At 41.6% G+C, this 142,921-nt stretch overlaps 7 protein-coding genes, 1 long non-coding RNA gene and 1 pseudogene across 18 annotated transcripts; 5 read left to right on the top strand and 4 right to left on the bottom strand.

Annotated features, from left to right (window-relative positions):
- Nucleotides 1–4,282: 4,282 nt before the first annotated feature.
- Nucleotides 4,283–9,947, top strand: LOC131834836 (uncharacterized). The gene is made up of 2 exons (XR_009354967.1): nucleotides 4,283–4,492; nucleotides 9,876–9,947. It is a non-coding gene; the product is annotated as an uncharacterized LOC131834836 (long non-coding RNA).
- A 3,469-nt stretch (nucleotides 9,948–13,416) lies between these two features.
- Nucleotides 13,417–27,129, top strand: SLC17A3 (solute carrier family 17 member 3). Its single transcript, XM_059179369.1, has 11 exons — nucleotides 13,417–13,421; nucleotides 16,684–16,888; nucleotides 17,092–17,325; nucleotides 17,411–17,498; nucleotides 22,497–22,583; nucleotides 24,448–24,836; nucleotides 25,134–25,263; nucleotides 25,354–25,501; nucleotides 25,791–25,881; nucleotides 26,711–26,847; nucleotides 26,936–27,129. Exons 1-10 carry the CDS (start codon nucleotides 13,417–13,419, stop codon nucleotides 26,843–26,845), a joined length of 1,512 nt encoding a protein of 503 aa, XP_059035352.1. The 3' UTR covers nucleotides 26,846–26,847; nucleotides 26,936–27,129.
- Nucleotides 27,130–32,007: 4,878 nt separating this feature from the next.
- SLC17A1 (solute carrier family 17 member 1) lies at nucleotides 32,008–109,271 on the top strand. 8 transcript variants are annotated; one of them, XM_059179515.1, is made up of 13 exons: nucleotides 32,008–32,281; nucleotides 33,445–33,525; nucleotides 38,944–39,116; nucleotides 42,615–42,848; nucleotides 42,932–43,019; nucleotides 43,355–43,441; nucleotides 48,655–48,773; nucleotides 48,898–49,059; nucleotides 50,024–50,156; nucleotides 50,247–50,394; nucleotides 59,528–59,618; nucleotides 65,058–65,106; nucleotides 71,482–71,642. In XM_059179515.1, exons 2-13 carry the CDS (start codon nucleotides 33,492–33,494, stop codon nucleotides 71,511–71,513), a joined length of 1,350 nt encoding a protein of 449 aa, XP_059035498.1. In that variant the 5' UTR covers nucleotides 32,008–32,281; nucleotides 33,445–33,491; the 3' UTR covers nucleotides 71,514–71,642. The 8 variants fall into 8 exon arrangements, with proteins under 8 accessions (XP_059035498.1, XP_059035499.1, XP_059035501.1 ...); XM_059179516.1 differs by lacking the exon at nucleotides 71,482–71,642 and adding an exon at nucleotides 65,660–65,891; XM_059179514.1 differs by lacking the exon at nucleotides 71,482–71,642 and adding an exon at nucleotides 109,223–109,271 and having other exon boundaries at nucleotides 32,019–32,281; nucleotides 64,967–65,106.
- On the bottom strand, nucleotides 74,654–98,599 carry SLC17A4 (solute carrier family 17 member 4). 4 transcript variants are annotated; one of them, XM_059179506.1, is made up of 12 exons: nucleotides 98,510–98,599; nucleotides 90,907–91,030; nucleotides 83,747–83,952; nucleotides 82,870–83,103; nucleotides 82,694–82,781; nucleotides 82,436–82,522; nucleotides 80,493–80,611; nucleotides 80,209–80,370; nucleotides 77,952–78,084; nucleotides 77,721–77,868; nucleotides 76,790–76,880; nucleotides 74,654–75,653 (listed from the first exon to the last, which is right to left on the bottom strand). In XM_059179506.1, the coding sequence occupies exons 2-12, from the start codon at nucleotides 90,992–90,994 to the stop codon at nucleotides 75,519–75,521; spliced, it is 1,491 nt and encodes a 496-aa protein (XP_059035489.1). In that variant the 5' UTR covers nucleotides 90,995–91,030; nucleotides 98,510–98,599; the 3' UTR covers nucleotides 74,654–75,518. The 4 variants fall into 4 exon arrangements, with proteins under 4 accessions (XP_059035489.1, XP_059035491.1, XP_059035490.1 ...); XM_059179508.1 differs by having other exon boundaries at nucleotides 83,747–83,808; XM_059179507.1 differs by having other exon boundaries at nucleotides 90,907–91,027; nucleotides 98,510–98,578.
- An 8,863-nt stretch (nucleotides 109,272–118,134) lies between the features above and the next one.
- On the bottom strand, nucleotides 118,135–118,545 carry LOC131834832 (histone H2A type 1-H-like). Its single transcript, XM_059179505.1, has one exon. It carries the CDS (start codon nucleotides 118,543–118,545, stop codon nucleotides 118,150–118,152), a length of 396 nt encoding a protein of 131 aa, XP_059035488.1. The 3' UTR covers nucleotides 118,135–118,149.
- A 231-nt stretch (nucleotides 118,546–118,776) lies between these two features.
- Nucleotides 118,777–119,217, top strand: LOC131833295 (histone H2B type 1-A-like). The gene has a single exon (XM_059176414.1). The coding sequence runs from the start codon at nucleotides 118,796–118,798 to the stop codon at nucleotides 119,177–119,179; it is 384 nt and encodes a 127-aa protein (XP_059032397.1). The 5' UTR covers nucleotides 118,777–118,795; the 3' UTR covers nucleotides 119,180–119,217.
- A 3,827-nt stretch (nucleotides 119,218–123,044) lies between these two features.
- LOC131834738 (small ribosomal subunit protein uS17-like) lies at nucleotides 123,045–124,068 on the bottom strand (annotated as a pseudogene).
- Nucleotides 124,069–129,869: 5,801 nt separating this feature from the next.
- On the bottom strand, nucleotides 129,870–130,321 carry LOC131833294 (histone H2B type 1-A). Its single transcript, XM_059176413.1, has one exon. It carries the CDS (start codon nucleotides 130,297–130,299, stop codon nucleotides 129,916–129,918), a length of 384 nt encoding a protein of 127 aa, XP_059032396.1. The 5' UTR covers nucleotides 130,300–130,321; the 3' UTR covers nucleotides 129,870–129,915.
- A 295-nt stretch (nucleotides 130,322–130,616) lies between these two features.
- Nucleotides 130,617–131,012, top strand: LOC131833293 (histone H2A type 1-A). Its single transcript, XM_059176411.1, has one exon. The coding sequence runs from the start codon at nucleotides 130,617–130,619 to the stop codon at nucleotides 131,010–131,012; it is 396 nt and encodes a 131-aa protein (XP_059032394.1).
- The last annotated feature ends 11,909 nt before the right edge of the window (nucleotides 131,013–142,921 follow it).

Here is a 142,921-nt window from a genome sequence, read left to right as displayed (position 1 = left end):
ATGTAAAGTGTTCAGAAGTGTGCCCAGTACATATTTAGTGTTAAATAAGTGACCCCATCTGAAGGAATCGCTAAAAAGGCAGGTAGAGTGGCAGGCAGAGAGAGAGGGAGAAGCAGGCTCCATGCCGAGAAAGGAGCCTGATGTGGGACTCGATCCCAGGATGCTAGGATCATGACCTGAGCCAAAGGCAGCTGCTTAACCAACTGAGCCACCCAGGAGTCCCCAGCTAGCAAGTTCTATGGAAAATCATGTTGGAATACTGATTGGAATTGTGTTGAATCTATGGGTTCTCTGGGGAGACCAGAGAGTTTTCTGAATGTTGCTGTCCATGAAAATATTATGTGTCTATACTTAGCATTTAGTTCTAGTTTAATACCTTGCAGTAAAGTTTTGCCATTTTCTACATAAAGATGTGCCATATTTTTGTTAGATTTATTCCTGGGTCTTATTTCCTTTTTTTTTTTTTTTTTTTTTTTTGCTACTATGTACTTTTACTGTTGTTCTGAATTACAGCACTTTTTATAAGATAGTTTTTTGTTTCAGGCTGGTACCTAAAAATGCAATCTAACTTTAAAAGTCACTTTTATGTCTGTCAAACTTGCTGAAGCCTTATGACTTATAACTTATGAATAGAATTTTAGTTTTCCCATGTACACAATCATATCACTTATCAATAATTATAGGTTTACTTCTTTTCCAATCATTTCACATTTCTTTCTTGTGTTATTGTATTGGTTGCAACTTCTAACACGCTGGTGAAGAGATGTGGTAACCAGTACCCCTTTTATGTATGTAATTTTTACAGAGGGTTCACCTTTGAGTGGAATGTTTGTCCTAGGTTTTATAGATACTCTTTAACTTGAAATTAATTTGAATTTAATTTTAGTCTAAGTTTCCCAGGAATGCTTTTTCTTTTTATTTTGTTGAATTGCACACAGCAATCTTGTCAAGCTATTTCCTTGACATAGATTACTACCTCTAACTTTTTAATGTAATTATATATTTTTTGGGGGGTAAGTTAGATTTTTAATAACTTTCTGTTATGACTATCATTACATGACAGTTTAGAGGTATTAATAATAATAATGACAGCAATTGACTTCATTTATTGGTTTTTCTATTATAGGCAAAGTATGCTTCTTGGTTTTGTTTAGTTTCCTGCTTCTTTCGATGATCTCCAAATAAGTGAGCATCAACAAGTAAAATATGTTTGTTCCAAGTCCCTGGATAAAACCTCAGTGTGAAATATTTTTATTACTCATGCTGGTCAGAAAATGTGCCACTGTCTTACTTACTTGATAGCTACGATACAATACAAACAGCTTTTTTCCTTTGTTTACTATACTATCTGGAAGCACATAACATGTCCTTCCATTAGCGTTCCTAATTTCCTTCCATATCTACTCTTAAAAATTTTATTTGTCACCATTGTGTTGTTTTTCCTATGGATGCTATCCTAAATAGGATACGATTTTGTACTTTTAGCCCTGAACTCCTGGTACTGGGGTTGCTAAAATAGGAGACATTGAATCTGGAAAGCAGACTGGCAGGTCTAAGGAAAAGGCAAGGAGTATTTGCACTATAGCAGCCCAGCATGTAACTGGCTGTGTTGTGTAGCTGACAGAGACACACCTTGCTGCTTTGCGGATAGAAGCCGAACTCAGAGATGAGGTCCCATTGTGAGCTTCATGACCCCATTCACTATAGGGACAGTGAGGCTAGACAGGAGTTTGACTGACAGAAAAAAAGGATTTGCCAGAACCATGATGAAAATGTAAGGTTCTAAGCAGACGTAACAATGCAGCATTCATGGTTTCAAGTATGCTTGAGGGGCACTTGGATGGTTCAGTCGGTGAAGCAGCTGCCTTCGGCTCAGGTCATGATCTCAGGGTCCTGGGATCGAGTCCCACATTGGGCTCCCCACTAAGCAGGGAGTCTGCTTCTTTCCCTCCCTCTGCCCCCACCCCTTGCTCGTGTGCTTTCTCTCTCTCTCGAATAACTAAATAAAACCTTTTTTTTTTTTTAATTATGTTTGCAAAAGCAGCCAAGTTCCAGAGAATAACCATAACTATTTAGGAAAGTCTTTTGTTTCAGGATTTAAACTCATCTGATGTGTTTGCTTGACAGCTGCTTTTGCATTTCCTGAGTCACTGAGTGTGCACGGGAGGTGTCTGTCCTCTGCAGAGGCCCCTCCCGGCCTCCTAGACTGGATACAACAGGCTTCCTACACTCATGATAGGATGGTGCACTGGAATCCTCTGTCATAGTACTCAGAATCACAGCCCGCATCATGTGGCATTGTCATCCCACTGATTATTAACAACAGTTGTTTACAGTCTCAGGAAAACAACTCAGGATAATTTGGACCCTATCAAAGGAGAAACTTGCCCTTCATCTTCTCTAATAATGCACATGACAAAAACAAAGTAATTTAAAAACAACATTTTTCAAAAGGAGAACATACATTTTTAAAAGGTGGCTATTACCATCTAAATCAAGGAAATATTTCAACTGATATTCAAGTTTAAAAAAATTAATTATGGGCCGCCTGGGTAGCTCAGTGGGTTAAGCCTCTGCCTTTGGCTTAGGTCATGATCTCAGGATCCTGGGATCGAGCCCCGCATCAGGCTCTCTGCTCAGCAGGGAGCCTGCTTCCTCCTCTCTCTCTCTCTCTGCCTGCCTCTCTGCCTACTTGTGATCCCTGTCTGTCAAATAAATTAATAAAATCTTTAAAAAAAAATTGCATCCATAAACTAAATGTAAAAAAAAAATTAATTATAGATGTTAGCCAAGTTGGATTTTTCCCACACAACAGCAACATGATTCTGTTTCTATCAAGTCTAATTCATAGAATGGAAGAACAAACAACCCAAGGGCATTTTAAAATGAAGTTAAAAATTAAATAAAAAAACCAAAACCACGTTTTCTGACTTGGGTACAGTTTCGGGGTTAGCGATATTTCACGTGATATTTGAATTCAGGCGTTGTTACTCATTATCTCAGGGTCCAGAGTCCCTCCAACATGACTCAGGGAAAAATCTTTTACATAGGAAAGTGAAGTTGACATCCCCTCCCCCTGCGTAATGAACCGAGACTGTCGTGCTTAAAGTCCCAAAATGCACATAGACAAATCCGTTTTTCTTTTCTCTTACAAAGACTAAAAAAATTTAACCTGAAAAAAAAAGTGTGATAATGACCTATAATGAATGCTTGGAAAATAGTATCTCTGAATCCCTAAGACCCGGGCTCCTCCTTCTGAATTCTTGAGCTCAGGGATGGACTGCCAGGCTCCCACTCCTCTACCAGGGAGCTGTGAGGCGGTTTACTCCCCCCACAACACAATTCAAAATAGGTATAAAGAGTCCGACTGAAAATCACAAGGAGGCTTCCTCTGGGGCCATGAACTAAGAAGGAACTTAAAGTCAAGGTGACAAGCAGGCCTTGAAGCAAGGAGGGCTCCCAGGAGTCAGAGCCAGGTTTAATTTTCCAAGACTGGAGATCGACCTGAATGTTCTCCACAGAGAAAGGTGTGCACGCGCTAAGTACAGAAGAGCGGGGTGGAGGTGGGGAGCCGGGAAGGAACCCTCCACATAAAGCTGGCGATCTAAAGCGCTGCCTCATCTCTGAGATAAGGATGAGCAGAACTACAAACACGCCTGGAGAGCAGTGAGGATGCTTTCAACCACATGGGGGGAGAGAGGAAAACAAGTCAAGCAAAAGAAATTGAAAGGGCTTGGCCTCCATGGTGTCCACGTGAGTGTTTCCAATTCATGCTGTCTATTGTCCAAAGTGAGTTACAGAAAAGTCCATAGTGCATGATAGCAGGGGTACAAATTTGGAAATAAAGAAAGCGTTATTTTATATAGTTTAGGAGTGAATCTATAGATAGTATTAAATCAAAGAATATGGAGCAACCTAATTTATGTGAAATGTTTTTGTTCTTGGGGTGTGTGTGTGTGTGTGTGTATGCACACCAGAGGACCAGGGAAAGCAGGTACGAAATCCAAGTTTACATGTAATGTTATATCTCATAGATTTCTAAGAAAAAAATTAACAAAATTTCAAGAAGAAGAAAAAACATATTCAACTTTGATATTTAATTATAATCCTTTTGTTTCTTTTGCCTTTCCAGAACAGAACTGAAGTCATTAAAGATACCACAAAGCAAAGCGAAGGCCTCATGAGGATGTCTGAGCTAGAGGACACACCTCGGGTTCGGAGGAGACAGACTCAAGACGCTCACATCAGTAAGGAAGAAGGCAGAGCCGGGGAGGCTCTTAGATTCCAGGTTCTAAAAGCACACCTCTGAGGAAGAGGCTGCCAGACCAGAAGCACCGTTCCTTCAATTTCTAGTTTGACGAATCTCGTTAATGATTAGCAGTTCCAGCCCTGGGGGAGCGAAGAATCCTCCCCCGTCTGCCAGGAGGTGCAGAGCCAGAGCGTGAAGGAGGAGCAGGTTCTCAGTGGAAGTCCCCCCTCAGATGCTACGTTGGTAAGTCACTTACCCTGGTGTTGATATGCAGACTCTCTACGGGTTCTTTCTGTGTAACAACTGACAGTTTTGATATCCCGCCCGAGTCCCAGGTTTTCTCATATTAATTTTTGGAAAGGTGAGTGAAAATGTGAAAAACCCCTATTTTCCTAACCAGGCAGGGGGGAGAGAAGTATAAGCAGGAAGCTGAAGTTTTATGCCTGATCATCCATAAACATGTGGAAAATGTCTGTGCAAGACATTTCCAAGAAATAGGCACTCTCGTGAGGTACTTAAAAGCTGAATTTAAGGGATTAAATTCGGGGGCTCATCAACAAATATCAGCTCTTTTATTTACCGACGGGCTGGCCTGGACAGAGAGGGTCAACATATCCCTCTAGGGTTGACGGCTAGAAGTTAGGATAGAGCAGCTAGCAGAGCTCCTTATACCAACAGCTGGCAGAACACAGAGGAAGAGTTGTAGGTTGGTTGCAAATAAAGATTTCAGATAAGAAAAAAATCCCTTAAGCCAAGATTCACTGCCGTCCAGAAGTCTGTACTGGGCTTTTCTCCTGGACAGGCTCACTGCAGCAACAGGCAATTCCTGGGGGGCTGAAGGACTCCAGCCTTTTGCGATCAAGTTCACCCTCTTCATTTCCCTCCCACGTCAAGTAGGGTCCAGGACTTTGACACAGACTCTGGTCCAAGATGGCATCTAGAGGAACGCTGAGTCATGAAGTGAGGAGATGAGGGAGAGTTAAGCAAACCGAGACGGCAGGGATAGAAGGGAAATGTAGCGATGGGGTAGTGAGGGTCACTAGGGTCAGAAGATGGAGGGCAGGCTGACGGCAGTTGAGAGGAGTTAATCCAGGAGAGCCTGCAAGGCAGGAATGTGGGAGCTACAGGTTTGTGGTGGTACTTGTGACCTCACAGATGGTATAAATGAGATCTGTTAGCAGGACACCCACAGCATTTAACCCTAATGGTGGGCAGGAAGCTGACCTTCACTGGGATTCCCTGTGAACACTGTTTTGAAGCAGAAACATCTCAAGGTGCCATATATAGTCCCTGACCCAAGGAACCAGCAGTTTTCTGGGCAGTAGTGGAAAATCAAGGTTGCTATTGAAAAAGATTACATATGGGGACACCTGAATGGCTCAGTCGGTCAGGCAACTGCCTTTGGTTCAGGTCATGATCCTAGGGTCCTAGGATTGAGCCCCACATTGGGCTCCCTTCTCAGCAGAGTCCCCCCGTGTGTATGAGTGTGTATGAGTCCTCTCTCTCTCTCAATAAATAAAATCTTTAAAATGTTTTCATATATACATATATATGTATATATACATGTACATATATACACACAAAACATATATGCCCCACAAAACACATATATGACATATTGATATACAATATATGTGTGACAACATTAAATTGTTTCTTTTGCACAGCCCTAGGACTTGAAGGCTAGCCAGGGTGCAACTGTGTTACTGCTGCAACCCCACTGCTGGGGCATCCTTCCACAACACCTTTTTGAGGTCACCAAGCTTTATTGGAGTGATGCTTGCTTACATGCTTCCTTGGCAGTCAAATGCTCTCGGAACTTTCCCTTACATGGATTCCCATTTACTACCCATGCCCAGCCACCTGCTTAGCTGTGTGAGTAAACGCTGACAAAATCTCCTGGGAGAATGACCATAGATATGGTCCCATCTGCTAGCATTGAGCATTCAGCTTTCCAGGACAAGGCACGTCCTAGTTTTCTAGTATAGAGACAGTAGAAGGCTACAAGTACTTCAGATTACTTTACTCAAGTTATTCTTTAAGTTTCTGCATTATGAAAGCTGATATTCTGAGCACACTATGGGTAAATACTGAGATTCTATTCCATGGGTATAAGTCTTGAAAGTAACTGGAAAATGGACAAATGTCCTCCATGGACTAGAGAGGGTTCACTGGGGCTGCCACCTGGATGAACAGACTCAAAACTGGAGAGTTCAAGAACCCACTCCCACCATGATAGAAAGGTCCCAGAGGCACACCTCCAAGAACAGGCAAAGTTGTGGTAAACCAGGAATAGACATCCCATAATATTTTCATCCCATGGAATTTAGCATCAAACCCCAGGACAGGAAATCGCTCTCCATCTTAAGAGGTCAGCTGCTAGGTGGTCCAGGCATCAAAGCAGAGAATAAAGTAACCTCAATCTCTAGATCACACTGGAATTGCTCTGTGTTTTTGCTTGTTGATGAAATAGTCATGTTCAAAGTTTGGCTGGGTAGAACATCACTGGCACACTTCAGTTCATGAGACATAAGCACACAATTCTTACGGTGTCCCAGAAAACTGTGCTGAGTACAGTTGAAAGAAGCCACCTAAAGGAGATAGCAGGACATGGAAATCCAAGTCATCTGAGAGCCCTGTCCAGGCAGGCAATAACCTGATTGCTCACAAACCAAAAAGATGGACAGTATGTTACACAGATCCGATCACAACAGCCCTGGAAATGCCAACGAGCTACTGGTGCATATAAGGGTCCTTGTTTCCTAGAACCAGTCCAGGAGCCATGGGTCAGTGGAATTGAGTAACACTTGGAATTTAATTATGGTGCTTGTGTAGGATGGAATCCCTCCTTATACTTTTCAGTGAGAACTACCACCTCTGTGGAAAGTTGGAGGGCCTAATGAATGTCCCAATATACTCATTTTTGTAAAGGAGTTTGGACCAAGTATCTTGTGCTAGAAAACAACAACAACAACAAACAAAACAGGAATGAGCACGGATCACAGGCACCAGATTTCATATCTATTCCTTCCGTACGGAAACTGGCCCTTTGCTTCCTGCAGGGGGCCACTTCCCTATAAATTGCCTCTTGGGAATTCCTGAAATAGGAGTGTCAAGTGATAGAAAACCCTCTAGGAAAATGCCTAAATGCTGGTGGCCAAGTAAAAAAAGGTAGGTTCATCAATAAATGATTGCACCAAGTAGAGAGGCGCAAGGGGGAGATGTGTTTCCTTACCTTACCCTGGTGGTATGTTGATGAATATTTCACAACTGGCTTTCCACAGGAGGAAAAATGCATGCACAAACACAGATGGGTATATTATAAATCTTACTGATAGAATCTGGGGCACACAGTTTGTGAATAATAATAAAATATACAATACTGTTATATAGAACTGTTAAGTTCTATATAGTTAATTGATTCTCTTAGAATAATGTGCTTTTTTCAGGTTTATTGAGGTATAATTAACAAACAGACATTTTACGTATTTAAGGTGTAAAACTTTCATGTGCTTTTGCTAAACACTGTACCTGTAGGCAACCTAAGGTTGAAACACAGACACAATCTGACAAATGAAATTGAATCTCAATCTGCCAATTCTTCTCAATATATTTGTCGTCAGTAAATATCATAGATGATCTACTGTTGAATGTTTTCTCTCTCATACAAATTATATTCATCAAACTGGAACCATCCTCAGCTTTAGCATTCTGAATTACAATAATCCAAAGTTTTTAGTTGTTTTTTAGTCTTTTAATTTAAATTTGATTAGCCAACATATAGTACATGTAGTGTTGGTAATTCATCAGTTGCATATAATACCCACTGCTCATCACATCCCATGCCCTCCTTAATGTCCATCACCCAGTTACGCCATCCCCCCAACCCACCTCCCCTCCACAACCCTCAGTTTGTTTCTTATAGTTAAAAGTCTCTCATGGTTTTTCTCCCTCTCATGACCTCCCACTTTGTTTTCTCTTCCTTCCCCTATGACCTTCTGTGCTCTTTCTTATATTCCACATATGAGTGAAGCCATATGATAACTGTCTTTCTCTGATTGACTTATTTCACTCAGCATAACACCCTCCAGTTCCATCTACGTCAATGTAAATCGTAAGATTTCCTCCTTTCTGATGGCTAATATTCCACTGTGTGTGTATATATATATATATATATATATATATATATATATATGCATGCCACATTTTCTTTACCCACTCAACTACTGAAGGTCATCTTAGCTCCCTCCATAGTTTGGCTGTTATGGACATTGCTGCTATAAACATTGGGGTATAGGTACCCTTTGGACCATTTCATTTGTATCTTTAGGGTAAATACCCAATAGTGCAACTGCTAGGTTGTAGGGTAGCTCTATTTTTAACGTCTTGCTGGACCTCCACACTGTTTTCCAGAGTGGCTGCCCCAGCTTGCATTCCCACCAACAGTGCAGGAGGGTTCCCCTTTCTCCACTGTTTAGCTTTTTTTGTGTTTGAAGGGATTGCTTTTACATTACTATCTGCAAAATGCATGAATTGCCCAATTTAAGTTCATGTTAATCAAAATCATAATACCACTTGAGGGTAACATAAAATTTGTCACTAATATCTTTATATCATTTTTAAAATAACAGGTTTTAAGTTAAAATACTTACCCTATTTTCCAGTTACATCTATAACTTCGGTGTAATTTTCTATTTCTTACAGAATTCACTCTGAATTTTTACAATTCTTTCCCCAGCCATAGTGCTACAAAATCAGGCCACAAGTACATTTTTGATTAATAATTAGTTAAGCAAAAACATCACTCACCGGAAACCTCAGTGGCTCAGTCGGTTAGATACCTGCCTTCAGGTCATGATCCCAGGGTCCTAGGATTGAGTATTGCATCAGGCTCCTTGCTCAGCGAGGAGTCTGCTTCTCCCTCTGCCTGCCACTCCTGCTGCTTGTGCGCTCTCGCTCTCTCTCTCTCTGACAAATAAATAAAATATTTTAATAAATCACTCACTAGACTCATCAATAATGAGTCTAGCTCTAATATAATATTATTCAATAAATTTCTTAAGTACAAGAAATCAACAAATAAAGTCCAAATGTGTAGCATTTGTGGGTTTGTTTTTTTTTTTTTTGGTGTGAAATCTCCAATTATGGCCAACTTTGACCTACTAACATGACATCACTGAATTCAGACTTAGGAAGAAATAAGCAGCATTATGGCTTTATATCATTCTCCTACCATATAGATGCAGGAAACATGAATGATCCCAAGAGTGTACCTGATAGTAAACTGCAGTGAAATAATTACAAAGTCATGAGCTATAAACATTTCTTCCCTTTTAAAAGTATAATTTATTTAATTCTGAATTTATATAATTTAATTGCTGGTAATGGCTGTTTTCAACAACCAGCTTACAAAATTCCTAAAAATGTAACTGTCTGCTTTTGCCGGCCTATGCGAGCTGACTCCAGTATCCCACTCCTTATGCTGTATCACCTCTTGGGTTCTCTTGGTTTCCTGTCTCAATTCAAGCTCTGCCATGCCTTTGTCTATTTATATAATTTTTCCCTATATAAATTAGCATTTCTGAGGATGCCTGTTTGGTTGTCTCACTATTTTTTTTTTTTTTAGGACATCCACATCAGGTGCTTCTACAAAAAAAGCTGACCACCCTCCATCCAGAAATTATTGAATTCTTGGTGAGACAACTGTGAGATGTCACACGGCCCTCATCAAAGAGTTTAAGGAAGGGAAACCTAAGAACATGATCCAACATTAAAAGCTTAGAGGACTCAGAGTCTTAAGCCTCCATTCATGGTGGCTACAATGGGGTATATTCAAACATGGTGGTATTTTTTATCTCAGACCCAACTGCTAAAGAATGACATTTTCATCATCCAGTTTTATCTCCATTTTCCCCTGCTGGGTAGTATATATGGTTTCAGTTTTTCTTGCTATGGGCCAGTTAAAACCAACTTCATAATCCCAACTACTTGTTAATTAAATAAGAGGATATTTATAACCTTAAACCAAACAGATCCTGTTTACGACAGAACTTTGTTCATTTGAGGCAGTCATGGTCCAAATTGTAGGGACCCCAAACAATACTAGTGTCAAAATCTCCATGTTAGTTATTTCAGAACTTTGTAGACACTTCATCATCTGTGGCCAGAAATAATATGGGATTAAAATGATATTATCATATCATATCACACCATATTTATGGTCCCCAAGTATTGGCAACATACATACAGCAACAATCTCAGTGTGTCAACTGGAGAAGAAGTAGGGGAATCATCAGGGACACTAGAAGCCAGGTTCTCAGTGTGGTAGAGCATTCCAGAAAAGTACAGCTCTGAGATGACCCACATGTGTGGTGGTTCAACAACGATGACAATAAACCATGTGCCAACCACTTGCTGCCAGACACGAGCAGTCTACGGAACTCTTCTCATCCTTGATGCCAGTGCAGCGGTGGTTGTGGGGCTGGTTATTATTAATAATAATAGTCAAGAATCTCAATATATACAAATTTGCTCCTGGTGGCATTTGGCACATTGCGTAAATCATGAGCCTGGATTTGAACTTGGCAATGCCTAGCTCCAAAGCCAGCACTCTTAAACTGGCACCCAGCAAGCACTCTAGATCCTTGTAATGGACAGTTCCACACCTTAAGTGCGGTGCATCTGTTGTCGTGAGCCAAGAAGGAATAGTGACCCTCCCTATATCTGAACCTGATGGAATGGCCTAGCTTTGGTTTGCTTGTTGCCCACTGCTTAAATGTTTCAAAAGAGTCTCTTTCTCTTGGCTGACACCTGCATATTACCCTGACAGGTGAAAAACATCAGGGGAAAAGAACACAATGGCAGAGTGGAGTGCCACAGTGGGGAAGAGGAAGTGCTCCCAAGATAGGCGAGTGGATGAGAAGCCCATTTGCAAGAAAGGTAAATGCAGCTGTGACCGCTTGGTTTTAGGATTCTGTGGTGGGTTCTTTATGGGCAGTGTCATAATACAAATTATACCACCTTGTAAGTCATTTAATTCTTGTTTAAAATCAGACAATATTAATGCATATTTTTCAAATATATGAAGGAAATAAATACCACTGTACTCAAAAAACAAGCCTTTTGGGCAACCCCCTCAGGTCCTCTCCCTCCTCGGGAGCTTTGTACTATCACTTTGCTATTGCTCACTAAACCTTGCTTTTGTTGCCCACCAAAAATATAAAATAGATAAATAAATACAATAAAAAACAAGTCTTTTATTTTTGATAATTATCTTCTAATCTTGGTCCATATGCATTTACCTTTTTTTGACAATTGCTACCAAATTTGTATACACCTAGCATTATATATTCTGCTTGTCATTGCATAATAATATTGTAAATATAATTGCATTGCTTAATTAGGTAAAGTCAGAACATTTTAGTTTGACCATACACACCTTTCCATATTGCTTTATAATACTCAATCATTCTTCTTAAAGGATGCATATTATTATTTTAATATATCCAATAGATAAAGCATTATTTACCTAAAAAATCTTGTGGTTGGATATTTAAGTTACAGAGTTTTGTTTTGCTACTTAGCTATTTTACATATATGTTTTATACATATATAAAATGTCTGTATTTTATATATATATATATATATGCATCCTTTAACATAACCCATGTCTACAGTTAGAATTATTATTTCCTCAGTGTTTATTCCTAAGAAATATAAAATTTTGAGGCAAAGGGCATAAATATTTCATTTCCATTGGCCACTACAGAGACCTTAGTTTTTCATCTGAATAAAAGTGAAGCCACATTGAAGATTTTGAGTGGAAGAGGGGGTGATCTAATTTATGGTATGACTAGAACACTCCAATTGCTGTATTGAAGATTAATTGGGGGCAGGAAATCAAGCTAAAGGCTATTTCAGAAATCTAAGCAAGAGATCTTGGTAGCTAGAACCCACTGGAAGCAGCTCCAAACCAAAAGATAACAATGGCCCTGGTGAGAAGGGGTTTGAGTCTATACACATTTTCAGTGTAAAGACAACAGTATGTTCCAGATAAATAGGATCTAACATGTGAAACGAAGAAATCAAGGATAATTGCAAAGTATCTGCAAGGTTGGGATTTCTGTCCACTGAGCTGAGAAACAGCCTGGGTGAAATGAGCTGGGGAGGGGAACTCAGACATTCAGTTTAGAATCTGTTACATTTGATTTCTTTGATTCGTTGATCAATTGATTTTTAGTGGAACAAAAGATGACACATCTCAAAATCAATGGCATCTCTAATTTGACAAAATGCACTGCGACTGTATTATATCTAGACTTTATTTTGATTTACAATACAAGATATTGTTCCAACTCCATTTCTCCATATAGTTCACCAGTTATCTCAGAATCACTTATTATATAAATTAGATCTCCTCCATCAATTGCCACAATGTCCTTTACTCACTGTATGATTTCTTTGCATGTTTTTCTATTGTTCCTTAGATTTTTCTGCTTATTTATGTCTGATTTTACTTCATGAAAATTTCATTGCAGCCTAATGCAAATGTCTCTCAATGCTTGCCATCCCGTCTAAAAAAAAAAAAAAAGCCTCTTGTATAGTCTATTAATATATATAACTCACCTTTATTATTTTTTGCCTACTGTATTCATTTTCTATTCCTGTATACATATTACCACAAACTTACTGGTCTAAAATGATGCACATTTATTATGTTATATAATCTGTGGGTCAGAGTTTAAGACATGTCGTGGTTTAGTTGGCTGTTCTCTGCATCTCACAAGGCTGCAATCAAGGAGTTGGCCAGGGTGCCTTCTCAACTGGAGGCTAGACTGGGGAAGGTCCCACTTCCAAGCTCATTCAGGTTGTTAGGAGAATTCATCTCCTTACAGCTATACAGCTGAAGGCCCTGGTTTGGGCCGGGTTTTGGCTAGAGGTTGCTCTCTTGTCCTAGGGAAAGTCCATAGTTCCTTACCATATGGGCTTCACCATCTTTCTGTTTACTTTATCAAGCCCATGAGGAAAGGATCTAGCTTCAGTCTGCTAAGATGGAGTCTTATATAATGTAATCACGAGAGGGCATCCCCTCACTTACGCTGGCTGGAAGCAACTCATAGGTCTTGCCGCCGTTCAGGTGGAGGGGATTACACAAATCCGTGAACACCATGAGGTGAGCAATACTGGAGTCACCTTAGGATCTGTCTGTCACATTAAGTTAAAAAACAAGTCTTCTCGACTGTGATTATAGTACTGAATTCTTTGACATAAGATTCCAGTTTCAAAAGTCCATGACTTCCAGTGGTTAAGTACCATAACTCCAAGATGTGTATTAATTTGCACACACTCTCTCTCTCACACACAGACACACAAACTCATACATTCTCAGGTAATCCTTAAAAGGGCAATCCTTTAAAATATTTCACAGTCAGCATGACACTGGCACCAACCTATTAGGTGGACATGGCCAGAACTATTTATTCAGAATGGACACAGAACAGAAACCATCCTTAAGGACACATATAATAGCAAGGAATACTTACTACCCAGCAAGCATGTATTTAGTCTTTCAGTAATCTAATACGGCAGATGTTTAATGCCCTCATTCATGAGCCATTAGCCTATTGGTTCACTGGTACTACTTTTCAGTAGTCTTTGTCTTTAGGACTCCTGGGCAACTTGGAGAAATCAGAGACCCCCAAGAACTCATGAATTAGTAGTTGATTTGATTGACATAGAGATCACTACTTGGCCCTGAATCAGGAAAGAAAACCCTTATAAAAGTATTATATTTGGGCGCCTGGGTGGCTCAGTGGGTTAAGCCACTGCCTTCGGCTCAGGTCATGATCTCAGGGTCCTGGGATCGAGTCCCGCATCGGGCTCTCTGCTCAGCAGGGAGCCTGCTTCTCTCTCTCTCTCTCTCTCTCTCTCTCTCTCTCTCTCTGTCTACTTGTGATCTCTGTTTGTCAAATAAGTAAATAAATAAAATATTTAAAAAAAAGTATTATATTTGAGCTTCTCACTTATCAAAATTCTGCCCCCACCTTCACTACAAAGGCTTCTGCTACATTTAAAGAGAAAACAGCATGGCTTTTTGAGGAAGGCTCTTTTGTTATCTCAAGGTGACTCCTTCCTTGAAGTTATGAGGACTTTTTGAAGACACAGGGTGTCGACCTTCTATTCTACACCATATAGCCATATGATTCACCCACAGATGGGTGCACTTGGTTTATAGCAAATGTATTCTCATGGTGTCATCTAGAACAAAAGAAAAGCCATCATATACTTGTGATACAATGTTTAAGAGCATAGACACCTGACCTACACCATTAGCTGGTCTCTCTATACCTATGTGAAGCATAGGTACATCTGTAAAATGGGGATAGTAGCAGTAGCTTCCTCAAAGGATTGTGTAAGGATTAAGTGAATTGATCCTCAGTCATTACGTTACATGAGCTATCCGGACCATCTGACACACTTGCTGACTTCCTTCTCCCAGAAACCCTTTCCCCTTGGCTTCCAGGACACCACACTCTCCTGGTTTTCTTCCAAACCCTCTGATCATTCCCTTTCACTGGTTGTACCCACGTATTTGGCCTCTGTAAATATCAGACGTGCCCAGAGTTAGTCATTGGTTCTCCTCCCTCTGTGTTTTCTTTTCCCGAATACCATGGCTTCAAGTATTATGTGCAGGTTATGAGTGTCCAGTCTTATACCTCAGCCCCTATATCTCTTCTAAACTCTAAAGTTGTGTATCCAACAACATTCTAGACACCTTCCCTTAGGTCCCTAAGAGGGATCTCTGTGGGTCTAACAATAAGCTCTTGATCATCCCCACTCCCCACAAACCTGCTCTTGCCACAGAACTTCCTTCCTCAGTGAACCAGGCTTCTAGTTCTTAGAACAAGAACCTCTCCAGTGCCCTTCCCCCACCAGTCTATAAAACTGAAACCTTGATTTAGTGTGACTCATGCTGGGGATTGATCTGGGATCTGATTACCTTTTTGCTCTTCTACTGCTATGACCCCCGTCCAACGTTCTTCACTTGTCTTCTGCATTATTGCAATAGCTTCTTCCCAGCAGTAGCTGTCTTTCCTAGAAATGCAAAACCAGATTTGAATGTTGTGCTCATTTCTTTTTCTACCTTTTTTTTTTTTTTTTGCTATATTTTTTCCATAGTTTGTGGTTGTGAATTTGCCTGAGAAGACATTTTTAGGGGTTTAATTTCAAACTTCATTTTATTTTTTTAGAGAGAGTGAGAGCACAGGAATGGGGTGGGAGAGGAAGAGGAAAAAGAGAATCTTTTTTACTTATTTACTTATTTGAGAGAAAGCGGGGGGAAGAGAGTGAGCAGAGGGAGAGGGAGAGAGAGAATCTCAAGCAGGTTCCCCACTGAGTGTGGAGCCTGACCTCACAACCCCAAGATCATGACCTGAGCCAAAATCAAGAGTGGGACACTTAACTGACTGAGCCACACAGGCACCTCTTAATTTTAAACTTTAACTGAAAGCTTGTCCTCAACGCCTGAAGACATAAAGAATAATAAGAATCATCATCTACACCAAGGAACAACTCCTTCAGAGTTTAAAAAATTGTGTTTTATATATACCTAATTTATAATGTAGTACACAAAATATATATAACATAGTTTATTTAAATTACAGAATGTAAATATGTACATATACATATTTTTATTTATATGCATATAAAATGTACACTTTACTATATATGTATCTACTTCTGAGGACTTTATTTTATTTTATTTTTAAGATTTTATTTATTTATTTGACAGAGAGAGATCACAAGTAGGCAGAGAGGCAGGCAGAGAGAGAGAGAGGAGGAAGCAGGCTCCCTGCTGAGCAGAGAGCCTGATGCGGGACTCGATCCCAGGACCCTGAGATCATGACCTGAGCCGAAGGTAGCGGCTTAACCCACTGAGCCACCCAGGCACCCTACTTCTGAGGATTTTAATCAACAATAGGATATAATAACCCAGGAATGGGAGAGACAGAATTATGGGAAGGAGAGATGCCTCAAAGCAAGTCAGTGTCTACACAGCTGTAGTATAAACACACCTTTGGGGGACCTGCCTTCAGCTCAGGTCATGGTCCCAGAGTCCAGGAAATGAGTCCCACATCAGGCTCCCTGCTCAGTGGAGAATCTTCTTCTCTGCCCCACCCCTGGCTCATGCTCAATTTCTCTCTCTCAAATTAAAAAAAAAAAAAAATTTTTTTTAATAAAAATAAATAAAAACACCTTTGGTTGAACTCAGTGATTTCCTCCTTTTGTATCTTCCTTTCCTAAAGCCAGCAGAGTGCCATTTAAACCATCAAGGCATGGCCTGTGGTATTTTTCTGTCTTACAACTTGTGAGAAACAAATGATGGCTTAATGAGAAAAGCCCTAACGTCACATTATAATCGTTCTGGGTCTAAGCTTGTGCTCCACTCGCTATGGGATAGCCTTTACCATGCACATGAGCAACTTCATAACGGTGGCACAGTGTACTGTCCTAAACATCACCATAGTAGCCATGGTCAACAGCACGGACCATCGGTTCCAGTTTAATGACTCTACCGAGGGGCTGCCTGGTGACTCATTTGGTGACCCGAATAACGCCCCAGACAGTCTCCCTGCAGGGGTAAGCAAAGCAAGATTGAAGCTGTGTGCGCTTGTTCTTGCTGCTCATCTGCTTGTATGCTTATTTTGGGGGCTTCTATGTTAAAAAGTTGTATTGGGGGAAATAGTGATGTGAAAGCAAGTGAAAGATCTAACAAGGTTTTTGTAGTTATGATAGCACCTTCCTGCAAATAGCTCAGCGAAGCGGTCTCTTGTCTCTTTAAGGTCCCTGTGTACAACTGGAGCCCTCAAATTCAGGGCATCATCTTTAGTTCTCTCAGCTATGGCCTGATACCGATGCCGTTTCTCAGTGGATACCTTGCTGGAAGAGTAGGAACAAAGAGAGTGGTTGGTGTTTCTTTGTTTGCAACCTCACTTTTCACTATGTTCGCCCCTCTGGCGGCCGAGCTGGGACTAGTTTCCTTCATTGCAACTCGAATTGGACAGAGCATAGGCCAGGTATCCAGACACTTTGCAACTATGAGCTGGATGGGAGTTTCCACATGGCACCACACATCAAGAGCTCTAACTATGTTAATTTCAGGGATCGGTATTAGGGGGTCAGCACGCGCTGTGGGAGAAATGGGGTCCTCCACATGAACGAAGTCGACTCTGCTCCATCAGTTTATCAGGTAAAAACACAGAACTGAAATGAGTACATTACCATGAAACATCTGCACCCTGGGTTACTTGACAATTTTTCTATTGAATGTTTCCTTGTCTTCTCCTCAGTGTTGACCAGGTATTTATAAATTAGGGAGATGGATCCTTTGTGACAGGACTTTCAGTTGTTTTTTCCCCAAATTGTCATTTGTAACATGACTTTGCTGATAATGATTTTTCCTATTCTGAAAGAAACATATTTTTGTGTAAACTGATCATTCTTTCCTTCTATGGCTTCTAGATAAAAGCATCCACCTGTGTTTTTTCTTGAACTTGCATGATTTCATTTTTATAGCTAAAATTCTGATATATTGGAGTCTATTTTAGAATTCTATGTATAAAGTATGCATCCAACTTAATCTTCTTTGGAATTTCTCTTAGCTTACTGAGAACTGCTTTCTGATTGTGATTTGCTTAGGCAGTGTATCTGAAAGGAATATTATGAAGAAAGAAGTCTACATAATATTGGGGAAGAATGAAAAATGGGAAGAATAGAGCTAACAAACATAAAATTGGTGAAGTAGGTGATGGGTAAGAAAAGCTAACTAATGGATACCAAGAGAGCCAGGGACTCTTCATCCCAGAAAACAAGCCCCCCCTGCCCCAACCACATAAAAACACACACAGCCTGACTGACTTCATACCCCCATAGAGCCCTTTATAACCTTGGAGGATTATTTTCAATCACCAGAGCTTGTATTCAGTATTCACTGATAGGGGAATAGTCCACCAATTTGGGCAAAGGAAATTCACATCAGTTATCACAACTGACTAATGGAGCTTCTAAGTTTAACCCCCGCCCCCAATCCTCAAACACATGAAAGAAACCAAGAGCACAAAAGAGAAAGACCAAACTCAAAAACTGTAAGAATGAATCCAAATGAAGGATAAATTGAAAGAAAATTTTACATGATTAACAAATAACATGGGAGAGATCCCAGGAAATATGTATAATAACATTTATTTAAAAAGAAAAAAAAACCTGTCCAAATGGCTAGTAACAAAAAGGCACTGGAAAAAATGTGGAGAAAAGAGAATCCTTGTGCCCTATTAATGGGAATGTAAATTGGTGCAGCAACTGTGGAAAACAGTATGGGGATTCCTGAAAAAACTAAAAATAAAGATCCCATACAACCCCGTTAGTCCCCTTCTGGGTATTTACCTGAGGAAAATGAAAAACGCTCGTACAAAAGATATTTGCCCTCATATCTTGCAGCAATCTTTACAACAGCAAAAGATAAGGAAGTAATCCATGCGTCCATCAATAGATGGATGGCTGGAGAGGATGCGGTATAGACATCATGGAATATTATTTAGTCATAAAAAAATAATGAAATCTTGCCATTTGCAGCAATATGGATGGACCCAAAGCTTTATTATGCTAAGTGATACAAGTCAGACAAAGACAATGACCATATGATTTCCCTTATATGTAGAATGTAAAAAACCAAACAAACAAATAACAGTAACAAGAGGAAAGACAGACAGACTCATAAATAAAGGGAACAGACTAGTGGTTGCCAGAAGTGGGAGGGTGGGGGAGTGGGGGGATCAGTCAAATAGGTGTGAAGGGGATTAAGAGATACAAACTTAATTATAAAATAATTAACCATGGGAATGGAAAGTTCAACGTAGGGCATAGAGTCAATAATATTACTATTGTATGGTGATAGAGGGTTACTACACTTACTGTGGTTATTTTGCAATGTGTGACTTTGTCAAATCACTATATTGTACACCTGAAACTAACATACATCAACTATACTTCAACTAAAAATGTGAGAAAATAACTTAGAAAATAGATTACTGTAAAATAGTTGTTGATAAAATAATATAATTGTTAGTATTTTTAACTGCAATGAATGGTCTGAATACCTAAATGAAGGGAGATGAACATCAAATTAGCAAATTGGACAAGTAAGTTCAAAGATTATCCCAGAATACAATACAAGAATCAGAAGATGGAAAGCATGCAGGAAAGGTTTAAAATTTTGGAAGGAAGACAGCCCCATTCTCTCTCATTTCCTGTTACATAGGCATAGAGCTACTGGAATAGGATGACTGACTGCATAGAAATCTCAGGAATCCACAAGTCTGCAAGTTCCAGAGGCTTCCTTGGTTTTGGTATTAGGGGAATACTTTAGTATCTCCAAAAAGTAGTCTTCACTGGCCTCTAGAAACCTTTTTTGGTTCAGAGAACACAAAGCCAAGGCCGTCCGAGGGGCCAATGGGAAGCCATTGGAGGAACCGGCAGGTGGAGTGGGCTAAGCCTGTAAGAACTCAATAGTTCTTATAGAAATGGCCATTTCTGGTGATTCTCGGGATTTCAGCAGGCTGTCCTGGTCAACAAGATGACTCGTCCTGTGAGGCTGAAGGAAGACGTCCCAGAAAACACCCCAAAGTAGAAGGGCCCAGGTACTGCCAGGCTCTAGGACAGTACATACTCTATCTTCCTCTCCAGGGAACCACAGAGGCACATCTATAAGCAGGAAACTTTCTAACCACTTACAGAAAAAAGATAAAACAGATAAAACAGAACTGGCAGTGCATATCTGAGGTGACAGAAACACACACACACACACACACACTTAGTTTGAAGATGAGGCAACAACATACAGCAGTAAAAATGGGGGAAAAAACAACACTGCAACTGCACACAGCAACATGGCTAAGTGTTAGAAACACAAATGCTGGATGAACAAAGCATGTCTATTGTGGTGGAAAATCACCTTGATGCAATTTTAGCCCCAAGTACACTACCCTGGCAAGCTATCCCAGTGGTCACGGTACAGATGGGCTCACAGGATAAATGGGGTGCTCTCTTGTCCAGTTAAACTCCTCTAAAACTCACAGTGAAACAGAAAATGGAAAAATGGGGTAATGACACACTTAAGATACACTTTGCAATGTTCTAAAGAGAATAGCCAGGATGCTATAACTTTAATAAAAGTCAGAAAAGACAAACATACCCTTGAGGTATAAATATACACATACACATACACACACACATACACATGGGGTACAAATTGCAGAAACAGGTGATAGATTTAAGCATTAATTTACAATACATATAAATTAAGTGCTAGCTAGGAACTATGAGTGGAGATCGAATGGACTCGGCAGAAATACGGCAGAGAACAAGGCATACTAAAATCTCTCAGGATGCAGATGGTAGGGCGCCTGGGTGGCTCAGTGGGTTAAAGCCTCTGCCTTCGGCTCAGGTCATAATCCCAGGGTCCTGGATCGAGCCCCACATCATCTGGCTCTCTGCTAAGTGGGGAACCTACTCCCCCCACCACCCTGTCTGTCTCTCTGCCTACTTGTGATCTCCGTCTGTCAAATACATTTTTTTTAAAAGTTTCTATTAAAAAAAAAGAAGATACAGATGGTATTTGAAGACCTGGGTTGAATGTGATCACCCAGAGAAGAAACCCAAGGAAACAGTCCCATGATCCTCCAATCTCTGGGCCCCAGACAGAGGAGAAGGAGAGGTAGCGGGGACTGGGAAGCCTCCCAGGGGCCCTTGGGCAACATTCAGTCTGAGGTGACGGGTCCATGGAACGATGTGCTGCTGGTCTAGAGAAAACGATGGTGGACTCAGCAAGCCAGAGGTCCTGAAAGGCCTTGACAAGGGTGGAAGGACAGGGACTGCAAGCACAAAAGGAGCAGAAAACTGTCAAAGCACATGGAAGGAGTTCTGAAGAGGTGGAAAGTTTTGTCTGGTTTTGAGTCCTGGCTGTATGAAGGAAGATAAATTTGCATATGTGGATGGGTGGGAACAGAGAGCCAAGGAATTAAGTGAGGGCACAGATTTGAGGGTGCCTCCTCTCTGAGCGGCCTGGGCCTGGGCAAGACTGGAGGAGACGTGGTCCAGGGGTCCAGAGGGATCTGGTCTTGGTTGGCTGCAGGAACTTGTCCCCTATTGTAACTGGAGTAAAGGCAGAGGGTTCAAGGGGAACATTAAGATTCGGTGGACTTCATGGTAGAAAAGGTACTGAAATGTTGAAGATGTTCAATGTTCTCAAGGAGATGAGGGGGGAATAAAACCAATATTTTTGGCCATTTAGTTTGGTAAAACCTTTTTGTAAGATACTTTGACAGTATCCATCAGAATGAAAAATGCACAAGTGGTCAGGCAAGGCCACTGATGACAGCCTGTTCTACCAAAATAAATTATACTTACGTTCAGAAAGAACACCTTAGTTTCAAAAAAGTTGTAAAAAGGAAGTGTGCCCTACTATGTATGAGAATACTCTGTGAGGTCAGGGAAATTAAAACAATGCTACTGGCCCCTTCACAGACAAATTGAGCTTTCTGCCTGCATGGGGCACACGTGCCTTTACAGAGAGGTAGGTGTGTGAGTCAGTATACATTAGAGATGTCTGCAGAGAAGAAAGGCATGCAACTCTACACCACATAATGGGGACTAGTTAACATTAGAGACCAGAATGGGAATGGGTTTGGGGGCACACGAGGGGAACTTTGGTTCTTTGTGGTAATTTACTCTTACAATAAGCATACGTCACACGATTTGTGTAGGTAAAAATTAAAACAGCACAGAAGGAAGAAGCATCTGTCATGTTATTAGGGAACTGTCAGAAAAATGGAGAACATGTGAGGGGATACATCTGAAGTTCACGTATTCCAGCATGCCTGCCTCATTACGGTTGGTGATGCTGGTAACACCCATCATTCTGCCGGTGTCTTTCTTTTTTTTTTTTTTTTTTAAAGATTTTTATTTATTTATTTGACAGAGAGAGGTTACAAGTAGGCAGAGAGGCAGGCAGAGAGAGAGGAGGAAGCAGGCTCCCTGCTGAGCAGAGAGCCTGATGTGGGACTCGATCCCAGGACCCTGAGATCATGACCCGAGCCGAAGGCAGCGGCCTAACCCACTGAGCCACCCAGGCACCCTGCCGGTGTCTTTCTAATGGCAGTCCGGAGCCTGACAGCTTGCTCTCTCTTTGCAGGAATGATATTGGGAAGCTTCACCACCATCCTCCTGGGTGGCATGATCTGCCAAAACCTTGGGTGGCCTTTTGCCTTCTATATCTTTGGTAAGCTACTATCTCCCCAGCCCCAGGGAGGTGGTTCGTGAGAGAGGAAAGAAAGACGTGCAGCCACTACTGGGTGTCGTGTACCCCCGGGGGGGAGGCAAGCTTCCTATGGAGAGAAAGCACTGAACACCAGCAGGGTGCAGGGAGGGAGGCACAGTGACCTGTGAGAGGTGAGGTCTCAGGCAGGGCGCAGGACAAGGGAACTCCGCAGAAACAGAATCGAGGAGACAAAGCTAAAAGCTTGGAGAGAGGAGAGTGTGAGGCAGAAAAGAGGGAACAGGAAACCCGGTTCTCTGTAGGGTTCCTCCCCACCAACTCGATCCGCAGTGGGACACTCATCAGGACACGTGTGTGAAGACATCATCTGAGCCCAGAGTGGGGGAAAATCACTGGAAAAGATTAAAGAATAGTATCCAGGATTTACAGAGAATCAGAGATAGTGTCTCTGACCCCAGGACAGGCTGGAAACACTTAGAGGTCAGAGGTCATTGGGCAGAACTCTCCCCATTGACTTCCTTGGTAATGCGGAATCCTTCACTCCAGAGGAAGTGCTGTGGGGGTCCATCTGACAAATAAGGACACAAGACCTGAAAGATCAAACTGTTTCTATGTAATTTAACTGCATCCCAGACAAAAGCTCAAAAATATTTAGCACCCAACTACTTGTTATTCATAAGGTCTGCTTCCAATCATTGATCACCAGATATGGGGGGAAAAAATGGCAGGAAAACACAGTAACACAATCTGGAATAATAATAATCATAATAATAATAATAATAAATCAATGAAAACCAACCCAGAATGGACACAAATGTTAAGAATTAGCCGACAAGGGCATTAAAATAGACAGTTATTATAACTCTGCTATAACCTAAGTCTATTTGTTTGGAAGTTAAGTGGAGACAGGGAAAAAATCTTTTTTAAAAGACCCAAATCTAACTTCTGGAGATGAAAACTATACTATATGGATGGAGTTAAAGACAGATTAAGGTACCTAAAATTAGCAGTATAAATCATCCAGAATGGACCACCCTGAGAAATGAAGTAATAGTGAATGAGAACATCAGGACAGAACAGTGTGTCATTTTCTTCATGTTTCCTGTCCTTGAGGCCCACGGACCTTCTTGGGTCTGTGAGTTTGAAGTTTTTATTGACTTAAGCAACTTATCACCCATTACTTCTTCCAAGACTCCTTCTGTTCTCCCATACTACGCCTCTTCTCTGAGCATGAAAGACCTTGCCCCGTGTATTTCTACATCTGGCTGTCCATCTCTCTCCTGTATGATATCCTTTATAACAAACTGGTAAGCATAAGTAAAATGTTTTCCTGACTCTTGTGAGCTGACTTTGTCCCAATTAATTATCAAAACCGAGATGGGAATTGTAGGAACCTCCACCTGTGTAGTCAAGTCAGAAATGTGGGTGATATGGGGACCCCCTGCTTGTGACTGGCCTCTGAAGGAGGGGGGGCAGTCTTACAAGACTGAGCCCTCACCTTATGGGGTCTGTACCAGATGTTAGTGTCAAAACGGAGCCAAAGCTGGTGTCTACAGAGCACTGGAGAATTTCTTAAAAGTGTTAAAAGAAATAGCTTTCTTTTGGTAATATTAAAAAGGTTGAATTACCAAGTTTTCCGCCATCCCTAGGGTCTGTGATTTCCATTCACACAAATCAAGAAATGTATTTTTTTTTTTTAAAGAGGTTTCTAGAAAGCTTTGCTATTCATGTGAGGGGTTTTTTTGAGAAATGGACAGGGGATATTATAAGCGAGGGCTTTTCCCAGGACTTGAATGTCCTGACAGAAAAGAAATTCACACAGAAAGCAGAATCAGGCTCAGTTCCCAAATTTACCCTCTGCTTGCAGGAGGCATCGGCTGTGTCTACTGCCTTCTCTGGTTTGTTCTGGTTTATGATGACCCCATCTCTCACCCATGGATAAACATCACAGAAAGAAAATATATCATATCGTCCTTGGCCAACCAGATACATGTAAGGAGTCCAAGCATCTCCAGAGAGCTGTGTCAGCCTCTGGATTTCTCGGGGAGCTTGAGGTGCAGATCTCACTGTTCTAATCCGTACATTTGTGTTCAGGTCAGCCCTTGTAAGCAGCCTCTTCCTATCAAGGCCATGCTCAGATCGCTACCACTTTGGTCCATATGTGTCTGCGGCTTCGGCCATCAGTGGCTAATGATTACACTGATGGTCTACACACCAACTTACATCAACTCTGTGTTCAACATTAACATGAGAGATGTGAGTGCCTTTTCTTCCATGCCTTTCTCCAGTGTGCATGACCCACCAATCATTTTGTCTTCACAACTCATTCCTTCCAGAAAAGTTTTTCCTTTACCCCTACCACAAAATCATCTAAGATTTAACACTAATGCTGGTAGCTCTTCTAAGGACATGATAGAAGAGGCTACTGACTTTCTTCAGACCATGAGATCTCAGGACTGTCAGTACAATGATCAGTAGTTTATCAACAAAAGGACAAAAGGTGTGGGCTCACTGTCCCTGTTATGATGGTTTACTCGTTTTTTTCCCCTTCAGAATGGGTTCCTGTCTGCCCTTCCCTTTCTTGTCGCCTGGATCACTGGTATACTAGGAGGCCAGCTGGCAGATTTCCTCCTGACCAAGAATTTTAGGCTCGTTACTGTGAGAAAAGCTGCCACATTTCTAGGTAAGAACAGGGTTTGAAGGTCAGGTGATTCGCAAAGCATCCAACAGCCAAAGATGTATCTCATTGTTTAATTTGTTCCACATTCCCTAGGAAATTTCCCATCTTCAGTGCTCCTTGTGGTTCTGCCCTACATCACCCCCAGCTACATCACGACAATGACCTTCTTGATCCTCTCGTGTGGACTGAGCTCCTTCTGTCACTCAGGGATCTATATCAATGTCTTAGATATTGCTCCAAGGTAGGAGGGTAATCTCCACTCTTATATTCATGTATTCTGAAAAAGATGTAGCCCAAAGCTTTCTGGGAGCCCCAAACTTTGAGAAATAATAAATCATAGGCAAGGACCGCAGTTGATCCTCTGGCCATTTTTTGAGGTACGTGGGGGGAGGGGTATTTTTTTATTTGTCTCAGTTCTTCTCATTGAACATATGCAGTGCAAGTCCTTTTTGATATACTTTGAAGAGCAGGGCTGAAGGACACTGTGGAGCACCTCTGGATCTAGCCTGGAACATTCCTGTCACCCACAGACATTCCAGTTTTCTTACAGGAGCCACAAGGGGATTCATATTCATAGCAGCAATCCTGACACCAACTGTCAATGGATTTCTCCTCCATCAGGTAGTTTTCCTGTCACAGATTCTTCAGATGCTCTGCCATCTAGATCTAGAGGTAGTGGCATAAAGACGCTATTCTCATTTTAGAAAACACAATAAATTGCAGGTCCCCTTTGTCATGAAGATCAACCTGGCAAAGAAAAATGTAGAACAATTTCCTTCAGTCTTTAATACCAGAAACCACACAGCCATAGAGGTGTCCGGAGATGATGATTGCGTGCATAGAGGCAACTTACCATGTCTTCTGCAACATTCTGGAATTTTCACTTGCACAACCATCCCCAAGCAGAGGGATGATTTAAAACAGATGTGGTGGAGTGTGGGACACATGCAGGCATCATTATAGGAATATCATATGAAGGAATCTCATTTAATTATTGATTAATTAATGAGGATGGTATGTTATTACCCCCACTTCCTGATGATTAAGCTGAAAATCTGACAGAATAAGTCTTTCCACTAAGATGATATAGAATCAGAGTTCTTTCTTTTTAGACATGTCTAGCCCCAAGCCTGCAATGCTGCCACCATGACATTGCAAAGCAAGAAAAAAACACTCAGCGTGTTTGATGTCATGATTTGTACAAAAGAGAAAACATGGCACCTCGCTAAACTGTGACAAATGCAGTTCGGTAAGCTAATCGTAAAGGTCCCTAAATCCCATTTATTAAAACTATTCCAAATCCACTTTGAACATATTATTTCTATCCAACTACCAAGCTGCTTGCAGGGAATGAATTTCTGCATGGAAACCCAGTAGCAAACTATTAATACAGCCTCACAGAGAAAAGGATGAAAGGGGGTAATATTTACTTGAGCTTTTGTGTCCTCAGGACCCTGAATTTGGGTGGAGAAATGTCTTCTTGTTGTTATCTGCCATTAACCTATCAGGACTGATCACCTACCTTATATTTGGAGAAGCAGTTATCCAAGACTGGGCTAAAGAGAGGAAACTCACTCGTTTATGAAGGTAAAGGATAGTGATTTTGCCTGTGGATTTAACCACAGAAGCACTATTTAAATCTTTAATTTGATGTCCTTTAATTTGATTTCCTTAGTTATCCTACCTTGCTATAATGGAAAGTTACTGGACACCTTCCTGCACAAATGAGAAGACTTTGGTATTAAAAATATCAACAGAAAGAATTTCTTTTGTCTGGTTTTTTTCAAATCTGAGATCAGTTCTTTATGTTATTAAGCTTTCTTTCTGAGAAAAATGTAAGAAGAATGAAAATTCCAATAAAGTGACAGCCAAGTACGAAGTTGTCGTCCTCATTGATCTAGGAGGAACTGCTAGATCAGAGCCCACAGGCCAGACTCACAGTTTCTGGATCTCAAAACAGGAAACAATGTTTGGAAGCTCTTCATCCAGGGTGGTAACCTCAGTTGGATGATGATTTTTCCTATTTGTAAAAGCTAATGTTCATTTATATTTGTTGGACTAGACATTGACCACATACCCCTCCCTTTGTATGATCCACTCTTCATCCCATTTAGGCCCCAGGAGGCTGACCTGCACGGTTTCCATCCACACTGCCTTGTCTCCTGGATCCTGCTGGATTTTCAGTGGAGGCTGAAGAGTGAGGACAGGGGGTGTCTATCCCTAAAGTCCCTCCCTGTGGGATCGGCAGGTGGCTGATTCTTCCCCTGCAGTTCACAGCCGCTGGCTGGTCCATCCACACATTCTGGTGGTTTCTCTCCTCCCTGTCAGGACTTTCTTGGCCTGTGCCACATTCTCAGTCCTATGTAAGTTGTCTCTTTTAACGATGTCTTCAAATGCACTACTGTGAGTCTGCTGTATTTTCCTTCTGGGCTCCAACGGCTTCAGTGGTTGAATCATCTATAATGCTCCCAACAGGAGAAGGAGCAGTATTTTTGTAAAATGGGAATGTGTAGGTGTCAACTGGTCAGAGCATGTACGGGGATCCAGGGCTGTTTCCTTGGTTGCTTCCTGCGGTGATCTTCACCTCAGAGACAGTAGAGCCATGAGGTTATTTCATGTTGAGGTGATGGGATAGGCATGGTTCTGAATGAAAAACCAGGGCAAGTAAACAGAGGTCAAATCTGTATACACTAAAAGACCATGACTGAAGTCTTGCTCTCATCTAGAATCTAGGAATTGGGACACGAAAGTAAACTGGGCACAGTCACTATTCTCCAGACTAAAGTACAGGACAGACAAAATCACTGCCAGGCCTCTGCCTTAGGCAAAATAGCAGAGGGACATACAGACCATTTGGGGAGACCATACAAGCGGTTCTGACCCCAAGTGGAAGAGCACAGTGAGGAATCTTCCTCCACAAGAAATTCCTGAGCTAAATGGGTTGTTTTATGGTAAGATTTCTCACACTGAAGCCCAACATATGCAAAAGCATGGAGACAAGAAACAGGATGAATTCTGAAAAAAATGACCTGCCTCCACGGTCAGTGAGTAAAGAACAGAAGATAAGATTAGGAGGGTGAGTGTGACCAGCACATGAAGGTCGTGTTTGCCACGTTAGGGAGCTGGAGGGAGACCCTACAAGCAATAGTGACATGGAGAGAAGAACAGAGACATCCATAATGTTCAGGAGGTAAAGTTGAAAGGTCATCGTATTTGGTTAGATGGATGCCGAGGAATCTGGGTCTCTAACCTGACAGACTGCAAATAGAGTGTCTGAACAACTAAGCCAGAGAATGCAGGAAGAGGAGTCTTTTTAGAGGGAAGACAATGAGTTGATGTGGGGCCATGTTGTGTTAGTGATAATAATGAGGTAATCAAGTGGGCATGTGTATTCGTTTCCTGGGTTGGCCATAACGAAGTGCTACAAATTGGGTGGCTGAAAAGCAGTAATTTATTGTCTCGCAGTTGCAGAAGTCTGGACAGAGCAGCAGATTTTGTTCCTTCTCAGTGTTGAGGGAGAATCAGTTCTGTGCCTCTCTGCTAGGAGCCTCAGGAACTCCTTAGTTTGTAGAAATCTTTCCCCCTTTGTCTTCGTATCATCTTCCCTCTGTACATGTCTCTTTGTCAAACTTTCCCCTACTTGTAAGGATGTCCCATGTTAATGACAGGTTTTTTGTTTTGGGGGGGGGGGGTGTTTGAGAGAGAGAGAGAGAGAGAGCATGCCGTACATGGAACCTGGGGGAGGGGCAAGTGGAGAGAGAGAGAGACAATCTTAAGCAGGTTCCACGCTCAGCACAGAGTCTGACCCAGGGCTCCATCTCACGACCCTGAGATCATGACCTGAAATCAAGAGTCAGCAGCTCAACTCACTGAGCCACCCAGACATCCTGCTAATGACAGGTTCTTAATGTCATTCTTGAGAGTACTAAATGGATATGACCAACATGCTGAAGGACCTGAGGGTCCAAGGCTGAGCCATGTGCTTCTGAGTCTTTGGTGTAGGTACTTAATAAATGTCTGATGAATCTTAATATAGGAATATTATCATAAAGCAAAAACGTAATTCTATGTATTAGGAATCAAGACGTTTACTGTATGACAAAAATTCAGGAGCATAAAATCAAAGAAGTTTTAAAAATCACTCCAACATTCAAATTGAATTGGAAATATCAATCAGAATTTATAATTTTTTTTCTTAAAAACTAGTTCTTTTAAGTTCTGCTGCTGAAAGGGCTAGAAGCAATGAGACCTAGGAGCAGAGAGTACCTCAGTGTTTGGAGCGTGGCTGTTATCTGCTATTGAAAGGAACCAGCACTCCATAAGAAAGCCCAGGTTCCAGAACAGGAAATCTGCTAGAGAAGTCTGGAGTGTGTGTGTGTGTGTGTGTGTGTGTGTGTGTGTGTGTTAGAAAACAAGGAAGATTTCCCAGACAACTAGGGTCAGGTCTTAATAAATAGAAACCAGCTGAAGTAGCCTCCTACTGGCCAAAGAAGGGACAATTTAAGCATCAAAAAACAGGGGCTCAACAGATTGAAACACATCAAGTAAAACCCATGAAGTCATAATTTTCCGTGGTCAACTTCACTAAGGCTCTAAATTATTATTCTACAACTTCATAAAGTATCCTGGCTTTCTTATTTTTTAAAGATCATTTATTTATTTGAGAGAGAGAAAGAGAGTGCACACAAACAGTAGGGAGGGCCAAAGGGAGAAGCAGACTCGCTGCTGAGCAGGGAGCCAGACATGGGGCTCAATCTCAGGGCCCTGGGATCACGACCTGAGCAGAAGGCAGATGCTTAACTGACGAGCCACACAGGCGCCCCAGCTTTCCTGTTAAATTGTGTTTCAGGTTAACAAAATATTCAATTGGGCAAATATCCTGTTTTGCAGAAGGCTCCAGTTCCTACACGACGAAGGCAGGACAGAATTAGGAAACCATTTTGTAACTTCTAATAAAATAATGGCTCTACACAGCATTTACTAACAACCATCAAAGTCCGCAGGCAAAGGCTGCTGAGAACTTCATCAGTGGATAAATCAAGCTGAGACTATCTGAACCCACCGAGCAATCTTATCTCATTAAAGATGAGTCAAGCTGCCAGCAGCTCATGAAGGATTCTTGTCCTTGGTCTAAGCAAGCCTCTCCATACACCAGCAGCTTCCAGAACAAAGGGAATAAAAAATTTATCAAATGACACTGAAAGGAAGCAATTAGCCAAATCAGACATGAGGGTCACTCTGCAAATGAGCCTGTTTTGTTACTACTGTTGTTTTTAAGTAACAGCCAGTACAAAATGAAGGAAATGATGGTTATGAAGTTACAGAGAGGTGAGAGCCCTAACAGTTACGGACCACACGTGGATCTTGTTTGGGTCCTCATTTAAATAAACAAATGATTAAATAAATAAATACGTGAAGTATTAAAGGATAACTCTAAAGCAATTGGAAACATACTCATAATGACTAACTATTAGATGATATCAAGAGATCATTGCCTATTATTGGGCTGAGGGCATGTTATGTTTTTTAAAGCACTAATGAGTTCTATATCCAGGCTGTCCTTTTTGTGGGAAAAATAACATAATATTTGAGATTTATTTTAAAATACTACAGAAAACCACCACTGGAGAAAAATATGTAAAAATATGTATGTATAAAATTATATATATTGGTGATTGTTGAAGCTGGTTAATGGGCACATGGTTATATTAAACTGCTCTATGTTTCTTCTATGTTGGGAAGTTTCATATACAGTGTTAAATTTAAAAACTTAATAAGAAACACAGAATCCAGATGTAGAATCCAGAAGTGATTTCAGAGTACATCACAGAGCAACATAAAGCTTTGGGGGTCAGCATACAAGAAGATCATTTGCTCTGGGTAATCAGTGACGAGAACCCGAGACATGGACACCAGATGGGAATGCTGTTTATTTAAAATATGGACATTGAGCAGCTGCTGATCTGGGGCTCCCATCACTAAAAGGCTGGAGAATGCCAGAAATGGCCAGCCTCATCATCAAACTGTACAAACATGCAGGGATAGCCAGGACCTAGATTTCCGATGGAGAAAATATCCAATGGATTATATAAGACATCAGAGTCTTTGGGGCAAATAGGTTAAACGTTTTCAACATTTCTTTAGAGAAAATGATTGGGCCAATTAATAGAGTATCTGCTATGTGCCCAATATTTATTAGGCACTTTATAAGTATAATAACGTATCTCTTTAAAAATGCTTAAGTATGTAAGAAACTATATGTCTTACAAAATCCCTGATTTAAGGGCTTAGATGTTCCTATCTGATCAGTAGGTTCCCTTCAAAGAATTCCAAGGTAAAAGCGCTCCTGGGTGTCACTATGGATAAGTGGCAGAACCAGGAGAATGTAGTCATTGCAGAAGCTATAGGGGAAGTCACTTTCTTTGGAGGATATACCTTAATAAAATGTACATCTCTCTGAGTAGCTGAGTAGCTTGAGTGTCAGGCAGATGTGGCCTTTGCAAAAGAGAGAAAGAGGGAGGGGAGGGGAGGGAAGGGAAGAGAAGAGAGGCAGGGCAGAGAAGGGAAAAGAAGGAAAAGGGATGGCAGGAAAGCAAAAAGCTAATAGGGTGTTTATCAGGCATTTAAAAAGCCATAGCCTTCCTGTCAGAAGAGTATTACATACCCAGAGCCATGCTCAAGAGAAAACATCTACTCTGGGAACACTTACGCAACAGTCTGGTTCTCCTTCCTGGCAGGAGGAGATGAACGATGTCTGGCTATAGGGTCATGAACTTGATGGCTGATTGCCAGGAGGTTTCTAATTTGCTGGAAGATTGTAAGACTCACACTCCTCATCTGAAGATTCAAGAAAAGGTAAAAGTGAAGTTAAAAACTAACCCTTTTAACTTGGATATAATGAAGTCAGAGGATTGGATGAAGGATTAATGGGGCTAAAAGTGGTAAATCCAGAAGTTCAGTACTTTTTAAAGTTCAAAGGCTTCGCAGGGGAAGAAGGAATCGCTTGTCTCTCCCGAATCAGGTCAGTCTTACTCTTATGTTGATAATGAATGAAATTAACAATTCCCCAGAGTGATAAGGGGGACTTCTCTGTTAAAGACCTTATCAAGGGTATTTAGCAAGCTCAGGAAATTTGGGGGAAAATATTTATTTCCACAGATTCTTTCCAAAGAAAAGTAAAAAGAACCTATTTCTAGGGATGAATGTGATGTGGACAGTTGTGTGGACAGTCAAGGAAAGAGAAGTGTGTGGTGTGTGCTGTATGGTGCTTGTGTATCTGTGAATGGTGTGAGGTGTCTGTGGTGTGCATGGCAGCTGGTATGCATAAGTATGTGATGTTTGTATTTCATATATCTGTATTGTGTTGAGATGTGTTTGTGTGTGGTTGTGTGTGTGTGCGGAGTGTATGTGTGTTTGTGTAGTGTGTTTGTGGTGTATTGGTATGTGTGCTTGTGCACGTGTGTATTTGGAAATAAACAGCAGACCCAAAAGATGTTTCAGCATGCAATAATGGTGGTTGACCAGTTGCTCACTCAAAATATTTTGCAAATCCATCCTTGGGAATTTATCCTTGAGCATCTGGTCATTCAAATTGATGCAGCTGAAACTCAAGGTGTAGACAAGCAACATGACCAGTGCCTGTTAGCGTACAAACTGGTCTGTCCAGGAAGGAGGCTATGTGAGAATGACCTGCTGTCCTCAAGGAGGCAAAATTAATAAGCAGATAGTTATCCTTTAGCCCTATTAAGATGTAAAAAATCATTTATTTGATTTTACTTACTCCTCTTCCAATGTTCTTTTTGTACACTCAACTTTCTGACCGTGAGCGATCTCCTATTGCCTGAAAAACATGTTTTAACATTATTTGTAGGGCACATAGACCGTCAGTGAATTCCTTTAGTTTTTGTTTGCTTCATTTTTGAGGAATATTGTCACTGCATGTAGAATTATGGGTTAGCAGGGTTTTTGTTCTTTTTTAATAGTTTTCAGGGGGCATCTATATTTTTAGTCAACTTAAAAAACACAAGAGTGCAATGTCAAAAAAAGCACATGGTTGAGTTAAATGGGTACTGGTGGGAGGAGAAAGCTTCCCTTTGATGCACACTTTAAATCAGAAAGGAGGACTGGACTTCTGGTCAGTTCTTCCCTGCACCACGCTGACACCAATGTGTTTTACACTTGCAGTGGAGACCAAACCCTTCAAGTAAGAAGAGAAGAAACTGGAATCCCTTATGCAAATGGATAACCAGTTCCCTCCCAGGAAAGGTACAAATTATTCTTTATCCCAGTGCATAGGCTTTCTTCTTCTTAGATATGACATCAAGGCGCACCTGGGCGGTCAGTCAGGCCTCTGACTCTTGATTTCGGCTCAGGTCATGATCTCAGGGCCATGGGCCTGAGCTCCATGTAGGATTGAGTGCTGGGCGTGGAGTCTGCTTAGGATTCTCTCTCTCCTTCTGCCCCTCCATGTGCATGAGAGCTCTCTCTCTCTCTTTAAAAAAAAAAAAAGAGAGAGAGAGAGAGAGAGAGACATCATAGATTCTAGGTGAGAGGATTTTCCCATAAAAACATATAAAGGGTTAGAATGCCTGGGCGGCTCAGTCAGTTGAGCATCTGACTCTTGATTTGGGCTCAGATCATGATTTCAGGATCGTGGGATTGAGCCCCAAGTCAGGCTCTGTCCTCAGCATGGAGTCTGCTTGAGATTCTCTTTCTCCTTCTCCCTCTGCCCTTTCTCCCACTTGTGCTCTCTAAAATAAATAAAATCTTAAAAATATACATGTAAAGGGTCTTAGAAATGTTCAGGGAAGGATGTGAAAAAAATTAGTCCTACTCTAGTTTTCCATTAGAAAAAGCCCAAATACAAAGAATTCACTAAGTTATTTTGATTCTTATATATTTGTCAGTTGAATCACTTGGTGGAGAATATCAGAAAGAGATGCACAATTTTTGTTGCATCTCGAAGAGAAAGAGACAGATGCCCAGATGGAAGCTGGGCAGGATGAATATTCTGAAGTCATTGCATCCTTGGACATCAACACTTGCATATCCTGAAAACTTTTTTTAGCCACACTGTTTATTTTGAGCAGGGCAATGGAAGGGCATTGTCTTAGAGTTATGTGCATGTCCAGGGGAACACAATCTAAGGAGAGAGAGTGGGCAATGAATTATATTCTTTTTCAATTTATGTAAAGATGAGTGGTCTATTAACTTCTAAATATCTTCTTGTATTTTTTTTTTACATTTAGTGATTTGGATAGTTTTCTATTGTTCATTTAATCTATATTCAAAATTATATACAGATATACAAAACATTTAAACATATAAACTGATATGTATATATCATTAATTTCTGCCATTTTTCTTACCATTTCCTTCCTTTTTGGTTCTTTGGGTTTTTTCCTTTGTTAATTTTCTGTCTTTGAATTCTTTCTTCTTTTTTTGATAATCATCCTCAGGGTATACCTTTGGCTCTAACTGTCCATGAATTGGACATCTTAGTGTTGCTCATCCCACGCACTTTGGAATTTCTCTTGGTTTACTTTTTAACTCAAGGCTTATTTAGAATTAATTCATGTTCTTCCTGGAGCAAAGCAAAGGAGACGAGTGAATGAACTCAAAAGGCCATTCCTGACAATGACGTCAAGTTCTTCTCTACACATGCCGAGGACTGCCTCCCTTCTCTAGAAGGATTTTTATTTTCTTCTCTCTCTCTCTTCCAGGGACTATTTTCTGTTAGTTTTCCAGGTCTATTCACTTTCCTTTTGACCAGCTTTGGAGCAAGCCATCCTCAGTGTGTGTGCGTATGTGTGTGGTTGGAGACTTTTTCTTCTCATGGCCCAGGGATAGTGAGTTTTAGGCTGCAAGCCAAAGGAAAGACAGGCTGATGACTGAATTGCTTTCTTCCCTCCACTGGGCTCCAGGGTTCATTCACCGCAGGCAAGTTTCCACAGCCCCTCATTGAGCCAGTGGGTCTTTGGCATCTAATTGTCTGAGAAGAGGGTCTCTTACTAGACCCTCCCATTGCCAGGGTCTTGGCACTTGACTCCTTATTGTCTCTGTGCCCTGGGAGGCAGAAAACAAGAACAAATAATAATTTTTTTTTTTTTAACGCTGGTATCAAATGTCTTCAGAGAAAAATCTTCCTTCATTGATCAGTATATGCCTTTAGGAGCCCATCTCCACCAAACCCTTGGTCTGAATATTTCATTTTTCCTAGCAGATCATCCATGCTTTTAATGAAATAACTTACTTGATTGATTGATTTTTAGTTGTGGGCGGCAGAGGAGAAGGACGAGAATCTCAAGCAGGTTCCGTGCCTAGTATATAGCCAACACAGAGCTCCATCTCTTGACCCTGAGATCATGACCTCAGCTGAAATCAAGAGTCACATGCTTAACCAACTGAGCCACCCAGGTGCCCTGAAATATTTTATTTTGAATACATTTCATCTAATATTTTTATCTGTTACAAAGAGATCAGTCCAAAAAATGAATTTTCCAGGCATTAGTGTAAATTCACTTAGCAGTATATCCAACATTCGTCTAAGTGACCTTCAAAACTCTATGAGTCAACAACAGCCTTTTACTCTCCCTCTCCCCCTTTTGGAACTGGAACTTCTGCAACAATGACCCAATGCCTGCCCCACCTCTGTATGGCAAGACCACTGGGGGCAAAGAGCTTACCTCTCATTTCACAAGTCCACAGATACAGAAATATTGTGCTCCAGTGTGACCATCCTTTACATCTGTTTTAGATCATTTAGATGATTAAGATTTGTGACTTTAAGCTAATGAGATTTTGAGGAGGAGACAGAGTTGAGCTGATACTGTATTATGAGACTTTCAAGGAACCCTGGAAGTGGGTGAGTGTATTTTGCATGTGGGATGAATATGAATCTTTAAGGACTGGAGAGTGGGCCATGGTAGCCAGAATCCTAAGATCACCCCCAAGATTCCGACCCCTAGTGTATATGCACTTTTTGCTAGTTATTCAAACGAACACTAAGCTAGGTGCTACCTCAAGAGATTTAGCAGATTTAAGTAGGGTCCCAAATCAGCTGGTCTTAAAATAGGGAAATATCCAGAAAATAACCCCACCCTTAAATCTGGGTCTAGAGGTCAAAGACCAAGCCGTTAGAGAGACTCAGTGTGAGAAAGTTCAATACTAACACAATGCTAAGATTCTTCCTGGCTGGTTTTGGAGCTGGAGGAGGCCATGTGACAAGTCACAGGAAGCCTCTTGGAACAGTAAACAGCTCCCAGCTGAGAGCTGGCAGGGAGTCAGCAACCTCCATTCTGCATCCATAGAAAACTGAGTTCTTCCAATAATCTAAATGAGAATGGAAATGGATCCTTGCTGAGAGTCTTCAGCTGAGAACTCACCTGGACTGAACCCTTGAGTTTTAGCTGTTTAGACCTTGAGCAGAAAACCCAACCATACCATGCTAAACACTATGCTAAAACTTCTGACCTACAAAACTGTGAGTTAATAAATGGGTGTTGTTTTAAGCCATTATGTTTGCAAAAAAAATTTTTTTACACAATAACAGAAAATGAACACACTTTGTAAAGCCTATCTACAACTGAACCTTCAACAAAGCATTATCTGAAATGTACAAACATTAGAATCACTCCTTATATATCAGGAACACTGGTATAAAATCCAGGGATGACAGGTGCAACCAACAATATGCTGGTGGTTCTGCTCCAAGGAGAACATGAAATTAAAAATCCGAGGGTAGCAAAAGAAGAAATAAAATCGTCATTATTTGCATATTCCCAGCACAGACAACTTCCCTAAATTAACAGCGGTATTTTTAAGAAATAGCAACTTTTGGCTAGCTGCTGGATATAGTATCTATCTTTAAAAGTCTAATCCATTTCTTTATACCAAACACAGGCAAATAAAAAATGTAACTAAAGAGACACCAAATTACCCTATTACCCTCCATGGGGTTGTAACAATGTAGCTTCTCTCTTCTCTTTGGGGCTGGCCAACAAATGTGCTTTTGGATCTATGCTAATCTGATACATGATCATAATTTCTCAATATGTTTTGAAAATTTATCGAAGTATCATTACATACAATAAAATCACAGATCTCGGGTGTACTCTTAAATGAGTTCTGACAAATGCATAGACTTGTGAGCAACACTCTTAGAACATTACATTGCAGTTCCATTAGGTTCTTACTGGTTCTCTTGCCTTGAGGGAATTGCTGTATCTAACCACACAAATTAATTTCGCCTGTTTTTAAAAGTCATAAAAATAGATCTCTCTAGTATGCACTTTTTTTGGTGTCTATATTCTTAAGCTGAGCATTTTTTTTTAAACAGATTTTATTTATTTGACAGACAGAGATCACAAGTAGGCAGAGAGGCAGGCAGAGAGAGAGGAGGAAGCAGGCTTCCCGCTGAGCAGAGAGCTGATGCAGGGCTCCATCCCCGCACCCTGGGATCATGACCTGAGCCAAAGGCAGAGGCTTTTTAAGCCACTGAGCCACCCAGGCACCCAAGCTGAGCAGATTTTCATTGACATTCATCTGATTGCTGAGTGTGTACTTCCTTCTTTTACATTTTTGAGTAATGTCCATTGTATTACTATAATACGGTTCATTCTAAACATTCACCTATTTTGAATAAAGCTGCTATAAACATTCTGGTACAAGTCTTTTTGTAGACCTATGTTGCTATTTCTCTTGGGAAAATGCCATTTGTTGAAAAAGTCTTTAATTTCCTCTGCTATATTACATTTAGTGCATTTATTCAAAAGCGTTTGACCATGTCTTTGCATCTGTTTCTGGACCCCCTACTCTCTTCCACTGATGAATTTGTTTGGCCTTACACAAACACCATGCTCATTATTCTAGCTTGAAACTACCTCAAAAAGTAATTACATTTCTTTTAAATGTAATTTTCCTCTGCAATGTGCTTCTATGACTATTCATACACTATTGATACAAATTTAGAGAATGAAACAGTTTCCTTGAAAGAAAGTCTTTGTTGTTATTAAGGGGACTTACTTCCAAGACTAACCCAGAGTACTTGTAAGTAGTCCCATTAATGAGACAAAGTATCTGGAGGACTGGTTTAATTTTCTGAGACATTCTTGTTGGGATTATATGGTAGGAAGGTATGGGACTATGATAATCACATAGCTTCTTATTATATCATAATTTCTTTTTTTTTTTTTTTTTGAGGATTTTATTTATTTTTTTTTTTAATATTTTATTTATTTATTTGACAGACAGAGATCACAAGTAGGCAGAGAGGCAGGCAGAGAGAGAAGTGGAAGCAGGCTCCCTGCTGAGCAGAGAGCCCGATGTGGGGCTCGATCCCAGGACCCCGGGACCATGACCTGAGCCGAAAGCAGAGGCTTTAACCCACTGAGCCACCCAGGCGCCCCTATATCATAATTTCTTAAATGCCATTAAGTACAATGAAATTTTAAATTTAATAATAAAAATTTTAAATTAATATCTAGGGTTCCATAACATAATACTATATGTCAGCTGTACTTGAAAAAAATATATGATATATATAATTGATTCTATATACATATGGTTCCATACATATATAATATATTATATATATGTTTCCAAATTTCTGAGTGCCCTTCCTGAAGCTGCTGTATGGTTTTATCTCAGCTGTGTTAACAATGGACACTTTGTTTTACTTCTTAGTTCCAAATTTTTGTTCCTTCCGCTACGGATTATCTCTCCTCTTGCATTTCTGCAATGTCATAATAACTGCACAGCGCACGTGTCTGAGCCTCACAATGGTAGCCATGGTGAACAGCACAGATGCTCATGGTTTGGCCAACACCACCACAGGGGAACACCTGGATCACAGTAAGGTACATAAAAAATATTGTCTATAGTTACAAGTTTAAAATCCTCTCTTGCTAATTGATTTGTGTGGCAATCGAATGTTACCATAATTGATGCGACAGTAATCACTAGAAAAAGAAGTTCAAGTCTTTATCTACCTTTCTAGGTAACATAGTTAGTTAGTAACTTAACTAAACATGCCCCATGATTACAGCATGCCTTATATTTGTGAAGGGCTTTGTTATATTAATCCTTCTATGTGAAGAGGAATAAAATCAAGCATCAGGGTTCCTAGAATTAAGGAGTTTGGATAAGAGAAAAGAAGAGAAAACATTTCAAACCAGAGTGGAAGTAAAGACACATTGTTTCTTTACTTTTAAAAGTTTTTGAGTATGTGGTATATTTACGTTTCTCTAATTTCATCTCTGGAAGGTAATGGGTTGCTACTTATCAGAAGACGTAGAATAGGAAAAAAATGGAAACGAATGGGAAGAATATTTTTTCATTCTACTCTTCCCATGTTCTGTTACGAATGCACAGGCAAGCATGAGCAGTTTCTTATTTTTACCTTTTTTACATTAAAAATAACACTTTATATGCAATGTATGGCACCTTAATTTTTTTTCATAATCAACAGAACCAGGATTAGATATGACACATATGTAGGAATTCCCATACATGGAATTTAAAATAACTATAATCAATAATTTAAGGCTCTAATGGAAAAAGGTGACAACACATAACACCAGATGGGTAGTATCAGTAGAGATGGAGACTATGAGAATGAATAAAAAAGAAACAGAAATCAAGGCAACTGTAACATAAAGAATGTTTTGACATGCTCCTAAGTACTCTCAACATAGCTGAGGGAAGAATCAATGAACTTTAATAGGGGTCAATAGAAACTTCTCAAGCTGAAATGAAAGAGAATGGAGGAGTTGGGAGGGAAACTTAAGAGACTATGCCAGAATTGTGGAGAATATCAACAGGTATAGGGGCACCTGGGTGGCTCAGTTGGTAAGCATCAGACTCCTGCTTTTGGCTCAGGTCATGATCTCCCAGTCATGAGATTTGGCCCCATGCCAGACTCCACACTCAGTAGGGAGTCTGCTTGTGATTCTCTCCCACTCCCTTCGCCCTTCCTCCACCCTCTCTCTCAAATATATCTTTAAAAAAGTGGGGGCATAATATATAAATGGCTAGAATACCTGAAAAAGAAGACAGAGAGAGTGGCAAGAAGTAATATCTGAAAAATCAATGGCTGAGAACTTTCCAAAATTACTAGACAACCAAACCACAAATCCAAGAAGCTCAGAGAACACCAAACAGGACACTAAAAGATAATAATTAACAAGAAAAACCAAGCAGACATACATATTTACGCTGCAGAAAACCAAAACAAAGAGAATATCCTGAATGAAGCCAGAGGGGAAAATACCTAATAAGGGTAAGAATTACAGAAGACTTCTTATCAGAAACCATTCAAATGAAGAAACAGAAAATACTCTTTCAGGTGTTGAAAGAAAAAGAATCTGCCAAGTTAGAATTCTCTATCCAATGAAATTACCGATAGACTATTTCAGACAAATAAAAACCGAGGTAATTTATTGCCAACAGGCCTGCCGTAAAAGAAATGTTAAAAGATGGCAGATTTTAATCCAACTGTACCAACTTTATTCATTTATTTTAAGAGAGAGAGCACCTGTGAGCAGATGGGGGGGGAGAGGCAAAGGGAGAGAAGGAGAGAGAATCTTAAGCAGGCTCCACACCCAGCATGGAACCCAACCCAGGCCTCAATCTCACGACCCTGAGATCATGACCTGAGCCTAAATCAAGAGCTGGACCCTTAGCTGGCTGAGCCATCCAAGCACCCCTCAATAATCACTTTATTTTTACTTATTTTTTTATAAAGATTCTTATTTATTTATTTCAGAGACAGAGCAGGCTGGGACAGGGCAGAAGAGGGGAGAGAGAAACTCAAGTAGACTGCGTGCTGAGTGCAGAGCCCCATGCGGGACTTGAACCCACAACCCTGACATCAGACCTAAGCTGAAACCAATAAATATGTTCATCAGTAGATAGATATGCATCAACTATGGTACCTCCATAAAACAGAGTATGATTTAGCACTAAACAGAAATGAACTAGTGACACACAGAACAACATGGATGAAACTCAAAATAAGTATGTTGAGTGTAATAATCTATATACATAGTACATGACTCCATTTATAAAAAAAACTTCCAGAAAATGAAAATGATGTCATAGCGACAGGCAGATGAGTGTTGGGAGAAAAGGAGGGAGGAATTATAAAAGTAAGGCAACTACTGAAGGTAGACAATGCATTCATTGCCTTTATTGTGGTGATGGTTTTGTGAGCATACACAAATTTAAATATTTGTCAAGTTGTATCCTTTATAACGTTATAAAGATTAAATATGAAGTTCACTGTGTCACTTGTCCCTCAAAAATCTTTTGAATCTTTTAATCCAAACTTTCCTTTGAATTATATTCTTTAAATATCTGTACTATTCCAATGGTTTGGTTTCACTATTGAGAACCATGTTCCAGAGATATATCTACTCCAGGGGCCATGTACTGAATCCTTCACCATAGCAAAAAAGGAGGGCACTCGAGCTGTGGAGGTCCTATAGAGGCTCCCTCTGTAATGCAGGGAAACTGATATCCTTCAAATGTGAGTCACAGAAAAGGAATTCTCTTTGCTGCCATGCAAAGGCACTAGATGAAAAAAATGAGAAAATATAGCATGTAATTATTCCCAAATATGAAGACTCACCAGAAAACTCTTTCCAAAGAGCAGATCTAAATTGTAACCTGAAATTACAAAAGGAACCTAAAAGCTCATGAAACAATCATAGGAACGGAAGGAGTCACCACAGGGAAGAACATACAGCAGCTCAAAGCCAAGATGGTCAGGCTTATGGAAAAACAAGACATTTAGAACGTTTTAGAAAAGAAGAGACACCAAACCAAAAAAAAAAAAAAAAAAAAAAGAGAGAAATGGCTTTCTCCCTTCACTGTTTCATCCAACCATTTCCAGTTCAGCCCATGATCATCTTTTCGTGATTTGATCTATCACTATTTCCTCTCTCTGGGAGTAGCCTGGATGTGGGGGAATGTTGTTTTGTGGATGAGGTTAACTTACTGGAGGAGTAAGAGGACAAGAAAAGGCAAGAGGACATTCATGACTGCAGTGGGTGTAGTACTCTACAGAAGGGCTGACGTGCAGTGTGGCAATGTTCCGGAAACAAGTAATAAATGTCCATGCTGTCCTGGGGCCACAGAGGGTGCTCTCAATGGCAAGGACTTCACATTATAGTTGAAAACGCCACTGTTACATGACAGTACACACAGGAGAAGATGTGTCGAAGGAACAGCAAGGATCCCATGATGAGAATGAGGCAGAGGGGAGCTTGTGGGCTGGTAGAGCAGGTCCCCCGCATCTCTATCACAGTAATTCACAGGATGTAGAGTGGCTCCATGTGTCTCCTTGTTTCTTTCAGAACCCCGTGTATAACTGGAACCCCCAAATCCAGGGCTTCATCTTCAGTTCCATCTTCTATGGTGCACTCATCACCCAAATTCCTGCTGGATACTTGTCTGAAAAATACTCCATCAAGAAAATGATTGGCTTTGCATTCCTCCTCAGCTCTCTGCTTAGCCTGTTAATGCCGATGGCAGCTGAAGGTGGAGAAGCTTTCCTCCTGGCATGCCGGGTAGCCCAGGGAGCAGCCCAGGTATTCAGATACTGCAAATCCTGAGCAGGGTTTAAGCGCACAGAAAGTATCAGAAATCAAATGTTGCATCCTTCTGATTGCAGGGGTTGATATCCATAGCTCAGCATGTCCTGTGGGTCAAGTGGGCTCCTCCCTTGGAACGAGGCCGACTTACCTCCCTGAGTCTATCAGGTAATGACGTAAGGCATAGAGTGTTTGAATCCTGCTACCATGTCATTCTGTCACGTTCTCCTTGACCTGTGTCTTTTCAAGTGTCTGGGGCTTTGGAAACCATCTGTTCCAGCATCTTTGTTTTAAATATATGGAGACTGTCTAAAGAAAGACCTTCTTTAGGTCTTTTTTATTTTTCTTAGGAAAAATATTTCATTCTTTTCTGCTTTACATTCAGTATTCTGCTTTATGAATGTATTTCTTTGGAAATTTGTTTATTGCTACCATGAGGCTGTGTTATCTCTATTCTCAGATGCTTATGTTCCTTAGGGGTGTTCTTTGTGCCCTCTGATTAGGAATTCTGCTGGGGTCCTTCATTGTTCTGCTTGTGACTGGATTCATCTGCCAATCCCTGGGCTGGCCCATGGCCTTCTACATTTTTGGTAAGTCTCTTTCTATAACATCCCAGTCATTATTCAGAATTGAAAAAAAAATTAAAAGTAAAAACTATCAGGTAATAATTTATATAAAGCTAATGACACTTAAAATCATGAACCTCATTGAAAGAAAGAGAGAAGGCAACATTCATTAATTTCACATTACAAGCAGAATTATTTATGTGTTATTGTACATAAGCTCTGCAATTCTATCATGTAGGTACTAGAGATCCATACCCCTTATAGGAAACCCTTGAGAAAAGGGATGAGCCACTACTGTTCATAAAAAGGAGCATACAGACTGAAGCGATGCTACGAAGGAGTTATGTCAGGGAAGACCCCCCAATCTCACTCAACTCTCTTCCTTACCTTCTTCTCAGGCTGCTTGCCAAATCAATTTAGAAAGCAGAAAGCACAAGCACCTGGTGATGTTCCTTCAAGCCAGCCATCTGTGACCAAAGTAGGATACAGAAGGGTGAACAGTGGGTCTAGAGGGACAAACAAAGACACCCAATGCACATGGCAAAGCCACAATGTGGAAACACGCCTCGAGTCCTCCAGATTCCATTGCTCTTCATCACTAGATTAGTCATCAGTAGTAAGTGATGATGAGTATAGTGACAGTACCCAAACCCTGCACCAGGAAGGGGGCCAAAAGAACTGGGACTGTCTAGCTTGGGAGAAAAAGCATGCACAGAAGAAAAATGCACACCTGCTCTGTATTACAAAATTAAAAGTAATCAGAGTAATAACAGGAAGCTGAGGTTTGTGCTCCTTGAAAGACAAGCTCGATAATTAATGCTGCCCATCAGCGCTGATCAGAGGCTGGATGACCTCCAACACACATGGCATATTCATATTCCAATGTCATAAATATGTGCACAGTGACAAAGGTCACAGGGACAAAGGTCCCGGGTGGCTCCATGAAGCTCAGAGAGAGGCACTATTCGTTGTCCTGGGTCAGCAGCTTTCCCATGAACTGCCTCAGATGGAGGCACCTGGAATGGGGGAAAGGCTTAGAGGGTAGCAGGGTAGGGATTTAGGCATCTGCCTCCACAAGTCTTTATGGTAAGGCATCACACCATGCCCACAGAGGCCAAATGGCTGGTCCCGGTTTCATCTGAAAGTTCTTCTCAATCTTTATTTATTCTTCCCCATAAATAATAATAATAATAACTAATAAATAAATTAGATCCACACCATTTTAAAGAACAAAATAACGTCTGCTTTCGAGCAGCTTCTAATTGCTGGAGAAAGGCTCCCAGAAGAGCAAATGGGATCATAAACTCACATTTGTGCTTAAAACAGCTGTCCAGGCTGCTAAGTTTCCCTCCACAAGGACTATTTTGAACTTCTCAAAACTTCTCTAGTCTCCTCAAGTCTCGAAAATGGCTCCCTTTTGCCTGCCTTCTCTCTCATGTCACCTCTCTTTGAACAGTGGAAATTATTGCTCATCCTGTTCTTACCTACTACCCCATCCTTCCAGACCTCTCAACTTCTGACTTGTGTCTGACCCATTCTGCCATTGAGACATTAATTTATTTGTGAGTATGTGAGAGAGAGCACAAACAGGGGGAGCAGCGGGCAGAGGGGAAAAGCAGACTCTCCTCTGAGCAAGGAGTCTGATATGGGACTTGATCCCAGGACCCTGGGATCATGACCTGAGCCAAAGGCAGACGTTAAACTGACTGAGCCACATATGTGTCTCATCATCAAGATACCTCTTGACAAGATCATTTGTGGCTTCACTCAGAGCTGCCCTGATTCCACGCTGCGCCCATTCTTGGCCCCCTTCAGCCAGGCCCTCTGTGTTGTCTGTGGGGTCAAGATTATATACTCTCCAGAGCCCATGTCCATCACTCCTAGTCATCACTCCCAGAAGTTTTAGCTCAAAAACCACCAAGGCTTTTCAGACTTCTCAGTACTCTTCAGCACATCTACTGAATTTAGACTTGGCCAATGAGGGGCAGGCAAAACTGCTTGCAGATGTAAATGGAGTATGATGGGAAAGGCAAGAATTTCGACAAATAACTAACTGAAACTTCTAATGGTATGGGAATCAGCTCTGGGTAGGTCAAGCCTCAGACCACAGTGACCAGGGATTTGTGATCAGTAGAATCTAAGAATCCTAATTTTAAACCTCATTCTTCCTCAGGTTTCTTTAAAAAAATTTTGTCTTACATTTTCTGTAGTTTGAATATAATATGCCTTAGTGTGAATTTTTTTGTATTTACCCTTTTGGTGTTCTCTTGAGTTTCCTGTCTCTGTGGTTTGGCATCTATCATTAATTTTGGAAGACTCTAACAATCCTTCAAATATTTCTCCCATTCTTTCTCTTTCTTCTCCTTCTGATAGTACCATATGTATATATTACACCTTTCGTAATTGTCCCATAATTCTTGGATACCTGTCATTTTTATTCTTTGCAATTCAGTTTTGGAAATTTCTACAGACATTTCTTCAAGCTCAGTGATTCCTTCCTTGGTCATGCCTAGTCTATTGATGAGCTCACTAAAGGCATTTTTCATTTCTAGGTTAGTGTTTTTCATTTCTAGCATTTCCTGTTGATTTTATTCTTAGAGTTTTTATCTGTCTGCTTATGTGAATCATATACTCTTGTGTGTTGTCCCATTTTTTATAAGAGCTCTTAGCAATATAATCATGGTTGTTTGAAATTCTTGATTTGATAACTCCAACATCTCTGCATTTCTGAATCAGTCCCAGGGCTTGCTGTCTTCAAACTATATTTTTTTGTCTTTTGGGAAACCTTGTGATTTTTTTGTTGTTGAAAGCTCCATAAGATGTACTGGATAAGAGGAATGGAAACAGTCTTTCAATGTGAGGTTTTATGTTTACCTGGCTTTGCTAGGGGTTAGACATTGCTTATTGTGTTATAGCTCTAGTTTCAGAGATAACAATTCCCTCTTTTTTTTTTTTTTAACAGTATTCTTAAATGAGGTTTGACACATGCAGTTTTTCCATTTGTATTCCCATTTTTATACAGGGAAACTGCTGATGTGGTGGTAAGGTGATTGTGGGGAAGACAGTGTTCTATGGTCTTATGGTTACTCTCAGTCTTTTGGTAAGCCTGCGCCTCTGGGCTTCGCCTTCAGAAATCCTTCCCGGTATGCTCCCCATTAGGTAAGACAGGAAGGCCGGAGGGAGTAGCAGTTGAGTATTTCCTCTCAGGTAAGCTGGTTAGACTCTGGTAGAAGTTTCCCTTCATAGCAGGCTTTGTTAAGAACAGAATGCTCTAGGCATAATTCAAAACAGCCACTTTTCCTTTCTCCTGCTAAAAGGATGTAGGAATTTTTGTTTGATCTTCACTGTGAGAACCTGGCTAGGTCTCCTAAAGGTAGAACTCTCAAAAGTATGAGGATCCCTCCAGGATTCCCCCGACTCCAGATTTTTTTAACTCTCAAACTTGTCCACACAGCCTACTGCTTAATTGCCAGGATTAATCAATTCCCAGGCTTTCTTACCCTGGTACTTGTTCCCATGCAGTTTTCTGCTTCCGGGCTTCTGTTCCAGGAAGTTGTGAGTCTCTGCATCCAATTTTGGGTACAGTAATTTGTCCTATGGCCTCAATTTTCTGAGATCAAAGAAGAGTTGTTGATTTTTACTTTGTTCAACATTTTTCTTATCATGAGGATGACTATCCAGTTCCTTAAATGCTGGGTAAGAAACCAGAAGTTTCTCTCCAGGTCATTTTGAAGTTACATTTTTGTCAACATAGGATAAGGAGACACACTTTAAGTTTCTTAATAAATCTGTAACTTAAACATTCATGTGGATTTCCATGTCTCGTCTTGCCCTAGGCCTCACAAATGTTAGAGCTGGTCAAACCTCCATGCCCATAAGCCAGATGGAAGTTCTCCAGTCCACATCTGACCTGAGCTCTCAATCACATCTATCACCAGTGATGCCTATGCCTCGTGCCCTGGACCCTGTTCTTCTGGCCATCTGTCTCATTCTTTTGTAAACTCATCCTCTTTTACCCCATTAACTCTTGTCTTTCCTCAAAGCTCTGCCCCAGGCTGCTCCTCAACGACTCTACTCCAGCTCTAAAAATATAATTCATGCTAAGTGTCAATCACCACTCACTAACCGCGCGTCCTGAGGCAAGGATGGGACCTTTCTGAACATCTGTATTCTCATTTGGAAAAGTTCCTGAGTCGACTGAAATAATATATTAAAATGTACATATTACACATGTATTTATTAGATAGTAACCTCTCTCCATTTACGTTTTGCCTTGGGACTGGGTACTCAGGTCACAGAATGACATGGAAAGAGTATACAGTAGAAATATCCTTTTAATGCTGTTGAAAAGAGTGTTGTAAAAGTCTAAGATCTTACAGTGGTTCCAGGTTTCCACATGGTCTGGTCCTATCACCTCTTGTCCCCAACCTTTCCCGCCATCCCCTTGTTTCCTCTCCAGACACACTGGCCTCATGACCTCATGATCTCTGCTCTGTCTGGAATGTCCTTGCCCCATATCTATGTCCCAGCCTTCACTGAGCATGACACTCCCCACCCCACCCCTGCCCCCATAACTTCTCTCCATAGCTCTTACCACTGACATTTAATACCTTTTACTTATTTACTTTTCAGTCATCCCTTTCTCATCCACGAGAAAGTAAACTCTATGAAGACAGAATTTTTGTGTTTTATTCATTGCTACATCCCCAGCATATAAAACAGTGAATGGTACAATCATGAGCATTTAATCAATATTTGTCAAGAGTGACTGGGTAGTACATACTCCCTGGTCCTAACACATGATTCTTCCCAGAGGACTTGTATAATCCCCCCAGCCTGGGCTGAATCTTAAGAGCACGGCCAAGATGTAGCTCTCAAAGGTAAGTGATTGTCAAGCCCTGTGAGGGCTCAGCTGTGCCATATTCTCACAGTGGAAACACACTGGGAAACTAAAAAGATGAAGGCCTAAGAGCAGGGAGTCCCACTATGATGACTGAAGGGATACAGAGTCTTGAACAGGAGAGGCTAGAGGGCTTCCCATGCTCTCTGCAAAACTCGCAGTGTAAGCAGAGGGAGCTGCAGATCCAGAGAGGACTGTCAAAAACATAAGCATTGTTGCAAAGTTCTAAAGAAGAGGAGGTCCAGGTTCTCTGATTGATAATGACAAATGCCAATTTGGGAAAGAAACTGACTACAGACAGAAGCAATTTCGATTCTAACCTGTCCTACTTTGATAGGTGCTTGTGGCTGTGCCCTAAGTCTTCTCTGGTTTGTTCTGTTCTATGACGACCCAAAGGACCACCCATGTATAAGCATCAGTGAGAAGGAATACATCTTGTCCTCCCTCAGCCAGCAGGTAGAACACAGATGCTCCACTGTGGTATCTCCCAGATTCTGTGACGAATGAAACCATGTTCCCACTTGTCCTAATGTGCTAACAGTTAAACAGGGTTTGTTTTTTGTTTTTGTTTTGCTTCCAGGTCAGCTCAAGGACACAGTCTCTGCCGATCAAAGCTATGATTAAGTCTCTCCCAGTCTGGGCCATTGCTTTAGGTTCCTTTGCTTTTCACTGGACAAATAACATCATGGTTTTTTACACTCCAACATTTATCAACTCCAAGCTTCGTGTGAATATAAAAGAAGTAAGTCAATCTGTGTTCTCTTTTTAACTTTATGAAGGACTCTGCTCATTTCTTTGTTTCTTATGACTCTAATCCAAGCTCTTGTTCGCCCCTACACTGTTTAGCTGTATTGGAAACTCAATTCTTTCCAATTCTTATGTTAACGTTTCCCAGAACAAAGGGCTTAGGCACAGTATCTGGCCCTTCCACAACAGGCACACTCATGTTCCCACAGGTTCCCTACCTCCCATTCACTGCATGATCACTCTAATTAGTATTAGTTAAGGCTCAACACCATCATTCCCTACAGAGACTGGGATCCCTCCATGACATCCTTCCCAGCTCACAACCAATCTATTTCCTGGGATAAGGCAACACGTCCTGATTTGAGAACCCATGACTCAGGTTTTGCTCTGAAAGGATGGGCACTCTCATTGCTTGTCTGACTTGGAAAACCACTCTTCCCTGAATATTATGTTCAAGACCATAATAACCAAAAAGACCCCTATAGAAATGGAATGCCCAAAGTGCCATGCATTAGCCAACCTCCAGTAATCCAGCCTCAGGGCCAAGTGCTCTCTGATTCAGTGTCATTCTTCATGAGATCATGGATGGTTTGAAAGGATTCACAGCAGTGGTTCAAAACAAGCACCATACGAATGTCTGTAATCGCTGTCATTACTAGCTCTACCCCCTTGCCTAGGGCCTGCAGTCCCCATTCCCGACTATAGTCTTCCAATCTTGATGCTCCAGTACTTTCAGGTGCTGTGACACTAGGAAGAGAACACCGGACAGACTCTGACAACTCTTCCTGACCCCAGAACTGTTTTCCTCTTTCTTATGGGTGATGTGGCCCCAAGTGGGAATCCTGAGGTTGCTCGTTGATGGCTGCTTGTACGGCAATTACAAATTTTCAGTACTTAATTTTAGTGTCGGGTTGACTCTACCTATCATACTCACCCTCATATTAACGTTTACTTCCCAGAACGGGCTGCTGTCAGCCCTCCCCTCTTTGTTTGCCTGGAGCTTTGGTATCCTAGCAGGTCACCTGACAGACTTCTTCCTGTCCAGGAATATTCTCCGCTTAGTTACCATCCGGAAACTCTTCAACACACTAGGTAAGGAACAGCCGGGATGTTCAAGCACCTTGCGGCCCATTGCCCAATCTTTGGGATGCCCCTAACTGTGGGGTCTGAATCCCTCCCCAGGACTTCTCCTGCCTCCCTTCTTCAGCATGTGCCTGCTCTACTGGAGTTTCAGCTTCTCTAGCATTACCATCTTCCTGATACTTGCCAGTTCAACAGGAGCCTTCTGCATGGCCGGAGTACTCATAAATGGCTTGGATATTGCTCCCAGGTAGGGTTTTACAAATCTCTTTCCTGCACCTCAGCTCTTGAGAGTGTTTTAAGAATACAACTATTTCTTGTTTGTGGCCAGCAGGCCAAAATGTTTCCAGAAGTAGCATCAATATAGTTCATTCATATAGTGTAAGTAATCATTAGATACCTAATGGTAATATTAATGTTTGCAACTCATACATGCACACACGTGTGTGTGCGTATAGTATAGCCCAGTGATTCAGAGCACAGATTCTAAAGTCAGAAGGCCCAGTTTAATAACAGCATGACCACTCAAACAAATTACTTACCTGCTCTGGGCCTGTTCCACACCTCTAAAATGGGAATGATAAGGGAATGCTTACCTCATAGAGTTATTAGAGGGTGAAATAAGTTAATTTCGGTCAAGTACACAGAATAGTGCCTAGCCCATAGCAAACACTATATATGGGTACCTGCTTCCCATTGCCCTTGTACTGAATGCATGTTTATATATTATGACTCTTCATGACAACACACCAGGGTTGGGTTAAGGAAACTGAAGGTCAGATACTTGTCAGCCTAAGATCTTATCACTGGTTTGGGATCTTACCTGGGAGTTTAATCCAGATCTGTCTGCAAAGATCTCTTGCTTTTACTGGGATGCTTTTTTTTTTTTTTTTTTCTTAAAGACACACTAAGTGGGGTGCCTGGGTGACTCAGTCATTAAGCTTCTGCCTTTGACTCAGGTCATGATCCCAGAATCCTGGGATCGAGGCCCACATGAGGCTCCCTGCCCAGCAGGAAGCCTGCTTCTCCCTCTCCTACTTCCCATGCTTATGTTCCCTCTCTCTCTGTGTCTCTCTCTGTCAAACAAATAAATAAATAATCCTAAAAAAAAAAAAAAAAAAAAAAAGATGCACCAAGTGTGACTGATGGAAGCAGCCCGGCCATTTGCATAATTCTGGGGGCACTGTTTACATTATGCTTTATGGGACTAGTAGTCCTGGAGAACACGGATCCAGTAGGAACAGAATTCTCTGAAGTTTAGCAAAGCAGTGGCCGTGGGGTAGAGAGGTGAAATCAACAATGAATAATCTACTTATCTTGATTCTTATAAAGAGTCTTGTTCATTACATCTACACGAGGTGAGTGCCAGAGTAATGAGGACATGAGTTCACTTCTTTTGTTCAGTTCCAAGACCCTTCTTTAAAATGTCCACTAGTATTCTGATTACTTGGAATTATATCAAAATATATAAGGATTATTTGATACAGAAAGCACAGTGTCAACTGAGCCATATGCAGTTTGAAATCAAAAATGTATTCAGAAATAGGGGCGCCTAGGTGGCGCAATCGGTTAAGCACCCGACTCTTGGTTTTGGCTCAGGTCATGATCTCAGGGTACTGGGATCGAGGCCCATGTGGGGCTCCATGATCAGTGCCGAGTCTGCTTGAGATTCTCTCTCCCTCTCTCTCTGCCCCTCCTGCTCATGCTCTCTCTCTCTAAAACTTTTTTTTTTTTTTAAAGATTTTTTATTTATTTATTTGACAGAGAGAAATCACAAGTAGATGGAGAGGCAGGCAGAGAGAGAGAGAGAGAGAGGGAAGCAGGCTCCCTGCCGAGCAGAGAGCCCGATGCGGGACTCGATCCCAGGACCCTGAGATCATGACCTGAGCCGAAGGCAGCGGCTTAACCCACTGAGCCACCCAGGCGCCCCTCTCTCTCTAAAACAAATAAACACATCTTTAAAAAAAATAATGTATACAGAAATAGGGAAAGGAAATTACAAGTAGCTAGGATTTACAGAGTACTTTTTATGTGCCTGTCATGCCCCAGTGTAAATGAGGTATCACCCACATAGTATGGGTGGGGAAGCAAAAGACCAAGAAAAGAATTTATGTAAATCACACAGCAATAAACACTGAGCACTATGTATGTCTGCTTCTGTGGCTGACTATTTGTACTCACTCCATCAACAGGGCTATTTGCTAGCATCTGGTCAGTAGGATGTGAAATCATCTCAATCAGCAATGGCTTGAATTATACAGGGCTTGGTCTGAGTTGCATCATTCCAATGGACCCAAATTCCCTATCAGCTAGGTAATTTTGTAGTCAGAGATACTACAAAGATAAGATATAAACTGGAAAAAATTCTTAGTCTCTCAAGCTAGTTCATCCTCAATCTTTAGGGCATATGTGTGTTATCGATCAACCATACCTATTTGTGTTGCTTAAACTATTGTTTATTAATGGGATGGAGACCAAACTTATTTAAGCAAGACATGTTCCTAATCATATACCTCCCTTGCCTATTACAAACAGCTCCCTTAGAGAATAAATTTCTAATTTGTTTTCTCAGGGAAATTCAGTCTTTGTTAGAACTAAAGAGTCTGTCAGGGATTACATAGGTTGGAGCTTACAAAGGTCTGGAAGGAAAAAGAAACACACGTGATTTTATGAAGATATTGTTTGAGAAATAAGATTGAGGGAGACAGAGACCTAAGAATGGAGTGGCTGCCATCACTTTGGTGGGCAGTAAGAGCAGAAAAGCACAGAGAACTCTGAAGAGTTCTGTAATGAAGAAGAACCTGTCATTGCCTTGACATTCTTAAATGGAGGCTCCAAAAAGACTAATTGCTTTTCATTATTTTTAACTGATTGGATGGATTGTATACCCTTGAATTTCCCTCCATAGTAGAGTTCAGACATCAGAATCTTATTTGGGCTCTACTAAATCATAGTATGCCAAAATATGAAATCAATAAAAATTGATTGTCAATAAAATTGAAAGTCTACTTTAATGGTTATTTAAACTTTCAAAATGTCTCTTAGCATGGGCTCTTGCTGCTGAAGGATAAGCCAATTTAGAGCTCATTATTGTCCAGAAAATTATTCTTCATTAGAACAACCTTTGTTTTCGCTCTCCACATCACACTCCACGTTTGAGGACTGAATGGTATGAGGATTAGACCATAAAATGTTACAACCTACTCTCAGATCAGAAGAACTGCTCTACCTTATGGATGAGTAATGGTTTTCAGAGAAATTGTCAAGGCACTCAGGCTTCTTGACACTGAGGATTCTGTTTATTTCTCCAACTACGGAATGAAAGTAAATTTCATAGTAGTAGTAGTAAAATTGCTAAAACTAGAAAGGTAGGGAGGGAGAAATAGAGATCTCTTAAACATAGCCATATGCAAAAGGCACATGGCTTTCAAAGAAGAAATAATAAAACTAGGAGTTGCCTTCTTAAGAGAAAAAAATGAAAGCTAGAAGCCAATCTCTAATATGAAAAAAAGAAAATCCCCATTAATTAGAGGTCTAGAGTTCCTTCAAGAATTAAGGTAATATAAAAATATTTTCAGCCAAATTGTGGGAATTCATCAGCAAAGATCTCCAATGAAAACTTGTTAAATGGGAATTCTTTGGACAGAGGCAAAATAATCACAGATAAAGCATAGAAATTTAGGAACAAATAAAGATAGGTGGAGAGGAAAAAAAATAGAGTAAATCTAGTAATTACTGAATTCACAAAAGGAAAACAATACCTCATAGGATACAAAATATATGTAAATTAAAATGACAGTAAAAAACACAAAAGATGAGATGATACAAATATGTGTCCTGAGGCGCTTTCATTAATGGGAATTTATAAAAATATTAAGTTATGTTAAACTAAAACTATCAAGAATACATGTATTAATCTCTAGGGTAACTATTGAAGGTTAGTAAAAGTGCAAAGGAAATACTTTAAAAAAACAAAAAGAAATCAAGAACATTGTTTAAAAAGGAGCATAAAATAGGTGGAAAAAAAACAAATGCGAATTATTTTAAGTCAAATGTATCAGGAAAACATAAAATATAAAAGGACTATATCTTCCAAATTTTGAGTTAATCTGAATGGAAATAAAAGCAAAAACAAAATGTAGCAGATTATAAACAAACTAAAGGAAAACAGATCAGCCTATCTAGACTTTAAGGCGAGATGCATTACTAGAAAGAAAGAATTTTTTAAGAATGACTTTAATTCACTAGAAGATATAATATTCTAAATTTCTATGCACCTAGCATTTTACAACTGCAAAGCAAAATTTGAGAAAACTGTTCAACTTCTACATAGGATTGGGCAGCTGAGGATGACTGACATTCTAGCTGGGAAAAATCTGAAAAGACCAAATAAAATGCCAAAAGTAGGGGTGCCTGGCTGGCTCCCTCAATGTAGTGTGTAACTCTTGATCTCAAGATTGTTCAAGATCAAGGTTTTAGCCCCACACTGGTTATAAAGATTACTTAAAAATTTTTTAAAATAAAATAAAATAGCCAAACTATTCACTAAAAGTCATCAGGTAACATCCAAGGCCTATAAGACCAAAGAAACTAGAGGATAGCACCTCTAAGGTGAGCTGACCATTCTCACCACTTTTCCCTGGAGTCATTTGCCAAAAGGCTGTTAATCCAGGTTTGGCCCGGACAAGCCTGCTGCTCTGGATGGAGAAATTAGTGAAGCATTTGGGTTGCACAGGGTTGGAGTGATAACGTTGAAAATTAAAGGAGCTTAAACATAAAGTCAATTTCTTTCTTAGAGACAGTTACTGAATTCTGAAGTTCAATGGGGCAAGTGGCCAAACAAACAAACAAACAAACCCCACAAAACCAAACTAAGCTAAGACCATGAGAAGTATGGCAGTATTTCCTATACTGTATATACCAAGGAGACAAGAACTATCAAACCCTGGAGGGAACCCGTTGGATATACTGAGCACTCCATTAACAACATGGAAGACAATACCTAAGCAACTGGGGGGAAGGGTAACTACAGGTTTTGAGTCTTATCAATACTGAAACCTGGCCTCATCTCAGTTCATTCACTAATTAGATTAAAGTGATCCATTCCCTCCCCTCCAAGTGAATCTTCTCTTACAAAGCGTAACACATTCTTTTTTTTTTTTAAATTTTTTATTTTTTATAAACATATAATATATTTTTATCCCCAGGGGTACAGGTCTGTGAATCGCCAGGTTTATACACTTCATAGCACTCACCATAGCACATATGTCCCCAATGTCCATAACCCCACCCCTCTTCTCCCAACCCCCTTCCCCCCAGCAACCCTCAGTTTGTTTTGTGAGATTAAGAGTCACTTATTGTCAGCATAACACATTCTTGAAATCTCTATACATTTTATTAAAAATGTCCTGCATTTAATAAAAATTACTAGGCATGACAAGGGATAGGGCCATGTGGTCAATAACTACAAAATGCATTAGAAATAGTCCTACAACTGAAACAGATTTAAAGTTATCAGGAAGAAAAACTTTGAAATATCTATGATTAATATACCCAGGAAACCAGGGGAAAAACTGAAGAAATGAGGAGAAAAGATAAAGAACTTGACCAATATTAGAATCTATAAAAACAATCAAATGGAAGTTCTAGAACTGAAAAAAATAAAATATCTGAAACTGAGATCTTAAATAGATTTAATGACAAATTAGCCACGAGAGAAGATACGATTGGTAAATAGAAAGACATCATAAAGAAATATCTAAATTGAAATACACAGGAAAAAAACCAAAAGAGCATAACAGAAATGTGGAATGAAGTAAAAAGGCTAACAAATTTGTACTTCAGTCTCAGAAGGAAAAGAAAGATAAAATGTAACATAAGCAATATTTTAAGAGAATAATCCAAAAGTAATGAGATAGTAAACCACATATACACAAAGCTCTGTAAATTTTTTAAAACATGATGAAATGTAAATTATAATATATAATATATAAGTACATATAATACAAAATATATAACATATATTAATATATAATATAATAACATATACAATATATAATATATATACACATACATACACACACACACACACACGTATATATAGTAGGAATGCTAAAAACCAAAGACAAAAAAAATCTTAAAAAGAACTAGGGCAAAAAGGCATGTCACTTTCAAGTAGCAATAATATGCCTGACATCTAACGTTTCAACAGAAACCAAGAAAACCATAAGATAATGATACGAACTCTACAACATGCTAAAAAATAAATAAATGTCAACCTAGAATTTTATGCCTAGTGAAAATATACTTCAAAATCAAAGCAAAATAAAAATGTTTTCCAACAGAGAAACTGTCATTAGTGGATCTTCACTAAAAGAGATACTAAAAGAAAATGTTTGGGTAAAAAGAAATCCCTACTGAAATCTGAATATAATAGAAGGACTGAGGAGCAATCAGGGAGGGTGAATATGTGTGTAATTACAGAGACTATTGATCTGTAAAAACAGCAGAGAGTAACTTGTGAGTTGAAATGCATATCTAAACAAATTGCCTTAAGGAACTAAAATACAGGATGAAATAATGCAAAGAGCAGAAGGGAGATAAACAGAAATGTTAAAATATTAAAATCTTAAAAATTTTCTAAGCTCTGAAATAGAGAAAATACTAGAAGTAAAATTCATAATAAACTTAAGTAAAAAGTACTTGTTATAACATCTTCAATGCTTGAAAAGAACAGTTGAAATAATAGAAGGAAACCATAGAAGGAAAAATAAAATGGATGAATCTAGAAGAAAAAATGGCATATGAGAAAGTTCAAAAAGAAAGTAGTGAACCGATGATCACAAGTGTATCAGTAATTATATTAACTTAATATAGATGAAATACTCTAAGTATCAAGATTGTCAAAGTCAAAAATAAAGGAAATTCTGCTCTATGCTGCAAATAAAAGACACACATTAAACATGAGGATATAGCAAGGATGCAATGAAAGAATACAAAGAAGTATTCCAAGCAAACATTAACCGAGAGAAACCTGCAATAACTATGTTAGTACCTGAAAAAAAAGGAATACTACTAGAAATAAAGGGTGTTAATTCATAATGGTGGAGAGAAAAATATCAGAATTATATGTTTGAATCCAGTAACACAGCTTTAATTTATGTTCATTATGAATTGACAGAACTCAAAGAACTAGACAAATTTACAATGTAGGAAGAACTTTTCATAACCTCTTTCAAAAGATTGGACAAAAACAGGTAGACAAAATCAGTAAGGATATGGATGACTAGAAAAGCAACAAAAATGAACAGAGTTGACCTGATTGACATATGTGGAAGACCACAGTTCCCTCAACAAGGAGAGAATTTAAGTTATTTTCACTTGCCTATGGGACAGTTGTTGAAATTGGTGATATGCTGGGTCACAGAGCAAGCTGCAATGGATTTAAAACGCTTGAAATTATTCAGAATATATTCTTTGATCACAGTGAACTAAGGTTACCATCAAAAGCAAAAGATACATAACCCCCATTGCTTTGAGACTAATACTTCAGTCAAAGGAATCACAATTGGAATTAGAAAATACTTTGACTAAATCATGATGATGTAGAACATTTCAAAGCATATGGAATGCTTTTAAAATCATGCCCAGAGAGAAATGTATAGCTTTAAACATATGTATTGAAAAGCAGTTAAGTCTTAAACAATAATCGTGTTTCTTATCTCAAGTAGCTAGAAAAACAGCAAATTAACCCTCCCCCCAAATTATGAAGATCAGGACAAAAAATTATACATAAAACCATCAATGCCAAAAGTTGGTTATTTGGAAAATAATTAAAGTAATGAAATAATGAAAACTGATTAAGAAAAATAGGGGCACCTGGGTGGCTCAGTGGGTTAAGCCTCTGCCTTAGGCTCAGGTCATGATCCCAGGGTGCTGGGATCAAGCCCCACATCGGGCCTCCCTTCCACCCTCTCTTTGCCTGCCTCTCTGCCTGCTTGTGATCTCTGTCAAATAAATAAAATCTTTAAAAAAAAAAAAAAAGAAAGAAAGAAAAGAAAAGAAAAGTAGAGAAAAATTATCAGTATCAGTAATGACAGAGTATATTATGGTAAGTTTAGAGTATGAAAAAGAAATAACAGAATATTATGAGCAACTTCCTGCTAGTAAGTCTGACAATTTAGATGAAACTGAAATGTCCATCAACACACATATACACAGTCATAAATATAACTTTTAATATTTTTATGGGGAAAGGGGTTCCTGAAGGCAAATGTGACAGAGGCTCACAAAAGGCATATGTAGCCCAATTCCCACAAAAACCCTAGGGGTCCTATTGCTAAAATGAAAAGGAGAACTATAAATTCTGGGGACAACTGGTGGTTTCTGTACCAATCTACATCTGTCGTTGCTGATAACCATAAATGTTCTTATTTATACATTAGAACACACTCTCCAGCTCCCCCTAAAAATCAGATCAAATTTCCACCCAGTGACCTCATACAACTCAACATGCAGGGATTCTCAGTCCATATGTCATGCCTCTCTGATTAAGGGACAGAGAAACTAACAGACAAACTATTACCTCCCGTACTGAATAGGTAAAGGCAGAATAGGAATAAAATAGACCTAGGGAAATGAAATGAACAGAACAAAACAAAATTAAAAACCCTCACTCTTGGAAGAAAAGGAAACAGAACCTTTAATGGTAAAATCTGTTGAACAGGAGAGGCAAAGACTGCCCCCCACCCCCATCCCGTGCGCCGGGAGAGAACTAATCTCTTGGTAAGACAGAGATTCTGCTTTCCAAAAGTCACCTCCTTGTTCTCTATGGCTGATGGATTTGGCCCTTACTCTATTGATCATTTTCCATGGTTTTTCCTGCTTTCTGCTGAGCTGGGTTTGGGTACCCAGGACTGGCCACGGACGGCTGCTTGGACGCTAAGCTTCCAGCTTCCTCATCCGTGTACTGGGAGCAATCACTGTGACCAGTAGCTCTGGGACTGTGGGAAGAGACCGGGTGAACAGTGTCCTTTACTTTTGTATTGACTCTAAACCAGTTCCTATCACCAGTAAACATCACCTTGATTTTCTCAACTGGATTCACAGATTTCCTAATTGTGCTGGCTTTCACTCCACTAGGCTCTCACTCTCTCAATTTCTGAATTGTTTTTGCTGTTAAAGCCAACCTTTCTAACTTTGTACTGAAACAGGAAGGTTACCTCCATACACATCATTTTTCAACATTTTAATGGAATTTGAGAAGGGATGCAAAATTCAGGAAATCAACAGTTACCACTCTTAAACCTCATTTTGTTAGGTTGGCTTTTCCTGCAGCATGTGTCTGACTTTATATCTGTGTCTTGTCGTTCTTTTTTGCATAGTTATTATGGATTTCTTAAAGGAATTACAACTTTAATTGGGATGATAGGAGGACTAACTTCTTCTACTCTGTGCGGCGTGATCCTTAATCAGGTAAGAAAGCTCCAGGCATGGGTGATTGCTTTTCTAATATCACTTATACAGAGAAAGAAAGCAATATATACACAAACAATTGTAGATGTGACATCAGCAGGAGATGAGTAATGAGATATTCGCTCACATTAACCTTAGTCAGATCAGGCATCCCTCCAAATCTATAGATAATGTAATTTCTTTCTCATTGTATATCACGTAGTTGTGCTGGGAACACTTTAGTCATTGGTCTTGGGAACAGAAATGAACCTCTGTGAGTTTTTAACAATGAGTGTGTGTCTTGATCCAAATAGGAATTTGGCTAGGTGAATGGTAACATAAGTAACAAGATACAGTTTTGTTAGAAAAGGAATGAAAAATCAGGAGCAAATAGAATTAGAGATCAAAAGCAACCCTTCTCTAAAGGAGCACTGGGTATGGTGCATAAACAATGAATCTTGGAACATTGAAAAAATAAAATAAAATTTTAAAAAATAAATACAAATTAAGCAAAGGCAAAAGAAAGAAAGGAAGTGAGAGAAAGAAAGAAAGGCCAACTTGTGTTTCAACAAGTGTCCTGGACAAGGTTACCTGAAATCCTTCTCTTAAGGATATTAAAATGCCCTAACAAATTGAAACAATCATTTTCAGTGCATACCTGATCTTGAAAAAGATGTAGAAGAATATTTAAGAGATGAAAAATGAAGGAAGAGCTTGATCCCAGAGAGGTCAAAGCCCGATGAAGCCCTGTGTTCTTCCGGGTGCAATGACCCTTGCTGGGCGAGCTGTCGCTTCAGCTGCGATGAACAAACCAAGAATAAGAGATAATATCCCCAAACCACTCATAAGACAAAAACACAAAAAAGTCAGATTGAAAATGCTGGCAAAAATCTGTAATTACAAAGGACTACACCCTCACTTCAGAGTACCATGTAAGTTACAGGCAAACTTGATTTATTTGGAGGAAAAGCTATGAGCTGAGAAGTAGCAATATCTACAAAATTCTTCCACATGCTCCTTATCCCATTACTTGGGCCAAGGAGAAATGGTTTGCATTCACCACTGCCAAATTTCCTAAAGAAGAGCACCTGCCACCATCAGGTTCTATGTACTCATGGTCTCGGAAAGGCAGGAAAGTCACTATAACCATGGAATCCCCCTGGTCCAAGAGACCAGGCTGATTTCTCCTCCTCAGTATAGGGCCCACTCAGCTTGTTCTTCCATTTAATTCACTGGGATGTGCTGAGTGAACTTCCAAAAGTTGTGAGATGAGCTAACTTCTCTGCTGACTTCCACAAGGTGGGAGGAAATATACCTCCAGATGGTCCAAAATTATCTCTGCCCAGTAAATTTGTCTGTCTCAGCCTCAGCTTCAAAGGGAGAGGAAAAACCAAATAAAGACTCTTCTGGAAATCTGGAACAATGAACTAATTTTCACAAAGGTTTAAGGCCCAAATTCAAACTCTATTTTCAACACTGTAAGCCCAGCATTGAATTTCGAGTAGTTCGCAGAGGTCTAGTAGAAGATTTTTCTGGAGAAACTCACCCTAAATTCATACTCTAGGGTTTTCTCAAGCATTAACATTCAGTGAGAATGATTTTATAGTCAATCAAATATCAACAAACACGTGAAGAAAGAAGATGTCATGTGAGAGAAGAATAAAAGAACCTTAGCATCAGATCCTCAGAGTTACTGGAAATCTTTGCAGATGTTTAAAGCCAAAAAGAGGACTGCAAATATAAATAAGAGGCATAAGATCTGACAAAGAACTGAATCTAACCTCTGGCAATTAAAAATAGAAAAGTGGAAATAAAAAATTTCATATGAAATACAGCTAACAAGAGAATTAGTGAAGTTTCTGATTCCACTGATGAGAGTAAGTAATTTGGGCCAATTATCTTAGTAAAAGCCATTTTACAAGGTTGGAAAAATGTTGAGAGTCTTCTGCGAAGCTTCAGAGAACCAGAGAGATGAAAACTTTAACAGGCAAGATGTAGGAGAAGCCAGGAACTAAAAAGAATTAGGCAAAAGACTACAGGGTATTTTCCACTGGGCTGAGGAAAGCAAATTTTTTGGCAGCTTTTGAGGACTTGCCAAACATGAGGACCCTGATATATTAATTCTTGTTTTAGCCTGAGACCTTCCAAGAGTTGCATGGAAGGAGTAAAGGTGAAGAGAAATACACCAGTCCTCACACAGCCTGCTCTGAGTTGTTTGGGCAGACCGGAACATAGCCAACTTGACCTTAAAGGGCTTCAGACTTACCAGTGTCCCAGAGGAGTCTGAGGAAGCCATCAAAAACAGCACTTTCGGGCAAAGGCATCACCAACCCGACTGTCCCTAGAAATAGTTTTTTTTAAGTACAATCTCCTGCACACAACAAAAGATAACCAGGCACGTGAAAGAGACACAGCAAAAGCTGGGAAAACTGGCAGAACAAAGAGCAAACAACTGTGGCAGGAGAACAGGGCCCCCAAAGACAACTGGTACCACCAGCTCGCATACATTGCACAGGGAAGGATAAGTGAGGCTTGGAAGTTTCTGTAGGAGGCTCTGACTACAGGAAGTCACATAGAATATGTGAGGGGAAAAAGAATTAAAACTGAAGTTTAAAAATGGAAAACTGTACCAAAAAAGTTAGGAATTCACTGGATGAATTAGACAGACACAGCAGCACTAACAACCCCAAACCCCAGCAGCCAAAACTATGGAGGTCTGTCTTTCTCAGCTGGTAGATCCATCTCCAGTCAGCCGACGGGCTAACTGGGGAGAGCCCATCTTCTAAGCACTCCCTGTGGCTAAGGCAGAGCAGAGGTGCCTGGGTGGCTCATTTTTTTTTTGGAGACGTAGATTAAAAGCTAAGAACATTAAGAACAACTCTATGCTAAAAATCTGGGAAAACTGGATATATATGTTCATTTATGTATAAATGAACATATATATGAACATACAAATATATTCATATTCTAAAAATATGTGTGCAAATTTATATATAAAATGTGTGTATTCAAATCTCAACTCCACTACTTATGAGTTATGAGACCCCAGAAACATTTCTCTAAGTCCTGGTGTCTCTAGCTATAAATGGCAAAAATGACACAGAAACCTCATGGGGCTTAGGGGCTTACCAAATCAGATCATGGCTGCAAGTGCCAGATGCTCATGTAGTCAACCCATAGCAGAAATTAATATCATTATTTGTATACCCTTTTAAGTGTTGTCTATCTAACACAATTGGTCAAGAAAAGTATTTACAGGTATATACAATGTAAATGCAGAAGAACAAAGTTACATTATGTACAGAGAACAGACTGTCGGGGGTGGGGAGAGGAATCAAAGTTAGATATTACATCATATAAATATCTAAACCACAGTATCAACCAATATTACAAAATACCTATGGGGGAAAAACACTGAAAATGGTGGAAACTCCATATGAAGAAAACTGCACACCTTTTAAAGCAACACAGTAAAACTATAAGAAGAGGGAGGCATATTAAGTTTTTATGCTGGAGCTCAGGTCCAAATACACACACACACACACACACACACACACACACACACACAATGAATTCTATTAACTTAAAACTTTTGAAAACTTTATTATTTATCATTAAATTTCTGGGCACATCTTGGTCCTTTTCTTCACTTTCTGTTTGCCAATGACTTGTCAAGCTTGGCATGTTTTAATTAGAGAAATCGCTATAATTAAATATATTTAATGCCTTAGCTGAAGGAAACATATTGTTTTACCTTTTCAAAGTCTACTCTTAATTTCATTTTATTTTTCCAATTTTAATTTTCTTTTTGAATGAGAGAGCAAGTAGGAGTGGAGAGGGGCAGAGGGAGAGGGAGAGAGAGAATCTTAAGCAGGCTCCACACCCAGCATGGAGCCATTTGTGGGGCTTGATCTCACAACCCTGAGATCATGACCTGAGCAGAAATCAAGAGTCAGACTAAGTTTGACTGAGCCACCCAGGCACCTCTACTCTTAATTATATTTTAAATAAAACTGATGATGATTTGATCAAGTTCCAAAAAAATACATTCTGTATGATAAAGCTTCATTTCGAACCAGAGGAGATGGATTTATTTTTAAAAAAAAAACATCGTGGGAAGCCCACTTGTAGAAAAATGCAATTATATCTTATTTATATAAAAATACAAAAATACAATTATACTCTGACCCCCAAAATTAATTCTAGATGGTAAAAAATGTAAGTGAAGAAAGGAAACAAAGAAGATACTAAAGTAAAACAAGACTTAGTAATTAGATAAACTTTGGGTTGGACATCCTTCAAAAGCTTGGGACCAGACACCTAAACCCAATCACGATGCATTATACATTTAACTACATAAAATTTAATCTGGGCTGATAAAAAAGGTAAAAAGCAAAATGGTAAACAAATCTCAAACATAATTAAAATTCAATGTCATCTTTGAATATAGATGCAAAATGAAATAAATCACCAGTGTATAGACTCTACCAGCCTATGACACCATGATTAACTAAGGCATTGTCTAGGAAAGTAAAAGTGACTCAGTATTACAAAATCTATTAATGAAACTGATCACACTGGTAGGCTTAAAGAGAAAATGTTATATATAAAGAAAAGGTATTTGATAAATTTTATGCAAAAGCATTGATGGGTGTGTAATTAACTACCAAGATATTCAGATTTATAGCTGCAAAAAGTGAAAAACAATTTAAATGTAAAGAAATAAGTGATGTTTTATAAATTTTATAAATCTAAACTCTGGATTACTAATCAGTCATAAAGGTTATGATATAGCCAAATATTTCTTGATATGCAAACATGTTTATATTTCTAGATAAAAAATCAATGCATTTCTGGCTTCAGCACTATGTACATTATAATGTTAATTTTTTAAGATTTTATTTATTTATTTGTCAGAGAGAGTGAGCACAGGCAGACAGAGAGAGTGGCAGGCAGAGGCAGAGGGAGAAGCAGGCTCCCTGCTCAACAGGGAGCCTGATGTGGGACTTGATCCCAGGATGCTGGGATCATGACCTGAGCCGACTCAGGTCACAATGTCAGGGTCCTGGAATCAGAGCCCCATATCTGGCTCTGAGCTCAGTGAGGAGCTGGCTTGTCCCTCTCTCTCTGCTCCTCCCCCCACCCACGTGTTCCCTCTCTCTCTCAAATACATCTTTTTTAAAAATAGAAAGATAAATGATAGTTATCTTTGTAGAGTGAAATCATCAATTTTTTGCTCCTTATGTGTGTTTTTCCATGTCTATTAAGTGACCTGTGTTGAACCTATACTATTTTTAAATTATACTAGAATTGTTACAACATACCTCAAGCCCATCAATTTATAATCACTTTGCACTATAATCCCTCAGGATCCAGAATCTGCCTGGTTTAAAATTTTCTTCCTGATGGCAGTCATTAACGTGATATGCCTACTTTTTTGTCTCGTATTTGGAAAAGCAGAAATTCAGGACTGGGCTAAAGATAGACAAGAACACACGCGCCTCTGAAGGTAAGCAGTGATCAGCTTGAGGTCAGATTTTGAAACTGGGGGTGCAGGATCGGGTGGGATTTAGGGTGATAGGGTGCTAAGGTGGGGAAAAGCTCAGATTTGGGGGAAGAAGGGGACCATGTCAAGTCTAAAACTCTCTGGTGTCCTGATGGGACATTTAGCCCCGAGGAGATGCCGCTCTGGGATTCTGGGGAGAGAGTGGGTCCAGGACATAGAAATTTGGGAGTCAGGGCCTCTCTAACATTAAGGGTGAGGAGGACAAGGGGACGCTTTTGAGGGGATGGGAAGGACGCTTGATGGAGCAGGAAGAACATTTGAAGAAATGTGCTAGCTCAGAAAAGAAGTGGAAAAGGTGCACCTGAGCACCCCTGGCAAACACTACCAAGGGAGCAAACTGCATGAGGTCTGAGAATCTACCCATGGATTTGACCCTGACTAGAATGAATAATGGAAACAAAGGGTCCACCAAAGGTCGAAAAGAGAATCCAGTATTGTGTCTTCCTTCCGGAAACTCTGTCTGTGGTAAATAAAGAGGAGACATGTCTCTTTGTAGGATTATCTCAGCGAATACAGAAATAAGAATTGGTCTTGGTAGAATCGCCTCAGTTTGCAAACTCCAGGGAATGAAGGGATCTAGGATTTGCGAGTCAACAGCCATTAACATCACAGGGAGAGAGAGATTCGGACATACTGTGTACATCCTGATGAGAGAACGGCCACCACCGAGGTCTTTCTGTGAACACCAACTGGGGACAATCCAGCCTGTAAAGACAGCTACCGTTCTGTAAGAAATACACCACGGAATGCAGGAGGCCATGAACTAAATCCTAGGGACAAGGGGGCGCGTGCGTGGCTCAGAGGGTGAAGCACCTGCCTTAACGTCAGGAAGTGATCTCAAATTCTGCGTGTGCGCCGGTTCCAGACTCTCTGGCACAGACGTTCGCCTCTGAATTCTACCTTTCTGAGTCATCTCACGTAATACATGTTTCTTACAAATATTTCACCCACTCTGAGCACTGCCTCTTTGGCAGGGTTTCAGCCAACCGCTTAAACTTTTGGTGCCCTTACAGCCTGCCTTTTCTGTCATGTGATTTTCTGTCCCCTTCAAGCAGTGTCCTCCGTATCTCTGCGGTCCTCCCACGCCTGCCCCCTGGCCAGCCGCTAGGAACTCCGGTCTGTGGTATATGTGAAATGCTGGTTGTGTTTCCAGGCTCTGGTGAAATCTTTGAAAATGCCTCCATGTTTCATCAGCAGGCACTGGTGAACACGCCGGGCTTTTCTAGTAACTTCTCTCCCGCGGGACTGCGTTGGCCTCACTTTGTAATTTCCCACACAGCCCCCCGGGGGCAATTTCCTGTCTCTTGCTTACCTTGGTGGCCTTTCAGGGAGCAGGGGGTGTCTCGGGAGGCGTCTCCCTTGGCCTCCCGCTCTGAGTCTGGGCGCACTGAGAGGAGAACGGAAGGTTTCTTCGACAACCTCCGTGTTTAACAGTTTGCAGCATCGGCGGTGAGGCCCGGGCCCAGGCGGACACGTTGTTCCGGTGGGTCCACCTCAGCCGCGCGTCTTGATTGGAGAAGCTGCCGGGCAAACCGGAAAGGGCGGGGTCTTAGTCACGTGTCTCCCCCCCCCTCCAGCCCAGAGCGCATGCGGCCAAAGGGCCTGGGCCGCTGAGTGGCAGGCGTCCAGGGGGGTGTCCCGTGCGCGCTGACTAAGCCCCACAAACCTCGCTGGACCCAAGTCCTTCTCCAGCGAACACCCCAGGAAGGAGCTGAGCTCAGGAGTCCGGCAGGCAGCTGTGAGTTGACTGTCACCTTCTCTTTGGGTCCTTGTCTCGAAATTAGCAAATAGCCCTTGTAGGTTCTGGCGGGAGGTGGCTCCCTGGTTTTCCTTGTTTCCTCTGTTGAAGTTGCCTTTTTAGGGGGTTGGGGAATGTACCCCGTTGAAGACAGCACAGAACTTTAGATACTGTGGGTACTGCAGGGTGAGCCTTGTCAGTGAGGCTCTCCCGTAGTCTACATAACAAAAAACTGGGCTAGAGAGTTTGCCCATGAAAAGGCAGAGTTCTGTGCGCCTGGAATCTTCGGAAGTTTCGCATGTTATGTGTTGTCCATACGCACGGATTTTATTGGACCGGTAGATCGCGGTGAACGTGTTGGGGTCTGTAAACAGAAGTAGGAGGTACAGTTCTGCAGCTGTCTCTGAAGCCGGGGACAAAGTGAAGCCACTGGAGGGACAGAAAAGGCTCCCCTCGCCAGGGCACTCATGGGTGAACTCGGTCCTGTGGCTTCTCCCTCTGACACTGTCAGCCACCTGGCGTGTCGCCCAGCAGGATACCAAGGACAGTTGGCAGAGTTTAAGCTCCTACAAGCTTTTTGCTTTTTGACTTTTCTTTCCTTTTTTTTTTTTTTTTTTTTTTTTTTAATTTTAATCCCAGTAGAGTTAGCATCGAGGTTGTATTAGTTTCAGGTGTACAAAGAGTGGTTGCAGACTTCTCTGTATTACTCCCACAAGCTTTGGAGTTGACTGTGTCAGCCAGTTAGGGCAGGCCCCGCCCCCTTGCCACCATCCATGAGTCCGAGCTCACACCGAGGGGAAAGCAGGGAAAGAAGAGTTCCTGGGGATTCATGGTTTCTTTACCGTCGTTACTTCATCTACAGATGTTTAGTGGACAGCTGAAGTAGGGATTTGGATTTGTTTCCCAAGCCAGTGAGTTTTAACCACGTCATTTTTTTTTAGAAAATACTTCACATTTGTTCCTCTGACTTAAAATACCAACTTTTGGTAAAATAAACTTATATGTATTTATATGTGTTTTGGGGCTTAATATATAGTTTAAGATCTGTTGCTCCTGGGACCTGTTGTGTAATATATTGATGGGTCTAAATTTTTAATATATGTAAATACCAGACCAATCAAACATTTTTCATATGTATTTTTGAAGATGATACTGTGTAATATCAGCTGTTTATTCTCCTGGGAAAGTTTATAATCATTGGGCCATTTTAATAAAGATTGAACTGCAGTATTTAAATGGCACCAAATTGCAATTTATTTGCATTAGAGTGCACTAAATCTGTTTGGGAGAAACTAAGTTCCCTGTACCAGCACATTCTCCCTTAAGAGTGGATAGCGAGACCCCCCCCCAGCCCGCCCCATGATGAATATGGGTTCAGTTTTTGAGTCCAGTGCTGCACTTTGCTACCTGTACTTAGTATACATTTCTTAACAAAATTTTATTTATATTTCCTGAATGTGTTTTTTATTTATTGTAATTTCTTACATATTTGGGCTGGGATGTAGGGAAGGTATTGTTTGAATATATTTATTTTTTAACTGAAAAATTTAACCTGTAGCTAAGCTATCTCCTTTGGATGGTTTGGGAGTTAATTCTCTAGTTTCTAGGTAGATAATCATATCATTTACAAAAATAATAATTTTCTTTCCTTCCTTTTGATATTTTATCTTTTTCCCCCCTTCTGGACTCATGGCCCTTAGAATTTCCAGAAAAAATTTAAATAATGGGTTAATGTTAGTATTCTTTTATTCTTTATGCCTTTAAATGCATATACTCTAGTTTTATTCTTTTTTCAATATTTTATTTATTTATTTGAGAGAGAGAGTGAGCATGAGCAGAAGGAGGGGAAGAGAGAGCAGGAGAAGCAGGCTCCACACTGAGTATGGAGCCCAACGTGGGGCTTGATCTCAGGTCCATGAGATCATGACTTGAGCCAAAGGCAGACACTTAACTGACTGAGCCACCCAGGTGCCCCTTCTAGTTTTACTCTAAGAAGTCAGTTGTTTATTTTTATCTATATAATTTTTTATGAAGAATAATTGACATATGCAATGTTGTATTTTAGGTATAAAACGTATGATTCAAAAAAAATGTAGTGACTTGATATATATTTACATTACGAAATGGTCATGGCATAGTTGTGATCTGTCTCCATACAAAATTGTTATAATATTATTCTTATATTCCCTATACAGTACATTATATCCCTCTGTCTTATTTATTTTATAACTGGAAGATCGTCCCTCTGAATTCCATTTACCTGTTTCGTCCATCCCTCTACCCTCCTTCCCTCTAGCAACCATCACTTGTTCTCTGTATCTCTGAATCTGGTTCTATTTTGTGTTGTTGGCTGGCTTGTTTTGTTTTTCAGATTCCACAAATATGTGAAATCATTTGGTGTTTGTCTTTCTCAGCCTGACTTAATTTCATTTAGTGTCTTGCTCCATCCCCATTGTTACAAATGACAAGATTTCATTCTTTTTTATAGCTGAGTAATATCCTGTTGTATAAATATGCCATATCTTCTTTATCCATTTGTCTATCAATGGACATTTGGGCTGCCTCCATATCTTGGCTGTTGTAAATAGTGCTACAAATCATAAGGATGCATGTGTCTTTTTGAATTGGTGTTTTCATTTTCTTCAGGTAAATACCTCAAGATAGAATTGCTGGAGTCTGTGATAGTTCTATTTTTTGTTTGCTTGTTTGTTTATTTATTTGGTTTTATTTGTTTATTTAGCATGGACCCCAGCATGGGGCCTGAACTCATGACTCTGAGATCAAGACCTGAGCTGAGCTAAGAGTCAGATACCCAACTAACTGAGTCACCCAGGCACCCCTATGATAGTTCTGTTTTAATTTTTTGAGGGACCACTGTACTGTTTTCGTAGCTGTACTGTTTTCGTAGAGACTGCGCCAATTTGCATTTCCACCGACAATGCATGAGGCTTTTTTCCCATCCACATTCTTTTCAGTATCTGTTGTCTCTTATCTTTTTGATCATAGCCATTCTGTCCGTTATGTGGTAATACCACGTTGTAGTTTTGTTTTGCATTTCCCTGATGAGCAGTGATGTTGAACATCTTTTCATGTGTCTCCTGGCCATCTGAATGTCTTTAGAGAAATGTCTGTTCAGATCCTCTGCCTGTTTTTTAATTGGATTGATAGTTTTTTAAAAAACATATTGCATTGTATGAGTTCTTCATGTATTTTAGGGGTTCACTTCTTATCAGATATGTCTTTTGTGAATATCTTCTACTCAGTAGGTTGCCTCTTTTGCTTTGTTGGTAGTTTTCTTCACTATGTAAAGGCTTTTTAGTGTGATATCTCCCATTTGTTTATTTTTTCTTTTGTTTCCCTTGCCTGAGGAGACAGATTAAAAAAACACATATTGCTAAGACTGATGACAGAGAACATTTGCCTGTGTCTTTTTCTAGAAATTCTAAGGTTTTAGATCTTACATTTAAGTCTTTAATCTATTTTGAATGTATTTTGTGTATGGGATAAGAAAGTGGTCCGGACTCATTGTTCTGCATGTAGCTGTCTAGTTTTCCCAGCACCATTTATTGAAGTGACGGTCTTTTCCCCATTGTGTATTCTTCCCTGCTTTCTTTCCCATGCTCTGGCACCATTACCCTGGGGCACCCCTCCTGGACCATGGAAACCCTCTTCATCTTTCTTGGGTGCTGACATCCTACCCTAATATCCAAGATGAACAAAGCTAGATGCTATTTAGAGTGGTAAGGACAGATTTTAATCAGTCATACACTGTTACAAAAAGCAAATGAGTCTGGAGAGATCCAAACTCAAATTTTTATTCGTACAGAGGTGAGGGGCATTTTAAAGGGAAGACAAAGGAATAAGGAGAGGTGAGAAATAGGGGCTTAGGAGAGTCAGACCGGTGAAGAATTACAGAAAGCAGGAAGGGGGTTGGCCCAGAGGAGGGTCATCTGGGATGGCTAACTGGTGCTCATGGACGTTGGCCTTCCTCACTGCGTCACTTCCAGACCCTGTGCCAGGCTGTCAGCCAACGCAGACATGGTCCACACCTCTGGTCAGGCTTCAGCACGTTATGCCAGGCTGTCCTGTCCCAACAGTCCTGACCTCCCGTGGCCTCCAACACTCCTCATCCCGGCCTGCTGGGCAGCCCTGGACTCATCTGTCAGGTGGAGGAAGGATGTGTGTAGAGCACTTGCCCTTTCTGGATTTTGTAACCAGGTGAAGCTGGGTTGCAGTCTGGTCTTCTAGTTGGCATGGGCTCTGGCAGTTTGTTCTTTGAAAGGACGGGGGTGCATCTGAGCAGGACCAGAGTGTGGGGGGCACAAATGGAAGTCTTCTTTTCACAAAATAGGCATTTGCCAAAGGACACAGACTGTGCCTTATTGTTGCTGTAGATAACACGTATTCATATTAATAAGAGAGGGCAGCAGTATCAGACGGCTTCAGGTGCAAAGCCCAAGCTGCCCAGTGTTTCCTGACACCGCAGAGACAGGGAACAGGCGATGCATGGTCTCGTGTTGTGTTCCTGGACTTAGCACGATGTTAGAATTGTTCACCAGACATACTTATTTTTATGTCAGGAGGAGAACAGAGTAGCACATGCCTGGGATAAGCTGTCATCAGGACAAGGAAGTTAGCTGGAGAAAAATACGCTTGACCAGACTGGTGCTTTGAACTGTTCTGAAAGCTTTCCTTTATACGCCGGGACTCACCAGTGACATTTGTGTGCACTTTTTTCTTTCGCTACAAAGCTTCGTGTAAAGCAGAACCCTGGGAGAGCCTGGAACTGACCTCCTCACTGAAGGGAAGAGGGACCAGCCCCGGAGCTGGGACTGAGGGGCAGTAAGCGGCCCAAGGAAGAAGATGGCGTGCACCTTCCTAGGATGTCCCCCCCCACACCCCGTGTGCATCTCTTTTGTACCATATATTGTTTATACCAGCTAGCAGGTCTGAATTTTAAATGTGGATTTTTTTCGTCTTCCACTCCACATTCTTTGCTTTGTAAATGATTGCTGAGTCAACCAATAAACAAGTGCAAGAAAAACGATTTTATTCTAAGATTTTCTGGAAGACCTTTTCCCTGCTCTTCAGCGTTCAGTCCTCTGTGTTGTCAACGTGTGGGTCAGTGGGAAGTCTGACAGGTTTCTGTACTTTAAGTGAGCCATTTGGGGGAAACTGTACTCATCAGGCCCTGGGGAGGAATCAAACCTGTTTCCAGAAGCAATGAAAAGTGATAGATGAGGAAAAAACAGAAGAGTCCACCGAAGGAAAGGAGCGGAATTACACGCCAACAGGGGTCGTCCAGAAACAAGTACGAGCCTCTGCCCTGATGCGCGAACCCCGTGATCCTTGCTGCTGAGGGCCTGGGGTTTGCTCTGTGATTGTTGGAGACGTGGAATGGCGAGAACCGGTCTCTCAGTCTCAACACCAGATGGGATACGGAAGGGATTTGGTAGGTTTAGATAATTCTATGTTCTGAAAAACAAAGGATATTAAAGAAGAATTGGGTCCTTTCCCTTCTCACCCATTTATTCCCTAACTGGTCCTCCACACCACCACAGGCCGTGCACTGAGGCACACAGTGAACACTTACACACTCAATACACACACACACATACACACACACGTATTGATTCTGTGTGCAAGACACGGGTGTTGTTGTGTTTAAGACATAACAAAGTAGTATGTGTCATGGTTCCCGCAATTCCAGAGTCTGCAGTCAGATGTGGTGGAGGGAACTGTCCTAAATGAACCAGGGTGGGGCGGGGGGAGAGGGAAGAACTAGGGGAGGTGTTGGAGGGGCCCTGAAGGCAGGACGCAGTCTTGAGCCAGCTGTGAGAGAGCAGGAGAGGCCCTCACGCATCCCCAGTCATCCATCCAAATGGGCTTCAGGCCCAGGTTCCTCCCGAACCCTCAGCCTTCTCAAGAACCGCACTCATGTGTGTTCTTTTCAAGAGTCCATTTCGTTTCTCCCCCAGGTTTGAACCATGCTCGCTTTAAGCTCCTTTCCTGCTACACTCCTTTTTGAAACACGTCTCTCTTCCCTCTCTGAGCACCGTATTCTCTTGGTTTTCCTTCTCTCTAGTCTCTTCTTTTTTCCTTTTTCTTAAAAAGGCTAATGATCCCCCAGGCTGGTCATTCAGTGTTGGGACTTCTGTAAGGTTCTCGGCAGACGTTCCCTCCCTACGCCATCCTTTTGCCTGGGACAGCCTCCGCTGTGCTGAGCATTTCAATCACTGCCTGTATCTAGAAGCTTCCTAGATTTACACATGAAGCCCAGATCTCCCAGGAAGGAAAAGTGTCTACTTTCCTTCCTGTCATCTTCACTTGGGTAGCCCTCAGCCTCCTAGGCATCTCCATCTGGACAGAACCAAACCAAAACCTGGGAGTCGCCCTGAGCCTGTTCCGTGTCTGGGTCTTGTCAGGTGTATCCCCTATGGCAGATAATCCGTTTACCCCTCACCCATGGAGCCCTTTATTTCCTTTTCTACAGTCATCATCCACATGCCTTTCTGTCGTCCACTCTCCTGACACATTGTCTTCCCTGAAGCTGGGTCTGACTTCGGTCTCTGCTAGGAACCCATGTTATATCCTCATCAATACTCACTTCCCACTGCTCAGTGCTGCTGCTGTGTTTCATGATCCTGATCCTCCCCACGTGGGGGATTAATGAAAGCGACACACCGCACGCACCCTGCAGACTGTGGAGTGGAGTCAAGCCAGTGTGAGTCTTGCACACGCACCTTAGGAAGAACTGGTAAGTGAATGAGGCGACTGTGGAGTGAGGCTCACTGAAGGTAGGCGGGATTCCAGCAGTCAGAAGAGCAGCTGTGACACCAGAAGGTCAGAGGAGGAACCCTGGCCAATGTCTGGTCCCTGAGGTGGGAGGGATCTACAGAGACCCACAAACAAGATGCAGAGCAGAGATCACGATGGCAAGAAAGAAAGTGGCTGGGAAAAGTGACGGCCAGGGCATGTCCAAGCACCCCGCACCTTCTAGAGGCCACTCTGATTCCTACACCATCATCCATGGAAAACAAGTTCTCGGAAAGGGCCCATGTTTCCTTACCCCACTGCCACTAGTGGCAAGCATGAGCCTTTCTCTGCATACAGTGGATTCAGGTTTCATCGTTTTTCCCTCCTTGGTATTTTTCTCCTGGGAATCCTATGTCTGTTCTTTATGAATGTGAGGTCAGCTTGACTTGCTCTGACTTCCTGGCCTAGGACTTTGCATTGTGTACACTGTGGCTTCCGTTGTTTGGGGCTCTCTTTGGAAGGTAGCTCTCAGGGTTCGTCATCTGGTTGTTTGGACACAATTCCTCTTGTGCTCCCCTGTCCTCATTCCCATGGTTCCGGCTTCCTTTTTTGCTGTGGTGAGAAACTGTCCTCTGGCCCCTCGTGCTTTTGCCAGGATAACTAAACAAAAGGGATTTCTGTCCTCAGTGTTTCTGACAACAAATGTGTGAGTTTTCCCACACCAGACAGTTCTCTCTTTCTCTGGGGGGACACCAGCCAGGTGCCATGTGAGTTGATTCTGACACTAACTCCCTGGGATTAGTGCAGACCCCACAGGTGAAGGGCTCCATCCCACAAGGCTGCCCCCACCCAGACACCAATTAAAGTAGTCGGTACCCGAGGTACTCACACTTCTGTTTGATTTAGCTACAAAATTGGGGGTTCCCATGACCCCTCTCCCCATCACATTTGATAATTTGCTAGAGTGATTCACAGAATGCAGGAAAACAGTTTGCTTACTATTACTACTGCTTTATTATAAAGGATACAACTTAGGAACAGCCAAAAGGAAAAGATGCCCAGGCCAAGGAATATGGGAAGAGCCATGGAGTTTCCTTGTCCTCTCTCGGTCACCACTGTCCCAGCACCTCCCTGTGCTCACCAAGCCAAAAGATCTTAGAACCCCGTATTTTAAGTTTTTATCAAGGCTTTATTGCATAGATGTGCTTAGAGTAAATGGCAACTGATGAATAACTCAATCTCCAGCCCCTCTCACCTCCCTGGAGGTGGAATGAGCTGGAGGTTCCCACCTTTGAATCAGACCAGCTCCCATCCTGAAGCTATGGGTGGCTTCAGTGTCCCCCAGCCACTGGTCATTTCCATAGAATACCCACGGTGCTCTCATCACTCTAGGAATTCCAAGGGTCTTAGAAGCTCTTGTGTTGGGAACTAGGGACTGAGTCCAAGTATTATGACAAAAGGTACTCCTATCATCTCTACCACTCAAGAGATCTGAGATTTCACTAATCTGAAATTTTGGAGCTCTGTTCCAGAAAGTAGGGGCAGAGACTAAATATGTATTTCTTATTGATAATTTCTTATTAAGTCATAATAATGGACAGAGTAGAGAACACTTAGAAATTCAGACACAGCTATGCTTTCCAGAGCTCACAGTGAGATAACTGGCCTTCCCTAACCCCACCCACCACCGTAACCTCTGCAGGCGGAACCTTCAGTATTACACAGCCAAGCTCTCTGAGAAGATACTGGAAACAGTCAATGCAAATCAAATGGCTAACCAGTCAAGCAGGTACTAAAGGGGAATGTCCATGACGGCAAACAATGAATGGCTAAGCATTGGGATCTGACGCATCCGTTTTGCTCAGAGCTGAGTGAAATTCTGTTCTGTAGCCCAGTCCTGGACCTTTGCTTGGCCGAAGATGAGGTAGAAGACCAGGCCTGACATGTTAATAGAAACTGCAATCAAGAAGACATTTCTCCAGCCAAACTCAGAATCCTGGAAAGAAGAAATTACAGAGTGTTAACAGTCTCTTGGCTCTTGGTCCTCCTATTCAGAAAGGTCCTGGTGCAGGTCTGGCTCCCCAATCCCGCTCCAGAGTCTGTGGCCTTCCTGGTTGTTCCTAGAATATGCAGGTCATTTCCTGGGCCCTGGCCTTTCCCTCTGCCAGAACAGTACTCCTCCCGATAGCCATGTGTCTCACTCTCTGGTTTGTGTCCAGTCCTTACTTAAATGTTACCTTCCAAGACCACCCTATATGAAATGGAAATCCCACCCCCTCCTGCGCGCCCTGTTCTCTCCTGCTTTATACTTCTCTTCGCACTTTGCCACCATTCAGTATATTTCATATGTTATTGATTTCATTAGTTTTCCATCAGCTGCTTTCCTACAATATAAGCTTTACCAGGCAGGGACTTCTGTTCGTTTGATCCACTTAAACAATGCGTGACACACGCTAAGGTTGAATTAACGAATGAATGAATGGAGGGATGACAAGGGAAACAAATTCAGTTTGAGAATTTCCCTATTAAAAGGTTCCTGGGGCGCCTGGGTGGCTCAGTGGGTTAAAGCCTCTGCCTTCGGCTTGGGTCATGATCTCAGGGTCCTGGGATCGAGCCCCTCATCGTGCTCTCTGCTCAGCAGGGGGCCTGCTTCCCCCCCTACCCTCTCTACCTTCCTCTCTGCCTACTTGTGATCTCTGTCTATCAAATAAATAAATAAAAATCTTTTTAAATTAAAAAATAATAATAAAAGCTGTTTCCTGACAGTATTAGCGACTAGAAGGGAAACCCCGCAGTCACAGTCGAACCAGAATAGTTGACCTCTCTATACTTTGTAAGAAGTGCCATGAATATTGCTAGAAATTTTGATGATTAGCATGAAAAACTTCTAAAAACTCTTAAAGTATAAACTCTAAGTCTGAGCGTTCATTATCACTCCACATCCTAAACTTGTGGTAACGGTCCTGCATGAGCTGAGCCTGGGATGGGGGGTTCCTGAGGGGGCTTGGGATTCTCGAGCTTTAAGCTGAGCCCCCATTGGGGAGTAAACAAAAATATCTTCAGTCTGACTTCTCCTGAGTGACCTCTCTAGCTGTCTCTCATGAGTATTTTCATCAGAGCATTTGACCTCACCTGACCGATTAAAAATCCAGCAACAGTGGAAGAAATGGCTCCCGATAAGTACGCAAAGACTTCTGATAGTCCCTGAAGAAAGCTGGTGTACCTGAGACAGAAAAGAATATTCCAGTGTAAGCAAACCGTTCACCCCAATTTACTTGTTGTAACTCTGTGCTTGTCCCTGGGGGTGCCCTGAGGGGACCCTCAGTCAAGCCTGAGTGAAATGTGCTGACTTGAGATTAGTACAGTCCCGTGTGAGGGTCTGAGGCTACCAAGGGTCATTTGTACTAACTTGTCAACATTGTTGTTACAAAATGTACAGATTGATGATTTGCACCGAGTTTGTATGTCCTCTTAGTTTCTGCTATGGAACCTGATCTCACAGCTTTGTTTCTGGGTAAAAAAGACCCCTCACTGGATGAGACGTTGGTTCCCCTGCAACCAAGGCATCTCCCATGGGTCATGGTGGCTGGTTCTCTGAGGATAGAGTATGTTCTTCTGACCGTGAAAGGATCCTGGGGGCTGCATTTGGAAGTCCCTAGTCCTCCTCGATACTACCTCTCTTGGAGGTCAGTGTTTCTCTTACTCTCCCATTAGTCAAGCTTTACCTTTGGGAGCCGGCACAGTAGTATTTTACGGGTCCTTCACCTATCCAACCCTGTGGGACCGCTGCATTCCCCGACAGAGATGTGGGTGTGAGTCCCCTCCTGTCCCTAGCTGAGCTGCGAGTGTGGCCATTGCCTCCCCACTTCACCTGGAACACTGAGTGCACAGTGGTGGGCCAGCTTTGAGTCCCTTCCAGGAATTATCTGGATGTAGGGCTAATGCTGGCATTTCCTGTGACCTGTAGCGTGGATCACCCACATGGAACTGGGGCATCAACGTGAGTTTAGGGTTGCAGGACCTGAGCTGACCTCCTGTGTGGATGTGGCCAAGGGGTCCCTACCGAGGAGCAATATCCAAGATGTTAACAAGGGCTCCTGTTTGGCAGAAGGTGCTGGTGACAGAAGACAGTGCCAACAAGCCCATACTGGCGCTGAAGCTGAATCTGACCCAGTGCAGGGACACGAAGACCACAGATGGGACAAGAACCCCTGCAGCAGGAGGACAAACACAGAGGAAAGAAAAACTGCCCTGAGCTTCCCACGTCCATCCCACAATCCACCTGGGTCCTTACCAATGGCAGTGGAGAGTTTCCTGATGGTAACAAGTCTGAAGATTTTTCTGGAGTGAAGAAAATCCACCAGTAGTCCTCCAAGGATAGTGCCAATACAGGCAGTACCTAACAGCAGGGCTGACAGGATTCCACTCTGAGGACCAGAGAGAAGACGCCGGCCTCACTTCATGTGCCATGGCACACACTGACCCTTGTGTGGCTTGTCTGTGTGTAGAGCTTCTCTATATAGACCTATCTCCTTGAATACAAATTTCAGGTTACTGGAATTACAAGAATACAATTTTGGTGCCTAAGAGAAAATATGCATATAGTTCAATTGGGGGGAAAAAAAAGTTTAATGCTGTCATTTTAGGTAAAGTCACCTGGAAACAGATTTTTTAAAAGAGCAAAGCCCAATAGAAAAATAGGCAAAAGAGAGGAACAATTTATGGAAAAAGGAAAATAAGGGGCTCCAACTCTATAGCGAGAAGAACTACTTTTTCATGGATCAAACTGGCAAAAATCCAGCAGTTTTTTGACCTGATCCCCTGGGATGCTGTGGGAAACTGGGTACTTACAAATATCAGTGCCCTGTGGAGAGCAGTTTAGCAACAGATACAAAAGTCTGTACTGCGTTTACCCTGAACAGACATGCAGAAAGTGTTGCATAGATGGGTGGCTGACAAGCAAGGTTTTTTGCCCAGAGATTGGAAACAACCCAAATGTCTTGCAGTAAGAGTCCTGTGTACTGATCTGAAAAGATCACTGTGGTGTAATATACAAACAATAGCAATGTACACAACACATAATGTTTTGTGTAAAATTTTTTAAAAAGTGACAAAATAAGATATGTTTGTGTATGCCCGCAGCTTCATAAAGAAGATAAAGAAGCAGTGGAAGAATATTTAAGAAATGAATAAAAAAGAGTTGTCTGTGGCTGGGAACAGGCTAGGGGGACAGGGCAGACCGGGAATGGGAACGACAGGAAGATTTTTCACTCCTCTCTTTGGATAGAGTTTTTAAAATGTTGAACCCTGGTTTGATCAGCTCAGCCTCTCTATTACAGTGTTATTAAAGAAAATCTAAGGAAAGAAATGTTGTGTAAAACTCCCCAAACAGAAAGGCTTTAACTGTCACCATGTCCCAGCTGTTCACATTATGGATGAGTAGACTGAAGCCACCAAGGTTTTATGACTTAGGGAGAAGCCATCTTGAGACCCATGGGAGTTGGGGCCTCTTGACTTCCCAAGCTGATAAGCCTCGTCTCCACTGGTCTCTCCAGTCTTCCCTCCCGCCTTCCTGTCCTCAGCCTTGGCCTCTGAGATGGGGAACCCACTTGGCCTCACACCACAGACAAACCATCCCAACAGCTGGCCTCAGAGATGTCTATCTGGACCTCCTGTCCCCTGATGGTCTCACCCAAGATTATGGCTTTGCTGCCTGCTTCTGGGCTCCTCTTTGTGAAGACCCATGGCCACTCAACCCTTGGGCTTTCTGACCTCAGTACCTCCAGCCTGTTTGTACATGTGCACCCCAGACTCTGACCTCTGCTCTAAAAATCAGCTTCCTGTTGGCCGGTTAGCACATTTTCACAAGAGGAGCCCAGTTAATATGAGAGCACTGCTTTTTGAGTCCAAAACACAATATCATTTGCTCAATAACCTTGTGAAGTGCTGTTAATAGGCTCTGAAATCTGATATGCTCTTTGCCACTTCTAAGACCTTCATCTTGCAGGAATTTAAAGGCTCCTGTCCACCTGTCAGGGCACCTGTTCATTTTGTGAAAATTCAGCTGTACACATAAACTTTTCTCTGTATGTGTCATACTTGAATAACATATTTTTTAGAAGAACATTATCTGCAAGTTTTGGGTAGGAGTCCTATTTGGGACTTTATATCCTAGTCATAAGCTCTTATTTTCAGCCTATAATGTTTATGCTTCCTGTCAAGCCTTCTTGAAGGCAGAATTTGTCTTGTTAACACTGTCTTATGCAGACTATCTTGTTTGCAAATGTTGGTTGGATTGAACATCAAAGTTTTACATTGGTCCCTTAAAAAGTATGACATTCTGTGAATGTCAAGCTTACCTAGAACCGTCCCAGTTTTCCCCAATAATCGGTAGGTCACAGTGAGATGATTAAGAATTCACACAACCAGGTTGCATTTCCTACACAAAGGTCCTTGGCCTAATCCCCTGATTTTGTGGCCATAAGCGAGACAGAGGATTATATAATAAGGCATTTAAACAGAAGAATGGAATAGACTTTCTCTATACTCACGTCTCTGAAGTTAGCTTGAAGTACAGAGTTGAAGTATGTTGGCAGGTACATGATCAAAATATTAAAAATCCAGAATTGAGTGAAATGAAAGACTAAAATGCCCCAAAGTGGTAGAGATTTGATCATAGCCTTAATGGGAAGGGACCAGCCTGGCGAACAGCCCTGGAAGAAAGCAGATATCAGTACTGCTCCATCAGAAGACAAGAGATTTGCTCTAATGCTGTCTTCAGCCCAAGATACCTGGACCAATACCGGGAAATAGCAGAGAAGTTCATCAAACGCACCTGTTGAGCCAGTGAACACACAATATATTCCTTCTCTCCAGCACTGATAAACCGATGATGTTTGGGGTCATCACAAACAAGAAGAAACCAGAGAAAAGAACAGGCACAGCCAATTCCACCTAGGAAGAGGATACCATTAGACCTTGATGGCAGTTCTTTCCATTTAACTCTGCACTAAGCTGATTTCTGTGGTTGACAGAATCACTGACCCCAATATTCCATTCCTACCTGTATCTATGCTCTGGCCCCCATCATTGGTGGAGGGTGCTTCCCCACCACCTGTATATAGATTATGACAGTGTTGGGAAAGTTGGTGATGTTTATATAAAACATCCTATTTGGGACTTTATATCCTAGTCATAAGCTCTTATTTTCAACAAAATCCTGATGTTTTATATAAAACATCACCAACTTTCCCAATACTTTTTTTTTTGTTATGTTCAATTAGCCAAGATAGAGTACATCATTAGTTTTTGATGTAGTGTTCAATGATTCATCAGTTGCATACAACACCCAGTGCTCATGACCATGCATGCCCTAATCTTAACCGCTCTTTTTAGTTGCCACCTTGGCCTTTACCCGTGCCTTCACAGAGAGTAAAGAGATATCATGGAGTATAGAACTACCATACACCAGGTATTTTGTGATATTTTGAGAGTATAAGAATACAAAGATACAATCTTGCCCTGGAGGAACTTAAAATCAAGTACAGAGAAATAGATAGGAAAATTTTCCACCACTGGAGATTGAGTAGAGGATGTCAACAAATATTTCACTGAATTCCTTCCTTGTAGATCTACATTTGTAGCTTCCCTTTCTGAAAACTAGGAGCAGAGTAAACCTCTCTTGTTGCTTGGATCATTTTTATAACCTGCCCTTTGAAGTTTCCATGACAGAGCCTTTGCAGGTTGCCATGCAAAAGTAATCCATCTTCACACAATTTTTGTTTCTAGTGAATATATTGACCTGATGTTACAGGAACCCTTGATATAAGAGCATTGTCCTCTAACAGAAACACCGCTGGTGCTTACTGGTCTTACTGGAATCACGCAGGTTGCAGATAGGACTTTAGAGAATATTTTAAAACTCAGAAACAAACATTAGCTGCAAGCAGCTGGGGAGATCCCAATCAGGGCTGGGTAAAGGCAAAACAGTGAAGTAGTAGAATATGGCTTCTGGAATACCCCATGCATCTTTGGGATCTTCTGCGGCATCTCTTAATGTATGACATCCACTCTGGAGCCTCCCACGATCTGCCCTATCTTGCAGGTTCTACTGGTTAATTCTCTGTTTCAATCAGCATTTTATGATCAGGTACAGTCTTTGAATTTTCTGGTTGTAATAATAGGAGAATTTTATAAAAAATGAATTAAATAAATAAGCATAACTAAAAATACCATCCCATCAAGATACCATTTTCAGCATCTTATGAAAGAAATCCCTCTGGGGTTCATTGTGTGTTTGGTTTGGAAGCAGGAGAGAACATTATGATGCCTTTGAAGTCATTAGGTTATTCTGACTATGCATCCAGGCTCCTGAGATTTAAATGTCATTTTGCATGATTCACAACATGATTAGCTGTGAACATTATCACCTGTAGTTATATAGTTATATAAATATTCATATCTATTAGGATTTGGTTAACTATAGATGACTTGCATCACGAAAATCATGCCCAGCATTCTCTATCACAAAACAAAATCCTGAAGGATGCCTGAGTGCCTCAGTTGGTTGGGTGTCTGCCTTTGGCTCAGATCCAGATGCTGGGATCCAGGATCAAGTTCCACATCGCCTCCCTGCTAAGTGGGGAGTCTGCTTCTCCCTCTGCCCCTGCTCATGCTCTCTCTTCCACTCTCTCTTAAATGAATAAATAAATAAACAAAATGAAACACACAAAAAAACAAAAAGAAAAAAATCCTGAGATCTGAGAAGCCCAAACTTACCAAAGATATAGAAGATAGAGGGCCACCCTTTAGTCTGGCAGAGGAAACCACCGATGAGCAAAGTAATGAAGGATCCCATCAAATGCCCTAAACAGAAGATGTGAGGATGTTTTGGGTGAGAGGGTTAGGGTCCTCTCTCACCCAAGCAGGAGCAGGGAGACAGGGTAGTTGGAGCCTAAGGTCTTGCTTCTATTGATAGGCTACTGTAGAGTACCCTTGGACAGTGCATACAAATTGACAGCTTAGGGCCTCGATTACCTGATACAGCGATGTTGATGAGTTGACTCTTCTCTAGTGGGGGAGACCATTTGACCCAAAGTGAAAACTGGCTTGTTGATACCATAACCTGGGGGGGGGGGGGGAGGTTCCATTCTTGGCTATTGAGGTCATTTTGGAACTAATATTCCACTTATAATTAGAAAGCATCTTGGTACCTGGGCTAAGCCTTGAACAATCCGCAGGACAATGATCGAGAGCACTCCTGCATCAGCAGCCAATGGAATCAAGAGGGCCAAGACTGAGGAAAGAAGCAGATTAACACCCACCAAGTACTTGGCTCCAAATATTCCAGCGATGTAGCCAGTAGGGATGGGAGGCAAGAATGAGGCATAGTTGTACGAGCTGAGAATGATCCCCTGAATTTCAGGACCCCAGTTATACACGGGACCCTAAGGGACAAGAGAATCTCACTGTTTATCTTGGCCAGAGAGTTGACCGTTTTGATCATGTGAAACTTGAGAGGCAAAAAACAAAACAAAAACTAAAACAAAAACAGGCAGTTCTCTCTCATACTTCTCTCCAGTTCCTCCAGTCTACCAATTTCATTCAAAATAAATAAATAAATAAAACCGCAAAACACAAAACCAAAAACCCAAACTTATGCACTATTTACTCTTTCCTTTTACACAGTTTCCCTGGTGAGACAATAAACTAACCTATTAAAGTGCAAGAGATCCTGTAAATAAAGAAAAGCTATACAGAAGAAAGTATTATAGGCAATGGGGTAACTTGAAAAATATGTGAAGAAAGAAAGCCAAGATAAACATCTGTGAAACTTATTTTGCAATGTTCATCCTTGCTGGGGAAGAATGTTTGTCCACTAAAGACGAAAGTGGTTTCCTGCATTTTCACTTAGTCCGCTTGGTCCGGTTCCACTGCTAGATACTAGATAGAGAAGAGCTATCATCTCCTTAGCTACCTGTTATGTTCTCGTGTAGTATAGTTCATTGAACATAGTAGATGCTTCATAAATAACCCTTTAGGTCAAACCATCCGAGTCCGAGAAAGGGTCTGGAGTCTCATTAAACTTACCATGGCCTCAGAGTGCTGCAGAGTTCCATTCCAGCCGTCCTGGGAGTCGACAGGAGGCCTTTCTGTGGAGGCATTGAGTGGCCTGAGCTGGGCCGTGCTGTTCACCATGGCTGGCATGGCAATGCTCAGGCTCATCCTTTGAGAGTCAATCGAAAAATTGCAGAGATGCACAAGGAGGGCCAGCCCATGTCGGACCGAACAAAAGCCTGGGGTGAAGGGGCACAGAAAGTCTTAAGATCAGGGTAATCTTCTCCCACCTTCCCTAAGTCTGGACGAGGGAGAAGACTGCAGTCTGTGGAAGGAGAAATAGAGAGCAGGAGTGGCTCTGCAGGTGGCTGGTGGACACCCAGCACTCCCGCCCCTGGGAGATGAGTGGGCCAGTCACTTGCTTAGAATCATTACTTGAGCAGAGACTTGAAGGAGGTGTGGAACTGGCCAGAGCAAGTGTTAGGAAGGGTTCTGAGCCCGGGCTCTGGGATGAGATCGTGAGCGTGGGACTGGAAAGAAGTGAAATGGGACAGAGAACTGGCTGGAGGTAGTGGTCGAGGGGAGATGGATAGGAAGAGACAGTTGTTGGACATGACTTCCAAGGTCCCCACCCTATTACCAGGGAACAAGGCACATTAACAGGTTAGGTGCTGGAAGGAGATCAGACTTGAGAGGTGGGCTAGGTTAGACTCCAGAAGCATTTCACCTTCATCTTGCTACTGTAATCTGGGCTCGCACGAAATTTGCCAGTGGTCCAGGAGGGGTCTGGGGCCGTCCTGGATTGAGTCCAGGTACATTAGTTTGCCAACAGCTAGAAGGATTGATGAGCTATCAGAGGGATAATGTGTGATCCCTCCTTCAAGGCACATGGGTGCCCCGTTTTCTGGCTCCTACAAGGGAACAAATGCAGTTGAAATGGCCAACACTGTCTCGTGTTGAGGGGTGACACGCTTGTCAAGTTCCAGGACCCCCACCTTTGGTTTAACTTGGGGGGCATTCAGTTGAGACTGCCCCTCCCCGAACCACACGAATTTACATTAGAGTTTTGATCAACATTGTATAGATAGGGCAGATGACACTGCAAGGGACTGCCCCATGGACAGTGTTGTCTTCTCCTGGCCAAGAGCAGGGTGGCTTCCTTTGGATTCCAGTCTCTTCCTCTGGCTGGAGCTGGAATCTTAGAGTTGGTTCTCTTCAGTTAAGTCCCACACAAGTTTCTTCAGAGACTTTTTATCGTTTCTATAACTGAGTCCTCCCTTTATTACTTTCATGTTTCTTTCCTCTGGGTTTACAACAGAAAGCCAAAGGCACACAAGTGGCAAGTACTAATAGTGGAAAACAAAACATGGTTATTTTTGTCATTTGTAACATTTCATCCCTGTGGGTAATTTATCCACTGGCAGTTTGTAAACAGTGCCAAATAGGAGTGGTGAGAGCCTCTCTGAATTTACTGAGCATGTTTCTCACATCACACCATTAAGTGTGTCGTAGGACTTGTACTTGTTAGTGGGACTTGCACTTTTGTTGTATGAAGCTTTCCTATTCCTGTTTCTTATTATTTTGATGTGAATGCAGGATTTTATAAACTGTATTTGAATCATAGAGTCAGCCACCTGGATCTGCTCTATTTGGACCTGTATGTTCTTGGGCAAATTACTGAGCTATCTGTAGCCTCAGTATTCCACCTGTAAAATGGGGTTAATAATAGAGCCTACCTCAAGGTGCCTGGGGACTCAGTGGGTTAAGCACCTGCCTTCAGCTCAGGTCATGATCCCAGGGTCCAGAGACTGAGCCTCATGTTGGGTTCCCTGCTCAGTAGAGAGCGTGCTTCTCCCTCTCTGCTCTTGCTCTCTCTCTCTCTCTCTCTCAAATAAATAAATTAATTAAATATTTAAAATAAGAAATAGAGACTAATTGAGTACATTTATGTAAGTTCATTATAATTATTATTAATAATATCTGACTGTGCTTACATTCTTGAAATGATCTCTTAATGGGCTGTTGTAATGAAAACACATGCTTTATTTTGCTAATATTTTGGTTGGAACTTTCTTTGGCATATATAATTGAATTCAGGTGAAGATTATTGTGAATATGTGTGTATGCATAATTTTTGATATGCTAGCTTTGTAAAGAAAAGATTTTAGGCTTTTCGTCTCAATCTATGACCTGAAGTATTTCAGGTATAAAGTCATTTTCTTTTTTCTTTTCTTCTTCTTCTTCTTCTTCTTTTTTTTTTTTTAAAGATCTATTTACTGCAGAGAAAGAGAGCAGGAAGGGAAGAGGGAAACAGAAAATCTCAAGCAGACTCCCTGCTGAGAGCAGAGCCAGCCACTGGGCTCGATATGATGATCCTGAGATCATGACCTGAACTGAAACCAAGAGTCAGATGCTAAATGACTGAGCCACCCAGAAGCCTCTGAATTATCGAGTTCCTGACCACCTTACACCTGTTTTCCCCTGTTGCTATGGTATGTTTGTCACAATTGACGAGCCTACTAGAATGTATGATTATTAGCTAAAGTCCATACTGTGTTCAGACTTCTTAGTTTTTACCTCATGTGCTTTTTCTGTTCCAGAATCCCATTCAGGATAGCACAGTCCATTTAATTGTCATGTCTCCTTGGGATACTTATGGCTAAGACAATTTCTCAGACTTTCTCTGTTTCTGATGACTTTACAGTTTTGAAGAGTACCAGTCAGATATTTTGTAGAATGTCCCTCGACAACCAGTTTGAGGCAGTATTTGTCCAGTTTCTCCACAAGTTACTCTTGTTTGTTCCCTTTCCATGCTGTGCTCTGGAGGAAGTCACGTGCACAGTCCACACATAGGGAGTGAGGAGCTGTGCCCCACCGCCTTAAGGAGGGAATCTACAGAAATGCACTGGATACAGAGACATTTTCTGTTCTATAGAATCTCACTGAATTTTTCTAGTGAAACCACCAAGACATCATTTGTTTGTTTTAAGAGGACTTTTTGACAACTTTCTTCACTTCTTGCATGTTTTTTCAACATCTGCAATTTTTCTTAATTCAAATTTATAAATGTTATTTCCATGGAAGTCATGGACATTATCTGCTTCCCCGTGTTTAATGCCTTACACATTTGAAATGCTTCTGTCCCCTCCTTCCCCACGATTATGTGTGCTCAATTTCTCTACCTGATCCGTCTGAGTCAGGAATTATTAATTATTTTATTGCTATAAAAGGTATCTGCTGTCAGAGAACCTGCTCTTGTATATATTTTCATGGCAATTTCTTTCATAATTTGAGTTCACTTTTTTCCTATACTGAGGTTGTCTTTTTTTGTTTTTCCACATCCTTTCCTCAAAGGTGTAGACTCCATGAACTGGATGCTTGATTAAGTTGCTTTCATTTATTCTTTTTTTTTCTTTTTTGCTTTCATTTATTCTCATGCACTCTCTCTTTTCTTCCCTTCTTTATACACACATCTTTTGAGCCACTTGTCTTGCTCCCCTTCTGCGTCCTTCCTGACTTTTCTAAGCCTTGGCTCTATGTCACTGATGCGATTTTCTGCAGTGGTCATGTCTTTCCTTGCTATTACTTATTCCACTTTAATTCTGAAGTCATATATTTTCCTCTTTAGTTTCCTTTCTTGTCTACTTTGGGCTCTTCTTGTACATTTTCCTGTTGATTTACTTCCTGCACTGTGAGCTTCTTATTATTCTTGAGATGTTAAGTTGAAAATGAAAATATTCTTCGGTTTCCCCAGATAAAATAAGTGCAGCCATGTAATATGCTGGTTAGCAGTCAGACTGCTCTGGTGTGAGTCCAGGTGACCCCTCTTTGTGCCTCAGTGACTTAAATGAGTTCTTCCTTTCTGCTTGAACTCTGGCTCCTTCAATGGAGAGGATGCCGGAAGGAGTAGCTTCCTTGCAGGAATGTTGGGAGGATTCAGTAAATTAATCCACATAAAGTGCTTAGACCAGTGCCTGACATCAAACATGCATTTACTATGTCACAATTACTCTTTGATCTAATACATTCCTTTTCCTTTTCTTTTCTTTGTGCTAACATCCTCCCCATAGTTTTGGACCGTAAAGGTCAGTCCTTTATGATTTAGTTCCCGTATGTTGATACCCTTGTCACGTGTTGGACTGGGCTACCTTTGCTGGTTTGAGGCCTGCTGCCGTGCGGTGGTAATAGCGTGTGCGTGATTGCACAGGGGGCCTCTGGTGGGATGGAGGAGGACATCTTGGAATTCTTTTGCCAGTTCATTTGAATTTTGCAATGACCTGGTCGATTTTGAGAATAAGTCCCCCAAAATTCGAAGTTAATTTTGGCCATCGCGTGTATACTGCCTTCTGAAGATGCAGATCTTCAGAAAGATGGGTAAGCTGTGGAGGGGGAGACGGCAGGATGTGGGCCCATGTGAGCTTCACCCACCACATCTCAGCACAACAGACTCCCCTGGCTTGTGGTGGCCTCGCCTTGCTGGTGGGCTGCTGGCCTCTAGACACTGCCATTCAGAGCTAGGGAGTGTGAGCCGAGGCCTAACGGTTAACGAGTGTGCTCCCTTTCTTCCTAAATGACTGTCCCATGCTCCAAGGAGGAGAGGTTTGTAAGCACTTGGCATCTTCTCTCAATCTCATTCCAAATGTATTAAACCCATCAATGAGCCTTAGGATTCATAGTGTGTTGTAGGAACAATTCCCTAATTTTAACCTGGATGGAGATACTTTCTCCAAGTGCCATGCTTGCTTATTTAATTTTGGAACTTTCAGAGAGGGGTGTTATTGTAGCCTAGCCTCTGGGTGACATATTTTCTGTGGGCTGGAGATTCACCTCCGTGTGGGCTTTGGATGGGAGGAAGGAAGCTGTGCCGTACGCTGTTTATGAATTCTCGCTGCCATCCTTGCCCTTCCGAGTTCTCCATGGACAGACAAATACCTGGAAGTGACAGATGTCAGTCTCTCACGCAGACAGACAGGCTTCCAACAATGTGGGCCTTCTGACAAGGTTTGGAAGGGGGAACGCAGTGAGAAGCCATTTTGGCTGTGAGGCACCTAGAGGCCCATGGATGAGGACCAGTGACGGTGGAGATGGGACTTCTGCCTGTGACTTCTGGGAGTCACTCGGGGCTGCCTGTGGTCATCACAGTGACCCATCCATCCTGACTCCTGGATTTTCTGGAAGGGGCTAATCCAGACTCCTGCTTCCCCAGCCCTCCGAAGTCTGTGGAATCTTCCAATCCCCAATCGCCTCTTTTTTCTTGGAATATCTAGAGTGCCTTCTGTTTTTCTGAGTGAACCCAGACAGAAGCTCACAGGCCTCTGGGAGAGAAGGGGATAGGAAGGGCAATGTGGTGTCTGTCCCCACTCAGCCCCATGAACCCTTAACCGAGCCTAATAGAAACCACTGACCTCTGGCAGAATGTCAAAGTTCAGCTTTTCCCTGGATCTCTAGGGGTACAGGAGCATAAGCAACTCTATCTTGTGACTGTATCTGACCTGTAGTGGGGGAGGGGTACTTCTGTGTGTGCCACAGAATAGCTGGATTTGGTTCTGTAAGTTTCTTTGAAATGCTGTCACACTCAGCAAAGATGTCACTAGCCTTTGGGGGCACAGAGACCTAGAGAAAACCCCAGCAGTGCCCTGAAGGTGTGAGACAGAGGACCCAGGAGTGCCCAGGACGTGTGCTCCAGAGAGGAAGAGAGATGAGTGGAAATTGATGTTGGCCACCTGTGGATGAAGCAGCCAGCAGGGTTTATGCATAAGCACTGTGACAAGTACTTGGAGACTTAACAAAATAACCAGAGACCATGAGTAGTTGGGGTTGTGCCTTATCAAGTGGGATGAGATTTATCCAAAGAAGGGTTATTATTCACATGATGCCATTTGTAACGACAGGTCAAATGGGTTACCAAAGGATTGGGTATAGCTTCTGGAGCTTCTGGGGTGTCAGCAGTGGACTAAGCAGCCTGGTGGGGTGGATGTTCTAGAAGACTGTAGAAGAATCCAGAAAGACCACACATGAGTCCCACCACTGCCATAAAGGGGACTGAGGAGGGGACACTGTGGGAGAGGTGATAATCATAGCTAAAGTTTACATAGTATTTTCTATGTGCCAGGCATTGTTCTAAGTGGTTTACATTTTATAACTAATTTAATTCTCATGGAGATGCTGTGAGGCAGCTACCATTATCATCCTGTATTTATGAGTAAGGAAACCGAGACACACAAATTTGAAGGTCACATTGCTCAGAAATGGCAAAATCAGGATCGCAATCATGGAAAATTTTTATGTATAAGTTCTTCATATTACTGATTTTGAGAGAGAGAGAGACAGAGAGAGCACGTGCGAGTTAGGATAGGAGAATTTGACTGATAGGCTCTTAATTACTTAGATGTAGATGAGATCTTAGAGATACAAGAATCAAGCTCTCCCATTTTCCAGATGGGAAAGCTGAGGCAAAGGGGTAGTATGCATTCCAGGTCAAATGATTCCTAGTTAACTGTAGACAGAGTATTAGAATGCACATCTCCTTATTTCTTCTTTGATGGGAAAGACTAGGAGAATCCTCTTGTCCTTGAGACATGCTCACCCCCCAACAGACACACTGGCTGAAAGGTTGAGGCTTGTAAAGCATCCCACCTTGATTAGTGCTGTACTGTTCAAAGGCATTATCTTATGAAAAGTCTAATTCCGTAGGAGAATTAATGAATCACGTAATTGTGAACCATTAAGAGTTTAGGGCAAAATAAGGTCTTCAGCAGGTTTTCTTCGGACATGTTATAGAAAAGTACCAAGTTGTGACATAGACAACGTGGAGGAGGAAAAGTGACTTTTACGACATAGTGGAAAGGAAAAGCCTGTTCTCTTTGAAGAAGCAGGGCTGACTCTGTATGAACAGAGAGATCTAACTGGATGCTCCTGGACTTAGAGTCGGAAAACCCAAGACTGGTTTCTATAGTTTCTACTTAGCATCTGCTCTGAAGTTTTTCATTCCTCTATAAATAATGTCTTGACACCTACCAGTCCTGTATACCTTCAAGGTTTCTTACAGGAAGTGAAATAATTCTCCATAAAACAGGCTTTATAACTATGTAGAGCCCTTGGCAGTTGGGGGTAGCCTCATGCTCTGTATCACCAAGAGGGAAGTCAAGGTGACACAGATACCAGTTTTATCTGTAGCCAGTGCATGATTTTACCTTTCCTGGGGGTTTGCGCATGAGTCGTGCTTAAATTACCATCGCTGGAAATAGCTCCCACTCCCTTGGCTTCTGTTCTGTTAGGCATTTTGGTTCTCTTCTCCCAGGGACTGACATTCACCTGCTGAAATAAAAGAATACAAAAGCAAATACAGAGCGACAAGTGTCCTGTATCACACATGACACTGCCCCAATTCTGTGAATTAGGAGGAAATATTTGATGGGAAAAATATTTGATTGGGGTTCAGGAGACCTGATTTGTTGCCCAGACTCTATTGCTAGCCAATTGTGTGACCTTGGGAACATCACAGTTACCCCTGGGTCTTAATCTCTGCTTCTCTGAAATGAAGGGTCTGGCCTGGATAGCCATAATGGATTATAATATTCTTTCCAGTTCTGTGTTCCTTTGTCTCTCCACTGATAAATGTATCCACTGCTTGTTAAAACTTGACAGTCTTCTTTGAAATTTCATCTGGAAGGTTCCAACTTCTTAAATTACCTGAAAAACTGCCTGTTCTGAACATCTTGATATACCAGATAAAATAGGGCAAACGTCTTTTCAAATACATAGCTCCAAAGATAGTAAGAGATATCCCCATGGATGTAATGAAAAGTTTGCAGTATGAGCTAACTCCTCAGTGATATTGGGACTGGGGTGGGGAGCAGATATCAGTTTCAGTGATGCAGGGTCTTGAGATCTAGGTCCTTGGGGACGAGGGGTGAAGCCTTAGACCTCCGCTAGGAAGGCGATTATTATGGAGATCCTATTATAGAGTCAGAACCCTCAAAGGGGTTCAAAACTGAGTTAAAGAGGCTCTGTCCATTGCAATAGTGAGACAGTGATAGCTTACATCCTCCTGAGCTCTGGTTTGAAAAGAAAGAGCCTCTGCTTAAAATTCTAAAAATTCACAACTATGTCACGGGGAGTTGGGGGTTGCAATTCATACTGTTTTCATTGTCTGAGAGAGAACTCTTTCTTGGCTGAAAAACTGGACTAAAGAACTGGGCCCAGGCTGATTTCCTTAACACAGATCACCCATAGTTACTGATGAAGCTCTGCTTAATATGACTTCCAGATCCAAAATTAGAAACACTCAGAGAAGCAACCATCCAAAGCAAGTCCTCAGACTCAACATGTAGCATGATCAAATTGCTGAGAACTTCCAAGAGTCTGATAAACTGATAACTGCCTTTTATAAGCATGTTTAAAATAATTGAAGAAATAAAGGAGAGACCAAAACGTAAGAAGATATCCAAAAGATCAGGCATATTTAAGAAAGGTACTACTTGAAACACTAATGACAAATTTAAGTATTGAAATTAGAAACGACACCATTAGACAATGAGCTAATGACTGAATGAGGGAAATAGAAGATAGAACAGAATTATACAGAATAAAGTAATTTACACAGAATATTAAACAGAATAAGTATATTATACAGATTAAAGCTCAGGCAGATAATGACATATCATAGCAGAGTTAGGGGACTTGGAAAATAGAGTTAAAAGTTCTGATATGTGTTCAGTAAGATTTCTGGGAAAAGAAAATGAACAGAACTGAGGAGAGGCAATGCTTTAAGAAATAACGGTTAGGGCTTTTCCAGGAGAGATGAAACAAGATTTCTCAGATTCAGGAATGACAGTGAGTCTGAAGCCACAAAAATGAAGTTAAAGCTATACTTAGACAAAGCGTTAAGAATCCTGTAGAATACAAAAAGCGTGAAACTTATCTGTAATGATACATACCATATGAGGTCATTGGTGGGGGACAGGGGGTAGAAAGTAATTACAATATGATACCAGAGAAGGGAGCAGTGTTCTTTTTTAAACTTCAAGATAATAATAATAATAATAATAATAATAATAAAGACAAAGTAGAGGAAAGTGAGTGAAGAGTACAAAACCATCAGTACAGTATGTAAGCACAGATAAAGAACAGACAGCAGAACCCACCCTGACTTACTATCAAAGACATGAACCTTCGAAGTATAAGACAATATTTCTTACCCGCTTCCACAAATATTTGAAAGACTTCTCTCTAGTTTAGGTGAAAGTGTGGGGAACTAAGCTGTTGTTTTGGGAGTCAGGGCAGCTTTCCTCTTGGTATTGCTGCTTCAAGGCCTCTACCAGGGAATAATCCATACAGCCACCCAAAAGCATATCCCAAGACAGTCCTTGTAGCGATATTTGTAAAAGTGAAAAATGAACAGCTAACTAGTGGTCATTAATGTTTGAATAGGTAAGTAAAGCAAAGTACGTATATTTTTGGGACATTCTATAACCATCAAAAAGAACTAATAAAATCGATATACGTATTAACAATTTAAAGGACATAGTAAGTGAAAAAAGCAAGTTGTAAATTCGAAGGGATACATGCACCCCTGTGTTTATAGCAGCATTATTTGCAACAGCCAAGATACGAAGCAGCCCAGTGTGCATCAATGGATGAATGGAGAAAGTAGAGGTGGTATAGATAGATATGGGATATTACTCAGCCATCAAAAAGAATGAAACTTTGCATTTGCAACAACATGGATGGAGCTAGAGAATTTAATGGTGAGTGAAATAAGTCAGTCAGAGAAAGACAAATACCATATGATTTCACTCCTATGTGGAATTTAGGAAACAAAACAAACATGCAAAGGGAAAAGGGAGAGAGGGAGGGAGGCAGGGAGGGACAGACTGACCTACAGAGAACAAACTGATGGTTGCCAGAGGGGAGGGGGGGGCTGGGGAAATGGGTGATGGATGGAGGAGGGCACTTCTCGGGAGGAGTCCCGCGGGACATATGGAAGTTTGAATCACTGTATTGCACACCTGAAACTCACATGACACTGTATGTGAACTAACTGGAATTAAAATAAAAACTTAAAAGAAAATAGCAAGTTGTAGAACACTAAGTACCAAGGTAATGAGTAAAACATATATGCACACAACATTACATTATGTAATTTACGTGTTTATAAGTGAGTAGGAAATTGTGAAAAGAAAATGCACAACATTGAAACAATGACAGCTCTGCTGTACGTTGCCCTTAGCACTGGTTTTAAAATAAGATACACGGCTGGCTAAGCCTGGGTGGCTCAGTTGGTTCGGTGTCTGCCTTTGGCTCAGGTCTTGATCCTGGAGGCCTGGGAACAAGTCCCTCACCGGGCTCCTTGCTCAGTGCCGAGTCTCCCTCTCCCTCTGCCCCTCTCTTTCCTCATGTTCATTCTCTCCCTCTTAGATCTTTTAAAAAATAAAGAAAAGTTAAATTAAGATACATTAATCTGATAACACTGGTCAAATGTGTAGAAGGGAATGCAGGGGACCATTCCCTTTGGGGAGGAATGGCCAGGAGGGAACTTCACATTATCTGTGGTATGTAAATGAGTTACAACAATAATGCTTTTGTAAATTATTACTGTGATTCAGAAATACATTTAAGGGGTGCCTGGGTGGCTCAGTTGGTTAAGCGTCTGATTTTGGCTCAGGTCATGATCCCAGGGTCCTGCTCAGCAGGGTGCCTGCTTCTCCCAGTCCCTCTGCTGCTTCCCCTGCTTGTGTGCTCTCTCTCTCTCTCTCTTTTTCTCCCCCTGTGTCAAATAAATAAATTTTTAAAGTACATTTAAATCGACAACAACAGAAAAAACTATCATAAAACCTCTGATCACAGTGTGTGGGGCGTGGGAATCTCTCATCCTAACAGCTTTACAAATTGTGTGCATATGTGTACATGTGTGACTGTGTGTGTGTGTGTGTGTGTGTGTGTGTGTGTGTGTTTATAACTGGATGTTAAAATGATGCCTCTTAGGGCACCTAGGTGGCTCAGTGGGTTAAGCCTCTGCCTTCGGCTCAGGTCATGATCCCAGGGTCCGCATCGGGCTCTCCACACAGCGAGGAGTCTGCTTCCTCCTCTCTCTCTGCCTGTCTCTCTGCCTACTTGTGATCTCTGTCTGTCAAATAAATAAATACAATCTTTTTTTAAAAAAAAAAAAAAGGTGCAACTGCCCCCAGGCCATTCTGAGAAGAAAACAGCAAGTGTTGCCTCCACTCCAAAGCGATAGGAGACCACCCTCCAGGACTCAAGAAGAAGGCTGTTGAGCCCACCATCGGGGCACAAACTGGCTGAGATGACATCCCTGAGAGAGAATATCTCTAGAGAAAGCTGCCGGTGTGGCCTGTCACTTCTCCACCCTGCATTTAGGGAAGAGCGGGGAGGGTGCTGCTCTTCACTCTAAATCAGAGGACAGGGACTGCTTGTGGGGGGAGGGGGTGTCACCTAGACAGATTGACCTATGTCTCCTGGAGGCTGGTGAGTGACACCTGCCTCAGCATCCACAGGCATGAGGCTGGCAGAGCAGAGCAAAGGCCCCTGCCCACTGAGAGGTCGTGATGCCTCCACATCCCCCAGCGACAGGTGCAGAGACGCATGGACATAGAGCTGCAGGTTCCTCTGAACCAGATGTGGGTGATGCAGGAGGGATCCAGCTTACAGCCATACCCAAGAGAACTATCTAGAAGGGCCGCATGAGCCCCAAAGAGGTGGAGGGACCATAGATGCCAGATGGCTGGCGGGCCCCTTAAGGGAGAGACTGTGGGATGTCTCCAGTGGGGAACTGACTAAAGGATTCAGCAGTGAACATCCACCCAAGCCCAGAGAGCACCAGAGCCAGATCACAAAAGTTCCAGTCAGAAACACTTCCTGCTTCTTCCCAGCCACCCCTCCATCTCCCTAACCCCCAGCCCTAGAAGGCTCAGAAGCCGCAGCTACCAAGATGGGTGTGGGGAGGAGCTGACAGAGAGGGAACAAGAAGCCAAACCAAGTAACTACTGATCCCCACCAAGGTCCAAGATGGAGAGGAGAGAAGCTCTATTTTTTTTTAAAGTAGAATTAACATACAACGTTGTTTGAATCTCAGGTATACACTGTAATGATTCAACAGTTCTCAGTGTTCATCACAATACATTACTCTTGATCCCTATTTAGGGAGAAGCTCTACTTTTTTTTTTTTTAATTTATATATATATATATTTTTTTTTTAAGATTTTATTTATTTATTTGACAGAGAGAGATCACAAGTAGGCAGAGAGGCAGGCAGAGAGAGAGGAGGAAGCAGGCTCCCTGCTGAGCAGAGAGCCCAATGTGGGGCTTGATCCCAGGACCCTGGGATCATGACCCGAGCTGAAGGCAGAAGCTTGACCCACTGAGCTACCCAGGCACCCCAAAAAGCTCTACTTTTAGATAAGTTTGGAGTTTTGTGCTTTTCATCAGACAGGACCTATTCGTTTACAACATGAGATTATTTGGAAACTGAAAGGAACCAAGGAGTCGCCCTGGTGATTCTGAGAAGAAATCCATCAAATGAAGGGATGGAATATTTTCCTGTAAAAATAGTTTGCTCCTCACGTCTGTCCACATTTAGGGCTATCAGTTGAACTCAGGTCACAAGACCCGCAGCCCTACCTTTCAGGTTAACATTTTTTTTTTTTTTTTTTTTTGCCACAGTGACAACTAGAAGGACACTTCTCACGCACCAGTGCCTGAGAGTTCACTGATCACTAGTTCATTCATTGATTCAGTAAATATTTGTTGAACCAGTGGATGTTATTTTTCCTTATCTTTTTCTTTAAAAAAAAAAAAACATTTATTTATTTGAGAGAGAGAGAGCACGAATGACATGGAGGGACAGCAGGAAAGGGAGAAGCAGACTCCCAGCTGATCAGGGAGCCTGCCTGGGGGTTGATCCCAGGAGAGAAGATCATGACCTGAGCCAAAGGCAGACATCTTTGCTCTTTCTCTTACATTTATGGCTGACGTGTTTAGTTCTCATTAAATTTGCCCCCTCTCTGTGCTTACTGTGACAGAAGTACATGCCAGGTTGTGTGGTAGAAACCAGAAACGATGTCTCACATACTGTCCATGGCTGCGTCCCTTGCCCTACATCAGATGTGTCCTACCTTCCTCTTTCATTGCCAATTTCCACTGCCTCATCAACCCCAGCAAGGAAAATGTGAGAATGACATTTGCTCTGGAGAATATGAGAGTCACAGTGACGGCCACCAGGTAACTAGCAAGAAGAGGGCAAGTGTTTTACCTGGTTGTTTGGGAAAGGTCTATTTGAGCTAAGTTGGGAAAGATGAGAAGAATGGAGCTCTGAGTAAAAGGAACCAGCAAGTTTGTCCAGTGCCCGTGCAGAGTGAGTGAGAAGGTTGATATGAGTAGGGAGACCAAAGTGGTGGTCAGGGGCCATTCCATGGGGTTCCTACAGGCCAGGTAAGTGGACTGGATTCACCTGGCTGCTGGGTGATGCATGGTCTCTATGGGGCAAGATTAGGAACCAAGAGAGTCGAGAAGAGGCTGTGGTGATCGATCACCTAGGCAAGAGTTGATGTATAGGGGAGGCCGACCATAGTGCAAAACAGCTGTACTTGGATCTGTTTTGGAGTGAAAGCCAGAATTGCTAATGAGATGGGTAGGGGAAGAGAGAATGGAGGAGATCATTGGAGACTTCTAGATTTATGGCTTCTACAAATGAGTAAATGGTGTTATGCTCTGTAGAGATGGGAAAGCAAGTGGGAGGGAAGCAGGTTTCCAGAGGAAAAATAAGAGTTTCATTCTTGCTGTTGGTTTTGAGATGCCTGTTAGACCCAGAAGGGAAGGTGGCCCAGTAGGCATTGTGTCTGTGATGCTGTAGCTTGAGGCAGGGGGCCAAGGAAGAAATAGAAATTTGAAAGTCATCACTTTTATCTGTTTACTTACAGACTAAATAAATGAGGAACAACCTGCAAAGATATTGAATGAGTCATTCTGTCAACTTGTTGTCTGATTCCCTGGCCAAAACTGGTTCTGTGTCTATTCTATGCATGAACCTGTGTCTTGCTCTTCTGCTCCAAACTAGTTCACTATGGAGTGAGGCTTTCCCTTAAGGTCCTGTACTGAGCTGTTAGCAGCTCACATATTTTTATATCTGGCCTCAGCCCTGAACATTTCCTCCATGTAAGAAGTAGCTTATGGATCATATTCATAGCTCCAAAATCTGAGTCCTGGACCCCAAACTCTTCATTCCATTACTACTGCCCAAGGCCGTGGGATTCCATTTGCATCAGTTCATTGGTGAGTTCTCATCTGTTCTAATCAGTTTGGTCTTTTAGCCCTGATAAAATCTTCCTTTGCCAAAATTCAGCTTTTACATTTATTGTCTCACCCAAATGCAGTCACTGCTTTATTATTATTATTATTAACACATCTCACAAAAATAAGCCCAATATATCAATCTTAAGCTGAAGGTATCTCGACTGGTCCCAATATTTGGGTGATGTTAAGCCTTAAAGGCATAGTTTAAAGTTGCCAGTTCACTTCCACATGCTTCAGAAAATTCTGACTCTTGCCTCCGCAACTATTCTTTTGGGTGAATTTATTCCCTGAAGTTTTATTCTCTGGAATTCTAGGGCTCTTTTTCTCTTAGGATAAGGTGATATCCTCTCTTGATTTCCAGGATTATCTTAGGAAAGAGGAGTTCTCTCCTGCACCCCATAGCATCCAACCCAGAGCAGCAAATGAAAGAAAGACCCTCTCCCATCATCTCAAAAGCAGAATTAGGAGGAAAGATGGTAGGCTAACCTGAGCAAGTCAGAGTGCGGGGTCCTCAGTCCTTTCCAATAAATTCTTTTAAGCTTTTCAAAATTTTCTACATTGCCTTAGATCCCCAAGAGGTAAATAATTACCTTAAAACCTTTAGCCTTTATGTTACCCAATGAAAAGATATTTTTTGGTGAATGGTTTAATTTTTAACTTCTATTAGTTGACAAGTAAACCAAACTCATTAGATCTTCCTCAGACTTAAAGGCCAGCTGAGGTCACTTCTGTCTTCCCTAATCTTTCAGCCAGAATCAACGTCCCTCCTTGTAGGATCCCGACACCCCATACCCTGTGTTTGCAGTGCTGCTCATTGTGTTCCTCATTAGGATGGGGTATGCCCTGTCCCTTTTGAGTCCTGTCTCACCAGAAATGTTTAGTAGAAATGGGCTCTCCACAAAGCAGAGACTTAATATCCATTTGGGTTGGTTGACTCAAGTGACTTTTGTGGTTTACTGATGATAGCTGTTGGCATGAAGATCACTGAGCTCTCTGGAACATTCATAGCCTATGATTCTGCTCCCTTTCCAGGCAGAACATTTCAAAAGACTCACACATACTCCCTGCCCCACTCGAGACAAGAAAGCTTTTAGCGAAGCCTTCACTGACTTCCATTCTGGTAAATCCAGTGGCCAGTCCCGAGACTTTATCTTTTAAGCTCAACAGCTTTCATTACTCATTTCTCCCCTGGACTGTTTCACTTGATTATCATCCATGATTTGGACCTGATTCTCCCTTATTGTGTCTTACTTCTGAATCCTTTTAGCGAGTTCTTATGTTTTCTGGAACCTCTGATATTGGTGTCCCCAGGACTGTGGTCTTGAGTTTCTTCCCTATTCAAACTCACTCCCAAGGTGAGCCCACACCGTCTCCTTTCACTAACTGCCCTTCCTCACACCCCTTCCCGAGCCAGGACTTCAGCCCTTTGGCCACCATCATCTCTCCTGGTGTATCCAGTGGGTATCTCGGTCTTCACATGACCACAAGGAGAATGCCTCAACCCCTTCCATCTTCATCCCTGGAGCAAGATTGCATCTTGCCCCAAACCTTGGAGTCCTCCTCAGTCTGCTCTTTCCCTCGGCGAGTGTTCCCTCCACTAGCATGTCCTGTCAGCTCTGTCTACAGACCTTTCCCTAAATGCCATTGCTTTTCATTTCTTCCACTCCTAACACAATTGCCTGTCACTGGGGTAAATAAAACATACTCTTACCTGGCCCCACTCTTTCTCCTCTCTTTTTCAGTTCGTCTCCACACAGCAGGCAGAATATTGAAAATGTAAATACCTATATTGTAACTTACATAAATCTGTAAATATGTAAATGCACCATTTACTGGTTTAACGTCTTCCAAAGCCTTCTCAGTAGAATCAGGACAAAATGGACCAAGTTAATGCACAGCACAGGACAGGAAGTTGCTTCTCTTGTTCCCAAAAGCCATGAATGAATTTGTCTTCTGTTCAACACACACCCAGTGTGTGAGGCTAGAACACAGAAAGGCAGCTGCAAACAGAGGGAACACACGTTGGTCGTTGCTAGTTCAAAGAAATCTGAAATCATGTAGGTAGCTATTTCAAGAACTGGTGTATGGTTCCTGATGGGGCTTCTGCAGGTGATGTGGAGGACAGCAGTGCCCCCAGAATATCTTTCCTCAGGGCTTATAGCTCTACTCTGTGGGCAGTGTCTAATCTGGCACAAAACTCACATTTTTTTACTGAGTTTTATTTTCAGTGACTCTTTTTTGTTTTGTTTTGTTTTATTTGCTCCTTCTGCCTTTTCCCCATATCTGCCAGGTCCTTACTGTGCTTTCTTATGCGCTGTTTTCTTCATTTGTCAAACTTCTTACGCTGTCCTCTTATCCAAAGTTCTGGGGAAGGATGTTCTATCTTGTTTGTGTTCACCTGGCCCTTGCTCATGCTGGAGTGTTTCTGGATGTATTGTGTAATTCCAGATTGTGGCCTCACAGTTAATAAACTTTACTCAAGGAAATCTTGTCGGGGGGTTGAGGGATTATTCTTCCGGAGAGATTTTTGTGTTTGCTTCTAAGTACTACCAACCTGAGACCACTTTTATGGACTTACGTAAATAGCATATATGTGAATCTAAAACTAAAGCCTGGGGACACCTGGGTGGCTCAGTTGGTTGAGCAGCTGCCTTCGGCTCAGGTCATGATCCCAGCATCCTGGGATTGAGTCCCACATCGGGCTCCTTGCTCTGCAGGGAGCCTGCTTCTCCCTCTGACTCTGCCTTCCACTCTGTCTGCTTGTGCTCGCTCTCGCTCTCTCTTTGACAAATAAATAAATAAAATCTTTAAAAAATATAAATAAATAAATAAATAAATAAATAAAATAAAACTAAAGCCTGTAGAACTCTGTAGTTATTCATTAGGAGGGTTTCTTGTTTGTTCTATTGTTTTGTCTGGTTTGTTTTGTTTTGTTTTTACCATCTAGAGTATAGGCCAAGAGAGAAAAGCTTTTTGTCTCTCTGAGCAGGTGAACAGATGTATTTTTTTTAGTTTGCGCATCAGAGTAGCTGTGGCTTGGTGTGACCAGCAATAAGAAGAGGACATTTTGTTGTAGGCATCTTAATTTTTATGTCAATAAACAATAAATTGAGAGTTATGAGCTCTCAATTCTCAACTGAGTTAGTAAATACAATTGGAAAGACACAACACTGTGGCTCTCTTACTGCATTATAGCTTTTGAATTTGGCTTGTAATTACTCCGTAATGCTGGTGATGTGGGACGGCCAGGGGAACGGAGTATGGAGTATGGTTTCCTCTAGGGTAAGGGTAGAATGTTGCTTCTATTTCTGTAGAGTGGATTTGTAAGTAAACTAGTTGAATTCATGTTCAGTTCTGAGCAGCTTTATAAAAGTAACAGGACGATAACCGAGACGCCTTTGTCATCAATACGTGGGGTTGAACTGTGGTCTCAGCTCCTTGGGTCATTCTGAGCTGCAGTGGAGGGAACTCGAAGGAGGGACCCCTGGAGATGATGGCAGGAGTGCTCTGAGCTTTCCCCGCACTTGTCCTCAGAGGGGCCCACCTACCTGGTGTTAGTAATGGAGACAATTCCCATTGGCCTGCTCTGGGCAGTGGACTTGGCCCTTGTTAAATGTTAGGGTTTTGTCAGCTGATACCAAAGCCTCATCAGATGGGGGTACTGGAGAGACACCCTAGAGGAGAAGCATTTGCTTGCTGGATGTGGCTGTGCACTCCCCCCTTCCAATCACCACTCCCTCCCAACCATACTCCAGGGCTACCCTGAGCTTCTCCAGAGAGATGTGGAGCAGCACATCTCATGAACGTGGCTCTCTCAGGCCATCAGCAGAACTTTCCAGGTGGGGAGCTTTCCCTCATACCCTGGGGGCAGAGGGTGGAGGGCATTTTCCCTCTTACCCCAGGGCCTGCGTTTTCAGCCATTCTGGCAAGTGCCAAGTTCTTGAAGCTTCTCTGCAACCCAGTGAGCTCCACAGGCACCCTCTCTAGTAAGGTCCGGATCCCCGTGCTTGGTCTTTTCTCCAGCCCCAGGGGTGGCAGTGGGCCCTTCCCTTGTTAGGGTCTGGAGTCGACCACCCCTCAATTAGACAGAGAACACTCTCGATAATGCAAGTCACACAGCGAGGTTTATTTCCAGCTAGCTGGGGTCCAAGTATCCGCCCAGCGCAGCGGGTTTCAACAAGGACCCCGAGCATTCAAAGCCAAGGGTTTATATAGCATTTTCAAGGCACTTTTTCATAGCTACATACATCTCTTGCACCCCACTTTGACAGTTTAACTTTGTTTAACCTTTTGCCACCCCAGCGTCACCCTAGCGGTTAAGTGAGATTTAGGTTTAGAAGAATTTTCACCTTAATTACATTTCCTTCTGCCTCAGCCTCCTACAGTTTTGTGGTGGGGAGGGCGACCTTTGGCCTCGAGGCACTGAGCCATTTGTCTCTGGAAATTGGGCCATTGAAGAGATGGCCTTTTTGTTGTAAATCACCAGGATATTTGCAAACCAAGGGAGACTCCTGTCTTGCAGGATTGCGATCTCTGCAAGTTAACTATTTGTTTTTCTTTAACATTTGGTCCCTGTAGCGCCTTCACTTAACCGCCCTGGTAGTATATGATTAAGTTGTTTTCTTAGGGTTTAGCTACTTTCTCTTGTCTCAAGTCACGTACGCCCTATGGGCTGGTTAGGGATGCTCAGTAAAATGGCTTCCCTGCCTTCAAAATGGCTATTCTTATACTAACCCACTCTTACACCCTATGTACTTCCTCTGATACTTTGAGCTCTTACTTCTCACTAGCCACCCCCTCCTTTCTCCCGGGCGTTGAGAGAGTAATTCTTCATGTGAAACTTTCCTCATTCAGTTCACTGTGTGGTTTCTCTCTCTTGACTGGAGGGACTGATACAACCGTTGACTTGTACTTTTGCCTATTACCGGATATTGAACCTTTTGGATCAGAGGTTTGATGGGGTTTGGGAATATAGGTGAGGTTCAGTGGGGTGAAGTCCAGAGGCAACGGCCAAGAAAGAATTCTTGAGCTGTCTTTGTTGCAAAAAAAACCCCAGCCAGAAACAGCTGCTTCCCCAGGGTTGTGAGGGGTGGCTGATGATATACTATGGGATTGGGGGAGGCAAGGAAAAGAGAGGTTTTCTTTTTTTTTTTTAATTTATTTTTTATTTTCAGCATAACAGTATTCATTGTTTTTGCACCACACCCAGTGCTCCTTGCAATCCGTGCCCTCTCTAATACCCACCACCTGGTACCCCGACCTCCCACCCCCCCCCTTCAAAACCCTCAGATTGTTTTTCAGAGTCCATAGTCTCTCATGGTTCATCAAAAGGACTTCTGTATGCTAAAGAGGACCTACAAGATACTGGAGGCTTTGCCATTGTCAAGTTAAGGTTCTTTTTCCCCCTCTAGCAAGGTATTACCACTAAGATAGTTGGGAGATTCCTGAAAGACCGTCACATATGTCCCACGGTGGGGGGGAGGGGCAGTTGCAGGGGGTCAGCTTCTGCTTTGTCCTCAGCTTGCCTTCTGTTCTCTCCTCAGGTTGGCCTTACATGCTCATTATTTAATGTTCTCCCAGAGTTGGCATCAAATCTTTAATGAGGGAAATATATTGATCAATACTGATCAGTTTTAAGCATGTTCTTCATTAGGTTTGACCCTATTATTTGTTTTCTACATAAATACAAATGAAATATATTTTTGTGTAATTTAGTTGTTATTCCATTTTCTCTTCATATCTTCCAGAACTTTTCTGCCTCTTTGCGGGGGGAAACCCCTCAGCCAACATACACACATGTATGTGTGAGAGAGAATACATGTGCTTAATTAAAGGAGCAAATGACTTTCATAAATGTGATCATTCTTAACTATCAAATTATGTCATTTCTTCTAATCCTAGGTTAATCCTCTTTTTTGTTTTTAAAGATTTTATTATTTATTTGAACGAAAGTGAGAGAGATTACAGAAGGAGAAGGAGAAGCAGGCTCCCACTATACAGGGAGCCCAATACAGGGCTCCATCCGGGGACCCCAGGATAAACAGGACCTGAGTTGAAGGCAGATGCTTAACCGACTGAACCACACAGGTGTCCCTTAGGTTAAACCTCTTAAAGAGCTGTAGACCTTTCTTCCCATTACTACACATTTTTGTTATGTATGCTCCAAATCTCTGTAACTTTTGGATGTGTGTGATAATTTATTGGGTATATGGATTACATTGTTCTATCTCATAGCCTCATGGTTAAAAAAAAAAAGTTCTTCGTGTTTGGTTGGGTTTTTTTTCTCACAGAAATGTCTTTGGCCACTTTGCTAAAATGGTCATTTCTGTTTTTTATGTCATTTTTTTTTTTTTAGGTGTTTGTATGCCAAGCAATAAATAAACTACTTAGAAAATTCCTTGACTAAATAAATCACAAAATGCGATTTATTTATTTATTTATATTATTTATTTGTTTGTTTGTTTCTAAATAAATCACAAAATGTTATCGATAGTGATATGATATAAAGAGTTCATTTTGCATCTCATCTCTTCTGAAAACAGTGTGATTTTTTGTCATCAAACACGATCTTGGACTTAAGGTTAAGATATCTTTTGCCCATATGTTATGAATACTATTAGTCTTGTTTCACTAAGTGCTTTTTTCTGTAACATAAGTAATAAGTAGGCACATATGACCTTTCAGCAAATTTTAAATTTAACACTTTCTGGGTCTTGGTTTTTCGGTTTTTGTTTTTTTAGCGCAAATGTCATCACATTTGATTTGGAAGCAAAAATCTATGTTAAAATTTATATTATTTTAATTTATGCTTTTAAAATTTAACAATAAATAGTATAATAAAAAAGGAACAACAGGATTGGGAAGGGGATATTTGATCATGACATTTTTGAGTTAGATGTAATTTTTGTGGTCTACTATTTGGAATTTCTATGTAAATTTAGTACATTATACATATATATCCAATTTGCTTTCTGGAAAAAATAGACTAGTTACCATCAAGTCAATATTAAAGTGCTTCATATTCAAAAATACAGCCCCTCTTCATTGAACAGTGGGCTTCAGGACATTGTATTGGAAGGCAATGAAATAAATGATTTATTTGTGTGCAACTTAAGATATAAAATGACTTCTGAAAATGAGAAGGGTGTTCTAAGTAACTATAACATTCACTTGAAAAAAAATGAGAAAATACTTTTAGAAACAATTTGTTAAAGTAAAGCAACCCCAAAATTTATGAAAATCTTTCTACCAAATATTAGTAGTTAGCCTACATGTAATATTAGTTTCAGGTGGGTTGCCCGGGTGGCTCAGTCAGTTAAGCATCTGCCTTCTGCTCAGGTCATGATCCTGGGATCCTGGGATCGAGTCCCACATCAGGCTCCCTGCTCACCAGGGAGTCTCCTTCTCTGCCCCTCCCCTAGCTCATGTGCATTCTCTCCCTTTCTCTCTCAAATAAATCTTTTAAAAAAAAAAATGAGTTTCAGATGTGCAATATAGTGACTTGCCACTTGCATACAACACCCAGTGCTCATCACAACAAGTGCCCCCTCCTCCATCCCTATTATCTACTTAACCCATCCCTCCACCTCCCCTCTGGTAACCATCAGTTGTTCTCTAGAGTTAAACGTCTATTTCTTGGTTTGCCCCTCTTTTTTTTTTTCCCTATGCTCATTATGTTTTGTTTCTAAAATTCCACGTGTGAGTGAAATCATATGGTGTTTGCCTTTGTCTGACTGACTTATTTCACTTAGCTTTATACACTCTAGCTTCATCCACGTCATTGTAAATGACAAGATTTTATTCTTTTTATGGCTGAGGAATATTCCATTGTACATCCATACCACATCTTCTTTATTCATTCGTCAGTCCGTTGACACTTGGGCTGTTTCCATAATTTGGCTGTTGTAGATAATGCTGCTGTAAGCATTGACGTGAATGTATTCCCTTCAAATTAGTATTTTTTTTTTTTTTTTATCCTTTGGGTAAATACCTCCTAGTGCAATTACAAGGTGGTAGGGTAGTTCTATTTTTGGCTCTTGAACTGTTGGTGGGAATGCAGACTGATGAAGCCACTCTGGAAAACAGTATGGAGATTTCCCAAATGTTAGTTCTAAAAGAAGAATTGAGAAGTCTTTGTAGCTGCTAGTCTTACATATCAGTCCTACCCCTGCTCTGCTCCCTAATCACTTCCCTCTCAAACGAGATTATGTCAGAGAAACTACATATACCTTTAAGAAAAAACAATTTTGGATTTTTAATAAAATGGATTCTTTTTGACAGAGCAAAAATTGAAACCTCATTAAGGAAAAATATCAGTAATGTGGCATATATTAGGTGATCCTATATTCACTGTAGTCTTAGGGCCAAGTGTGATTAACTATAATCACAGTACTGTCTCCTGTGGTTTCATGATTCTTCTTAACCACTTGTAAGGTTTTGCTTTTTCTGTGCTTTGCCTTCTCTTCAAATCACTAATCTTTTACTTTTTTTTTAATAGGAAGTACATTTTATGTACATAAATCTAAGACCATTTAAATATAGGTTCTTTCTCAAACTTGCAAGTTGATGACCAGTATATCAAAATTACAAGACAGAGTTGTTACATTCTAGAGCAAAACAGTCATATAATTCATTTGACCATTGTCTCAAAAGCCACATGCCAGAGCAAAATTAATTTTTATGGAGAAGAATAATGAATAAAACAAGAATAAGGACAACCTCTAGGTTCTCAATACTGTTGGTGATAAATCAAAAGGAAATATTTTGGTTAGGTATTATAAGTCCCCTGTTATACATTTCCCCATGTTAGTATATACTAAGTTTCTTGGAAGGTTACTCCTGACCAGGAGATACTTGGAGAAATTATATAGCCTTGGAGGTAAGGTGGTACTTGTCATGTAGCCAACTTCTAGTGTGGTAGTGTGGTAGCCAGCTTCTGAGATGGTGGCCCGCCTTTGACGACCAGGTTGTAATAGTAAGTCTTTTAGTCAGAGAGTGTCAGAATATAGCAACTGACTGATTCCCAGCAACAGCCTGCTATGTACCACCTTGTGGGGTACTCTGCCATGAGCCAGTTGAGCTGAAGGCTGAAAGTTGATGCACCTCCTTCTATTGCTGCTAATCCCATCACCCTATAAGCCCAGCTTCTTACATCACTGAAAGAAAAGCCCTAAAATAAGGTTCCCCATACAGCCACTATTACCTACATACTTATTTTTCCTTCTCGACCATTGTTTTGTTGTTATGATTCCAAAAGTACTTTGGTACAGTACTTTGCTCTGTTACTGTAGGGTAGCTCCACAAATGCCCTAACCAAAAAGGATGCTGCTCAAGACCCTGTGGGGTGGGCTCACTTCCTACCTGCATCCTCTGTGCCATGGGCATCAGGAGTTCCTCTCTTGATGATAGTCTCAGTGAACAGCTTTGGGACGCCCTTGTCCTTCCAAATCAAAGATTGTTTTTATAGAGTACTCTGAATTTATAAAAGTTGGGATAAATGGAAGTGTCTCTTCATATTGTCAGTATTTTGCTGGGAATCAGGCAGTTGCTATGTTCTGACGCTTTCTGTCTAGAAGAAGCTGCTGTATCTATTGTGACCTGATTGCCAAAGGAGCGCCACCATCTTGGAAGCTGGCTACCACACTAGGTATACAGGTAAGTCATGGGAAAGTGTGATATTGTCTTAGAGTTGACCAGGTTACATGCTTTACTTAATAATTGTGTCTAATGAATGGATAAGGAAGATGTGGCCCATATACACTATGGAGTATAATGCCTCCATCAGAAAGGATGAATACCCAACTTTTGTAGCAACATGGACGGGACTGAAAGAGATTACGCTGAGTGAAATCAGTCAAGCAGAGAGAGTCAATTATCATATGGTTTCACTTATTTGTGGAGCATAACGAATAGCATGGAGGACATGGGGAGTTAGAGAGGAGAAGGGAGTTGCAGGAAATTAGAAGGGGAGGTGAACCATGAGAGACTATGGACTCTAAAAAACATTTAATCTAAGGGGTTTGAATTGGCGGGTGGGTGGGAGGTTGGGGTACCAACCTGGGGTACCAGGTGGTGGGTATTAGAGAGGGCACGGATTGCATGGAGCACTGGGTGTGGTGAAAAAATAATGAATACAGTTATGCCAAAAATAAAAATAAATTTAAAAAAATAATTGTGTCTAATATTCTGCAACGGGACATATGGTGGTGACAAGGACTGTTTTTTGCAGGTTCATTGACGACAATAAAAATGTTATTTCACTATTAAATATATGACACTTGGGTTTTTTTAGTCCATTCAATAATTTTTAGAATTTATCCCATTATCCCCAGTTTATTAAGGGTTTTTAACTTTAAAGTAGTTAGAGCAAGCACTGCCAAATGTATTTTTAGTAACCATTGTTAGGAATTTAGTGCTGTAGCAGTATTGATTCACTAAAGTCAGTGAATCATCTTTATGGATATACTAGTATTGAATCATCCTTGTGTTCTGGGAGGAACCCCAGGAGGCAGTTCTCAAGACCTCCAGCTGCCGATAAGCTACTTAAAGATCATCAGAAACCAAAGTGTTCTCGAAACAGCTAAGTTTCCAGAATACATGCTGTGATTAACTGTCTTCCTTGTTTATAATGGCTGTGATTCACACAGTTCCTTTGATAAGACCTGATGCATCTTTTTGTTGAATTTATTATTTGCAGATGTGATAAACACTTGAGTTTACCAGGTTGATTACATTAATTGTACTTATTTTTAGGGCTGCAAAATGTGCTCATGAGTGATTCCCTCTGTCTTTAAGTCAAACATGTGAATTTATTTCCAGGCATGTTTTTTAGCTCTGCCAAAGCAGTCTTGTGCAAAGGCACTGTTTCTGGAAAGCCTCTGAGGATTTGTTAGCTGGAATAGGTATGGGAGAGATAGTTTCTCTAATAAAAGGAGCTCTAAGGAGAAAAACCAGTTAAATGCCTCCATGACGCCCATGCATTTTGGTTTTAAAGATTTTTCAGCCACAGGAGCAGAGTATTGTGAACCCTGAGTCAGTCCCTTCTGGAAAGAGGCCATATTATCTCTTTTTGCTACTTAAATGATTGTTATTCCATAGGTCTGAGATACAAGGATTTGGAGCCTGGAGAAAATCCTTCAACTTAGGAAAGTCTGTAACAGGAATAATAAGCAGATTTTATTTCCTCTCTGTTTTCTCTAGTGCAGGGAAAAGAAGTTCTTCCCATGATCTGGCCTCTTTCAGGAATCGTATTGGGATTTGAAGCCAAAGAAAAAGTGAGTGTTAAAAGTATTCTTTTGCCTCTCCTTGTTCTTTCTTGTGTGTTTCACTTAGGGGCCACTCTCAATATATGGTTTTGTCAACTTTAAAAGTAAAATAGCCAGTTATTTTACTGGAGAAATGGATTTATTTGGGAATAGCAGAGGAATTACAATTTGGGACACACAAGCTCTGGCAAACCATAGGCAAGTCCGGAGATCAAAGGAAAGGAACATTACTGGGTAGAGAAAAGGAAGAGGTTGGAAGGGGTTACTTTAAAGGAAAGAAAGCCCACTGGAGGAAAGTTAGAGTTCAGGGTGATGACAGCATCTCACTGGCTGAGTTGTGGTATTTTCTTATTGGCTGAACTTGTTGCTGGGCAAGGAGAAGGTCTTCCTTCCCCCTATCCCAGTAGTAAAGTATGCTTCTTCCTGTTGGGAATGCAGTGGAGCAGAAGAAATAAAACATCAGAGTTCCCACTTGTGGCCTCCTGACTCCATTTTTAAATGAGGTTTCCTTTACTCAGTTTCATCGTTTAGACATACATCATTTTATCCTGCTTCACTTTATTCTACTTCACAGATACTGTGGTTCGTTTTGTTTTGTTTTGTTTTTTACAAATTTAAGGTTTGTGGCAACCCTGTGTGGAGCATGTCTATTGGTGCCATTTTTCTATTAGCATTTACTCACTTTGTATCTCCATTTTGGTAATTTTTGCAATATTTCAGACATTTTCTTTATCATATATTCATTATGGTGATCTGTGATTAGTGATTGCAACTTGCTGGAGGCTTAGATAATGGCTAGAATTTTTTAGAAATAGTTTTGAATTAAGGTACATTCATGGTGGGGGTTAGCCATAATACCACCTATTAGAAAAGAAAAGTTTCCCTTAAAATTTCCATATTTTCCTTCCTCTTCATCCAACTACCTCAGCATTCTTCTAATGTTAGCTTGGAGATCAAAGCAAGAGTCATTTCTTTTTTCTTAACACCCAGTGTAGGAAAATCAGTCATAGCCTGAGACTCTGTGTGAGTACTTTCTGCTTCAGCCATTTACTTTAAAGTTTTGATTGGGTTCAATGTACCAGATTCCTCTCTCTCCCACTCTGATTTTCACCTCTCTTTGAATGAAATGTAAGGGTGAAGAGCAAAGACTCAGCATTATTGCTACAAAAGAGGAGGGACAGAATTAAGGGCAGATGCACAATTTTCTGTTATGGTAGCACATGGTGGGTAGAACTTCTCATGGGCAGAGTTAGTTTTGGCTTTGATTTGTCAGATACAGTCTCTTGCAAGTGACAGAAGTCAAACTGAATAGTATTTTTTAAAAGAAGGGCCAAAAGCAAAGGGGAGATTTAGTGCTAAGTAGTGTGTGGCAGCTCAAAATTTAAGGGCCTTTGGAACACAGCGGCTGAGATTGGGTGTCAAGGCTGCTCTCTCTCTCCTTCACCCCAGACGTCCCAAACCCATTTTTCTTGTTCCCTTTCATTTCAGTTTTCAATCTTTTCTGAGAGCCAGGAGACCTTCCTCAGCAGCTCCAGAGCCTTATTCACAACTTCTTAAAAGAAAGAAAAAGTGTGTTCAAGGGGCAGAGCTGAAAATCTCAGGAAGTTCTCTCATTAGATCAGCTCAGGCTGTGTTTCCACCTTTGGGGTAACTGTGACCCAGGACCCCAGACAGTAGTTCCACTGGCTGTAAGGTTGGGGGATGGGCACTTCTCTTTTGGCACTGACTGTCCCAGAGTTTTTCAACTCAGTGCCCTACCCTGCCTTGAAATCAACTTAGTGGGCACCTAGAGTTGTTTTTTGTTTTTGTTTTTTGTTTTAAATGGGAAAGGTTAGAATAGGATTTAAAAATCTAATGACAATCGAAGTTTTAAGTAAAACCCTTTCTCGCAGAGTAACTTACAGGAAACTTATCAAGAAAACATAATTAAATGGGTTGATTTATGGAAATATATATGGTTCTTGGGAAATCTGGCCACAGCTCACTCTCTGAAATTGGGTAGACACCTTTGAAAAAGAGACTTTGACGTTTGCTTTGCTATTGTGTCCTTTCCCAGGAGTGCATATTAGTCCTTGGGCTTTTACTAAATGAAGACTTGGGTCGCACTTGCCTCTGTGGTGGTGGCCCTTGGTGTTCCTGAATGATGGACTGACTGCCCGCCCTGCCCAGCGCTGGGCTCGCAGCTCCCAGGTCGGCCAGCTCATGAGTCCACCTTCCCCCCCACGGGCTCGCCGCTTGCCAGCCCCGGAGGAAACACGGTGCATCTGCTCTCAGCCTGGCCTACTTGCTTCTGCCCACCTTCAAAAACAGGGAACAGAAATAAGAGCACTTCAGGCACAACTAAAGGGAAGGATCCTCCTCCGGCCACTGCACTGGGGCATGTTCTGATTGGCTGAGGTCGTCTAGGCAACTGTCCAACCAGAGAGTGGAACGGGGCTGTTTGGCTTTGACCTACTGTCTGTTATTACCGTTCATCCAATCAGACATGACTATGTCAAACTCATTTGAATACACGGACTGTAAAGGAGCCCCTTACTCCAAGTCCCGGAAAGCCATCAGTCTTTGTTAGAGACCGAGTCATGTTCCTGTGGTTGATGGTCTAAGGGGTTTTCCTGAGTCTCTACGGAAGGCGGTGAGAATGTGAGGACCGTAAACAGGAGTTTTGTTGTTGGGCGAGATGGTAAAGCAGCGTGGTCCTGAAGTTCAGCAATGGTCCTGGGCGTTGTTTCTCCTGGGGAACCTGGGCGATTGGTGGAGACGCGCTTCTTCTGCGGTCCTGCGGACCTGTTGGGCAGTCTCACTGGAAGCAGAGGCTTTCTTCAGACCTTGAAGTTTTCATCAGATGGCTATTTCCTGTATAATGTCCACCAAGGACACCAGCTGGAAGTGAGAATTGATATACACTCAATAATTCGGTTTTGAAATGTCCTGTAAATGAAATCCTACCGTATTTTTACTCTGCAGAATTCCGCAGAGGTACATTCAGGTCGTTGCATGTGTCAGTAGCTCTTCCTTTTTGTTGCTCCATAGTATTCCGTGGTAGGGATAAATAACAGCTGTTTAACATTCACCTTTTAAAGGACATCCTAGCTTTTCCAACTATTACGGATTAAACAAAAATAAACCACCAAAACCCTGCTGTGAACACAGAGGTCTTTGTGTAAACGTCAGTTTTCATTTCACTGGGATGAGTGCTCTGTACCGGGAGTATGGGATCATATGGTAATACCTTTCGCATTTTAAGAAATTCCTTTCGTAATTTAAGACACTGCCAAGAAATTTGCCAAAGTGACGATAACATATTTTCTCACTAGCAATGTATGAGACATGGAATTTCTCTACATTTATGCCAGCAATCAATGTCACTATTCTTTATTTTAGTTGCCTCATAGGTATATATTGATATCTCATCAGAGTCTTAATTTGCATATCCCTAGTGGTTATTAATGTTTATTAATTTCTGTGAAATGTCCCTTAGTGATTTTGCCCATTTTTTAAATGGGATAGTTTTTGTTTTTGTTTGTTTGTTTGTTTTTTACTATTGAGCTTGGAAAAGTTTTTATATATTCTAAATGTAGATTTGTCATATTTATAGTTTGCAGATATATTCTGTATGTCTATAGCTTGTCGTTTTAATTTTTACAGGACTCTCAAAAAACAAACATTTTTGCTTTTGATGACATTTACCAATTTTTTTTCTCTCCTGGATGGTTTTGGTTTCATGTTTAAGAACTTTTTGTGTAGCTCTAGATCCCAAAGATTTGTCTTCCTTTCTAAAAGGTTCATGGTTTTACATTTTATAGTTGAATCTACCATCAGGTTTAAGCGAATTTTTGTGAAAAGTGTGAGGCTTAGGTTGAGTTTCCTACTTGTGCCTATTGGTCTGGCATCGTTTGTTTAAAACGTTATTCTTCCTCCCTTAAATTTCTTTATCATCAGTGTCAAAAGCTAGGTAGCCCTACTTGTGTGGGACTATTTGTGGGTTCTCTGTTTTGGTCCATTAATCTATTTATCTATCCTTTTCCTATTACCACACAGTCTTGATCACCACAATATATAATAACCTTTGAACCTGGGAAGAGGGATTCCTCCCACTTTATTCTTTCTTTTCAAAACTCTTTGATATTATAGTTCTTTTATATTTCAGTTATTAAGTTTTAGGAGTTTTGGTTTTGGTTTTTTGTTTTGTTTTGTTTTGTAGGGTCTTTGTGATTTTCCACATGGACAATCCCATCATCTTCAAATAAGAGCTTTATTTATTCTTTTCAAATCCATGTGCCTTTAATTTCTTTTGTGCTCTATGAAAGACTTCAGAAGTTGAATGTAATGGTGATAATGAATATCTTTGCCTTGTTCCTGATCTTATGGGGAAGCACTGACTCTCTTTTCATTAATATGATGTTATCTGTTGGATACTTGTAGAGGTCCTTTATCACACTCAGAAAATTCTATTACTACTCTGTTGAGAGTTTTTAGTCAGGAAAGGATAGTGAATTTTGTCAAACATTTTCTCTGCATTCATTACTATGGTTATAGTGTTCTTCTTTATACCGTCAATATGGTAGATTACATTAATTTTGAATATTGAGCCTGTCTTGCATTCCTTGATCTTTATACACTGTTGGACTTGTTTGCTATTATTGTTTCTTTCCTATGTTCATAGGGATATTGATTTGTAGTTTTATTTTATACTGTTTTTATATGATTTTAGTATTGAGCTAATTTTAGAATCATAAATTAAGTTGGGAATTATTTTTTCTTTAATTTTTCTGGAAGAGATTGTATAAAAATCAGTGCTTTTCTTCTTTAAACATTTGGTAGAATTCTTTATTAAAACCATCTAGGTCTATAGATCTTATCTGAGAGAAGGTTTTTGTTATTATTTCCATTTCTTTAAATTTATAAGAATATTCCATTTTTCTAATTTGTCTTGGATGAATTCTTCTAGTTTGTGGTTGCCTGCAGTATTCCCTTATTATCATTTTAATGATCTGTTATATACCCGTTTTATTTCTGAGATTTGTAATTTCTCTCTTTTATTGTCAGTCTTGATAGAGTTTCTCAATTGTATTGATTTTTTTAAAAAACATTGTTGCCATGGTTTTTCTATTTTTTTTGTTTGTTTTTAATCTCATTGAGTTCTCTCTCTCTCTTTTTTTTTCTTTTTTGATTGATTGATTTTAAAGAGAGAGCAAGAGCAGGAGGGACAGAGGGAGAGGGAGAGAAAAACTCAAGCAGACTCTGTGTTGAGCATGGAGCCCAGCTCGGGACTGGATCTCTTTGACTCTTGAGATTACGACCTGAGCTAAAACCAAGAGTCAGATGCTTAACTGACTGTGCCACTCAGGTGCCCTCCCTGAGTTCTTTTCTTGTCTTTCTTTCTTCTTGCACTGAACTTATTTTGCTCTTCTTTTTCTATACCTTTATGTGGAAGTTTGTAGTAATGATTTGAGAACTTTCTCCTCTTCCAATATGACCATTTAGTGCTAGGTTTCCCTCTCAGTATGACTTCAACTGCATCTTATAAAAATTTTTTTAATTAATTAATTTATTTATTTATTTGACAGGATGAGGGACACAAGCAAGGGGAGTAGGAGAGGGAGAAGCAGGCTTTCCGCTTAGCAGAATATGGGGCTCGATCCCAGGACCCTGGAATCATGACCTGAGCCAAAGGCAGATGCTTAACAACTGAGCCACCCAGGTGCCCCCCAAAATTTTTTAAGTAAACTTTATTTTGAGATATTGTAGATTCACATGCAATTGTAAAAAATATTACAGAAACCATGTAGCATTTACTCAGTTTCCCCAAAATGTACATCTTGCAAAACTTGGTACAGTATCACCACCAGGATGTTGACATTGAGATAATCAACATGGCAATCTGTAATGGCAAGGATCCCTCATATTTTCCTTTTTATAGCACAGACACTTCTCTGTCATCCACACTCCTCTTGGGCCACTAATACAGTTTCTGTTTCTTTATGTCATTTCAAGAATGTTATGTAAAATGAATTATATAGTAGGTAATCTTTTGGAGTTTTGTTTTTTAAAGAATAGACTTTGTGGGCATCTGGGTGGCTCAGTTGTTAAGCATCTGCCTTCCACTCAGGTCATGATCTCAGGGTCCTGGGATGGAGTCCTGCATTCACCTCCAGCACTGTAATGCTGTGGGGAGTCTGCTTCTCCCACTATCCCTCCCCTCTCATGATCTCTCTCTCACACACTCTCTCAAATAAATAAATCTTTTAAAAAAATTAAAAATGGACTTTATTTTTAAAGGCAGTTTCAAGTTGACAGAAAAATTGAGTAGAAAGTGCATATACCGGGGCACCTGGGTGGCTCAGTGGGTTAAAGCCTCTGCCTTCTGCTCAGGTCATGATCTCCGGGTCCTGGGATCAAGCCCCGCTTTGGGCTCTCTGCTCAGTGGGGAGCCTGCTTCCTCCTCTCTCTCTGCCTTCCTCTCTGCCTACTTGTGATCTGTCAAATAAATGAATAAAATCTTTAAAAAAAGAAAAAGTGCATATACTTAATATACTTCCTCTGCCACTGTGTTAGTGTGGCACATTTTTACAATTAATGATTCTCTATTGGTATATTATTATTCGTGAAAATCCATAATTTACATTAGCATTCACTCTGTGTTGTGCTGTTAGTTCTGTGGGTTTTGACTACTGCATAATGTCATGTACCCACCATATAGTATTACAGAGAATGGTTTCCTTGTCCTAAAGGTCCTCCATGCTTCATCTCTTCCACCAAATCCTGACAACCACTAGTCTTTCTTACTGTTCTTATAGTTTTGCCTTTCCCAGGATGTTATTAGACTAATGTAGTACATCGTCTTTTCAGACCGGCTCCTTCACTTAGCAGTATGCTTTGAAGATTCCTGCTACCTTTTCATGGCTTGATAGCTCATTTCTTTTTATCACTGAATAAAACTTCCTTGTATGGATGTACCATAGTTTATTTATCCAGTCATCTATTGAACTGAATTGTGAATAAAACTGCTATAAATATTTGGGAGGTATACATACACATACACACACACACACATAATCTTAGATAGATATATCACAATTGCTGGATCAAATATTAAGCTAATGTTTACTTTTATAACCAACTGTGTTTTTCAAAGTGGCTGTCCCATTTTTCACTACAACCAGCACTGTAATGTTGTACCGTTACTTCAGCTCCTAGCCAGCATTTGGTGGTGTCAGTGTTTTGGATTTTGGTCATTGGGGTCAGTGTATAATGGCATCTCATTGTGGTTTTAATTTTAAATGACCTAATGACATATGATATTGAACACCTTTTTATGTGCTTATTTGCCATCTGTATATCTTTTTTGGTGAAATCCATTTATGTTTTCATCCATTTTCTAAATGGATTGTTGACTAGTTTCTTACTGTTAAGTTTTGGGAGTTCTTTATATATCCTAAGTACTAGTTCTTTGTAAAATATGTGCTTTGCAGCTATTTTCTTTGAGTCTATAGCTTGTCTTTGCATTCTCTTAAAAGAGAATATTAGTTTCTTATGGCTGCTATAACAAATCACAAACTGGGGGATTAAAACAGAAGTTTATTCTTGTATATTTCTGGCAGGAAGAAGTCAAATTCAAGTGTAACAGAACTGGTTCCTTCTGGGTGCTTAGGGAGAGAATTTGTCCCATGCTTCCCTCCTCTTTTCTGGTGGCTTCCAGGAATCTTTAGTGTCCCTTGGTTTGTAACCATATCACTTCTAACAACTGCCTTCGACTTTCACATGATCTTCCCTTCTCTGTGTCTTCTCTTTGGTTTCTTATAACCAGTTATTACTGGATTTAGGCCCCACCTTGGCCCTTAAGATAATACAAGATCCTAAATTGCCCAGAAAGAACACAGACAGCAGCCTAGAATCTAAGCAGAACCTGAATGGCTGCGATTAAGGAAAATCAAAAGAAAGGTGTTAGGAATAAAATTACTTATATCATGTAGGATTTAATTTGTCTCTGATAACAAAGGGAGAGGAGATTCATCGGGGAATCCCAAATTTTCCTGCTAGATTTTAAAGAGAAAATGGTCAGAGATCTAATAATATTGTTATATTCCAGTGAAGGCAACAAATTTGGTTCTTATTTCCAGCATTGTGTTATTTGGGTGCCATTCTTATATGATGGTCATATATTATTGGTTGATTAACATACTGGTGAGTTTAGTTGGACTGTGTAAGAATGTATATTTAAGATGGGAAGGTAGTCACATGTCAGTTTTATTTCTACTAGGTAGAATGTTCAATGTGGTCCAGTTCTGATAAATTTCAGGATTTTAAAAGACTCATGGGGCAAGAGATGAAACCGTAAGTGACAGACCAGCCTATCTCACTGCCCTCTTATGGATTCTTGGAGCAGAGGGTGGAATTGGGTTAATGACCTCAAGTTGCTGAGTCACAATGTTCTGATAATCCACAAAGGCTCAAAAGACCAATCATACCCCTTGTTTGGTGCTAAGTTTGTTGCTATCACAACAGCCCTAATCTAAGTTTGCTCCTTTGCCAAGGAGAGGCACTTCTGCCCCCAAGAGCCTGCCAGATGGCTACTCTGTGTCCTCTGGAGGGCTAAAACAGTTCCGTTGGAAAAGTCACTGCACGTTAGGGAAAACTGCTTCAGAGGTCTCGGTCACCATTAACTAGATAGTTTTCCACGTCCTGTTAAAAAGAGTTGTGGTCAACTAAATCCTTATTTATTGCAGGTGAATCCATTACTGTTCTTCGTTAACTTTTTTGTAAATCTAAGCTCTTTCTCAGAAAATGTGAGTGGCTCTGGAAAGAGCTTTTGGTTCAGTTTGGATTTGTTTTCACTCACAAAGCTTTACTGCTTCTGAGGTATTACTTGGACTGGACTTTATGAGGGTGGCTCTCGGTCTTCTTGGGCAGCAGCACGGCCTGGATGTTGGGCAGCACGCCGCCCTGCGCGATGGTGACGCGGCCCAGCAGCTTGTTGAGCTCCTCGTCGTTGCGGATGGCCAGCTGCAGGTGGCGCGGGATGATGTGCGTCTTCTTGTTGTCGCGCGCCGCGTTGCCCGCCAGCTCCAGGATCTCGGCCGTCAGGTACTCGAGCACGGCCGCCAGGTACACGGGCGCGCCGGCCCCGACCCGCTCCGAGTAGTTGCCCTTGCGGAGCAGGCGGTGCACGCGGCCCACCGGGAACTGCAGACCTGCCCGCGACGAGCGCGTCTTGGCCTTGGCGCGCGCCTTGCCGCCCTGCTTGCCTCCACCTGTCATTGCTTAGGAACACCTGTGTGATAACGGAGGGAATTTCCGTTAGGCCAGGCACCAGGCCTATTTATCTGATTGGCTATTAGTCTACCAATGAGAGGATGTTCCTGGAATCACCAAATTTAAAAACACGCCACTACCCATTGACCAATCGGATGCTGGCCGCCCAACGCGTCATTGGGCGCTGCGCCTATAAATACCACACTTGGCTTCTCCAAGTGCCAGTTGTTGGCCACATTGGAGCTATTTACCAGCCATGCCAGAGCTGACTTCGAAGGGCACTACCATTTCCAAGAAAGGTTTCAAGAAAGCAGTAACAAAAACTCAGAGAAAAGAAGGGAAAAAGCGTAAGAGATGTCGCAAAGAGAGCTATTCCATTTACATCTATAAGGTGCTGAAGCAGGTGCACCCCGACACCGGCATCTCGTCCAAGGCCATGGGCATCATGAACTCGTTCGTCAACGACATCTTCGAGCGCATCGCGGGCGAGGCGTCCCGCCTGGCGCACTACAACAAGCGCTCGACCATCACGTCCAGGGAGATCCAGACGGCCGTGCGCCTGCTGCTGCCCGGGGAGCTGGCCAAGCACGCCGTGTCCGAGGGCACCAAGGCCGTCACCAAGTACACCAGCTCCAAGTAAAATGACTCCAGTCACTAGACAAACTTTAGAACCCAAAGGCTCTTTTAAGAGCCACCCACACTTTCCAAAAGACTGTAGGCTCGTCTTAGTTGTAATGTATGTGGGTAGGTGTTCTGACTTGGAAACTGCTGGTGTAACAAGCAAATAGATTTCTTGGTCCATTTTTCCAAGTTCACTTTGCTCACACAATATCTTTTGAGAAATAATGAGGTCTCACTGGAGTGGTTGCATGACTATCTTAGTACTAAACACCTAACTGGATTCTTTATGCATTTACAGCATTTTCAGTGAGACTTTATATCTAGGTGAAGAAATTCAGAGAAGGGAATCCTTTGAACAGAAAAAAATTCCAGTAATCCCGTGTCCTCAGGGAGATCCTTCCATGGGCCATGAGAGCCATGAGGAATATGGCTTCCCTTTATTTAAAAAATATTAGTTTTAAGTACTTTGTATCAGATAACAGTGAAAGCCTGGAGCTGTAACAAACTTTACAGACCTTAAGACTGTCTAGTATGGGAGCATTAGTTACAGCTGTTTTGCTTCCTCTTTACATTGGCTATGATGTGTGAAAAAATTCTTTGTGTCAGGCTAGCTGCCCATAAGCTGCTGATATTTGAGGCCCAAAGCCCAGAATTTCTTGGTCTGATTTTATCCGAACATTTATTGTGGTTTCTAAACTGGGCTATATATCAAGAGCAGGTTGACAGGAATGTGGACACTTTGCCCTGCCAACTAATTCACACTGGAGCCCGATAATTGGCTAACCCCAATCAACTGGCAAACGAGGAACATTAATGAATTCACTCTTTTTTTGCATCATTTATTACAAGTTATAATAGGGCCACTTGTTTTTTATATTGTGATTGGATCATTAAATTGTGTTTGTACCATGTACTTCTGGGCTCAATACCATGATGTTCCAAATCAGGTCATACAGAATTTATCAAAATAGGATGCCCGGTAATCACAGCAGAGGACTTTAGGTACAAGATCTAATCTGCCATAATTATCTGGACTCTTCTGAGAGAGCCCACAAGCATTTTAAAAAATCAGTGAAAAAGGCCATGGAAATTGACAAAAAAAAAAAATGACTCAAATTATTATGACTACTTCCCAGAAACCTGTGGTTCAGCTAGAATCCTCAGTTTGACTCTTAATTTCTAGTTTCTTCCTTTTCTAGAAAGATGTAATATATATACATATAATGTATATATATATATATATATAAATATATAAAATAAAAAACAAACTGAAATGCCATTTAGTTGAATATGTATAGTAAAAATTCATAGGAAAAAAGTGTCACATGCCCTTGCAGAACCTCTGAATGCCTTAGCCAGGAGTCCTTGAAGGAGGTAATAGATGGAACCTCTATGCCACATTGTATGGGAAGGAGGCATCATCTCCACTCAGGGGTCCCAGCTGCCCTAATAAGACCTTATAAAACAGCAGATATCTGCACAGCTCCCAAATCCTGATCAACTCGAGTTGAGGAGTTTTGATTTTCAGGCTGGTTCTTTCCCTTAGCAGCATGTATTTAAGATTTACCCATTTTTGTTATGTGGATTACTATCTTGGTTCTTTTTACCACTGAATAACTCTATTGTATGGATAGACCAACTGTGCTTGGTCTAAAAATCTATGGTAGACTCACAGATCTCTATCTGCAGTCTAGGGCTCTCCTTGAATTCCATTTACATATTTCAAGGGATCTTCGTTGCTTCCACTTTTTAGCCATTGTAAGTAAAGTTGTAAGTATTTGTGTGCAGGTTTTATGTTGACATAACTTTTGAAACAGTTGAGTAAAAATTACCAGGAGCACAATTGCTGGGCTGTATGTTTTGCTTTATAAGGAACTGTTAAACTGTCTTCCAAAGCAGCTGTGCCGCTCAGCATTCTCACAAGCAGGGACTGAATGAGAATTCTTGTTGTTCCAAACCCTCATCAGTATTTGGCAATGTCATGTTTTGGATTTAGCCATTCTAATAATAGGTGTGTGTAATAGCTCATTGTTTTTAATTTGCATTTCCCTAATAACCGTTATGTTGAGGATCTTTTGAAATGCTTATTTACCATCTGTAGATCTTTTTGGTGAGATGTCTGTCCAGATCTTTTGCCTATTTTTTAATTGGGTTGATTTTCTTGCTGTTGAGTTTCAGGCATTTCTTAAAATATAGTCTAGGTACAAGTCCTTTATCATATAGATGATTTGCAAATATTTTCTCCATCTGCGGTCTGTCTTTTCATTCTCTTACGCAGGGTCTTTAGCAGAGCATACATTTTTAATTTCAAAAAGCCCAACAGAAATATAATGCAAGACACAAACATTGGCCATATATGTCACTTTAAACTTTCCAGCAGCCACATTTAAAATAGAAAAAGGAAATTAGTTAAATTATGTTTAATCAAATATTTTAGTTAATCCAATATACCAAAAATGTATAATTTCAGCATGTAATAAAGATAAAATTATGATAATTTTCATTTTAAGGAATTAGATCTATGAAACCCAATGTGTATTTTATACTTATAGCATGTCTTAGTTCAGACTTGCAACATTTCAAGTGCTCAGTAACTACGTATGGCTAGTGACTAGCATATTGGACACTAAACTCACTCTACGTAGCCTAGACCACACCCCTTGCTCTAAACACCTATGGCAGACTCACAGATTTATATCTGCAGTCTAGGGCTCCCCTTGAATTCCAAACCAGTAAATTCAACTGCTTTCTCAACGTCGCCATTCTGACATTAACAGCCACCTCAAAATTCTCTCCACAAGGGTTTGCAGTCTCTCTTGACAAGTGTTTTCAATTTTACGGTTCATGGTAGCCATGGTGCCATCCCATTCACGTGGTTGTCCAAGCCAGAGATGTGATATTTTTTCCTTGTTAGTTCTTTTGTTCAGTCTCCACTTCAATCTATCTACAAGATGTATCGATTTTATTTCCTGTATATTTTTGTTATCTGGCTACTTTTCCCCATCTCCACTGCTGCCATTTTTGTCCAGTCCCTGTCATCTATCTCACACCTAAATTACTGTCTCTAGCTAGCCTCACTGTTCTTAATCTTGTTTCCATAAAATCCATTCTCCATTCAGTTGGCAGAGTAATCTTAAATGAGAAAAATTTTTGTTTTCACTAACCATTAACTGAAATTTAGCATTCTTTTCAGTTATGAATACTACGTAGCAAACAGACCAGTCACATTAGCCATACCTGTGGCTTTGTTGCCAATGGAAATCACAGCCATATTCCTAGCTCTTAACCATGATTACCGATCGCTCAAAATATTAATACCCATGAGAACCTCAAAATATTATCATTGTTATTTGCTATTTCAAGTGCAAATTTAAAAGCACTATTAAATATAATTATTAAATATTAAATATAAATATTAAAATATTACTCTATCAAACATTTTTAAAATATTTTGAAAACTGTTTCAATCTGGCATTATTTTATTATTAAAGCTCATATTTGGGGGCACCTGGGTGGTGGAGTTGGTTAAGCATCCAACTGTTGGTATTGGCTCAGGTCATAATCTGGGGTCCTGAGATCAAGCCCCATGTCAGTCTCCACATTCAGCGTGGAGTCTGCTTAAGACACTCCTATTCCTTCTGCCCACCTCAGGCTTCACATGGCCCTCCATTCTGCATCTCTATGTCTGCGATGACCTCCTCCTTTCCCTTATAAGGGTACCTTAAATCCAGATTTATCTCATCTCAAGATTCTTAATTAACTCTTAATGATACCCTATTTCCAAACACATTCATAGGTATGAGGGGTTAAGACTTGTATATATGCTTTAACAGAACAAAACTGAACCCATTACACATCACAAACTAACAAATTGCTCCTAAGGTTTAGCTTAACATTGATGCACACAAAATTTCCATCATTCTATCTGGGCTGAAGTGATTGATTGATTGATTGATTGATTGACTAATGAATGGGGAAAATAACTCTGTTTTGTCTGGCATTGGCAAGCATCCAGTCTCAGAACCTCTAGATTGTTTCTTGGTGCCAGTGGGCTTGGTGACCTTGAGAATGGTGAAGTATGTGGTCTGACTCAGGGACTGGCACTTGTCCACTGTGATGATGTTCCTGATCTGAGCATCTGTAAAGCAGGAGGGCAGGTATAGGACATCTTATGGTGTTTCTCTGAGTAGCTATGCTTTCAGACGTGGTGGCAGCAGTCTTGCTGGATAACTAATGGTCCTCTCCATCTTCATCTTGGTCACCATGCCAAACACAATCCACCCTCAGATGGCGACATTGCTGGTAAAGGGGCATTTCTTGTCAATGTAGGCAGCCTCAGTGGCCTCCTTAGGCACCTTGAAACCCAGACCAATGTTCTTATGGTATCATGGGAGCTTCTCCTTGCCAGTTTCTCCAAGAAGGACCTTCTTAGTTTGAAAGATTTTTGGCTGTTGTGAGTAGGCATGCTCACTCTGAATATCTACTGTCTTCCTGGTCACCGGAGGAAAAGCTGGACTGAAGTAATTTAGACTAAATTATAGACCACAGAAAGCCTTTTTGGGGCACCTAATTATCTCCCTCATTCATAACTAATTGAAACCTTGTGTTTATGTCTACCTCACTCTAGGAGAAAGGAAACACAAGAAGAGTAAGCACCTCCTCGGTCTTGTCCTTTTACACACACACGTTCATTCATTGAGCAAATATTTGAAGACCAGAGGAAAAAGAAACATAATTTTAAAATCTTTTTTGGAACACAAAGAGTAACAACAAAATGCAGCCACTTTCTCTGACTGGCCTCCACTCAAGGAAGAGCAATGCGGGCCTGCCAGGGCAGTAGAGTGAGGACTTACGTTGGTCTGGCTCGTTGTGGCCCCGCTCCCCAGGAGGGTTTCCCTTGCCCCACATACCTCACGGTCCGATCCGAGATGGGACTGGGAAGTTTCTCTTTTGACTTGCACCAGCAGAGGTCTTTCTACTGTTCTGGGTCAGAGAAATTATGATAGCTTGAGGGCAATGGCAGCATCCAGGTCTCTCAACGGGCTTGGGTGCTCTGTCCGTTTTCCAGCCCTCACCTTCCTGGCACTCCTTATGTTTTCTGCTCTGTGGCATAACAACACCACAGCCCTAGAATTAGGGAGAGAGAGGGAAGACCTTCCCTACTTCCAGGGCAAATCCCAACAGGTAGTTATTGCTGGTAATGTCGGGGTGGAGTAAACAGCTAGAGGGGCTTAGGGAGGGGTGCACCTTCAGGATCTGCTCTCCCCAGTTCCCAACCCCAACCTCACTGTATTTAAAGCCAAGTGGTAGCTCTGCTGTGACCCTTTCCTCAGAAAATTCCATCATGCCTGTCCTATGTTACTCAGGGACTGAGGTGCCAGCAACAGGCAGACAGTACCCTTCTTAAAGCACATTTTAAAAACCTGAAACAATAACAGGAACCCCTGTGTTTTCACTGCTTTCCTGTGGATGGTTTTGGACTAAAGCTTTGCTCTTAACTTGTCTGACATTAAAAGTCTTCGGAGATCGCGAACCCTTTCCACCGTCCTTTGTGCCACCAAGGTCCCTGAAGCTGGGTTCTTGGCCTGCAAGTTCGATCTAAGGAAAGACAGTTTCACCAATGGCTTTGCTTTTCTAATAATAAACATTTCCAGTTTCCTATTGGAGAATGAAGAAATTCATATCTTTCAGCAACTCTTACATATCAGTGAGAATTCAGAATATTTGTGAATATGTGGGAATGGAGGGGAGCATGACTTAGAGGAAAAAAAGGTAGTGTAACTGCTTACATTAATCAGAACGCATAAATACAGGCAGTTCTTCAGGTAGTATAAAATCTTAAAATGATGATGCAAAGCAATCTCAATAATCAGTGGGAAAAATCATGATTACTAAATAATTTCTACATTTTTATCCAGATATTTAAAAATTCCCTTAACTGACTGCTATGATTATAGAGGGAAATGAAAAAAAAATATTTAGGACATTGTGCTTTAAAATATTAAAACCATTAAAGAATTAAAGTGTCATTCCTTTTTTTTTTTTTTTTAAGATTTTATTTATTTATTTGACAGAGAGAAATCACAAGTAGGCAGAGAGGCAGGCAGAGAGAGAGAGAGAGGAGGAAGCAGGCTCCCTGCTGAGCAGAGAGCCCAATGCGGGACTCGATCCCAGGACCCTGAGATCATGACCTGAGCCGAAGGCAGTGGCTTAACCACTGAGCCACCCAGGCGCCCAAGTGTCATTCCTTTTTTAAAAGCTTCGCGAAAATAGTTGGACATGCTTGCCTTCTCGTCATCATATAACTTAGGGTACACCGAGCTTCTTTTCTACACCTTGGTGAAGGGTCATGCTCTTTCTAAATTCGTGTCAGCTTCCACCATTTTATTCTTTGTATTTTCAGTGTTGTGAAATATCTTTGAGAATTCCTGTACTATGAAGTGTTTTGCCGGAGCTACTTTCTCTGGAACATCTTCATCCTTTTCGACACAAACATATTCCCACTTATGTCCATGAGTTCACCTTCCCCGAGTTCCTCTGGTCATGTAGCTAGTCTCTGGATAGCGCCAGCAGTCTCACTGCCAGCTGTTTCTTCTAGAACTCCTTTTATATTCAGTTTGAATTCCACTTCCAGGATAATTATTTTTCTTTTTTTTCTTATACTTTCATCTTGATGGCCAAATCCCTCTTTTGATGAGCAGTTCTTGTCATGTACATTTATCACTGGGAGACAAAGTGGCAACTAAAAGTACACATTTCCTATTTGTACATAAACTGAGTAATGTATGCAGTGTCCAGAAACCAACACATTTTAAAAGAAGTGATATGGGACATGTGGGTGACTCAGTTGGTTAAGCGTCTGCCTTTGGCTCGGTCATGGTCCCGGGGTCCTGGGACAGAGTCCTGCAGCGGGCTCCTTGCTCGGGGGGAGCCTGCTTCTTCCTCTGCCTGCCACTCCCTCTGCTTGTGCTCTCTCTCTCTCTGACAAATAAATAAAATCTTTAAAAATATATATAAATAAAATAAGTGACATGATAGGTCACATGATAGAAAACAACGTACATTTGTTTTCTGTGCAGTGACTTATATGAACTAAAGATCCAATGCTGAAGTTTGTAATTTATGCATCTACTCACTACTGAAATTCATACTGTGTTGTTGGACAACTGGTGTTATTTAACTGAACTGTCATAACTGAAATTCATTTATATCAAAACTGTGCAGTGTGAAAATTTTCTCTGTGAAGTAAGCACCCCGCTAAAGAAGCTAGGAAAAATAAAAATAAAGTGAGTCGGTGGAAGGCAAAAGGTTAAATAATGAAAAACCTGGGAAAAGTACTTAGGAGAAAGAGAAATGGCCAAACTGTTTTTAAATTTTTCATTACAGTAAAATAATAAATATAAAGGTAAAGAAATAATAAATGAATACATTTTAAAAATGAAAGACTAGCCACTAACTGATGGGGTTTGTAAAAAAATGAGAAAACACAAACAGAAAATTAGGGATAATAAAGGACTTGTAGTTACATGCACGGTGGAGAGAAAATCATTAGAGACCAATTTGCTTGTCCCTAAGAGGATATCTTTAAATGGTTTTCTTGTAAAATATATTTTACCAAAACTTATTACAAATTATTAGCAAATCTAAGCAGAATAGGTTCATAAAAGAATAGGGAAAATGGTCAAAGAACTGTCAACTGTAAAAGAGACACCAAGTACCCATTGTTTTGAAAAGGGAATTTTACCAGAATTTTCAAGAAAACAGAATTCCAGTGTATTCAGTTTCAGAGTATTAAAAAGACAGTTATTTTCTAGGGGTACCTGGGTGGCTCAGTCCATTGAGCATCGGACTCTTGGTTTTGGTTCAGGTCATGATCTCAGGGTTGTAGGATTGAGTGCCACATTCAGTGGGAGTTTGGGATTCTCTCTCTCCTTCTCCCCTTCCCCCTAACCCCCACTCGTATGTGTCCGTGCACATGTGCCCACATGTTCTCTCTCTCAAAAAAATCTTTAAAGAAAAAAAAAAGCATTATGTTCCATATTATTTTTATGAACTGAATAAAAATTTATACCAAAAGCTGAACACTATTACACACAAAAAAGGAAAATAGAGATTATCTAATTTATAATATTGAAGCATAAATTGTAGATGATATATTGGCAACTGGAATTAAGTGAACAACATGATGCCCAAGCGGGGTTTTATGCAGAAATGCAAGGATAACTCAGTATTAGGGAGTTTATTAAAATAACTCATCATAATATGTCTAAAGAAGCATCCCCAGTGATGCTGAAAAAGCATTTTCTAAAACTCAATATCCATTCTTAACTTAGAGTTCTCAGTAAAGTAGACAAAGAAGAATTATTTCTCATTATGATTAAATATATCTAATGAAGAATAGTGCAAAAGGTTCTCCGGCAAAGTGAAGAAAAAAAATGGAATGCCTACTCTCTTCATTTCTATTTAACATCTTTATGAAGTCTGTGAGCCATTGAAATAAGACAGAAGAAAGAAATTAGAAGCAAGCTAATTAAAAGGAGGCAGTAAAATGTTTATTTTCAGATATTATCACCAAAGTGTAAAACCCAACAGAATTTACCAGAAAGCCAACAAGAATTTAAGTCAATTAAGTAAAGTATAATAGGATATAAAAATGATGCACAAGTCAATACCTTCACATAGAACAATACCTTCACATAGAACAATTAAATGATAGAAGATTTGAATAGGGAAATACACCATTTATAATAAGAGAAGAATGAAAATATCTAGAATTATACTTAATAAAAAATATGACAAATTTATATGAAGGAAATTGATTTGTCCATACCAGACACATGGTCCCATTCCCTGTAGGTGAATGGCTCAAGCAGTATTTGGGACTAGAATCAGGTTTAGAAAAGAGAGAAGGTGGGGTGTCTGGGTGGCTCAGTGAGTTAAGCATCTGACTTTTGACTTCAGCTCAGGACATGATCCCAGGGTTGGGAGAACCATGTTGTTTCCCTGCTGAGCTGGGAGTCAGCTTGAGATTCTCTCTCCCTCCCCCTGTGTACTTCTCTCTCTCTCTCTCTCAGAAAAAAAAAAGGAAAAGTGACAAGGAAATGCTCAGGGAAGGCTTTTCTTGCTCTCAGTCAGAGACCCAGTGAAATAGACTATTTCTTCCTGCTTTTACTTCACCCTGTCTGCATGAACACTTGGGCCTGTAGCCAGCATGACGGTGAAGTCAAGGTGTGGAGAATTGCTGAGGCTATCATGGCGATGGAACCGGGACTTCGGTTATCCCACTCTTGCAATTTCTTTACCTTTGGACATCCTGATTAGTGACATTACTTATTCTATCAGCTCATTCATTTGGTACTTCCTGCTCTTTGCAACCAAAACATAATCTGAGGTAAAAGCTGTGTCAGACTTGGCACTGTTGGGTGGCACTAAAGTTTATTTAGTGAGAAGAAAACATGTATACACTTCTAAATCATTTTAAAAAGTGCTTTAAATTAAGTCAAGTTGAGGATTCCAGCTAAATCACAGGTCTGCTGGAAGTAATTCATCCCTTCCTTTTAAGATCATTGAATTCAATCATGTATGGATTTTAGTACTTGGTCTGCTTCTCTGAGAAGAGTCCAGATGATGCAGTGATGCAGGACCCAGACACCATTTTTTTTTTTAAGATTCTTTTTATTTATTTGACAGAGAGAGATCACAAGTAGGCAGAGAGAGGGAGAAGCAGGCCCCCCGCCGAGCAGAGAGCCTGATGCAGGGCTTGATCCCAGGACCCTGGGATCATGACCTGAGCCGAAGGCAGAGGCTCAACCCACTGAGCCACCCAGGTGCCCCAGGACACAGACACCATTTAATGATCAATCTTACAACAGAACAAGTGATCATAGGTGTAGAAAATCAATGTAAAAATGATTCAGTTAAAGTTACTGTTTACCAGCTGATTGTGACTAGCCAGGTTAGTGAGTTCCAATCTGAAAACCTCATACACTAACATTTACACATTCAGTGTCAACATGCCCTCTGTGGACGTCTAACATAGAACACCTTGAACTAATAGATAGCACCTCAAACTCTGCAACTTCAGGGCATCTAGAGTAGTCTATAGGACCAATTATTTCATGCACAGCAATAAACAGGAAGCAAAATATCATTAATATTCTCCAGAATACCCTAGGGTCTCAAGGGCTCTCCACAGCTTCAGGCCCTTGGCTTCTACTGGGGAAGATTTTTGGACAAAGGCCTGCTACAGGGCCACCTGAGTGGCTCAGTTAAAGCATCTGCCTTCAGCTCAGGTCATGATATCAGGGTCTTGGGAACCAGCCCCATTTCTGGCTGTCCTTGGCCTTCTCCTTCTGCCCTGCAGACTGAGCCAGTCTTCAACATCCCAGTCTGCTTCTCAGAACTTGCATTACAGAATTTCTTCCATTGAGATGCTCAGGGCTCCCATGGAAAATACCAGTAGCCCTAGCATGTAATGTGAATCTTGGCACCATTGGGGACAGTACTCGGGCAACTTCAGTTGCAAGTTTTTTTTTACAGCACTATTTGGTCCTCAATTGGCTGAACAAGTCACTGTTCCAAGTAGAACTAGCACTTACTTTCACCAGTTTCCTAAAATTTTTTTAATGCTCAGCTTGCCAGGATATAGGGACTGTGCCCAGTCAGCGGAGAGCCCACAGCCCTTCTCTAAGAAATTTAAGTGGCTCTGAAAAGAGCCTTTGGGTTATTTAGGTGAGGACGCTTACTTGGGCTAGTTCACTTGGAGCTGGTGTACTTGGTGACAGCCTTGGTGCCCTCGGACACGGCGTGCTTGGCCAGCTCCCCGGGCAGCAGCAGGCGCACGGCCGTCTGGATCTCCCTGGACGTGATGGTCGAGCGCTTGTTGTAGTGCGCCAGGCGGGACGCCTCGCCCGCGATGCGCTCGAAGATGTCCGTTACAAAGGAATTCATGATGCTCATGGCTTTCGAAGAGATGCCGGTGTCAGGGTGCACCTGCTTCAGCACCTTGTAGATGTAAATGGAATAGCTCTCTTTGCGGCATCTCTTGCGCTTCTTTCCTTCTTTCTTCTGAGTTTTAGTTACAGCTTTTTTGAAGCCCTTCTTAGAAATGGTCGTGCCCTTTGAAGTCAGCTCTGGCATGATGAGTGTACAGCTCTACAGCGTTACAGCTCTCCAGTTACAGCTCTAACGGCTCCAGTACACACCAAGTAAGCAAAGATCACTGGAGGCTGGCGAGAGCAGTATTTATAGGCACAGCTCTGAAGTGACGCGTTGAGCAGACACTGTCTGATTGGTTAGTAGGCAGTGGCGTGAATGTAAATGAGGTGATTCTGGCGAGGCTTTCTGATTGGCTAGATAGCCGTCAGCCAATCAGACAGCAAATCACAACCTACTGTCAGACTATAAATAGGCCCAGTAGGGTCTCTAGCGGTTGGTTTGCTGTGGTGCACTCAGTTATGTCTGGACGCGGGAAGCAGGGTGGCAAAGCTCGCGCTAAGGCCAAATCCAGGTCATCTAGAGCAGGCCTCCAGTTCCCAGTGGGCCGAATCCACCGTCTGCTCCGAAAGGGCAACTATGCAGAGCGCACTGGGGCTGGTGCACCCGTGTACCTGGCGGCCGTGCTGGAATACCTCACTGCAGAGATTCTAGAGTTGGCGGGCAATGCGTCTCGGGACAACAAGAAGACGCGCATCATCCCGCGCCATTTACAGTTGGCCATCCGCAATGACGAGGAGCTCAACAAGCTTCTGGGCGGTGTGACCATCGCGCAGGGCGGTGTCCTGCCCAACATCCAGGCCGTGCTGCTGCCCAAGAAGACCGAGAGCCACCACCACAAAGTCCAGAGCAAATAGTTAACAAGTCATGAATCCTAGTGAGTGACCTGAACATTTGGTGAAGAAAAAACAAAGGCTCTTTTCAGAGCCACTCAAATGATCAGTGAAGGCTGTGCATAAACTGCCATGTGTGTGAGTTGTCTATATACACGTATATACATGTGCCATAAATCCTGGTAAAAAATCCCCGCATACTAGACCTTTGGTTCTGCTAACAGGTTCTTCTGAGTTTTAAAGTTAAGGATCAACAAGCCTTCCTGTAAGTGGTTGGTTAGCAAGGAAGATTTTTTTGAGGAGACCGAATCTGAAGCAGTTTCCATGCTCCGTGTAGATCCCCCTGGAGACTTTAATCTCAGGACCCTAATCATGACCTGAGCAGAAATCAAGAGTCTACCTAACTGACTGAGCCACCACCCAGGCACCCCAGACAGCAAAGTTCAATCACCATACTAGAGTCATTGGGAGAAGGAACTATAATTACTCTTATCTTTGCAACCACCACTTAGTTTCTGAGCTAATGTAAACAGGTGACTTTGACTTACTTTTTAGAGAACTTGCATGTGAGAAAGCATGGGGGAGGGGCAGTGGGACAGCAGGAATCCCAAGCAAGCAAGCTCCACACTCAGCTTGAGCCCCACCTGGGCTTAATCTCCAGACCCTGAGATCATGACCTGAGCCGAAATTGAGGCCCGCGCTCAACACATTGAGCCACCCAGGCACCTGTAGACAGGCAACATTAATGCTAAAATTGAATTAAGGACTATAGTTAAGTGATGATTGGATAAGAACAAACAGGAGGGGGCGCCTGGCTGTCTCAGTCATTAAGCATCTGCCTTCTGCTAGATCTTGATCCCAGGGTCCTGTGATCCAGCCCCCACCCCCACCCCCCATGGGGATCCCTGCTAGGTGGAGAGCCTGCTTCTCCCTCTCCCATTCCCCCTGCTTGTTTTCCCTCTCTCCCTGTTTATCAAATAAATAAAATCTTTTTTAAAATGTCTATCATAATTATTTGAAATTATTAAGAAATCTTGGCCAAGCTTTTCAAAAATTTTGAGTACAAAATAGTTTCAGTTGATTTGTTTGTACTGTGAACACCAAGAAAAATTGGAAAACAAATGAACATTTAGTTAGTTAGACTATCAAATGCATAACTACAAAATATTCAGTAGTCTATCTAAAAGAAAAAGAATCTCACTGGTTTTCAAAAAAAAAAAGCTGTTCCAGACACTTGAGATCTACACATAGGATATGTAAGTGAGCAGTTATAAGAAAGGTATAAAGTTCTATAAGAAGTTAAAAGATGAGCATAAAATACATATGTCAATTAGGGGAGATTGGGTTATGAAAGAGTTTTAACCATCTCTTGAATTAAAGGACATAAATACCAATTAAGGCATGCAATTGGGGAAGGCACAAAAGGAAGGGAAAATTTTGAAGACTGAAAATTGTACAGATATATTGAACAAAATTAGATAATGTCTAGAACATAGCAATTAAATTTTTAATGTGAAATTTTAAAATCAAGGAAGAATAATGGTATAAATGTCTAAATGAGGGATATGCAAAAATTCTAAACCGAAAAATTCTAAATAATTTCAATAGATACACTTATATCAAGCAGGTAGCGTTCGAGACCTCAGCCTTGCCAAAGCACAGAGTACAGAAAGGCGGGGGAGAAAGAAAATGACTTTAGAGTAGAGAAATCTAGCAAACAGTATCTCAGCCAGGTGATCAGTGCACAGCATCAGTGATGAGCCGTGTCAAAAATGTGCCTTTAAATTGGTATGTTGAGAAGGGCATTTCACATCTTTGGTCTTCCTCCCAGGAACCCCATAATTCCAATCAAACCGTGAGGAAAATATCAGACAAATCCAAGTTGAGGAACATTTTATAAAATACTTGACTATAAACCCTCAAAATTATGAAAGTCATGAAAAGCAAGGAAATTCTGACAAACTGTCATAGCCCAGAGGTGGCTAAGTAAACATGGCCACTAAATGTCATGTATTTTGGGTTACATCCTAGAACAGGGGAAAAACAAATTAGGTAAAATCTATTGAAATCCAAACAAAGTTTAGAGTTCAAGTCACTGTGGTTTACCAGTGTTTGCTCCTTGCTTGTAAGAAATGCACAAATATTGACAGTAGGAGAAATTGGGTGAGGAGTAGCAGGGACTCTTATCTTGACAACTTTTCTATAAATCTAAAATTACTCTAAGTTAGGGGTGCCTGGGTGGCTCAATGGGTTAAAGCCTCTGCCTTCTGCTCAGATCATGATCCCAGAGTCCTGGGATCCACACCCGAGTTGGGCTCTCTGATTAGCGGGGAGCCTGCTTCCTCCTCTCCCTCTCTTTCTGCCTGCCTCTCCACCTACTTGAGATCTCTGTCTGTCAAATAAATAAATAAATAAAATCTTTTTTTTTTTTTTAGATTATTTATTTGTTTATTTGACAGAGAGAGATCACCAGTAGGCAGAGAGGCAGGCAGAGAGAGATAGGGGAGGAAGCAGGCTCCCCGCTGAGCAGAGAGCCGGATGCGGGACTCGATCCCAGGACCCTGAGATCATGACCCGAGCCGAAGGCAGTGGCTTTACCCACTGAGCCACCCAGGCGCCCCTTTTTTTTTTTTTTTTTAGATTAAAATCTTTTTTTAAAAAAATTACTCTGTTAGAAAACTTACTGAAAAGAACAGAACAATAAACTCAAATTTACTAAATAAAAAAAAAAAAAAAAACAGGGAAAAGTTCTAAATCCAAAATCAAACACCTGAAATACAGCTCTTAACATGCCAGTGTAATTGGCTCTGAAAGGAGTCTCCAGGGTTTGGATGCTCATGTCCTCCTAAAAAATTCGTTTGAGGGACACCTGACTCTTGACTTTGACTTAGGTCATGATCCCCAGGTGGTGAGATCGAGACTCTCATCGGGCTTTGTGTTGGGCGTGGAGCCTGCTTAAGATTCGCTCTCTCGGGGCGCCTGGGTGGCTCAGTGGGTTAAGCCGCTGCCTTCAGCTCAGGTCATGATCTCAGGGTCCTGGGATCGAGTCCCGCATCCGGCTCTCTGCTCAGCGGGGAGCCTGCTTCCCTCTCTCTCTCTGCCTGCTTCTCCATCTACTTGTGATTTCTCTCTGTCAAATAAATAAATAAAATCTTTAAAAAAAAAAAAAAATTCACTCTCTCCCTCTGCCCCTCCCCTCTGTGTCCCACCTGAGCTTTCTCTCTGTGAAAAAAATTTAAAAAAACTCATTTGTGGCCGGTATACTTGGTGATAGGAAATAGTGCCCTACACACTGTGTGCCTGGCCAGCTCCCCAGGCATGAGAGTGCAGGAACCGTCTGGAATTCCCTATACATGATAGCCAAGAGCCCACTGTAAAGAGCCAGGTGAGTAGACTCATGGGGTGGTGCTGTAAAATCATGAACATTCATTCATTCACAGGGCTTCTGTAGAGATGCCAGTTTGGGAGTGAACCATCTTCAAGACCTACTCTATAGTTAGTGTAATAGGGCTGTCCGTAACATCTCTGCCATTTCCTGCCATTCTTCTTCTGCCATGATGACTTCCTGGAGCCTTCCTTGGACCTGAGAGAAAACTTATAGAAAGACTTGGAAATAAGAGACACAGCCCCCCAGTCTTGAGGAAAAGACAGCAACGAGTTGTGAAGCCACGGGACTTACTAATACATCGTATATTCGGACGAGGTTTTGGGTAAACTCAATTTCTGAGGAGACAAAAAATCAAGATGCACGTGAATGTAAATGAGATACTTCAGGTCAACTCTGATTGGATCGTCCTCCTAGTTGCATCGACCACTCAAAAAGCAGAAAAGCAGAGAAAGACAACTATCATATGATCTCCCTGATATGAGGAAGTGGTGATGCAACATGGGGGCTTAAGTGGGTAGGAGAAGAATAAATGAAACAAGATGGGATTGGGAAGGAGACAAACCATAAGTGACTCTTAATCCCACAAAACAAACTGAGGGTTGCTGGGGGGAGGGGGGTTGGGAGAAGGGGGTGGGATTATGGACATTGGGGAGGGTATGTGCTTTGGTGAGTGCTGTGAAGTATGTAAACCTGGTGATTCACAGACCTGTACCCCTGGGGATAAAAATATATGTTTATAAAAAATAAAAAATTAAAAAAAAAAAAAAAGCAGAAGATGGTCCCCCGGGACCTAGGTTCATAAGCAGTTTGAAGAGGAGCCGGTGGCGCCTGCTTGTTTTTGTAGGTTTCAGCCTCAGCCTCTTGGAGAGTCCAGCTTCCTGACCCGAGGTCCAGATTCCCAGAGGAATGGAGCAGGCCCAGGTTGAGTTAGATGTCCGCTTGCTGCCCAGCAACATTAGAGGGAGGACAGCGATCTCGGCAAAGAGTGCATCTGAGTGGACACATCATTGTGTTGGGAGGACTGTCTACTGTCCAGTTTTTCCTGACGTGGTGGTGTAACTGCTTCTCTTTATCTGTTTGAAATAACCCTGTCCTGTGGTCCAGAGTGGTTCCAGTGTGCCACCTGAGCAAGTGCAGGTGACACTTTGTTGTTAGAATTATTAGCCTGAGTGAATTTCTGTTTTTTTTTAAATAGTGAGGTGAGGCATCATTTCGTGTTTGGTGGCTTTTTGTCCTATGTCCTTTCAGAGTTGGAAACAAAATCCTAAGGTTTCTCTCTCCTGTTGTCTCTGCCCCAGTGACTGGCCCATACCTTCTGGAGTCAGAAGAACAGCTAATGCAAGCTGTAAGCCTGCTTGGGAGATGCCCAGAGCTTTACCCAGCTCACTAGTAGCTTGGTCTTCTCAAGGGCGGCTTGCTGCTCTCATCCCCACTCCCGTCTGTGCCCCCCCCCTTTAAACCAAGAGGCATAAGGGACAGAGGCAGTGTGCCAACTGGACAATAAAAGTCCTCCCAAACCCCCAAATCCCTATCAAAGCTTGTGCCCCTTTCACATTCTTAGGGGTTGGATAGGTTTGGCTCTTAATCCCAGCTTCTGGTACAATGTGCACAGTCCCTTACTCTTATTTTTTATTTCTTTTCAGCGTAACAGTATTCATTGCTTTTGCACCACACCCAGTGCTCCATGCAATACGTGCCCTCCTTAATACCCACCACCTGGCTCCCCCAACCTTCCCCCCACCCCCTTCAAAACCCTCAGGTTGTTTTTCAGAGTCCATAATCTCTCATGGTTCACCTCCCCTTCCAATTTCCCTCAACTCCCTTCTCCTCTCCATCTCCCCAAGTCCTCCGTGTTATTTGTTATGCTCCATAAATAAGTGAAACCATATGATAACTGACTCTCTCTGCTTGACTTATTTCACTCAGCATCATCTCTTCCAGTCCCATCCACGTTGATACAAAAATTGGGTATTCATCCTTTCTGATGGAGGCATAGTGTATATAGTGTATATGGACCACATCTTCCTTATCCATTCGTTCACTGAAGGGCATCTTGGTTCTTTCCAGTTTGGTGACTGTGGCCATTGCTGCTAGAAACACTGGGGTACAGACAGCCTTTCTTTTCACTACATCTGTATCTTTGCAGGGTAATAAGGAAGCTCTATTTTTAATTTCTTGAGGAATCTCCACACTGTTCTCCAAAGTGGTTGCACCAACTTGCATTCCCACCAACATTGTAAGAGGATTCCCTTTTCTCCACATCCTCTCCAACACACGTTGTTCCCTTACTCTTTTGACTCCCAGAAACTTCACGGTGGTGCCTGGGACTTGAGTTTTCTGGGAGTTCTGTGCCCATCCTCTCCCTTGCTGATGTTCCAGCAAAGCAGGGTGGCCTGTCAAGAAGTAAGTGTTTACATTTGTCACCAATGTAATGGGCCTATTTGTGGGGAGGGAAAACAGGGACACGTCTCTGACTACCTTCCCACTGCTGAGGAGGACAGAGGCAAGAAGGAAATGAAGATAAAATTCAATGTCTTTACCTCTTGTAGCCCATTGACAAATACTTGAGTTAGGCAGAGTGTGACATTCCTCCAGGAAACTCCCAACTGTCTTCAAGTTAATGCTTTGCTGGAGGGAAAAACAGCTCTAGCTTGACAACCCCTAGGCCGCCAGGATCCTGTGAGTCTTCTTTAGCATATGAAAGTCCTTTTGGAAATGCTGAACTCCAGCTTGACCTTGAAGAAGCACCTGAATGGCTCAGGTTGCCTCTTCTACATAAAGAGGGACTTTGGCTAATGACTCTGCCCAGGGGTATAGTGAAAAAAGTATTTGCCAAGTTCAGCACATCACGGCACACTGCTAGGATCATGGCCAAGGTACCTAAGATGGCGGCCATGTTGGGCACAGCAGCCTGGATGAGGGGGTGGGACACTACCTTGTTCAATTCTTAGTACTCCCCCATTTGGCTCTTTTACTGGCTGCACTGGGCTGTTGACAGTACTGTGGGCAGGGAGTACAATAGAGCTACTCAACACTGTTCTCAGGTAGTGTCTCCTACCCCCCCCCAGGCAATTTATATTGTTGAACAGTTAACATTATTCATGAGGGTGCCCTGCTTATGGGTTCCTAGTCAGCATTTCCCCTGCACACTGGTTCCTAACCGAGAGGGAGAGTTCAAAGATAGAGGTTTTATGTTTGACCTCGTACGTTATCAATCCTCTATATGTTCTCTGGTATTGGAGAGTTAAAAACCTGGTATTCTCATGGTGGGGGGAGCCTCCAATTTTCTGTGTCCAAAGGACCCTCCTGAGCACAACTGTCTGCCCTTCAGTGGCACTGAGAGGCCAGGAAACTTCTGAGGGTTTCTGAGGATTAGAGTACATTCAGCTCCAGTATCCACCAAAGCAGTCTCCCTTTGTTTATTTCTGGGGACCAGTGAATAGTGAGTTCAACCTGGGAACTCTGATCACCCCCTATGGGCCCCCTCTGGAGATGAGTTTGACCTGCGTCCTAAACCCAGGGCACAGGAACCATTCACCCTGAAGAGGACTGTGTCCATAAGGCCTCTGTTGGACCAGGCAGGGCACTAGGGGTGGCGGGGACAGACAGAACAGGGCTGAACTACTACTCAGGTTTTAAGGGTTCCTGAAGGCTGACCAATACAGTAGTAGGTTGCAAGACCATCTTTTCAGGTGAGGTCTGGCAGTCATGAGGTCAAACTGTTAAGGGAAAAACTGTAATCTAAGTGTTGCGGAAAATCTGAAGTGACCAAGGAAACTCAAGAGACCCACGGAAATCAGGGAGAACTTAGCTTTATTATCGCTGGCGGCCTCGGCGGGATCCTTTCCCAAAGGCTGAGCACCCGACAGGGTTAGGGGTGAGTTTTTATGTTTATGGGTGAGGGGGGATGGTAATGGGACATTTTTGAGGTCTCTCAAGGCTGAATGGCCCCTTCCTGTGGCAGTATAATCCCTGCAGAGTGTGCTAAATCACCCTGGGGACGGTTTCTTTTTCTTTTCTTAAACAGGACAGCCCTCTGGTCTTTTCCTCCGCCTTAGCAGGGCAGGAAAGGGCTGCGGCCCCGGGGTTGGTTGGGGAGAGAGGGTCTCTATCTATCTCATAAGCTGGCCGACCAAACCAGCAAGGGAATTCTAGCCCGTCTCAAAGCCCTTCTGGGTTCTTTCTACCCCATTTCCCGCGTGCACCAAAAGTACCAAGTGTGCAGAAGTAGAAGGGTGTAAATCCCCCTCCCTGCTTGTGCTCAGGGCCCAGACCTTAGGAGAACTGTCTCCTCTGAGCCCACAAGTGTTAAACAAACCTCGGATCCTCCAGCGCCTCCGAGGGCCGCTTGGTTCTTCCGTCAGGATCCAGTCCAGGTTTTGTAACAAAACTACAGTTACTTCCTGGGTATTTTTCTTTACCTTTATAGCTAATTGGAGGAGCCTATTGGCTTCTCAAGTTCCTTCTCGGTCTCCAGTCTTTCCCATAGTCCGTACTGACATGAGAAACAACGGCAGAAGAAAAATTATTCTATTTCCTTACTACCTACAGCCCATTGCGGAGTCCTAGAAACAGGCAGAGTGACCTTCCTCTAGGGACACAACTGCCTCAGTGTCAATACTTTGCTAAGAGTGAAAGACAATCCTAGCCCACCTCCAACCCTACCCCAGCACCCCCTCCCCAGGATCCCATAAGCCTACTTTAACAGATAAAAATTCCTTTAGAGGGGTGGCTCAGGCACTTAAGCATCTGCCTTTGGCTCCGGTCATGGTCCCAGAGTCCTGGGATCGAGCCCCACGTGGGGCTCCCTGCTGAACAGGGAGTCTCCTTCTCCCTCTGCCCCTTCCCTTCCCCATTCCCTCTTTCAAATAAATAAATAAACAAATTTTTTTTTTAAAAAAAACTCCTTTAGAAATTTCCTACCTCTCAGGATACATGTTAGCATTCATCCCGAAGCGTATGGCCCACCGAAATACATCTGAAAGGTCTCATGACTCAGGTTTTATTAAACAGTAATGAGTGACATTTCCCAACAGGGGCTAACCCCTTGCAGGTCCTGGAAACCTTGCTTCCAAAATTCTTTAGTGACTCACACTATCCTTAATCCCCTCCCAACTTGAAAGTATATAATGGGTCACTCCTTGTGACCCTGGTACAGCTCTTTTGCCCACTGGGTCCTATCCTTGTGCTTTAATAAAATCACCTTTTTGCACCAAAGATGTCCCAAGAATTCTTTCTTAGCCATCAGCTTCAAACCCTAATGTCTTCTCTATATCACATACCTGTTCCCAGGATCTGCCCATGTCCCCCAGATTAACAATGGATTGCCCAGCCTCATACGTGTCTTGTCCCACAACTGGGCTCCGCGCAGATATCTACTGATATCTGTACCAGGTGCCAGGGGCAGAATGGAGAATCTTGGTTTTCATTCTTTGCGGTGAGTGTGGCCACATCACACCCTTCAAAGATGAGGGCCTAGATGGACTGTGGCATTACCACCTCCCTGAGAATTTGCTGCCCTTCCTCTATAGAGTTCCAGTTTCCCGCATGCCCAGCATTGAGCCAAACCTCCTTGTACACTAGAATAATTCAATCTGTTTGGGAGTGAGTACTTTGACCCCCTGAGCCCCTTGTAGCCAGAGAGCAAGGTGTGTGGTGACCTTGCTCACCATCTCTGCCTCCAGCCTGGTCAGAGAAATGTTATGGCCCCCATATTCCATAGCCACAGCAACTGTGTTTGCCAGGCCTTCTGCTGGAATTTGGCAGCTATGTCAGTAAGCTCAGTGGGAAAAGAGGCGGGGGAGGGGGCACCTGGCTGGCTTAGTCCATAGAGCTTGCGATTTTTGATCTCATTCTTGTACTGAAATCAAGTTGGGTACGGAGTGTTCGGCATAGAGACTACTTTAAAAAAAAAAAAAAAAAAAACCTCATCGCAAGGATATTTTCTCATCATGGCTGATGTGGAAATATTGGGGTTCAGAGCAGATGGCCAAGAAAGAATTCTTGAGATTTTTGGTACAAAAAGGTATTTTTTTATTGTAGCATGGGGACAGGACCCCTGGGTAGAAAGAAGGGGCCTGGGAGCCTCAGGGTGACTGATTTGTATCTTTGGAGTTGGGAGAGGTAAAAAAAGAGGGACATTTCCATAAGAACATTCATGTGCAAGAAAGAAGACTCCCAGGGTCCTGGAGGCCTTGCAATTGTCAAGCTAAGGTGGTTTTCACCTCTAGCCCCACGGGCATTAACATGAAGGCAGTTGGGCGTTTCCTGGAGGAATGTTCTACTCTGCCCCCTTCAAGAATTTGTTGTTGGGCTGCTATAAGGACATTGAATTTTGCTGTATTTCCTTCTTGCCTTTGTTCTCCACGGGAATGATTGTTTCCTGAACTGGAGGCTCTTGCTGTGCTTTTCTTTCCCTTTGTGTTGGGGTTCAAGGGCACGCCATCAATCACCACACCCCCTCCTCTTTGCTCTCCTCACCTTCCCAGGGGTTCCACCTTTTACCATCCCAACCAGGCTCTTCACAAGTGATCTGACCCTTATCTGCAGCAGCTTCTAACCTCCTCATTTTGTACAAGGGCATGTCAAGGCCTCTGATACTATCCTGCTCTCCCACTGTGCCTGCCAGGCTCCGAAGCTAGAAGAGTAGGGGACCCCTGCACAGCCTTCTCTAACCTCAGCTCTCCCAACTTTCCAAGTTGAGCTACAGTCTGTAGTTGGGTGTTGGTGGCCTTCAAACTGCCCACAGAACAGGCCAGCCCACTGTGGCAGCCCTGCTTTCCCTTCTTGGCCACCATATGCTGTGCACACTTCCTCCACCAAATGCACTGGGCCAGCTGGCGTTTTCAGGGTGTCCCTGTACTCATGCAGCAGTCCCCAGGCGTCTGACCTATGGGCCATCCCTCTCCACAGGGCCATCCTGGGATTTCCCCCTCTGATGCCTCTTTCCTAAGACCCATTTCTTTGGTCTCCCTGGTTGGCTCGCCAATTGTTGGCTTACAACTCTGGGAGTTCCCTGAGTGAGAATCAAAATCGGCCCTTGTGCTCAGAGGGTAAGGAGACACAGAAGGCAGAGGTCAGCCACTCCAGCTCGGTAGGTGGCAGCTTTAATAAGCAGAGAAACTTGCATACAAGGTTGTCTTGGGCGCCAGCAAGAGGAATGGATCTCCACACACGCCCACCAGAATCTTAAGAGTTTCTGTAGAGGCCATGCCTGGGTTCAGTCTTGTGTATGGTTCAGATGGTCTCAACACGGTACTCTCTCAAGGCTATCTCTGCCCTCGAAGGGACTCCTACTATGGGAACAGTGGGTGGGATATACATTCTAAGGACGGGGTAGTGGGTAGGGTGCTGCCAATTCCCCGGGGCCAGTTTAAGGGCCAACCTGCAGTCATTTCTTCTCAGTCACCTCCTCCAACAGTGTCTGTCAACGGCTCCCCCTGGCTTTCAGGGCAAAGTACAGATTGTTCAGCTCAGCTGTGAAATGTAGCCCCTGCCTACACCACTGGGCTTACAACACTCTCCCATGTTGTGGCTTGATTCATATACTTCAGTTCCTTGGATCCGTTTTGCTTTAATTCACTTTTGTCTTTCTAATTATATTTCCTCCCTGGAATATTCTTCCTTCCTCTCCTCATTTAATTAGATTTTACAAATCTTTCAAGATTATTCTCATGCATTACATCATTTGTGAGGCTTTCCATGACCATCTCCATCATAGGGTCAGTAGATGTTCCTCTTCGGTGACCTTGTTGATCCCTGAATGAATCTCAATTATAGCATTTAATATGCTCCAGTAGAAGTTGTTAATTTTTATGTCTCTCTTTTACTGAACTATAGATTTTTTTTTATGATGTCTTAATTTTTTACCAGCGCCTGAAACATAAAAGACCAATTAATGGCTGCTTGAGTGCATTTATAAGTAGATTTTTGTTCTGGGTTCCAGCTGCTTACAATTTAGTATTTTTTTAATTTTTTTTTAATCCTTTAAAGATGTATACATCCATGTGAGAGAGAGAATGTGTGTGGGTGAGTGGGGGAGCGGCAAAGGGAGAGAGAATCCTCAAGCAGACTCCCTGCTGAGCACAGAGCCCGACCTGGGGCTCAATCCCAGGACCCTGAGCTCATGACCTGAGCCAAAAGCTACAGTCAGATGCTCAACAGAATGAGCCCCACAGGTGACCACTACTAGTATTTTAATGATAAAAATAATAGCAACATAGAAAATTGAGGGGGAAAAGGCATCCATGACTTCAACATTTTGACAAACTTATTTTTATTTTTGTATGTTTTCTATTAGCCTTCATTAATACAGAATAGCTTCTATTTCAATATTGTGATTTTAAAAAAATTATAAGGTTTTTCCTAATTCTTATTTTCACTAGGTACATAATGGTCCATCAAAAGATGTTTACTGAGGGGCACCTGGCTGGCTCGGTCGGTTAAGCATCTGCCAGCTCAGGTCTTGATCCCAGGGTCCTGGGATTGAGCTCCACCTCGGGCTCCCTGCTCAGTGGGGAGTCTGCTTCTTTCCCTCCCTTTGCCT

Source organism: Mustela lutreola, chromosome 6 (genome assembly GCF_030435805.1).
Source record: "Mustela lutreola isolate mMusLut2 chromosome 6, mMusLut2.pri, whole genome shotgun sequence".
NCBI lineage: Eukaryota > Metazoa > Chordata > Mammalia > Carnivora > Mustelidae > Mustela > Mustela lutreola.
The sequence above is the reverse complement of the archived record's forward strand: the minus strand, read 5'-3'. Positions and strand labels throughout refer to the sequence as shown.

Excerpts from the sequence above, each read along its gene's own strand:
- SLC17A3 (XM_059179369.1), top strand. Across the intron at positions 17,326-17,410 it reads TTGGACAGAGCATAGGCCAG|GGATCGGTATTAGGGGGTCA; the intron begins GTATCCAGACAC and ends TGTTAATTTCAG. Across the intron at positions 25,502-25,790 it reads GTCTTAGATATTGCTCCAAG|ACATTCCAGTTTTCTTACAG; the intron begins GTAGGAGGGTAA and ends TGTCACCCACAG.
- SLC17A1 (XM_059179510.1), top strand. The coding sequence starts at position 33,492 with ATGCAAATGGATAACCAGTTCCCTCCCAGGAAAG. Across the intron at positions 39,117-42,614 it reads AACACCTGGATCACAGTAAG|AACCCCGTGTATAACTGGAA; the intron begins GTACATAAAAAA and ends TGTTTCTTTCAG. Across the intron at positions 50,157-50,246 it reads GAAACTCTTCAACACACTAG|GACTTCTCCTGCCTCCCTTC; the intron begins GTAAGGAACAGC and ends ATCCCTCCCCAG.
- LOC131834832 (XM_059179505.1), bottom strand. The coding sequence starts at position 118,545 with ATGACAGGTGGAGGCAAGCAGGGCGGCAAGGCGCGCGCCAAGGCCAAG.
- LOC131833295 (XM_059176414.1), top strand. The coding sequence starts at position 118,796 with ATGCCAGAGCTGACTTCGAAGGGCACTACCATTTCCAAGAAAGGTTTC.
- LOC131833294 (XM_059176413.1), bottom strand. The coding sequence starts at position 130,299 with ATGCCAGAGCTGACTTCAAAGGGCACGACCATTTCTAAGAAGGGCTTC.
- LOC131833293 (XM_059176411.1), top strand. The coding sequence starts at position 130,617 with ATGTCTGGACGCGGGAAGCAGGGTGGCAAAGCTCGCGCTAAGGCCAAA.
- SLC17A4 (XM_059179506.1), bottom strand. The coding sequence starts at position 90,994 with ATGCCTAACAGAACAGAAGCCAAGGGAGTGGGAGCTATTTCCAGCGAT. Across the intron at positions 82,782-82,869 it reads TTGTTCAAGGCTTAGCCCAG|GTTATGGTATCAACAAGCCA; the intron begins GTACCAAGATGC and ends CCCCCCCCCCAG. Across the intron at positions 80,612-82,435 it reads CTCTATCTTCTATATCTTTG|GTGGAATTGGCTGTGCCTGT; the intron begins GTAAGTTTGGGC and ends TCCTCTTCCTAG.